The 142,505-nt window shown below is 51.0% G+C and overlaps 1 protein-coding gene across 9 annotated transcripts; it reads right to left on the reverse strand.

Moving 5' to 3' along the window:
- Positions 1-18,737: 18,737 nt before the first annotated feature.
- Positions 18,738-96,317, reverse strand: LOC111159034 (sodium voltage-gated channel alpha subunit 5). 9 transcript variants are annotated; one of them, XM_022521391.1, is made up of 27 exons: positions 96,040-96,317; positions 93,652-93,770; positions 86,362-86,451; positions 84,980-85,108; positions 78,613-78,704; positions 75,337-75,567; positions 73,727-73,790; positions 72,204-72,345; positions 71,479-71,676; positions 70,064-70,243; positions 68,873-69,244; positions 64,031-64,163; positions 62,845-63,083; positions 54,283-54,456; positions 52,647-53,003; positions 48,235-48,675; positions 46,822-46,977; positions 43,975-44,095; positions 42,922-43,076; positions 34,866-35,039; positions 31,383-31,505; positions 28,948-29,229; positions 26,719-26,772; positions 26,067-26,204; positions 25,344-25,448; positions 23,499-23,769; positions 18,738-20,331 (listed from the first exon to the last, which is right to left on the reverse strand). In XM_022521391.1, exons 1-27 carry the CDS (start codon positions 96,310-96,312, stop codon positions 19,091-19,093), a joined length of 6,054 nt encoding a protein of 2,017 aa, XP_022377099.1. In that variant the 5' UTR covers positions 96,313-96,317; the 3' UTR covers positions 18,738-19,090. The 9 variants fall into 9 exon arrangements, with proteins under 9 accessions (XP_022377099.1, XP_022377105.1, XP_022377100.1 ...); XM_022521397.1 differs by lacking the exon at positions 78,613-78,704 and adding an exon at positions 78,840-78,931 and having other exon boundaries at positions 18,765-20,331; positions 23,595-23,769; positions 46,822-46,974; positions 96,040-96,312; XM_022521392.1 differs by having other exon boundaries at positions 19,091-20,331; positions 46,822-46,974; positions 96,040-96,312.
- Positions 96,318-142,505: the final 46,188 nt, after the last annotated feature.

Raw genomic sequence — 142,505 nt, forward strand, 5'->3', positions numbered from 1 at the left:
CGGCTGCACCTGTGTGCCCTTATGTCTTCTGGGCGCACTCCATCATCTTGGTCTTTCCGTTCATTCTGCTGGAACTGGTCAGGGGGGGCCTCACATCTGGTGTGGCACTGCTGCTCATTCCTGCCTCCACTCCCCACCTCATTCCGGCCTGCCTTCCTGGATGTCATTCACGGAGGTTATCCGTCAGGGGGTCTGGTGCTGCCTTTTGCAGTCCAGCCTCTCCTCCAGGAACTGACTTGTCAGTCATTAGTGCAGGTCAGGTGCATGAACCAATCTTTGACGTGGACCCTGTGTAATTTGGGGTGTGCAGTGGGGATGGGTGGATGGACTTCTCTTAGTGTTCCTGGACATGGCATTATGGCCTACGGGCTGGTGTGCTCCTGTGTGCAGAGTACCTCTAGGGGTCACTGTGGCCTAGTGCCACATGGAGGACTCAAGAGTCAGCTGTGACACTGTCCAACACAGAACCTCTAGCTGTGTAAGCCACAGAGGGTGCAGTCAGTTTTGGACCTCAGACTCCAGGCTCTCAGGCCAGATGGAACAGCAGAGGCTGTGTTGTCCAGTGAGCCTCATGTTTGGTTCGTCAGAGGGGCCTAGCTAGCTTAATTTTTCCCAACTTTATTTTGAAAAATGTCTTTCCAGACAAGTTGAAGGGAGAGTTAAGAATGCCCTCTCCCCTCAATATTTGGCCCATTTCCTTTCTCTTCTTGAGCCATTTAAAAGTAATTCATTGATTTAAAAAAAAAAAAAAGTAGACACACTTTATTCTTTAATACTTTGATCTGTATCATCTAAGAATAAAGACATTTCCCTGTATTGTCAGAATACTGTTATCTAAGAAATTTGTCAAGAATTCAGTATCATTTAATGAACAAAGTCTTAAAAGTTTGCCTAGATTTCCCCCCAAAATCTTAAACTTTTTTTGAATATCCAGGTCTCAGCCACGGTTTGTGTCTTGTATCTTGTCATGTCTAGTCTCTGCTAATCTAGAGCAGTTTGCCTAGTAAGCTTCAAAAATACAGAGATTCTTCAATCCCACCCTTGAAGATTATGACTCAGTAGGTCAGAAGTGAAGCTGAAACCTCTATTTTTTAAACATAAGCCACACTGCTGATTCTGATGACTCTCCAGGGTTTGGAACTGGACCAAGCCCCACTTTGCTGCCACTCCACCGACACACACATTCCCTAGACAGGAGTCCCCTCAGAAGGTGGGCTTTGAGCTCCTGACTATCAAGAACTTTCTTCCATTGCTTTGGGCCCCCAGGTACCCACTTTCCTTTATTATTGAGCTTCATAACATTAAGCTGAAACTTTCCCTGCAACTTACTCATCAGTGATAGGCCCTAAATGGCCATCCCAGGTACACAGAGCTAGCTGGCTGGCATCTGCTTTCACCTGATAGTCCTTTAGAGATAGGAACCTCATAAAGACATCTGGGCATCTTGCTTAATGCCCAGGGCATTCATGGATTTCCGACCTGCCACCATCATGTTATGTGGCCTTTATGGTGTGGCAGCCACATCTGGGCGAAGCATCAGACACAGTGATGGCAGTGCTGGATTGAGTGCTCCCTTAGTAGGGACGTTCCACTATTCTCACGGTACTGTTGGTCCATGTGGAACTTGGTCCAGCTAACAGCTCCAGGTCATTTTCCCGTGGTCTGTTGTCAAGTCGCTTTCCCATCATGCACTCACACCGTCAATACTTGGAACACAAATATGGGGTAATGTGTATGCCCTACTGTTAAGATTTCATTTCATTATAGTTTCTCCCCATCTTATGTGAGTTTGCATTCTTGATGATCCTGATTTGGCCATCTGACATGTTAGCTCTGCCTCCCAGCTTTGAGATTGCAGATCAGATAAACAAGCCTTCAATGTGTCTGTTAAAAACATTGAATGAGACAGAGCCATGGAAGATCCCGTTGGTAAAAAAGTTCATTTTATATGGCAACCTGCTTCACACACTCACCCAACAAGATTCATATGACAATAATGTGCTCTGATATTTTCTAAGTTCAATTCTTTTCTAGTTCTTTTTTAAAAAGGGAAACAACACTGAATTGATTGCACAATGCAAAAATAAGTCTCTGTCACAATTTGCTTGTGAGTCACCCCGGGACAGTAAGAGTGCTTACTGTATCTCTGGGTGTGCACAGCATGGTTGGACCAGCACTTTGGATACCTCCCTGTGTACGGAGGTGTAATTGGGTCCCCATCCCAGCTTCCCACCTACCGCAGCCTCCTGCAACGGACCTCATCTGTCCTGAATCAGGTTCCTCATATGGGAACAGGTTGAGGATGACTGGCAGGATCATTTGAGAATTGAATAAGCTAAGTGCTCAAAAAATGTAGCCAGTTACTATGAATTCCTGCTACCAGCGACTACCAAAGACAATGTGTGGCCCCAAAACTCATACCTTGAAATCTAACCCCCTCCTAAAGGTATGAGGAAGTGGAGCCTTTGGCAGGGGAATAGCTCCACCCTCATGAATTAGATTAGTGCCCTTATAAAAGACCTCAGAGACCCCAGACTCCTTTGCCCCTCTGTCATGTGAGGACGCTGCACAATGATTGGCCCAGCTAGTAGATGGGCTCTCATCAGACACTGAACTTGCTGGCACCTTGATCTTGGACTCCCCAGCCTCCAGAACTGTGAGAAATAAATTTCTTTTGTTTATAAGTCACCCAGTCTGTGGTATTTTGTTATAACAGCCTGAGCTGACCAAGACAATGACAGATGAAGGTCATCGTGTCCTGAGGAGGTGAAGGACAGAGCCTGATCTTAATGTGGTGTTAGGCTCTGGGCCAGGTGGAAGCAATCCCGTCTCCCCAGTCCTGAGACCATTAGATGTGCTGCTACCAAACTTTCAACTCTCACTGCTCTGCAGTTTGCCAAGTGCTTTCACATCAGAGCTTATTCAGCCCACCATTTCACACGTGAGGAAACAAGCTCCAGGAATGCGTGACTTAGGATGGTTTTCGGGCTCTCGCTCTAACATTTGCCCCCCCCCCCACAAAGCTGTTGGAGTTATTTTAATTTGCTTTGTAATCCAGTCATTCATGCTCATCTTGGCCCTGTCGGTCCTACTAACTTCCTAGAAACAGACAAATAATGGAGTTGACTCCTTTCTGGGGCCTCCAGAGGGGTCTGGAAGTAGAACATGCTCAAGAATGTTTTGTTGGAGTTTGGGGCGCCTGGGTGGCTCAGTCGGCTGTGTCTGCCTTTGGCTCAGGTCATGATCTTGGGGTCCTGGGATTGAGCCCCACTGTCGGGCTCCCTGCTCAGAGGGGAGTCTGCTTTTCCCTCTCCCTCTTCCCCTCCCCCTACTTGTGTTCTCTCTCTCTCAAATAAATAAATAAAGCTTTAAAAAAATGTTTTGGAGTTACAAGTCTGAAAAGTTGAGACGATCCTGCTCGAGTCCCAGTGTGTGCACTGTCTTGGTGAGAGACCCGGGAAAGTTGGGCACTAGGGTATGGCTGTGAGTCAATTCTCCAGCAGGGACCCATGAGACCAGATTGAGGACAGTGAGGACAGCTGCGGGGAAGGTGTCTCAGAGGAGGCAGGAAGGCAGGTGCTCTGGTCTCCCGCCAAGGCCCAGGTTCTGTGCTTGGGGGCTGGCCAGCTGCTGTGAGTAGAGCAGAGCAGGGGCCTGTGTCTCAGGTAACAGCTGAGGTTAGGCTGGGGTTCCCAGGGCATTTCCCCAGCGGTACCCTTACTCAGGCTCTGCAGGGGCCTGGTGTCTGGTCTGAAGCAGCTCGCCCTGCTGGGAAGAGGGGAGCAAGGAGGTGACTGTCAGATAGGAGAAGAGGTTTCATGTGCTGGGTCCTGGGGAAGCAGAGCTAAAATTAGGTCTTCCAGCTGCAGGGAATCCCACACTTTCCTCTCCCCCGAACCAGGATCTTGGAATTACCTCCCATCCTCCCCTCCCCTCTCAGCTCCCGCTCCTCCTGAGGCAGGAGTTGAACTGTCCCACCTCTGGTTATGCCAGGGGCCTTTCCACCCAAATGATCTCTAAGGCTACGAGTGAGGAGACAGTGGCAGGCTGTAGCTTGGCTCCCCTGAGCTTCCCCAGCTCATCTGAGGCCTCAGCACAGCTGGGGCTCCAGGCCACCTAGAGGAACAGAGGTTTTCCTTTCCTACCACCTCCCAAGCTGGCCTCTTGCTTTTTGCACTCCGGGCCCCCCTCCCCTCTCCTCTCCACCCCTGTCTGCCCACCAACTCCGAGGGAGCCTTGAATCCACTGCCGGTCCAGCACAGGTGTTGGTGCCTGGGCCTCCAGGCCCAGTATGGCCAGTATGACGCATGCTCCCTCTCCCTATGTGAGGCTGAAGCTTGAGAAGCACAGTGCTCCTCAGGAAGAATGTCCCTCTCACTCCCCCTTCACTATGGCCCTGGGCCCTGCCTCGTGGGTCCCCAGGGTAAGGCTCAGGCCCATCTGTGCTCCGGTCTAGGGTCGGAGCCTACTTCTGGCTCCTGCGTGTACTTCGCGATCTGATTTTAGGTGAGTGGCATCTCCTTAGTCCTGGTTTCCCTATCGGCCAAGTGAGGGGTGGGCGGGACGCTCTGCCAGGTCCCTCCCTGTTTGGGGTCTCTTCACTGTCCAGGGCGGAGTCCTCGCCTGCAGGGGCAGCGTGCCTGAGGCAAGCTGAGGGAGGCTGGAGGCTGCAGCGGGTAAGTGGGCTGAGGGGCCTCTGAGGAAGTGTGAATGAGGGAGGCAGAGCAGGCCAGTGTGGACAGCCCTGTCCCAGCCCTATCTCCCGTCCCCGACACCCTCTCCACACCCCAGCCCTGATAAGCAGGTGTGAGCCACGGCCGCCTTGTGACAGGCCCTTCAGCAGGGAGGGGATGGCGGGGGTCCACTCCACTTCTGAGTTCAGACGTCAGTGTCTTCCTCCCCCACCCCCATTTCCCTGCCAGACTGCCATCCTCCTGACGCTCAGCCCGGCTCAGGCTCTGGAACTCTGCCCCTGCCTGTGAGGCCTCAGCCTCCTCGGGTGGTAGGGGACAGGCCACCCTCAGTCCTTTCTGGAGAAGTGCCTAGAAGGCTGGCCACCCCCAGCCAAACCCGGTCCGGCAGTGACTGTGGGTCTGGGGTCTGGTAACCCCCTGCTTCTTGCAGACTGCCCCTCAGGGCTGGTCCTTCTCTGTCTTCTTCTCATCCCATCTCCTCCAGTCCCTGTGGCCATCAGCTTTCAGCTGTCTTCCCTCAACCTTGGCTTTGGGTTTACTGCTCCAGCTGGGCCCGCCTTCTTCTCTCCTCCAAGGCCCCAGCCAGGGTCCAGAAGGCCGAGGCCAGAAACCCCTAATTTTTGCATTTGTGGGCATCGGGGCTGGGGGAGGAGACGCAGGGCCTGGGGCTCTAGGACGGGGAAGACGGGGTGCTGGTGTGGCTCAGCCAGTTAAGCCTCTGCCTTCGGCTCAGGTCATGATCCCAGGGTCCTGGGATTGAGCCCCGCATCGAGCCCCGCATCGGGCTCCCTGTTCGGCAGGAAGCCTGCTTCTCCCTCACACCCCCCCTGCTTGTGTTCCCTCTCTCGCTGTGTCTCTCTCTGCCAAATAAATAAATAAAAATAAAATCATTAAAAAAAAAAAAAAAGACAGGTAAAGCGTTTAAACAGTGGCCAGCACAGGGTAAGTAGCACGTAACTGTTGGCCACTGTCACGAATTATGTAAATTTTAGTGTATTTCAAATTGACAGAAAAGTTGCAAGCAATGCCTCCATGTCCTTTATGGAGATTCGCCAATTATTCATATTTGGCCCATTTGTTTTATAATTCTCTCTCTGCATTGTGTATATATAATGTATTCTGTGTTCGGTATCGCATATATACTATATATCACATATACACACATACACACACACCTTTTTTTTTTTCTGAATCACTTGAGAGTAAGTTGAAGACATCATGCTTTTTTATCCCTAAATAGTTCAGTGTGTATCGGTAAGAACAAGAGTTTTACAAAACGACAGCCCAGTTATCGAAAGCAGAAAATTTAATACTGATATAATACTGTTACTAATTCACAGTCCATATTCACATTGGATCAGGTGTCTCAATCACATCTCCTTTCTGTCTCTTTTTTCCTCTTCCAGGGTCACCCACTGCATTTAGCTGTCATGTTAATCGGGGTAAATTCCTCAGCCTCTCTTTGTGTTTCTTGAACTTGGCATTTTTGACAAGTCCTGGCCAGTTATTTTGTGGAATGATGTGGCTCAAATTCTGTTCTGCTGTTTCCTTTTCGCCAGTTTCAGGTGATCATTTTTGGCAAGATCACACGAAGGGTGACGCTGTGTCTTCCTCTGAGTATCACATGGGGAGGCTCCCAATATCCAGTCTCCCACTGTGAGGGACACTTTTCCCCACTGGTCTTCATCCATTGGTGGTTTTTGACTCCATCATTCCATTCAAGCTCCATCAATTGGCCCAGTCACACTGGCTCCCATGTCTCTTGGTGCTTGCCAGTCTTTGGGCACTCTCTTCCTTTCTGACGCTACATACTCCGTACTCTTCTCGTATTTTCTCTCCTCTAGCAATGAATCAGCCACCTCACCAAGGAGTCTGTTTCCTTTTAATCGAGAATGGTATTTAGAAACCAAGATTTGGGTGCTGCGTGTGCTCATTGACCCAGTGTATTTTTTTTTTAAAGATCTTATTTATTTGTTTGACAGACAGAGATCACAAGTAGGCAGAGAGGCAGGCAGAGAGAGAGGAAGAAGCAGGCTCCCTGCAGAGCAGAGAGCCCGATGCGGGACTCGATCCCAGGACCCCGAGATCATGACCCGAGCCGAAGGCAGCGGCTCAACCCACTGAGCCACCCAGGTGCCCCGACCCAGTGTATTATTATTGGATGTGATGGTGGGGGGAGTGCTGAGGAAGCTGCAGGTTAGAGGTGGAAGGGGGAAAGGGACTACATAACCCGGAAAGAGTCCTCTCTCCCTGTCTAGCTCTCTGGGTCTTGTCCGCCTTCTCTTTCCTTCTTTCCCTCTTCATCATGACCTCATCTGCCCTTTACTGGTCAGAATTCCTCTGGAGATTCCAGCTGTGGGAACCTCTGAAACCGTTTCCCCAGCTACGTGTGTGATATCAGAGGCAGACAACTATGTGACCTTTGTGTGTGAACAGCCAAAGGCAAAGATAATTTATGAGAAAGTTTTTGCTTAGAACAGTCTGGTGACAAGGTGATTGGGGAAGACACATTTGGAAGATTTCCACCTGGAAACTTTCCTTTTTCCTGCATGAAAAGCACTTAGACCCAAGCCTGTGCTGAGGTTGGGTTGGGGCACTGTTGGAGATCTGCTCTTTAAATAAGCCTCCTCAAGGTTTTGGGGCCTGCAGGGAAGATTAACAGCCCAGTACAGCCTACTTGCTGTGTCCGCAGGTAGCAGGTACAGTTTGAGTTTAAAGGAAAATGCCTGGAGTCCACTTGACTGGCTTTCTCAGTTATGTAAATGTAGGGTGAGTAGGTTGCCTTGGTGCCCCACTTAGAGTTAGTTAACTATTTTGAAACTAGATCCAAGTCTTCTCCTCCCTGGGATCCCTGGTATGCAAAGCTGGTCCCTGGAGGAAGTGCATCAATTTACAGAAGGGGCCCAAGCTTCAGGAAGGGAAGAAAATACCCAGCTGCTACTTCTTGAGATGGCAAGGGAAGGAAGAGATCTGTTGGGGTAGAGTGGAGGACGCACCATAAGGGCCTTGGGCCACAGCCTTCTACAGTGAAATTAGCCTGAGGGCAACAGAAGTCTGGGGTGGCGGCTGAAGTTTCCAGCAAGGGCCTGCCTCCGTGTCATGGGGTAGGGCTGACTTCAGCATGCAGGGAAGCGGCTGTGGGAAGTTCTAGAGGCTTCACCATGCTGAGAGTTTGCTGGTGCTCTTGGCTGGGGCCTGGGGTTTTTTATCCACAGGACCATCACCTAGAGAGGAGTCAAAGTAGGGGCCCCCACCAGGCTGCCCTTGACTTTGAAGAATGGTACTGTCTTTTGGTAGCTTGGGCTGGACCCCGCGAGGTGTCTGGGTGTCCTCACCAGTGATGTGGTGGTAGACCCCAAATCCTGTTTTGTTTTTTAAATAATTCAAGCTGAAGGCAAAGTCCCCTCAAGAGGGGGTATGTCATGTAAATTCTTAATTGGTTAATGGGAAAAATTCAAAGCAGCCCGAGGCCACCTTTGTGCTCTGTGCTGTGGGGCAGTTCACGCACAGGGGGCTGTTCATACAGGTGCGTTCACAGTGACCAGAGAAGCAGACATTGTCCTGTCACCGGCAATGCATGACTGCCTCAAGCAGGTACCAGGAACTTGTGGTCTTTTTGAGCTCATGCTGCTTATGGTAGACACAGGACAGGATTAGGAAAGATAAGGCCTAAGAATTAATTCCTAAATACAGTAAGCCCCCAACAAATCATCCATCAATGGGGCAGAAGGAAGAGGACTGAGGGGTAGCCCAGGAGGGGACCCAAGGAGACCCCTTGTGGCTCCTTCCCCACTGTCCTAGCCAGAGCCCAGAGGAGCCTCCTCACCTACCCTTGGGTGCTCAGTCTTCCAATTTTGCATCTGAAATAGCTCCCACGTTTCTCACTCTCCACAGTCCCCATTCTGGTTCAAGTCACTACCACCTCTCCTGACAGAGGCCCCCTGACCTATTTTCCCCATTCATTCTTGTCTCCCACAAATCTTGTCCTCAGAGCAGGAGGCAGAGTCTTACCAACATCCAACCCATTCAGCAACCCTGTCCTTGCCCAAACAGCACAAAGGACAGATAGTAAACCTCATCTACAGTCCCGCAGGGCCCTAGGCTCATGTCGGATCCTTCCCCAGGAAGGACTCCCTGGATCCAACCCCGGGCGCCAACTTTCCTTCTGGAATGGGCCCCCTCCTTCTACATCAAGACCTTCACCTTTGCTCTTCCCTCTGCTTGGAAGCATCTGTCTCAGGAAAACAAAAATGCCGTGTCTTCAGGAGATCCTTATTCCCCTGGACTCCACCACCTGGACATTCTTGCTCATGGCCTTTGATGCTCCCCACTGCTGCCCCCAATCCCCTGTCCTGTTTTGGGGGACTAGAAGCAGCCCTTGTTTGTAGATCTTAAGGAAAACATCTGCCTTGCCAGCATGACTGCGAGTTGCACGCGGGCAGGGGCCTTGTCTGCTTTTGCCCATTATTAGAACTCCAGAAGCTGGAAGATGCATGGTACGTGTTTGCTGAAGGAAGGATGGACAGATGCCACCATTTCCCCAGCTGGTCCTCTGTGTGGGCTGACATCATTCAGTGGGAGTGAGTGAGGAGGGGGACCCCCTTGGCTCGGAGGCGTCCTGCCACTTTCTCCTGGCGTGAATCACTGGCATCGGCCTTGCTGGCAGGGCCTTGGCCACTGCTCAGTTTTTGTTTATCCTTCAAACACGGTGGTCTCCACAGGAGAAAGTGGGGGCGGCTTGGCCATGTCCCAGGTGGAGCTGGCATGGGGCTTCCTGGCAAGGCTGTCCTTGGGCTGAGTGATTTTCGGCTGGGACCTGGGAGCAGAGAAATGAGATGGGGGGGTGGGTGGGGATGGGGACATGTGCTGGGGCCTGACAGCAGGCACGTGGTGAGGGAGACTCTGAGGTGGTGACTCACCCCTGGGAGAGGAGGGCACGGGCGGGCCAGGGCAGTCTTGGCGGCGGCCGGTGGCTGGGGAGGCTGGGTGGGACTGCCTACGACAGAGGCGACAATGATCGTGAAGAGCTTGCCTAGTGGAAGTGAAGGACTGGGGTCGTGTGGGAGTGGGTGTGGAGGGTTAGAGCTTCCTGTCCTCCCCTGCTCTAGCCTCCAGAACCCCCAGCTTGCAGCCTCAAAGCCCTCGCAGCTTCCCCAGTCACCGCCCTGGCAGGCAGTCCTTGGGCCTGTTGGGCTGTCCTCTCACCACCTCCTCCTCACTCCCCATGGCGCCCTGGCTCGGGCCCCAGACCTGTGCAGGCTGCCTTCCTGCTACTCCCTCCCCGTCCCCACTCCCTCCCTCAGGAGGGGGCCCAGTTCTCCTCCAGAGGTCACTTGGGGCCAGAGTGGGGCTCAGGGAGGCCCGACAGCCCACCTATGGTACTGAGCTAGGGAGAGGGCAGGGGCGGGAAGCAGGGTGGGGGGAGCATGTGAGCCACTGTGGGGTATGGGTGGTGTCCCGGCAAGGCCACACCACTTTCTCCAGACTCTCAGGTTCTCTTGGTCCTGTCTGGTGTCATCTGCCTTCCAACTGCTCTTCAGACTCCTTCCTGTTTCTCATGGTCCCTCTCACTGGTGGCCGAGGAGCTGGCCCTAGGCCATGGTGCAGTGTTGCATGTGCGATGAGGGTCCCAGGGCTGCATGGCTGTCAGGGGTGCCCCTGGGTGGAGGAAGGGACCTGGGAGAGGTGTGTCAGTAAACAGAACAACTCATGAAACCAGAGGATGTTACTGCATAAGGTGGGGCCAACCACTCAGAAAACGCAGGGCTGTGAGGAGGGGAATGGGATAGACAGGAGCAAGTCACCCAGGGGTTAGTGACAACATTCATCATCGCCTCACTGGACATTTACGAAGCGCTTACTGTGTACTGGGGATTGCTGTAAACTCTTCCCATGTCTTAATTTACCCCATCCTTCGCTTTCCTGTTACACCTGTCTCGCCAATGAGGAAAGGGAGACCACACTCCAGACCACACAGCAGGCCCATGCAGAGTAATGAGATGTGATCACCCTGCATGGGCCCTTTGCTCCTTCAGATGGCGACGTCAGCAGATAAAGCAGTGGTTGAGAGCTCCTTCCCCACAATGGCAGACATTCCACCAAAGAAGAGAACAGGGGCCAATAAGCACATGAAAAGAGGCTCAACATTATCAGTCAACAGGGACATGCAAATTAAAATTATGGGTGGATAGCGCAATGGATAGCGCATTGGACTTCTAAAATTATGGGTATGCCCACTCCACTGGCCACAGTTGAAGAAAAAAATAAAAAGAGTGAGAGTTCCAAATGCTGGCATGGAGATGGAGGCACCAGAGCTCTCCTTGCTGGTGGGGATGAACACTGAGCAGGCCCGTTGGGAAACATTTGCTAGCTTGTAGAGTTAAACGTGCACTAATCGTAGGACCCTGACATTCAATTTCTAGGTATTTACCCAAGAGATTTAAAAAAATGGGTCCACACGAACACCTGTATACAGATGTTCTTAGCAACCTTATTCATGATAACAAAATGCTGTGAGCATCCCAAATGTCCATCAGCCACTGCACGCACAATGAACTGTAATGCAATATATTCAGCGGCAAGAAACCAACACTCCAGCTAAGGCACAGATGAGGCTCAGATGTATTACGCTGAGCGACGGCCAGACGGGACGGGCTACGTACAGTATTACTCCTTTTATATGACCTTGCTGGGAAAAGCGGATCCACAGGCACAGGAAAAGGCTCAGCCGTTGCCAGACGCAAGGGTGGGGGACCTCCCTGGTGTGATGGAAAAGTCTAATATATCGATGTTGGTGGTGGCCCTACTGCTTGTGCATTTGTCAAACTCATCAAGCCATGCATGTAAAGGGGTGAATTTCGTGGTATGGAAATGATACCTCGCTGAACCCTGATTCAAGTGTAGAAGCAGTGGGCTGCAGAGGATAGACAATAAGATGATCTTGGCAGCTTCGTTGTAAAAGTGACAGAAGAAATCTGAAGAAAGGGGGAGCTGCGCTAGTCTCTGGGGGAAGAGGGTGACCAGCAGGGGACAGCCAGCACTGAGGTCCCAAGGAGAGGAGTGCTCAGCCTGAGATGAAGCAGCAAGGAGCGGGGATGGCTGAAACAGAGTAAGAGACAGGGCTGCGGGGGGCTCGGGCTGTTGTCTGAGTGCAAGGGGGCCCTGGGGGCCTCTGTGCTGAGCATTCGTGGGGTCCGACTGGCTGCCATGAAGGTCTGCAGCGGGGACCAGCTGGGACCAGCTGGGAGGCACTTGTAAGAATCCAGGCAAGAGGGGACAGTGCTCAGCCCAGGGGTGGCCATGGAAGCTGAGAAGTGGTTGGATTGGGATATATTTTCAAGGTAGAGCCAACAGGATTTCCTACTGGATTGGATGTGGGGTGTGTGTGTGAGAGAGAGAGAGAGAAGAGGCAGGGATGATACCAAGATTTTGGCCTGAACAGCTGGAAATCCAGCTGTTCCCCTGCCTCATCCCCCCGCCCCCTAGGGACTGGTTTCAACTGTGGACTTTGTCCTGTGGCTGAAGTCAAGACAGAGAGGGAGGGGAGGGGCTTAGCCCTGCTCTTGGCTCTGGGGTTCAGGGGATGGGCTGCACATACTGGTTATTCTATTACTCTCTATTTATTAGCCTTATTGGCTTCTGTCATTTCCTCATTGCCTCCTGTCTGGAGAGAAGACTATAAATGTGATGGATTGATACAGGATACAGGAGGCCCAATTATCTCGGTGAAGCCAGCCTCACATCTTGGTCAACCCTCCTGGCCCTCAGCTGTCCCACAGCCCTTCCCACAGCCTTGCACGTAGAGTCAGCCCCATGCCTGGCTTTCTGGGGAAAGGGGCTACAGCCTGAGAGGGTGAGTGGCAGACAGATGGTCCCCCAGGAGATACGGCTCTTCCAAGAACAAATGCTGGAGGCAAGCTCAGCCCCCTGGCTGGTTCCACCTAAAATCCTGCTCCCCGAGGCTCTGCCCACAGAGGCTGAGCACGGAGCAGGGATGGAGGACAGGACATACCGCCTGCGGCCAGCCCACATCCGGGGAGGGGGGCTCTGTTTCACTTGCACGTCTTTGTGGAATCTGAGCCAGTCCGTCTCTCCACAAGGGCTGGGATGATGGGGCTTTTCTCCCCGGTAGCAGGTGCCTGGCAGCTGCCCGGGGATGCCAGCCCCGTGAGCTGGCATGGGAGGAAGTGCTTGTCAGGGTGGTCATTATACGTGCTGGGCTCCAACTGGCCCAGCCCCAACCCCTGATGTTCAGGCTGACTTGGGACACCTGCAAGAGAGTGGTGCTTCCGGCAGGGCCACTGTGGTCCTCCTGGGGTCCCCAGACAGAACTTGGCCGTGTCAGCCTTTGAGCATAGTATTGAAACAAAGTCCCTTGGCCACCCTCTCTGGCCTGTCTGCCTGTCTCTGTCCTGGGAATGTCCTGAGGCTCCTGGTCCAGGGGATGTTGGGACAGGAAGCCTGAGGTTCATCCCTGGCATTTCAGGCATCTTCCTGATGTCACGCCTCTGGCCCCAGAGTGGAGACCCAGCTTGCAGTGCTGCGAGTTAGCACATGTGTGTGTGTGAATACGCCCGTGTCTCCATGTAGGTGAGGATGTCAGACGGCCCCATGCCTGACCTGCCAGGGGAACCCAGAGCGGCAGGTGGGACTGCCTGTGAGAAAGGGGCAGGGAACGCAGAGGCCATGAAGGAATCGAGCACAGGAGAGGAACTCGTGAATTCAGCAAAGGGTCCCACTAACCTGCTCCGGGGGCGCAGGCGTGGGGGTCGCCATAGGCTGGGGCACTCAGGGCCGGGTGCCCCAGTCCCCGCTGCAGGGACACGGTGCTTGCCGCAGGGACACGGTGCTGCGGCCTCCCTGAGCCAGCGGCCTCTGTGCCGGCTCTGTCCCAGTTCCGTCTCCATGCCTCCTGCCCTCCCAGCCTCCGGGCACCAGGGCTTGAGTCTCGTGGCTGCCGGGGCCGAGGGCAGGGGAGCCGTTGGCAAGGGGCAGGGTGGCTGCCAAAGCCATGGCCCCAGGGTGAGAGCTGACGTCCATCCAGGAGCATCTCTCTCCCTGCCAAGGGTTGAGCTCTCTGGGCCGCATGCCTTCCCTCTGACACAGGAGCCGGCATCCGTCCCTCAGAGCCACCCGCTGCCTGGACCCCAGCCTTACCCTACGGCGGCCTGATGACAGCTATGGCCCCACTTGGGCCTCCCTCCAGAGGAGCCTGCCCTGTGCAATGCCAGGCGAAGGTCCACTTCAAGCAGCTGGGGCAGACCCTTCACAAGGAGATCAGGAACCCCAGATGCCAAGCCTGGGCTTTGAGAATGATGGGGAAGCCACAGCCTGGGCCCAGACCAAGCCATCGTGTCCTGGAGCTTGTCAGAGAGGAGGCTGACCCTTCCCAGGTTAGGGTGGGGGGCCCGGCCTTTCTCCCTCCACCAACACGTGCGGGGCTCCTGCCATGCCTGCTCCTGAGCTAAGTCCCAGGTGCAGGGTGATGAGACCAGCCATGAACCCAATCCTCAGGCTGCTTTCTTGTGATGGGAAGCACATTTCCATCACTCCCTCTGTTCATGTGGGTGCTCACCCAAGATATATATCTCTCTGAAACAGTGGTTTCACATGACAACATTCATCCTTACTGCATAAGATATGCTGCTGTTTCAAATTCTGACATTTTTTACAACAGTTGCTGATAGCCTACAACACTGTGGTATGGCCTTCCCTCTGAAAAACCTCTGTCTGGTTGGGGAAAGATGTTTAAACAAGTGTCACAAGAGGTGAGGGTGGCCTGCTTCTGCCCCACTTTTGACCAAGGGACCAACACCAAGGCTTTCAGGGTCCCAAACCCCATGTCTCTCATATGCAGATGGTTTTCAAGGGAAGTGGTGCTGCATGTTGGGACCTCACAGTCACATCAAGAATATAAAAAGGGACCCAAGAAAGTGGAGGGCTGAGGGAAGCTGTGGGAGGGTTTCTTTGGGAAGAACTATCACTTGTTTTTTCCAGGACCCCGTGTGGCCTTCCATTGGTGTGGGCCTGTGTCGGGTATGCGAAGCTCTTCCCCAGGTCCACGGGGGACCTTCTTGGAGAGCTTTGACATGTTGGAGACAAGGAGGATGGGGCCTCACTGGGTCTCGGGAAACTCAGGTGGACAGACGAGGCCTGACCGCATGGGACTTAGAGGGGAGCTGTGGGCCCCCTGCTCTGGTGGTGGCTGTGAAACAGGCTATGGTTGGGCATGGCCGCACCCCAGCATGTGTGTGTATGTGTGTCTGCGGGCAGATACTCTGAGTGCTTCTCCTGGACCAGAGGTGGCAGGTGGCCGAGAGGGACTGTTGTGTGCCACCACAGGAGAGCCGCCTGGGGGTGGGGTGGGTCGCAGGGCGTGGAGGAAGAGGCTGTGGCTGGACTCATGGGTGCCCATGATGGGCAAAGGAAGGGGTCTCAGGGGTCCCTGGAAGAGAGCACACCTCCTGGGCTGAGGAAACTGCAGGGAGAAGGCTCAGCAAGGAGTCCCCCAAAATCCCACAGAACCCCTCCTTGCCGGAGGGTCCCCTTGACCTGCCTGCCTGGTGTGGGGAGGAGGAGCCGCACAGCCACCCTGTCTCTGTCCACGGGATGGGCAGTTTGGGGCCCAGGCTGAGATCATATTTACAGCGTGGCTGCAGGCTGCTGTTTTATCCAAGATGGAACCGAATGGCCACGGAATTGGCCTCAGGGTCAGCCCTGTTTTCATCCAGGGTCAGGGCAAGATTGTGTCTGATGAATAAAATGGAATAAAATGGGCTTTGCAGGTGTTTGCAATAAGTGATATTCAGTGCTGTGACAAGGGCAGTAACTAGAGTGGGGGGCAGGTGATGGGGAAGGGGGTTGGGTGGTCAGGGAAGGCTCCCAGAGGAGGCGACGTTAAGATGAGGCCCCTGGGTTGAGTGGAGAGGAGGCCAGTGTGTTCCTAGTGCAGGGAACAGCAGCTGGTAGGGTCTCGAGGAAGAAGAGCCTGAGTCCCTGAGGGCTGGAGAAAGAGGTGGTCACGGAGGCTGGTGGGGCTGGAGGCCCAGGTACTGCTTGCCTGGATCCCAAGGCAACAGGAAGCCAGCAAAGGGTTTTATCCAGGAGGCAGCCATCTTGGATGAAATCACTCTGGTAGCTGAGGGGAAAGGAAAGGAAGGAAGGGAAGCCCCTGAGTCCCTTACAGCAGGAGTGAAAGATGCAGACAAGGCAGGCCGGTAGGGCCTGGGCTGGCCAGGGGGTGAGGAGGATTCTGCAGTTGAAGATGGCCGCTGTGGGACTTGGGCTGAGACTGATCAGCCCAGTGTTGGGTGGCTGGGCTTGAAAGCCATGCTGGTGTCCCAGGAAGCAGCTGGACGTGCCAGGCTGGGGTGCAGTGGTAGGAACTGGGCTCTGGATCAAGGCTCCACTCTAAGCGTGGCTGCAAGAGGGGTGCGTAGTAGAGAGGGGCAGAGGGTGTTTCCTGCTCTCTCTTCCTGGAAGCGGGGCCCAGGTTCAGTCAAATCCCAGAGGATGTGTCCCCTGAAGGAGGCAATGCCAGAGCCTGGAGGAAAGCCTGGACAACACCCCCAGAGGGGGCTGATGTCTGCTGAATCAGAGACCATGGAGTAGACCCATGAGATAGGACAGAGAGCCAGCCACAAGGAGGCCTCTGCTGGCTGTGGAGCACTTTTGGTGGGGCGCTGGGGCACTGGGGCGGCAGTGAGGAGCCAGAGGAAGGTGCCACAGGTCCACCTGTGTTAACTCACAGACCACCTGGCTGTCTTCTGTGGTCTCACTCTTCCCAACCTTCTCCATTATGGAAGCCTCAAATGGCGGCCCTTGCCCTCCACAGTGCCCCAGATGAGGGTTCCTGGAAGGCAGGCCCTGGGTACCCCCACTTTTCCTGGACCAGCCACGCTCCCACCTGTTCTCCTGGGAAAATGAGGGGAAGTCCCACGTGGTTCTCGGGGTCTTATCCTGTCCCTGTCCCTGCACCACCACCGTCCTCCTGGCTGGTTTCAGGGGGAGATCTCCTCTTAGGCTCAGTGGTCCTCTGCCGCCGCCCTTGTCAAATCACAAGAACAGAGCCCAGGCCAGGTCATGTAAGCCATTTATTGGTTTGTTTTAAAAATATGTATCTTATTTATACACAGAGTTTGGTGAGAAGTGCTCAATTAGCTCAGACAACAGCGGGCACTTGATGCTCCCTCCTTTTTCTACCCTCTTCCCTCTTACTGATCATCGTGCCATTCTGGGAAAAAGAAAATGAGAGCCACGCTAAAAGCTAAGGAGTCAGGCCTAGCTTACGCAGCTTCAGCCATAGCCCTGGGCACCTGTGTCAGGGCTCCCAGGCCTTAGACACACACACACACACACACACACACACACACACTCAAAACCACAGCCCCCTTCCGGCCAGCTGGGTGGCCAGCAGGCCTGCACTCCCAAACTGCGTTCCCGCCCCTGCAGTGGGCACCGAGTGCCAGGGAGGGGCACACACCGCTCCGAGCCTTGAGAGCAAAGCACAGAGAGCTACAAAAATAAGATTTCCACTCGGAGAAGTGTGTCTGGGACGGTCAAAACCACATCCCGCACTGGACTCAGGGGAAACACGGGAGAAGAGAAATCACTGGGGTGGGTGGGGGGATGGGGGCTAGGGTGGCCACCAAGGGAATTCGGGGCAACAGAAAGAAACGTAATACTTGACTCGCCGGCAATGCCCCCTCGGCACTGCCACGAGCTCACGAACTTCCAGCCCGCGAGGTAGGTGAGGAGCAGCGTTTCCAGCTTCCAGGGCTACCCAGAGGCGGGTGGCGGCTCTGCTGGAGAGCTGGGACCGGCGGGCAGCTGAGCCCCTGCCTGCTCAGGCTCCGCCAGCCAACACTGTCACTCTCAGGGTGACAGGTCTCTGCATTTAAAGATTTGCATATGCTAAATAGGATTGTCAGCAGCTCAAGAAGCCCTGGGGGTAACTGGACTAGAAAAAGTATTTTTCCCTGAAAAGGCCTTCTCACAAGACCTGTGGAGGGCCTGGACCCTGCCCCAGGTTGTCCTGCGGCTGGTGCCTCCAGGACCCCAGGCTGTGAGCCCAGAGGGGCTGCTCTGGGGCCACACGGCTCCCTTTTCCAAGGTTGCCCACAGTCCATTCCCCTCCCAGGGCAAGGAAGCGTCTGACCCTCCCAAGGCTCCTTCCCGGTACAGGGCCCACGCTGCCCTCCCTGCTCTGTCTGGAGAGTTGCTGGGCACCACACAGGAGTCCCCCCACTCCTACCCCCCACCCGCACACATGGTGAGAGGCAGAAAGGTCTGGAAAGAGAGCTCCGGTCATGACAACAGATTCCCTTCTTCAGATGCGCTGGGGTCCCACGGTGGAGGGCTGTTCAGCTTCTTAGCCCTCGTGGCACGGGGCTCAGACTTCTCTTCCTGGCCTATGCGGCGGGGTCTGCCAGGTTCAGGAGCAAGGACAAGCTGGGGGCCAGGCCAAGCTTGGGGCTGGTTCCCTCGTGCCCTTCCCTTTAATGTTAATACTCACGCAGAAGGCCAGGTTCTCCTGGGAAGAAAAGGCAACGTCAGCGCCCAGGACCAGCCCTGGGACCCTGGCTACTCTCTTCTGGAGGCTTTGTATTTTTGTAGAAATGACCCCAGTATGGCCTGCATAAAAACACAGGGGGCAAACAGGACCCTGGGGACAAGGGAAGGCCAGAGTGAGCCCCCACTGACAAGAACCCTTCTACCTGCGGCTTGTGTGAGGGGAGCTTGGGCTGCGTGTGGCCCGTGTCAGGCCTCTGTGTGTGGACTCTGTGCAGACGCTGGGGGAGGGGTGGGGTTCAGTGCCTCCGGTGCCACAGTCCGTGCAGCAGGGGAACCCCTTCCGGCCCCGGGGCTGTGAGGAGGGCCTGCGGGAGCCACACTGGGCTGTACTTTCACTTTGAGAACAGAGTTCGGGCAGCTCCACAGACACTCGCGTTGGGAGTTAAGAAAAGGCAGTGTGAACTGCTGCTGATGTCCACGGAAAAAACATTAGTTCTTCGCTCAAGTAAAAAAATATCAAATATAATAAATTTATGAAAGCCCATTCACAACATCTACAGTCTCAGTTTTGTGTTTCTTCTCAGCAGCTGGGATGGTAGAGCTTTTCAGAGCCCCAGGATGTGGCCTGACTGGCCCCGGCCACTGGCGTGGGCAGGGCCTCCAGTGACAGGCCACCCCGGATGGTCAGCTCGGCCACCTGCTTTTGGCTGTCCGCGTGGGCGCCACCGAACTCTGCCTTGTGGAGCCGCGGGGCCGAGGCCCATTGCTCACACCCTGAGCCCGAAGCAAGGAAGGCCCAGCAGATGCTGGCTTGTGGCCGCAGTCATGTGAGCTGTGAAGCAACAGGCTGTCCCCCGGTGCATCCTGGCCCGCCGGGTTGCCACTCACACGATGGACTCGCGGTCCCTGTCTGGGGACGGGGGGAAGTCCGCGAGATCCTCACTGCGGCTGTAGTCGGACACCCGCACCTGGGGGTTATCGCTGGTGGCCCTGGTGACGCTGTCGTAGGAGGGCGGGAAGGACGTGGAGGAGATGGAGGAGCTGGAGGGTGGGCCGAGGCGCTGGGAGAAGTTCTCGTTCATCATGTAGGCGATGAGGCCCTCTTGCTCGGGGGCATCCTCATCAGAGAGGCCGCTGCTGCCTGCCTGCTGGCGGAAGAGGAAGGAGGCGTGCTTCATGGAGCGCTGCAGCAGGTGCCTCCGGAAGGCCCGCTGGATGATGGTGGCCGACACCTCTTCGTGCTTGCGCCGGAGCGTGGTGGTGATGGGCTCGTAGGAGATCTTGGATGGGTTGGCCGCCATGAACTTCTCCTCCATCTGGATCTTCAGGGCATCCATCTCCCCAGACTCACCCAGGACCCTCTTGGTGAAGGCAAAGAGGATGTCCATGCAGTGGATCCGGTCCCCGCTCACCATGGGCAGGTCCATATTGATGAGGTTTATCTGGTTGGGCTTGGCGATGCGCAGCGGCTCAGACAGGGCATCGGCAAAGTCAGACAGGGCCGAATACTCGATGAACTGGGTGGCCTCCGGGTCGAATTTCTCCCAGATCTCGTAGAACATGTCGAAGTCATCCTCGCTCAGAGGCTCGGTGCTCTCCTCCGTGGCCACGCTGAAGTTCTCCAGGATGATAGCGATGTACATGTTTACCACGATGAGGAAGGAGATGATGATGTATGTGGTAAAGAAGAGGATGCCTACGGCCGGACTCCCACAGTTGCCCCGGGAGCCGTTGCTGTTGGGCAGGTTAGGGTCACAGTAAGGGGGTCCTGTGTTGAGGATAGGGCTGAGGAGGCCATCCCAGCCGGCTGACGTGGTGATCTGGAAGAGGCACAGCATGCTGTTAGCGAAGGTCTGGAAGTTGAACATGTCGTCGATGCCAGCCTCCCATTTGACGTAAGCAAAGTTGGCCATGCCGAAGATGGAGTAGATGAACATGACGAGGAAGAGCAGCAGCCCGATGTTGAAGAGGGCAGGCAGGGACATCATGAGGGCAAAGAGCAGCGTGCGGATCCCCTTGGCCCCTCGGATCAGCCTGAGGATGCGACCGATTCGGGCCAGGCGGATGACTCGGAAGAGTGTTGGGGAGAAGAAGTACTTTTGGATGATGTCTGAGAGCACAGTACCTGTGGGAAAAAACAGAGACCATGGCCACCTGTCCTCGCTCTCGCCCTGTGTCACTGGATGGGTCTCTGTATGGCAAGGAGCTAAGGGGAGGAGGCCCCTTCAGGAGGACCAGGTCAATGGGGGCGTGCAAGGACCCTGTATCCTCCCATCTCTCTGGGGCTCCATTTCTCATTTATGATCCAGAAAACAAGATGCACAGTACCCACACCTTTTGCAAAGTGCCTTCCCAGATCTCTGGTCCCTTAGCCTTCTGAGAACACCTGCACAGTAAAGACATACTGGGCCCATCTTCTAGATCGTGGGTTCTGAGGCCTCAAGGTGGCCTAGCTTGGATCAGAACTCAGGCTTTTCAGCTCTTCATTACTCAAAGTGTGGTCTGAGGACCAGCAGCCCTGGGATCTCCTGGGCTGATTATCAGAACTGTGGATTCATGTGCTCATGGAAGGGCAAGAAGCACTGGCCCACAAGTCCGTGTTCCTCACTACGCCATGCCTGTCACAACTCAGTGTTTCTGCCATCGTTACTGTCATCCTCCCAGCCCTGCTAGCTTCCAGGGCTTCCCCTTGGTCTCTATTGACAACTCTGGGTTTGGAGTTTCAAGAAGCAGGCATATAAGTTACAGGAGAAAGAGTGAAAACAACTCTTTGTATTGGCCCAAGTGACCTTTCTAGATTCCTTATGTAAGCATGTCACCAGCTGTCATGTGTCATGTTTACTGTCAATAAGCCACTGGGCTGAGCATTTTATATCCATCCATTTAGCCCTTCCGGTCACCCGAGGAGGTAAGCAGATACCATCGTCCTCATTTTCCAGAAGAGGGAACTGAGAAGTGAGGTAACTGACCTAAGCTGTCACCTTGTCAGTGAGATGCTGGGATTCGACTCAGACCCTCTGGCTCCAAGTGGAGCTGTTAGCCAAGCCCTTCCAGTATGGCCAGGCACCAGGACCCGTAGGTGCTTCTGAGGTACATGCCGCACTTTCTCTCAAAGCTCCCCACAACCACCCCTCATTGGCTCCTTGCAGCTGCTGACATCCTGCATTCTCCAAAGCTTCTCTCTAGTCCCACCCGGCATGCTCACCCTCACCCCTGTCTGGGACCTCCCAGAGTATTTCCTGACCCTGCATCCAGCTTCTAACCATCTCTCTGTCACCACAGCTATGGCAGCCCCTGCCTCAGTCCCCGCGTTTTCCTCTGAGGTCACCAAAGGCATGGGCTGTATGTACATGGGCGGCAGAAAGAGGAAAGTCAGCCACCCCATGGCAGAGTTTCATGGGGGAGGGGTCAAGAGTTTGGGCTCTGAGCACAGGCGACAAAAAGGAAAAATAACTTTGATGAACTGGGACTTAATCAAAACAAAAATTCTGTGCTCCAAGAAACAACCACCAAGAAAGTGACATGACAACCCACAGAATGGGAAAGAATATTTGCAAATTGTGTATCAGATAAGGGACTGGTGTCCAGAATATATAAAGAACTCTTACAATTCAACAATAAAAACATAAGTAAGCTGATTAAAAAAATAAGCCAAGGATTTGAATAGACCTGTCTCTAAGACATTTCTCCTGTTATAGACCAAGACACACCATGGGAAGTCATCAATTAGCACATGAAAAGATGCTCAGCATCATTAGTCATTAAGGAAATGCACACCAAAACCTCAACGAGATGATCATGTCATACCTGCCAGTGTGGCTGTGGTAAGAAATTATAGACAGTAACAAGTGTTGGTGTGGATGTGGAGTCACTGGAACCCTTCTACATTAAGGGTGGGAATGTAGAACAGGGCACCTGCTTTCGAAAACAGTTTGGCAGTCCCTCAAAATCTTAGATGAGTGGTTTCAGGGGCTGGGGAGAGGGAAAATGGGAAGTGACTGCTAAAAGGGTGCAGAGTCTCTGTTGGCAGCAAGGGAAATATTCTAAGATGAGATGTAGCAGTGATGGTCACACAACTCTGTGAGTATACTAGCAACTACTAAATCATAAACTTAAAAGGGTAAATCTTAAGTTATATGAATTGTATCTCAATAAGGTTACTATTTAAAAAGGGGGGGCACCTGGATGGCTCAGTTGGCTAAGCATCCGACTCTTGATTTTGGCTCAGGTCACGGTCTCAAGGTGGTGAGATGGAGCCCCGTGTTGGGCTCTGCGCTGAGTGGTGAGTCTGCTTCAGATTCTCTCTCCCCTCTCTCTGCCCCTCCCACCTCCCTGCTCTCTCATACACTCAATAAATAAATACATAAATAACAAAAATAAAAGAGGATTTGAACCCTGAAGTCAAACAGACATGGACGTGTGTTATGGTTTGAATGGTTGACTCTCCTACCAATTCGTATGTTGAAATTCCAACTCCCAAAGATGATGGTATTAGGAGGTGAGACCTTTGGGAGTTGCTATGGTCATGAGGCTGGGGCCCTCATGAGTGGGATCAGTGCCTTATAGAAGAGACCCCAGAGAGCTCCCTTGCCCCTTCCACTTTGTGAGGACATAGTCAAGAGGGTGCTGGTTATGAACCAGGGGAAGGACACTCACAAGAAGATACGACCATGCTGGTGCCTTAATCTTGGACCTTCAGCACCCAGAACTGTGAAAAAGGAATTTCTGGTGTTTATGAGTTACCCAGTCTGGTGTTTGGTTATAGCAGCCCGAACAGACGGAGTGTGAATCCTATCTCTTCTGTTCCTAGTTGGATGATCTCCTTGCCTCAAGGTAGACTTTGTAAGTTCAATTGCACAAGGCGGGTGATGTCTGAAAGAGTCTGGCACACATCTTCGTGGCTAAACTCTAGAATTTTCCATCTCCAGGCATCAGTTCTACCCTAGAGGGCTACCTATTCCCATCCCTGGAGACTCATCTCACCCTAAGAAAGCCTCTTCTTCCTTTAACCTTTCCCTTGGGAAGGCCGGGAAGCCTGTCCAGCTCCCACTACCTTTCCCAGATTCATCCTTGAAGCTCTCACAGAGCATCCCATGGAGGGTGTGCTGGCTCCTCTGTCAGGATGGCTCCCCTGGCCTGAGTGGGCCTTCCCAGACAAGTTCTCTGTGGAGGTGTGTGTGCATGTGTGTGTGTGACAGGGAGAGGTGTGGAATGCAGCAAAAACAACAAAGGAGTCTAGTACACTTGGCATTAATACAGACACAGGACTGGAGGAAAGGCCTGCATACCCACCCACTATGGAGAGGATGACAACCACGAAGTCAAAGATGTTCCAGCTGTTGGTGAAGTAATAGTGACGGAGGGCAGCCATCTTGATGATACACTCGCCTGTGAAGATGGCTACAAAGAGCAGGTTGATCTTGGCCAAGATGTTGACCTTCTCGGGGCTCTGGTCATCTGTCTCCACCATCATGGTCACCATGTTCAAGCAGATGAGAAACATGATGGTGACATCGAAGGCCTGCTTAGTCACAATGTCGAACAGGAAGCCCTGGTACTTGTTCTGGAAGGAGGGGCAAAGGATGGGCTCAGCTGGGACCTCAGATAGGCCTGTTGCTGCCCCTCAGCCCAGACCATCCACTCTGCCTCTCCACCCTCTGGTGAGACCGCTGGGGTGAGAGGAGGTCAGGAGGCTGAAACAGCTTGGCTCTCCTGCTTCCAGGCCCAGCCCTCGTGCTCTCTCTTCCTGAAGTCTTTTCTGAACCTTCAGGAAAGATTTCTCCTATCCGGACCTTCCCTAACACATCATCATTCACTGTGCTTCTCTTTTGTACCCACTGTCTGATGGCTCAAGGTCAAATTTAAAGTTCAATCCTAGTAATTGGTCCTCAGGTTAACAAATTTTCTTCATCCTTTATGGAATTGATTCTGTTTATTCAATTAACTATATTTAAGTGTCTTTAATCGTTAGCCACCTCAGATTATCTGGGGAAAGAGAGAAAACTATAAATAACACACACACACACACACACACACACACACACCCCTAACATAAAACAAAGCATGGTGAAAGGGTAGGAATTAGATAAAATTGATGAACTGGATTAAAAACCTGGTACAGTCATTTCCTAGCTAGTGATTTGGGTTATGTCACCTAATTACTTTGAGTACTGATCCCCTCCCCGCCACTTTTTTGAAGAATGGCTTGGTCAGGCAAGGGAGTCAGTCTCACAGGGGACTGAGTGTCCCTCCTGGCACCACCCGCCAGGGGACTCGGGCTGAGTCCGTCCCCTGAAGGAAGAGGCTGTGAATGGGGGTGGGCAGACAGAGGCTGTCTTGCTCTCACTCTCTGGCAGGGGAAGAGGGCACACTCAGAGGAGAAGGACTCCCGTGGGAGGGGGCCCTTCTGGTTGGAACAGCTGCCCATGCTTTCCTCACTTCCTCCAGGAGTCTGAGATGCCTGACAGAGCCCCACCATCCCTGCACTGACCCACTGACCGATGGCCCTGGTTGATTAATTTTTTTTTGGGGGGAGGATTAAATTTTGGAGCAGTTTCATGTTCTTTCATTCTTTTACATTAAATACCATCAGATTAAAAATGCCCAAATGCCCATATGTTCATATGAAAATATCATATATCATATTTTAAAGAATATTGATTTTTCACAGCCCTGTTTTCAACCCTTCCCCAGTCTCTTTGAATAGATCAAATGCATGATAAGTCTTCTTTGTGGTCTTCCTGGCACTTTTTCTAGCCTTTTGGGTCCAAACCCCACTTCTGACATCGGCAAACTGTTTGTGGTACCATAGAGAAAGGATAAACAAGATGTCAAATCCTGTGTTATTTTCCTTAATACATTCTTGGAGCAGCTTTCCCAAACTTTGCAGATATCCATTTTCTATAGTGTAAAACTGCTTCCAGTGATATCATCCTATAAAAACCCTATTGATTAATGAATTTGAAAAGTACATCTTTAAGAATTTTTACTATTAAGGAAATAGACAAATCTAAGTGGACAATTTGGGCAAGCTCACTTAGGCTTTCATTGGAAAATTCAGTAGTCCTGGGGTTTGGGGTTTCCCAGCCCCCCCCCCAGCCCAACCCTCCACTCTTGCTGAATCAGAAGCTGGCTCACCAGGGGCCTCGGGATGGGCTTCTGGGGTTTCTTGGAGCCCAGCTTCTTCATGGCGTTGTAGTACTTCTTCTGCTCCTCGGTCATGAAGATGTCCTGTCCCCCTAAGTGCAGAGAGACAGCACCAGACTCATTTTGGGGTTCTCAGGGGCTCTGGCATGGGGCATATAGGGATCTTGCCTCCTTGATTCGGGTGCCTTGGCCAGCCTCCTCCTCACTTCCTTTCCCGGTGGAGAGGAGTATGTCCCTATCCTGCACCAGAGAGTCCTCCCCAAATCTGCTTTTGCAGGGTCCCTGTCTCCCTTTACTCTGAGGCCTCTCTGGCTTTGGGAGGTGCAAATCCAGTCCCCATCCCCCAACTTCTCCTCTTTCCAGCTCAGCCACCCTGGACGTTCTCACTGCCTAGCTGGTAGCGCTGGAGAGACCCCAGGCCACTGTCTCAATTGTGGACTGGGTGAGTAGTCCCAACCCTTAGCCCAGCTCCTCTCAGGAGCCTCCCGGGTCAGGTAGGCTAGGGCAGGCACGGCGTCCCTCTTTCCACTCTTACGGGTTGTGGGGGCTGTTACGTCAAGGACACGTCCCTCTCCCACCCACTCCAGCAGCACAGGAGGAAGACCGGTTGTCCCCAGCAGGAAGGCAGAATGGGGCCAGGGCCAGAATGGCTCCTCAGTCCTCTGGTACTCAGCCCTCCCCTGCTGGCCCACAGGGAGCAGGTGCTCTACGCATCTTTTTCTTCTGTTGGTTGAAGTTGTCGATGATGACACCGATGAAAAGGTTCAGGGTGAAGAAAGACCCAAAGATAATGAAGATGACGAAGTAGATGTACATGTAGAGGTTGTATTCCCACTGGGGCTGCTCTTCATACTGAGGGGGAGAAGCCAGACATGGGGGTCAGGCCGGAAGGAATGGGGCAGGGCTGCCTGGGAGAGAGGGTGTGTCCGGAACGAAGGCACCAGCACAGGGCTGCGTGTCTGTGTGTCTGCATGTGCAGAGCGGGCCAGGGTGGGCGGGGCCGGAGTTCAGAAGAGTGATGGCTGGGGGCTGACACTGTGACGGGGTGGGGTATAAGGACACAGAAGAAACTTGATCTGCATCTTTATTCCTTCCACCCGGTCTCTTCTTGGGTAAGACTAAGATTCATGTAAATTACAGTGAAGTTAATTGGAAAGATATTTGAGGATTTGGGGTTCCTTGGGAGATCATGCAACTTTGCCCAGGGCCTGGCCTGGGCCTTCCAGAGAGGCTCAGCTGCAGGCTGACACAGGCCACTGGCCCTTATGGGGTGGGCTCTTGGGTGTGGGCACTGAGGCGCTAGTGGCCAAGTGTTCTGGAGCCTCAGGTGCCTGACTTGGCGGGAGAGGCCAGCATGGTTACCTACCCCTCTGGAGTCCACAGCTGCGTACATAATGTCCATCCAGCCTTTAAATGTTGCCTGGAAGGAAAAGACAAGAGTAAGAATCAGTGAACCTGCATCTGTTGAGCTACGAGGGGCTCTTGTCCGGACAGATGAGGTCAGGCAACAGCTTCCTACGAGAAGCAAGCATCGTGCCCCTCCCTTTGGCCGGGTCCACGTAGCTGTGTGGTCAGGAAAAGGCCTTGTTCAGGGCTGGAGGCGGAGGGGAGGCTGGCTGAGCTCACACCCTAAGGAGGCCACGGAGTGGGTTAAGAAGTTTCTCGAAATTGGCTAGGCGACTGTGGAGGACTGAAGGAGGTCTGCCTATCAGATCTACCTTCATTCCAGATTCTAAAACGATGCAGTCCTACAGCAGGTGTCAGTGACAGAGAGGTGGACCCCCATCCTGACCTGGTCCCCTCTGTCGTGCACCTCAGAGCAGCCTGTGGCTTCTGCTCTGTGGCCTCTCAGGATGGCCCTTAAGCATGCCCACCTCCCCTCATACTTAAGGGGGTTCCTTTTGCCAGTGGTGTGTTGGTAAGTGGCTAACAAACAGTTTTCCAGAAGAAACAAAGCCCTGATTGTTGTGTTTGCCAGTTTCTCTGGGTAAACACTCCCGCCATGGTCAGTTTCAAGTTACCAACAGGCTGTTACTGAATACAGATGTGGGAAGAGACACATAGGAGTGGGGCTTTGTAGTCTCCACTGTACGGACACAGCACATATGAACAACCTCAGGGGCATAGATGATAATAGACGGTAATAGTGAATTTTGTTTTTAATTTTATTTTTTAAAGTAATCTCTACACCCAACGTGGGGCTTGAACCCACAATCCTGAGGTCAATAGTTGCATGCTCCTCTGACTGAGCTGGCCAGGCACCCTCTGATTTTGTTTTAATATCACTTAATGAATTGTAAGTTTATAAAATCTGATTTTTAACCACGGCTTACAAAATATCTGAAAATGCAACAATCAGCTCCCATGAGCCCACACAAGCCTGCTGCCCCAAGGCAGCAGAGGAGGCAGTCAGATGCCACAGGGTTCTGGCGTTGGCTGCACTGTCCGCCCCAGCCTGGGCTGCTATGAAGATTCTGGAAGAACCTGAGAGACATGCTTGGTGGTGAGGCTGTCCAGGGTGTCTCACTTTTGTCCTTGGCAAAAGCCAATCCTGCCCCAAGCCTCCTTTCAGGGTACAACTGCCCATACAAACTTTCATGTCTGAGAGTTCTTCGGACACAGGCAGGGCAGATGGGGAAACTGAGGCTGCCCCAGACCAGGCAAGCTACTTCAGCTCCCCATGCCAGGAAGCCCTGTCTGGTGCAGAGAGGACTGGGAGTGCTCTAGAAACCAGCTGCTGGAGAGCACCCAAGGTGACGAGATGCTTGTGACTGCTTTTCTGGCCACTATGTCGTTCTGTCGGAATGGGCTTTCCTTCCAAGTTCTGACATTTAGAGGGAAGTCTCTGGGACAGAAGGCTCTCTGGATTTGGCTCTAATCTTGCCCTCTAGGAGGTATTTCAGGGAGTCTTTGGAAAAAGCTACCCCTGGGATTGAAGGGAGAGCTGGAGGAGCGAGTAGATGTGCATTAAATTTTCATATGAGAGCCCACTGAGTGTTCCTCTGCTTTGGGGACTAGAGACAGGTCTCTGGGCTTAAGACGGGGGTAGCAAGTGGAGCAAGTTATGGTTCTCTGTGTTCAGACTCTGTCTGCTGTCAAGGCTACTTGTAGGTTAACTTCATACCCTTGTATCATGCTCACTGAAGCCCCCACCTCACAAATCAATGGAAACTTTGGAAGGACTGGGTGGGGTCATGTGTGTTTCATAACAGAAGGCTGGAGTCACTGTGTGGCTAATAGTTCAGTCTCTGTGTGTCTCTGGTCTTTGATTTTTAACCTGTGTCATCACACCACCAAATTGGTAGCGTGAGGCTGTCAACTTGGTCACTGGCTGGGGAGCTGGGTCTGCCTCAGTGCTGAACCCCCATGCCATGCGTCTTGGAGAATGTGGCACCTGTTCTAGAATAGAAAATCCAGGGATTTGCCAAGGAGCCAAGAAGTCTCTGGAGTATCCTTAGCTTCCTTTGGGCAGTGTGACCCTATTGTGAGGACCCAGAGGGGGCCCACTGTCCCCCTTCTGCCCACACTGTGGGTGAAGGTGCCTGTTGCTAGACAGCCAGTGGGAGGAAGGAAGTCCCTCCCCTCCAGGACTTACCACCTGCAGAAGGGCCAGGTACCCAGCCCCCACGTTGTCAAAGTTGACTTTCACCTTGGTCCAGTACAGTTCGCCAGTCACGTTGAAAGACTCACAGTCGCTCTTGTTGTTCACGATGGTGTAGTTCAAAGGCAGGTCTCCCTCAGTCTGGTTGATGCATCTCCCAAACTTTCCCGCGAAAAGGTTCACGCCCATGATGCTGAAGATGAGCCAGAAGATGAGGCAGACGAGGAGGACATTCATGATGGACGGGATGGCGCCCACCAGGGCATTGACCACAACCTCAAGTGGACAGAGAAGAGGGTCCGTTCCTGGGAGTGCCCAGAGCATATGCCCTTTTCAAGATGTGCCTACCCACGTCCCTACTTCCCCCACTTAACTCCACCCTGCGTGGAAGCCCTGATGGGGAATAAAAGGAGAGATGATGGGAGGTTGGTGGGTGGGGCTGGGGTAGAGAACACACACACACACTTTTTGTTGTTTTTGCACACTAATGTCCATTGCAACTCCAGAAACTCTGCCTTTCTCTTCTGGTCCTGCCCTGAATTCATGACCTTCACACTGAATTTTCAACAGGGTCTCTCTAGTTAAGTATGCCAGCAGTCTGATGGGAAAGGGCCTCCAGAGACACATATTTGAGCTAAGTTTCTGGTTTATTTTGAGGTTGCTGCTACTAGGAAGGATGGGTGTTCTCCCTAAAGGATGCCCCGGGGACCTCTGTGAGGCGTGTCTGGTGGGGGCTTCGGCAGTTCTCCAACATCGTGGTGAGAGCCCAGCTGGGAGGGCGGAGGGTGGGGGGGTGGTGGTGTGGTGTGGGCGCTCCTTGGGCCTCTGCCTTCCCGCGAGCAGCTCTCTGACCCCGTGGAGCCCTGGTGTTGGTCTTGTCATCGAAATTCAGAGCAACCCAGGGAGGCTTCCTTGGCAAAGGCATACGGTGGGCTCTGTTCCCCTGAGGGCCGAGTGTCCAGCCGTCCTGGAGTCAGGAAGGTGTTTGACTGGAAGTGACGCTGGTGTGGGGGCATGGGGCTGGGACGGGTGATGCGGACATGTGCAGGTGAGAAGGGTTCCCTTGTCCCCAGCAGGGATGATGAACAGGGTGGAAACCATGGAGGTGGCTCCATGGCCGACAGCCCCAGCAGAGGCACTCGTGGCTACTCGCATCTCCCCCACAGCCCTTGGGAATCAGATGCCCTTAATCCCAAGAGATATTGAACTTAGGGTGGGATGATTCACTCGTGAATGCTTTCGTACCAGGAATAAGTGACTTGTTTCCCTCTTAGGGGTGTGGGCAAAGTTTGAAACCATCAACAAAATGGGGGCTGTGGGATGGGGCCTGCTGAGGCAGCAAGAGACACACAGGTGTGGCTGATGAAGCTGCAGCAGAACTGTGCAGGTTTTGTAAAAAAACAAAAAACACGGGGCGCCTGGGTGGCTCAGTGGGTTAAAGCCTCTGCCTTTGGCTCGGGTCGTGATCTCAGGGTCCTGGGATCAAGCCCCACGTCGGGCTCTCTACTCAGCAGGGAACCTGCTTCCCTCTCTCTCTCTGCCGCCTCTCTGCCTACTTATGATCTGTCTGTCAAATAAATAAATAAAATCTTTGAAAAAAAGAAAAAAAACCAAAAAAACAAAAAACACATGTGCACACAAATGCACACACGTGTTTGTTTTCTTGCTACGTATTATGGGGTAATTTTTTTCTTGGTGAGGTTTTCATTTCATTTTATTTTTAAAAGATTTTATTTATTTACTTGACACAGAGAGAGCGAGAGCGAGCACAAGCAAGGGGAGTGGGAGAGGGTGAGGCAGGCTCTCTGCTGAGCAGGGAGCCTGATGTAGGGCTTGATCCCAGGACCCTGGGATCATGACCTGAGCTGAAGGCAGAGGTTTAACCAATGGAGCCACCCAGGCGCCTTGGTGGGGCTTTTAAAGTTGCCTTATATGCACATATTCTTTGGTGAAATTTGATGACTTAAAAAATGCATAGGGCTCTGCACTTAGAAATCAGTGTGAGAGAGTTTGCTAAGTAAATGCCAACCGCTGTGTGATGGTGAGGGTAGAGCTGCTCCCTCTTTGCTTCCTTCCCCTTGACTGGCACAGCTGTGCTGCCCACGGCAGACCAAGAAGACAGCCTGTGTCTGCCAGGAGGAGGGCACACAGGCGGGCCCGTGGAGGCAGAGCACACACACAGATGGCCCCCAGCCCCATAGCGGGAGCAGGAGGTGGCAGGCCTAGGCGGAGGGGTCTCACCACTCTCCACACTTTGGGTGCCTGCGAGCCCAGCAGCACTCCTCCTAGAGACTTTGTACCCTGCCCCTACAGGCTGGGGGGCCAAAGTCCCAGCTTTGGGCTGGGCTTCTCGGTCAGCCAGTGGACCCGGGTTGTCTCAGTGGAGTCACCTCCCATTGCCCTGGCAGGAAGGCAGTCGCCCCTCTTACCCTCATGCCCTCAAACCGTGACAGGGCTCGCAGGGGTCGGAGCGCACGCAACGTCCGCAGCGACTTGATGGGGCCCATTTCGGCAAAGCCCAGGGTGTTGGCTACCAGGCTGATCAGGGAGACCTGTGGGAGGTAAGGTGGGCATGAGTGCCATGGGGACAGCTCTAGAGTCGGGTGGTGGGTCTCCCAGCCCACCTAAAGGAGGGCCAGTGTGAAGAGCCAGCAGTCTTTCCCCATGTCTAGTCTGTGCTATTTCCAGTGGCATCGCTTTGTGGCCGCCACGCACTGGGCTGGCATTCCTGGGGCCAAGGAGCCTGGGGGTGAGACTAGTGTGTCCCAGCTTTCAGGTCTTTGCTGAGAGCCTGCCCTGTGCACTCACTAACCGGTGGACTTGGGATGCATTCTCCCTGTTCTACGGATAGAAACCCGAATTCCCAAGCCAGCCACTGCGTGGAGGAGCTGGCAAACAAAGCCTGGGCTTTTGGTCCCCACCGGCCCTCCTTCGAGTCAGATTCTTGGGCCTGCCCATCCCTCCCCCAAAGAAGTCTCTTCTTGAGAAGGAAGGACGGGCCTGGGCTGACTGTGAGCGGACAGACAATCCTGGGGCTCTCCCCTAAAGCTGGACTTTGCAACATCAGACATCTTGGAAGGTGGGAGACCGCGAGCAGGGACTCTGCGGCCCAGCAACCAGCTCTGGCCAGTCTGTCCCCTTGTTCCCAGCAGTTCGCCCCCATTGTCTGTGCCACTGAAGCTTGTGCACCTGCCCCACGCAGAGCCCTTCCATCTCAGCTGAGGGCCACTCCATCCTTCCAGCTGCTCAGGCCACAAGCCTTGGCGTTATCCCTGCCTCCTCTCTGTCTCTCACACCCTCCGTCCACCCAGGCAGGATTTCCTGTTGGCTCTGCCTTCAAAATACATCAGAAGTCCAAATACTTCTCACCACTGCCACTGCCACCATCCTGGCCAGGCCACTGTCCTCTCTCCCTGGACAGCCGCCACGGCCTCCTGACTCTTATGCCTGCCTCTGTGGGTGCCCCACCCCCACCCCCTGGGCTCCTCCAGTAAGAGGAGTCACTTCATGCCACTCTCATGCTCGGAGTGTCGCAATGCCTTCCCACTTCATTCTAAATAAAAGCCCACGGTTTTCCAGGGTAGCGCCCTGCTCTGCCCCTTGCCGTCCTGCCTCATCTGCTGCTCTTTCTTTCCCCACTGACTCTGCTCCAGCCACTCTGGCCTCCTTGCAGTTCCTCAAGTATGCCAGGCATGCTCCACCACAGGACCTTTGCACTGCTGTTCCAACCTCTGTGTGGAAGGTTCTGCCTGGCTAACCCCAGCTTCCTTCACATTTGCTCCAGTGTCATCTCAGTGAACCCAACCTGGTCAGCCTATTTAAAGTTGTCATCTATACCTTCCCCTCGCTGGCATCCTGGCCCTCTTAATCCCCTTTCGTTTTCCACATCTTATTTCTCCCTGGTACACGTCAGCTTCTGAGTATAAAGCTGGCTTACTGGGTACATTTATTGTTCGCGGTTGCCTTCGTCCGTGTAAGCAGAGGTTTTAGTCTATTTTGGTCCCCGAGATCCCCAGCACCTATGATAGTAGATACCCAATAGTATTTATTGAAAAAAAAAAATGCAGGGATTGATTCTGGAAATAGCCTTCACCAGACCCTGGGGCCTGAAGACAGCATTTCCCGTGAAGTGAGGGGGCAGCACGGCCCTCATCAGGAAAGCTGGATTCCTTCTCCTTCTCCTTGACCTTGGGCAAGGCCCCTCTCTGCTGAGAACTTCGGTTTCCTTCTCCACAGGCTCACTCTCCAGTTCTGGGACTGGACAGGAAGCACTGGACGGTCCCCTTTGCCCTGAGTTCCTCATGGGGGTGTCTTGGGGGGCTTCCCTGGAGTCCTTGCAAACCGTCTCCTGCCTTCCCTGAGGAGAGTCACTCAGCAGGCCCGAATTCCCAAGAAGCTGCCGGAATAGCTGGGTGAGGAGCCTCAGGGCAGAGCTGCCAGGATCCTGGGCCCTCTCACAGCCCCAGGACAGGAGGCTTCTGGGTCCTCTCCTTCCTCTCAGGGAGGCTCTGAGGACCCCAGGCTGTAAGGGCAGCTAGACCTCCCTCCTGCTCTCTCTGCCCCCTAGCACCCCTCCCCCCAACATTAGCATCCTCTCAGTCACTGGGGTGATAGAAAGAGGCTTGAACCAGAGGCCCAAGGATCTGGATCTATGTCTCCATGCACACTCTAGCCCAAGGAGCCTCTCCTGCTATGGCCACCCATGGGCTGACCTCCCACCTGGGCTGAGCCCCTCCTCCCTTTAGCCTCTGAGTGGGGTGTGGGGGCTGAACAGAGGCTTGGGCCTCTTGTGCAACCATGGGAAGGACAGCCCCTGCTGGTGGGCAGAGCCTGAGGCCAAGCCTGGAAGCCACGGGTGCCCTCTGGAAAGCCCTTCTGGGTCTGCAGACGCTGACTCACGTTCCATTCCACAGGACCCTCCACAACCAGACAGTGAGCCTCACCAGAGCCCTCCGTCTCTGCCTGTTCCCTCTGTCCTCAGGCAGAGCAGATCCCAGGCCGCTCCACACTCTGGTCTCATTTTCCCCTCTGGTTATTCTCCCACTCGCCTGTGCTCAGGAACCCTGTGGGGCCCTGCGCTCACCCTGCTTGGTACCCAGCAGTGTCCTGGGGCCTGGGTGGCTGTGGGGCAGAGGCTTCCCATTCTATCTGCCAACTGGGTGCTCAGAGGACATGCCACTTCCTGTCTTAGACCCTCCCTGGACAGGCAGGAAAGCTGTGCCAGCTACCCAGTTGTCCAGGGGAGCAACCCAGAGCCCCTTAGTCACAGGTGACTGCACCTCTCTCTCATTGTCCCCCAGTGGTACCTTCTCCCTGAGCCCAGAAGATCCTGCCCCTCCCTGCCCAGGATCCCTTCACTAGCCCTGTCCCCTCTGGCCTTCGGCTCCCTCTCTCCCCTGCACAGACAGTCTCCTACCATGTGTGGACACAGAGGTTCTTAAATGGCCACCTGTCTAGGGGGCCTGACAGACACTTCATGACACACATGGCCAGTGCTGGGATACAGGCTAGTCTGCTCCCTGACTTCTGGCCATCCTGAGGGGGCGGTGTGCGTGGGAGGGGGCACTCCTGCTTGGACTGCTCTTCACTTTCCCCTGTAGTGAGTCATGCCTCCCCAGAAGCCTAGGTCTCCCCCTGCTCCTCTGTCTCTCCAATTTGGGGTTCTGATGGCCACACTCCGGTTCCTATCCCTCCCAGCCTGGGAACCTTATGGGCAGGCCCCGGGGCTCTCCTGTGACCCCAGATGGCGGCCTCCCTCCCCTCTGCATGCTCTGTGGCCCAGCTGAGTGCCTCACGTCAGCCTGCTGACTCCCACCCGCCCTGTCCCTCTGTCCTCCCGTGCCTCTGCTTCAGCTCCTTCCTGCCCTGGCAGCCCGTCTCCCCACCCCTCCCCGTTTCTGGGCCGCACTCACATCCACGATGAGGAAGTCCAGCCAGCACCAGGCATTGGTGAAGTACTTCTTAAAGCCATAGGCCACCCACTTGAGCAGCATCTCCAGCACAAAGACGTAGGTGAACATCTTGTCGGCATACTCGAGCAGAACCTTGATGGTCTTCCGCTCCTCCAGGTAGATGTCCTCAAAGGCCTACAGATCAGGCCAGACAAGGGGGACATGACTTTCCAACCACCACCCATCTTACCCTTCAAGAAACTTCATCTCTTACAGGAGGTACTGCCCAGGAGGGCGGGAGCAGATCCCCTGGTGGAGGGGCCCCTTGGAGGTCACACTGGACTGGAACAGCATTGCTCTCCTGGCTCATGAAATGATCTCACGCAGTATGAGGACAACAAAGCACAGTGTGTGGTGAGAACGCTTCATGCTGGAGAGTGAGGCTCAGTTCTGAGCTAGTGCATCTCTCGAAAACGTGCTGATCTCCCGGGTTAACACGGAGGCTGTGTGTAGGAGCAGCTCAGGGCTTCCTGCTGCAAACCCCACCAACCCTCCTTTTGTTGCCATTTTGCTATGTGCTTGAGGCAGCTACCAACTTTTCATAGGACACAAAATTGGTGTCCAATGATAACAATCATTAAAAGTCCCCCTTTACAATGTGTTTATGGAAACACACAAAAACCAGGGAGAGCTAACCGAAAGCAAAATCTCCAGTAAATGCTAGCAAAGGCAGTTTGTCAGTAAGAACAAGACCAGGTATCCTGGGGAGCCCAAAGCTCCTGCAACCCTCAGAATCCAGGAGTCAAGAGTTTCTAAGATACTAGCAGGGGTCTTTCTCCACCTCGTTTCTGCCTCAACCTGAATTCCTGAGCCAACAGAGGAACCTTGCCGGCTCCCAAGTGCCCTCTGGTACCTCCTGTCCTGATCTCTACCTGGGCCTCTCAAGCCACCTCTCCCCACCCACAGTGTGCTTGGAGACTCCCCGGCTAGGCAACTGAACACGTCACCAGGGGCCCAGGGGAGTCACCTCTGCTTGTCACTATGGGCCTCCCTGCCAGCCTGCAAGGCCCGCATGAGCCAGCGGCCCGGGTGGTCCATGCTGTCAGCCCTGATGTGCACTACCCAGGCATAGATGTGGCTAATCAGTCAGTGTAGACAGCACAGCAGGATAATTCAGATTCCTAAAATGGACTCTGGGAGTTGTTCAAGACAAAAAGTAGGTGGGTCTTTTTTTCTCATTATAAAAATGTATGCACAAAAAATTAAATATAGACATTATAAAAAAGAACAGAACGCAGCTCTGATTTCATGACATTATAGTAACCACTGCTAATATTTAGGGCAAAACTCTTTCTGACACTATTTGTGTGTGTATACGAGGACACAGTTTCCTAAGATGAACTATTTTGCTTTTAAATTTCTTTTCCACTAAACAATCTTTTGAGGGTTTATCTGCTCTATAATGGGAACACATGTGATATGTAGTATTCTTTTAAAAGGCTGCATAATATTTTATTATTTGCATATACCCTTGTGTTTTTAGCCCAAACTCCTACTAATGAACATTTCGGTTGTTTCCGATTTCTCACTAGTAGAAACAACACTGCTGTGAGCAGTGTGTCTGATTATCTGTCCAGGATAAATTTCTAGAACTGGGATGCCAGGTCAAGGGTGTAGTTTGGGTACAGATTGGGAATAGGATTTCCGGCTGGGGATACCGACAGACACTCCCTCCGGAGTGCACCAAGTTGGCTCTTTCCTCACCACTCCCCTGACTGTGGTGGGGTTTCTCCTTTGTCACTCTTCTCAGGCTAAAGAATGAGAGTGGTATTTTGTTACATTTTAATTATTTTATTACTAGTAATGCTGACATAATTTCCTTGGATATCTGCAGTATTCCTTTTGCAAACTGCCTGTGCCTCTTCGTCTAATTTTTTTTTTTTACTTGAGTATCTGGTTTAATCAGAGATGTTAACTGTTTTATACACTCCATCCCAGTTGTGTGCCTTTAAATCTAGTTTACTTTTTCCACCGATTGATGAATGGACAAAGAAGATGTGGTATGTATGTGCAATGGAGTATTACTCAGTCATCAAAAAGAACAAAATCTTGCCATTTGCCACGATGTGGACAGAGCTAGAGAGTATTATACTAAGTGAAATAAGTCGGTCAGAGAAAGACAGATACCATACAATTTCACTCATTTGTGGAATTTAAGAAACAAAACAGATAAACATAGGCAGGGAAAAGGAGAGGTAAACCAGGAAATGGGCTCTTAATGATAGAGAACTGAGGGTTGATGGAGGGAGGTGGGCAGGGGATGGGCTTAATAGGTGGATGGGTATGAAGGTGGGGGCGTGCCAAGCACTGGGTGTTGTATGTAAGCGATGAATCACTAAAGTCTACTCCGGAAACTAATATTACAGTGTGTATTAACTAACTGGAATTTAAATAAAAACTTGAGGGGCGCCTGGGTGGCTCAGCCTCCTCTCCTCTGCACCCTGCCTTTTGGCTCTATGGCTTAAATCCTGGAAACTCTCTGACTATAAGGCCAGTAAATGTGTAAAGTTTCTCTGGATGTCAGAACCTGGTGGTCCTGGCCTTTCAAACCAGGCCCTTGACAACAGTCCCACTTCTGGAGTTAATGCGTACACCGCGAAGGGCTAACTGCAGGCCTGGGATGGGCAGACTGCATGTTCCCAAGAGAGCATGGGCCCTTGACTGGCTCCTGGGAGGCAACCCCTAAGCCCCTGGGGTATCCTGGCTGATAAGAGTGTTTTTGTTTAACCTGTGGCCTTGGGCCAGAAAGTATCAGCTTGACCTCTGGAGGGGCTGGAGACTAAGGCCTGCCCCTGTGACTGACCCCCGGGAAAAGCCTTGGTGCCCAAGGCTGGGGGGAGCTTCCCTGGTTGGGAGTCCCCTTGTACACTGTCACACATTGTCACTAGGAGAATTCACATTGTCCTTGTGACTCCACTGGGAAGGAGAGTAGGTGTCTCTTGGCCTGTGTCCCATGTGCCTTTTTCTCCCGCTGATTTTAATCTGTGTCTTTTTACTGTAATAAACTGTAGCCAAAACTAAAAAAAAAAAAAAAAAGCTGCCTTCAGCTCAGGTCACGATCTCAGGGTCCTGGAATAAAGCCCCTCATCAGGCTCTCTGCTCAGCAGGGAGCCTGTTCCCCCCTCTCTCTGCCTGCCTCTCTGCCTACTTGTGATCTCTCTCTGTCAAATAAATAAATAAAATCTTAAAATAAAATAAAATAAAAACTTGGAAAAGTAAAAAAATTAAATAAATTCAACCTACTAAAAAAAAAATCTTGTTTACTTTTGTTTACCATACTGGATTTTCACACTTTATTTTCATTTGTTATTATATTATTTAATAGAATTACATAATTTATTATCATTTTCGCCTAGTAAAACTTTCAGTGTCCTGTTAAGAAAGCCCTTACCTAGTCTAAGGCTAGAGGGAAAAAAATGATGCTTCTTTTCTTCTTTTTAGCCTTTTGAACTTTCATTATTTTATATTACAGTTTTAAAAATCCAATATATTTTGGTGAATAGCAAATATCCATTTTATTTTTTTTTCAGAGTAGTTTGTCACCGTTACAACACTTTATTAATGGATTAGAAGTCAACTTTACCATATGAAATACATTTCTATACTTACTTAAGTCCTCTGGACCTCTCTGTGTGCTTTTATTGCTCTCTGTTCCTGAATTAGTATGAATTCTCCTGGCCATTTTTAGTAATTTTCAAGATAAAATTAGCAATGTTTTGTCAAATTCTCTTTAAAAATGTTGCAATTTTATTGTTATTGCACTGAATTTATTAACTGCATTAGGACCTAATATGGAGTTCCCCTACCCAAGACCAGAGTATATTTATAGTATACTTATTGGTCTGTCTTCTTTTACAGTGCTTAGCAAAGTTTTAGAGTTTTCTGCATGTACCTCTTACAACATCTCATGTCATATTTATTCCCTGTTATTTTGTGCTTACAACGTCTGGCAAATAAGGACTATTCCAGTTACTTATGACTAAATTGTTTCTGATAGTATAAAAACAACCACAGGAACAATTCTTTTGGTATTTATTTTATAACTGGCCACATAATATTTTTAATAGGTTTTAAAATATTTCTAGCAATCATTATCTACAAGTAATGCTACAGTTCTATGTATTTCTATTATTTTAACTGATTTTATACTTTATTTACATCAATACTTCTATTTTCCAATTTTTACTTTGTATGTTTACTTTTCTTGATTAATTGCACTGGCTAGTACTTCAAGATTATTATTCAATAATGAACTACAGCTAAAACATAGTTAAAGCAACATTTTCTTACTCCTGACTCTCATAAAAATGTTTCAAGTGCTTTACTACTAATGATATAATAGAAGTTAATTTGAACAAATTTTTCACTACGGAAATGTATTTCATTTCTACCTTTACTAGAGTTTTAAAAATCATGTATGCATTGAGATAATTATATTTTTTTCATCTCTGTCCTATTCATATACATAGATATCCTAGTATGGCACCATTCTGCCATTTTAGAATATACCTGGTATGACTTATTTAATTTTTAAAATATATTGCTGGTTCTTATTTGCATGTATTTCAGATATTTGCAACACTACTCATAAGTATGGTGTATGAAAATGAATCCATGGTTTTCCTGTTGGTATACCTGAGGTTTTAAAAATCAGCATTATTTAGCTTGCATAAAAAGGATGTGCAGATTTTCCAACTTTCTTCACACTCTACAACATTATAAAAAGGATTGGAATTATTTTCTTCCTTGGGAATGCAAAAGAACCCATCCTTGGAGATGTGAGAGATCAGAATTCGCTACTGGTTTATCTATTTTATTAACTTTTCAAGGCATCAGCTTTGGAATTTCATATCAGTTTTATTATTTATTTTTAATTGATTAATTTGTTTTTTAAATTTTATTAGTTATTTTCTTGTTGTCCTTAAGAATATTTTGTTGCTATATCTGTAATTTCTTGAGTTAAATAATTAATTTGCATTCTTTCTATTTATTAATAAAAGTGTTTAAGTCTATGAATTCTTTTTTTTTTTTTTTTCCAGGTAGACTCCATATCCAGTGTGGAACCCAACATAGGACTTGAACTCATGACCCTGAGATCAAGACTTGAGTTGAGATCAAGAATGGGATGCTTAACTGACTGAGCCACCCAGGCGCCCCTATGTAGTTTCCTCTTATTACAGCTTTGGTTGCATTCTACAAGCGGTACTCTCAATATTATTATTTTCTAGTTTTTTATTCCCCAGCCAGTTTTTTTTCTCTACCTCTAATTTTCCTTTCTTATTTTTCTAGATCTTAAGTGGACAGAATTGGTTGAATCATAATCTTTGACTTACAACACACTGTCATCTTTGGCCCATAAGTAGCCTTTGTATTTTATTTATTTGCTTACTTTTTAATATAACGAGCACCCATGAATGTACCATCCAACCATTTTCTGTTTGATCCACAGTTTAAGAATGACTTTTACAATTCTAAGGATTGTTTTTTTGTTTTTTAGTCTTTCTATTTTTGCCAAATCTAGCAGTTTCCTTATCTGTAAGATAGACTTGATAACAGACTCATTTCTTAGGGTTATTGTGAGAATCAAATGGATTAATCTTTGTAAAATGCTTACAACAGGGTCTGGCACATAGTGGGTGCTATTTAAATGTTATTGTTTTTATTATTAGGCTAGATCAAACTTGTTAATTACATATATATATATTTTAGATCTCTCATAGTCTTGTTCTTTTTATGTGATTTGTCAGGAACTAGTAAAAATGTGGTAAAATCTCCCTGTACTACTGCATCATTGTCACTTTTTTTCTTTTTCTTTTTTCCCCTAATAGTTCTTGTTTGATATAAGTGCTATGCAATCCCAAGCAAAAATATATTCATAATAGTTTATTTACTTTTAAAAATTTATTTATTTGAGGGAGAGAGTGAGCAAGAGCACAGAGGGAGAGTGAGAGGGAGAAGCAGACTCCTCTGCTGAGCGACCTAGGTGCCCCAATAGTTTTATTTTTGTTATAGCTGTGACCTGCTTTGTTTTATCTCACATTTCTTACATTGAATTCAACCTTGCTTAGTATTAACATACACAAACACTCCGATTTTTGTCATGATTGCATTTGCCTGATATATCTTATTATTTTATTTTTACTATTTCTGAGTGACAGTGTTTTGGTTTGTCATTCAAGAGCACATGGGTGAAGTCTTTGTTTTTTGTTTTTTAAATCCATTCAGATTCCTTTCCTTTTTTAAAAGATGAATTTTATCCAGTTAACATTATTATTAAAACATATTTGCTTTTGCCTCTGCCACCTTATTTTCTGTTTCCTTGTTTAATGTCTCCTTGTTCCTTCTTTTTTCTCCTAACTTCTGCTGTAAGAGCTCTGTTTTCTTTAAAAGAAAATTCCCTTCAACAATTTGGAAGGGATATATAGTTTGCTTTCTGTTAACCGAGTTTATAACTTTAAATAACACACTCAGACTTCTTTTTCTCAATATATCATCGACGCATTTTTTTTTTAAACCGTGCTTGGCTGTCTACCCTGATTAGATTCACCATTTGCTTGCCAAAACTCCTCCTCACTTATGCCAGGCTGAGTTTTTCCTCCACAGCCCAGACTACATGCTCTGGCTGCCCTTGTTTGTGGCTGTTTAAAAACAAAACTCGTTAACATATTGTCAAATCATCCTTCTCTGAAGCCTACAGAGATTTGGCTCTAGCTGCCAATGGTAAAACATGCGGCCTGTAAGTCAGGGCTCTAGGCCCACTCTGGAACAGGGGAGGGGAGTATAGGATGGGACGAGAGGCCCAGAGTTACAGGGGTGACAGCCACGGCGCCTCCCCATGGCCTGAGCCCAGGAGGTGACATGGAGTGGAGGCACATAGCCTTGGGTCAAAGTGCCCTTCTCTCTTGCTCTGGGGTTCAAAGCATTTCCCGTCACTTGCTCAAACATGGGGTTCTCACCTCCCCAACGATATCAAGTGCTTGCTCCCCTGGGTCAGGAAAGTGATTATCTCCTCTGTCTTCTTGACCACCAATCTCCCCGTTCACCAGCATCTTCTAGAACCCTCTCCAGTGCCATCCCACCTCCTCCTAAAAGGACTCTGAGAGATCAGAATTGGGTGCTTGGGAACCACATAGGGCATTCCAGGAGGGCCTTCCTGCTACTCCTGGTCTCAGCAAACCTCCTTGTCCTGCATAGCCCAGCTTCCCCTGCTATCTCCAGAAAGTCTTCCTGATTGCTCTAGTTCCCCTGACCTCCCAGTCATTTATTCTTATTCAATGTTTTCTCATGAGCTGATCTCTGACTACCTCAAACCTACTGAATCTGGTTTCCCCAGCTAGACTCTCAGCCAATGAGGCCGGGGCTGGTGTCTCCTCCTCCTGTTGTTGCTTCTCATGGCTCACAGGACTAGATACAAGGAGAACTTAGAGGAAACCTATTGAACAAGTGGAAGGTCAAGACAAAGGACTCCAGAATCTGACTGCCACATCTGCTGCTTGCAAGTGGTGGGACCTTAGGCAGGTTATGTAATGTTTCTACAAAGGGTTGTTGTTGGGATCAAATGTGACAATGCGTGAACTACACAGCCCGGCCTCTAACCCTGGAACAGCTGGAATGAAGGGAGCTACCGGTGGAATCTCAGGCAGCATCGTTAACTGCACTGAAATGGCTTAACGGCACGAGGTGCAGATGGGTGTGTCCCCAGCACTTGGCGGTGGGAGGCTGGTGACCTGTGACCTATGCCAGCTGTACACTGTGAAATGGGGCCAATCATTCCCCTCTGGCGGGACCCAGGGTTCTGGCCAGATGACCTCCGTGAGCCCTTCTGGCTCTGACTTCCGTTCCTGCTGTGGTGATGGGAGTTTGTGAGCTGACTCCCGTGCCAGGGGCCGGGGGAAGCCCAGCTGCAGCAGAGGCTCTGCCCCAGTTTCTGGCCTAGCTCCCGGTGGCAGACTTCCCTTCCCTGCCCTCCCCACTCCACCATCCCTCTCTGCACAACCCTGCAGCCCCAGGAGGGTACCAGGGCTCCACTGCTGAGCAGGATCATGAAGATGATGAACGTCTCGAACCAGCTGTGCTCCACGATGCGGTAGCAGGTCTTGCGCAGTCGCCACCAGACCTTCCCGGGGCCCTGCATGGTGTCCACGGTGCAGCAAGGACAGCGCCGGACGCAGCCTGTCGGGGGGAGGGAAGGAAGGGTCAGGCCCAATCCAGGGCCTGCAGATGCCCACCCCTCGGAAGGGGTGACCGAGAGAACGAGGTTATGACGTGGAGTAGTGAACAGGGTGACATGGTGGGCAGGTGTGTTGGGACAGCAGGGAGCACTGCGGTGCTGTCCTCAGGGGCCCACGCTCAGCAAGAACTCTGTAGAAAGGCCGGATGGACTAGGCATCCAGTGAGTGGGTAAAGGGCCTGGCAGATCTGAGCAGAGGGAAGCCTGGGCTGGGCTGGGCACCAGTTTCTCCTCTGCTCACCTGGGAAATTCTCCCCCTGGGGGGATATTCCAGAACTCCTGGAGTACTTGGTCCCTGGGTCTTCTCCATGTTTGCAGTTTTTGAGCCATGGCAAGGGCAAAGCCCTCATTGATAGCCCCAAAGGACATGCCATGTGGAGGGGAAACTCTCATTTTATCCCCAGTTGACTTCTGAATATTCACCACCAATTCATAAAAGCCACAGATGCTAATGACGGGTACATGTCACCACCCTTGAGTATTTACAGAAGGCCTGCAATGGGCCAGGCACCATGTGCTAGAGGCATGGGGGAAGAGGATGAAGCCCCTGCTGCTGGGGGTCACACACTCGTGTTGTCATCCTACCAATGCAGAGTCATGGGTCTTCCGTGAGGCTGACCCACAGCTGCCCAGCCCAGCAGTCCACGGGCAGGGGTGTCAGGTCCTGGGTAGAAGGAGGAGGCCCCCCGGGTCATGAGGAATGGGGAGGGAGAGCAAGCATTGGGGTCAGGGCGGGGTGCAACATGGCCCTGGGCCCCAAGGAGCTGCTGGTTGTCCTGTTCCCCACCCCCCACCCCAGATGGGGCTGAGGCTCTGGCAAAGGGCCACTCAGGGCAGTACCTTCAGTGAAACAGTCTTCCGGATCCTTGACATCCTCACCCAGGTCGGGGATCTGCTCTAGGAGGTCAGCAGTGTTGGTCATGTCTGCTGTGCTTCCCTCTGAGTAGCTGTCCTCGTGAGTCTGTGGGCAGGGGTGTGGGATGGGGTGGGTGAGGGCCACGTAGAAGCTCCAGCCTTGAGCCCCGAGTCTGGGGCAGCCAGGGGCTCCCTGAGGGGAGGAGCCCAGACTACTTCCCACTGCATAACCTGGAAATCTGAGCCCAGGGTGGGGGGCTGGTAACCTGCCCCAGGTTGAACTGAGGTTGGACTTCAGAGACTCCTGAGTGTGTGGCTCTGGTCTGCTGGGGGTACTGGAAAGCACTGGGGTTGGGGAATGCGTCCAGCTGGGAAGAGACAGACACGGGTGGCAACACGGACACATGCTCGGACAAGGACACACAGTGGCAGCCTGGCACACGCAGTGGAAACAGGCATGTCCCCCACACCCAGAACAGAGTCTGAACCAGGCCACAGGCACACACAGGTATGGGGTCAGACACGCAGAGCATGGGCCAGCCACCCAACCGACGCTTCTTGCCCAGTTCATGAGTGCTGGGGTGATGAGCAGAGCCCGGAGTCGAAGCAAGAAGGGTCTGGAGGCTGCCCGGCCTGGCCACACAGGGCTCTGCCAGCCTGCCCTTGCATAATCTGATTACAGAGAACCGTGTGCATGCGGCGTTGCGAGTGTCTGTCGGTCACATGTGGGTGCGGTCATTGGGGGGAGCAGTAGTGGTCACTGCCAGTGCTCGGCCCAGTTCCCTCTGGTAGGTCCACCACACCATGAACGCTGACTGTGGGGCTGGCCCCTTCTTCATGGTCTGTAGCCAGGGAGCGGCCAAGCCCCGTAATAGCTTGTGGGTTTCAACCCAAGCCACGGTGTGCACTGATGTGGGAAGACATGAGGCCAGCCCCTTGCCTGGGGAGGGGGTAGTGGGACAATGCCATGTGCAGTGTTGGCCCCAGGGCTCCCCACTGGACCAGGCTGAGGCCTGAATCCAGGACCAGGCCTTTGGAAGCTTCTTCGTTGGTTTCATCCTGCTTCTCGCTCTTCCCTATCAGCTTCTCTGGGGGCACAGGACACCTGTCTCGGGCTCTGCTCCTAGGAGCCCACCCTACAGAAGGCGTGGCAGGGGCAAGAGGCTTCTGAGAGGGAAGGGATGGCCTTGGATCCTGTCTATGGTGCCAGCTAAGTGGGCATGCCTGGGTAGCTCAGCCTTATGTTCCACTTAGAGATGAGCTGGCTGGAGTCCTTGGCCTGCCTCTGCTCCTAAAGCCGTCTTCTTTTCCCTTCTTTCCGTGACTCACTCTGCTGCTTTCTCAAAGTCCTCTTCAGTTTTGGTGTTTGTGATGGGGAAGGGTTGGACGCTGATGGGAAAGTCAAGAGGGCTCCTGGGTGCAGGGTGGAGCCTTGGCCCTTCTGGGGTCCCCGTGGCTTTGAGGGCTCATCCTTCTGCCCCCAGCTTCATTGGGCAGCTGAGCCGGGAAAGGCACAAGCCAGAGGAGATCTCCGCATGACTTTGCTTTTCAGATGCTGGAGCTGCACAAAGTACCGGGGCATTGGCTGGAGACAGGTTCTCAGGAACCCGCTGCAGGTGGGATGAGGGGTCCTTGTCCAGGAACACCCAGCCCACCTCTCTCTCCGTTTGATGGGTTCCACCGTGAACTGATTTGAGGAGAGGAAGAGTCATCATTCCAGTATGAAAACCCTCCCTCTCCATGACTTTGGGCACCTCCTGCATCTTCCTGCTCCCACATGCCTCTGTGTCAGACCCTCTAGGGGAGAAGAGTGACCTGTACTGTCAGGATGAAGATTCCAGCAGGTGCTCGTGCTCCAGAGATGATCATAATCACAAGCCTCCCATAAACCCATTGCACAAAAGGGATAGGGCAAAAGGTACAACGTTCCGTCGAAGCAAGTCACAGTTGCTGGACCAAGGGTTGGGGTCCGGCTGCTCTGTCTCTGAACACCAGCCCTCTACCTTGCACGATGCTTGGTGTGAGCGGGGGTGGCTGTGTGGGGTCGGAGAGCATGAGCAATGCTGCAGTCCTTTAGCTCAGGGGCTGCAGACTCAAATGCTTACAGGTGTGGAATGCTTGCAAGTCATGGAATGAAGTTAGGCAGGTGGGTTTGTGGCAAACCAGGGAATTCTAGTCAGTGTCATGGAGGTGGTCATCACTTGTCTCCGGTGGGGTGGTTCTTCTTCCAATTTTTTTTCCCCCATTTTTCCTACTTTTTTCTACATTTCAATGCATATTTTTGTTTGTTTTTTTGTTTTTTGTTTTTTGTTTTTTACATAAAAGCTACCAGGTTTTTAATGTTAGTAGCATATTCAAATTAAAATCCTTCTGTAGCCAGAACAAAACTCTAGAGTAGGCCTCCCGTTTGAGACCTCAGCCTTAGTCCAGGAGAGAAGCTGCTGGTGGCCAATGCATCAGGAACTTGTTCTCAGGGCCCCCCAAAGTCCCCTGGGATGGGGTAATTCACAGGACAAACATTTGCCAAAGAGGACCAAAGCACAGGAACTGAGTAAGGAGGAGGGATGAGCACACGGAGGGGTAGGGTTAGTCCTGCCTCAGGGGCCTGGGCTGGCAGCTTCCAGAAACTTCCAGAAGCTCTGGGCCCTATGCCACCCCACCCCTGTAAGGGCAGGGCTGCCCGTGCTCCCCTGTGCAGACGGGTCTCCCACACTGCCTGTGACCGTGGCTATGGCTCCCACCAGCAAATGCAGGCGTGTGCGAGGACCCCTCAGACTGGCTCCGATCCAAGTGCAGCACCCCGCTGGCTTCAGGGACAAAGGCGTGTGTTACCTCACTGCACCCTGGGGCTGGGGACTCCACTTTCCGCCGCTGCCGCCAGTCTGCCTGAGCCACACTGGCCTCGGAGGAGGGGGTCTCTGACACCTGGCTCCAGGCCCTGGGCTCTGGGAGGGCCTCTGGGCTGCCGGAAACAGGCTGGGATTCCTGCTGAAGAGACCCCCAGCCCATGAGCTCCCCTGCCGGAGTGTTCCCAGGGTCCCACCTAAGCAACTGGAGTACTGCCTCCTGCCCTCTTCATGGGACCTCAGGTCACTAAAGATCTCTCCCTCTGGGAAGATCCTGGTCAGCCTGGCCTAAGTCTCCCCTCCTCCCACTCCCTGGAAGGGTGAGGCTGGGCTGCACCGCCCAGTTCCCAAATGCTGGCAACTCCACTTAGGAGGGACATACAGACCTCCCCCATGAGTTCCCATGGCACCCTGCATGGCACCCTCCACACGTGTGCACGCACACACACACATGCACACACACTGGCCCCAGGGAGCCAGAGCCAACAGGCTCAAGAGAAGGAGAGGAGCAGGAAAGGGAGCATCCTGGAGATAACTGGTAGCCATGGTCTGGCAACTGCTAGCACTGCCCTCCCCCAGCTTACACTGTCCCTGTCCACAGCCTGACCGAAGGGGTGGAAGCCGGCCTCTGGGACCACTGGGAGGCAGAACAATGTGGAAGCAACTCCCCACATGGGGAGCAGTGTCCCTTCACAGCAGACCCAGCCGAGGCAGGCCCACAGCAAGCAGTGAGGATGGGCCCAGTCTGACAGAGAACCACTCACTGTTTGACCTAAAGACCTAAGGAGAAGCCATCTGTGCCTGGCTCAGGCCACGGGAGAACTGAGGGGGTTGGGGGCACTGTCTCTTTTGTCCAGACTCTGGTCCTAAGTGTTAAAAATAACAGGTTGGGAGATAAGATAGTGCTGTCTCTGACACCTGCCATCTTAGGGATGCTTATTTTTAAATCTTGGAGTTAGCCCTGGGCCTGGGAGGAGGGGTAAGGGCAGTCGGGAGGTCAGGAGACTGCACTCCTCCCTCCCTAAGACATTCCGCCATATTAGTACTGGAGGGGGACAATGGTTGGGGGAAAGGGGTTGGGCGGGAGTGCTGGCTCTGTCGTAGGTGTGCGAGGCACTCCTAGCAAGTCTCTCTCTTGCCATGCCTCAGTTCCCCTTTCTGTACAGTTCGCTGCTCCTGGCTAGTATCAGGCAAATGATGGACAATAGCCCCTTCCAAGGTCCCCTCTGGGCTGGGTTGGGAAGGGAGGGCTGACAGCTGGTCTCAGCACCCCACTGTGAGGCTGCCTCTTGAGGGTGGCAGGGTCAGCTGCTTGGAACGAGGCTGGGAGCCCTGGCAAGCACAGGCTCGGGCCCTGTACAGGTAGGTGCTGCATATATGCAGGGGGTGGGGCAGTCACCTGCTTACTGGACTCCTCCTCCGTGCCCAGGCTGTTCTCCTCATCGTCCTCTTGGTCATCCGTGTCTGACTCAGCCACAGCAATGGGTACACACACAGGCTCTGCATCCCCGGGGGGGCCCTGGCCCGGCCGCTCGTCTTCCTCAAACCGCGTCTCCTTGCGGGCCGGAGGTGCCTTCTCTGACTCCGGGGGTGGTGGGGGGGTGGAGGTGGCCATACAGCTGGGCAGCTGGCCATGGCTGGTGAGGGCTGCGGGCTTCTGGGGCCGCCGCTGGAGGAGCCCGCAGCAGAAGTCCCAGGTGGTCCGCTTGAGGAAGCGCAGGCCGCGCTGGATACGTGCCAGGGCTAGCTGGAGGTTGTTCATCTCCCCGTCATCGTCAGGGGCTGTGAGGTTGTCTGCGCTGAAGGAGCTGAGCAGCAGAGCCAGGAAGAGGTTCAGGACCTGTGGAGGCCAGAGATCAGGCTCATCAAGGCAGGCACCAGAGGGGCAGCTAGCCTCGGGGCCATTATGGGGAAACTGAGGCCCGGGGACCTTAAGGATTGCTGATGGCCAACAGCTCTGGGGTCGAACCCTGGGCCCTCATCCTCACCCCGTAGTTCTCTTGAATATAGTGAATTTCGCTATAAAATGAAAGACCAATTCTCATCCCTTTTCCCAAGGGCTCAAATGCAGTCTGGGTTGAGGGCATTCAGCCCCAGATCTCTCGAGTCTTGGCCCGGGGTCTAAGGGAGAAGCATGGGTTCATCCAGGGATGAAGCCTGCAGATGGGATCTTGCTGCCTGGGAGTAATGGCGGACAGCGGGGTTAGAATGAGCACGGGGTTGCTCCCTGGGAAGTGGGCTCCAACCTGAGATCACCAGGGATAAGGCAGAATCCCACCCAGAAGCAATGCAGAACTCTTGAGGACTTTCCTACGTTTATTGGTGAAAGAGGGGATTGTGATGGGCCTCTGAGCTGTCTCAACATTTGAAAATCTAGCACCTTCTACATGTGTCCCCAGGTCTGACTCTGCTTTCCAGGTGAGGGATGTGGGGGATGGAACAGAGAAGGGGCAAGGGCAGTCCTCGGGCCTCTGGGACTAATTGCGGGGTCAGAACATGGAGAGGTGGCTATCTAGGCAGTGAGGGATGCTGGGATGGGTGCTGGGTACGGGACCAGACAACTGGGGAGGAGGTGGAGGGACCTGGGTCGAAGCTGCCAGGAGTCAGGGGAGGGGCTGAGGTTGCCAAGTGCCAGAAGGGCAGTACTTAAGCTATTTATCAGGAGCTAGGGATCTGAGACTCTTTAAGCGTGGTGTGCAAAATTCATCTCTCTCTGCAGAATTCTGGACTACTGCTTATTGTTAAACCATCCTGGAAGGGCAAAGCTTTAGCTTTTGTTAAGAAAGAGCCCTTTCATGGAGTGACAAGAGGGTGGCCGTGGGTCCACTTCCCAGCCTCGTGGAGGGTAAATGAAAACGACCGTAGGCTTGTTCCTTCACATGGGTCAGACGGGCTCTGGAGCTGACAGGCCAGAGACACCCCCTCCCCACCTTGGGCTTGGTGCCTCCTTCACCCAGCCAGCCCCCGCAGAGAGTTCCCTTGAAGGGGGACCCCTACGGCAGGGAGGTATGTGAGGGTAGGTGTGCGGTTCTCACTGGAAACCCACTCTGGGCCCCTCTCCGGCTTCTCACGAGCCCCGAAGACACACCTCCTGCCTGTCAAAGAGCTAGGGATGAGAATTCTGAGGAAAGCAGTGGTAAGGTTGGAGCTCCAGGAGTCAGAAACACGCCTTTGATTTAAGAAGCAATATACATTCAGGAGGACAGAATGGCAAGGGGAAGAGGCAGGATCTGGCATTCCGTATGGGGAGAGGATCACTTTTGACACCTGTCAAAAGTCAAAATGTCATCTCTGGTTGGCAGGGCACATGACATGATTCAGGGTTGCTATCTACACTGACCTCTGGCCCACCCCCAGCCTCGGCCACGCTGGCCTGGGCCTGACCTGCCTCTGCTCCCAGTTGTCCACCTTGGTTCCTCCGCCCTCACCTATGCCTCACGTCCAGGTATCTGGGCCCTGGCTAGGGGGTAAGGTGGAGGGGAGTGGTGCGTGGGCAGCCCTGTCCGCCCCCACAAGAACACCAGCTCCTCCCTTGTGGCCTGGTGCCCAGGTTTGGCTTCTTCCAGTGCTTTCCCCGTCAATCAGGCTGCTGCTCCCCAGCCTCTGCCTGATCATGACTTCCCATTTCAATGGCAATCTTGCTTCCACCCACGCCCAACAGCGGCCCAATTCCTGAGGCGACCAGGGAGGGGGCAGCGTGGGCTGTGTTAGCTTCACTCCTCCAGCAGCCTCTAATCTTCTCATCCCCAGGCAGATCCGCTAGGAAATGGCAGGGCTGTGTGCATGAGGGCAGCGGGCCTGGCCCTGGTCTGAGAGCCTGGCGGACTCACAAGCCTCCTTAGAATACATAGTCTGGTGGCCCCTGGAGCAGGGCCAGGGCTGAATGAGGCTCCAGCCCAAAGGGTAGCCAGTTGAAGACGTGGCAGAGGGTGCAGCCCAAGAGCTGGGTTCTGTTGGCACTGTGCACCGATGCCCTGCCACTTCTCTGGGCCCCACAAGTGGGGTTAGAGACAGACTGACCCCCAACTTGGCCTGGGCCCGCCCTTGCATGGTTAGGGCACGTCTGGAGGAGAACCAAGGAGGTTTCGGGAAGGGATCTGTCTGGAAACTGCAGCCAACGGTACTTGAGGCCTCTGTGAGGTGATGGGAGTCTATGCTGTCCACACTGGCAAGAGTCAGATCAAGCAGGTGTGAGGTCTGAGCATGTGTGGACCACCTGTGTGCCCAGACGGGTAGCTCCACGTCCATAGTGGACACGACTTCTTCCTGAACCACTCACTTGCCTCCACCTGAAGCTTTCCAAAGAAGGAGCTTTTCCTTCTTTAGAAAGGAAGGACATTGGGGTTTTTGATCTCTCTCAACTGCAGAATTCCCCACATTGTAAGAAACAAGGCAAGAGGCACCTGTTCTAGGATGCACAGATGGCCATGGGAGCAAGGCCGCGTCCCTTGTGACAGGGTAGCTGGGACTCCCCAATGGCTACGCAGGGGGACATACAAGTTCCCATGGATCCTGCCTTATCTGGACCAACACCTACGGCATCTGTGCTTTGTTCCCTTTGTTCCTTCCCACTCTAGTATCACCAATCAGGTCTGCCCCAAACCTTCCTCTAGGAAGCCTTCCTTGATTTCCCCTGATGGTGGGGATCAGCACCCAAGGGACACTCCTTAATGCCTCTGGTCGTTCTGACCAGCTTGAGAGTTATTTCAGGCTTGTTAGAACTCTCCACCTCCCCACTCTCCAGTTGGTAAGCCACGGCAGGGCCACATTCACCTCTGTATTCCCAGCAGCTCCTGCCATAATATTTTGCATGCAACAGGGGCACAGGAAGTGTTTGTTAAGCTGAACTGAAAACCCGTGTAATAAATCATTGACAGTAAGTGACTAATGAAGTAGTTGGTAGATGAGTAAATAAATAAGTTAATGGATATGAAATGAGTATATAATGAAGAAACATGTACCTAGGTGGGTGAATGAATGAAGGAGCAAATGAGGAGTGATGGGAATGGATGGATGGGTCAATGAGTGAGTGAGTAGAGAGCTGGATGGATGAATGGGTAGATGAAGAGGACTGGTGAATGAGTGAATGGATTGTGGGTTGACGGATGGATGTGGGGCTGGATTAGTGAGTGGAGGGAAAGATAAGAGAATAAAAATATGGGTGATGAATGAATGGATAGATGGTTTGGTGGATGAGTGAATGGATGGATGAATAGGAAGGGTGTGTGTGTGTGTGTGTGTGTGTGCGCGTTTATGAATGAAGAGGGGTTGACGGATGGGTGGTTGATGGGCAGATAAATGGATGGGTGAATGAATGCGTGGATGGATATGAGAATGAGTAAGTGGGGAGTTGATGGCTGGATGGCTGGGTGAGTGAGTGAATAGAGAGGAGGACTGGTAACTGAGTAGACAGATTGATGGAGAGGTGGACAGAAGGATGGGTGAATTGGCGGATGGGTGACTGATAAGTAGATCGATGGCTGGATAGGAAGATGCATGGATGAGTAGAGAGATGGAAGAATCAGTGGGTAAGTGGATGGATGGAATGGTGATAAGTGCACAGATGGATGAGTAAATGGGTGCATAAGTGGGTGGACGAATGAATGGATGAGTAGATAGACGGAAGGATGGGTGATGAATAGGTGGGTAGATGGGTGGATGGATGATGAGATTGATGGATAAATGGACAGTTAGATAGCTCACCGAGTGAATGAGTGGGTGGATGGAAGGAAGTTAAGTGAATGGACAGAGGGATGACCGGTGGGCTGGTGAATGTGTGTGTGGTGTATATGGGGCCACTGGCCAACTTACCACGAGGTTGCCAATGACCATAACAAGCAAGAAGACAAGCAGGCACAGTGACTGCCCAGACACCTCCATGCAGTCCCACATGGTCTCGATCCACTCCCCACAGAGGATGCGGAAGATGATGAGAAAGGCGTGGAAGAAGTCCATCATGTGCCAGCGGGGCAGCAGGCCTGAGTCACTGATGCGGTACCTCTGCTCAGAGTAGTTCTTGCCGAAGAGCTGCATGCCCACCACAGCGAAGATGAACACGATGATGGCCAGCACCAGCGTCAGGTTCCCCAGTGCCCCCACCGAGTTTCCGATGATCTTGATGAGGGTGTTCAGGGTGGGCCATGATTTGGCTAGCTTGAAGACCCGCAGCTGGGGAGGGAGGTGTCCTTGTGAGGGGCTCTAGTTCCCGCCGCCCTGGACACCCTCACCCCTGCTAGCTCCTATCTGAAAACCCAGGGGGCCCTTGGACACGTGTTTGTCCAGGAGCACACACTGCTCTTTCTCTCTACAGCCTGAGGGCAGCTCCACTGGGCTCAGCTCTGAGTCAGGTCAACATCTCCAGCTTCACCTCCCCAACTCAGCCTTGCTCTTCATCCTCATACCAGCTTCCTACCTGCCCCAGGCTCACTGCCAGAAACTTCCCATAGACTTCTCCAGCATGGAGTGTCCTTCTTCTTCCAGACTCATCTTCACCAGGTCAAACCATCTCTGACTTGCCCCATTGCCTCCAACCTTCTCTCTGCTCAGTTATCATGGAAAAGGGGGGCAGATGCTTAGCATTTATTGAATACCTGCTGTGCCAGGCCTGTGCTTAGGATGCTCACATCATTCAGAGCTTCCGACAACCACATGGGGTCGGCACTGTTACTACCTCCTTTGGCAGGTGAAGAAGCCAGCCCTTAAAGGTGGAGTAACTTATCTGAGTCCATTAGTTCATGGCAGTGGAGTCAGGGTTAGAACCTATAGCTTGGACTTTCTCTACTGCCTCTACCATCCTGCCTTTCAAGCCCCCAGTGAACCCAACAGCACTGCCCAGACTTCCTCCAGGAAGCATTCCCTGACCTACCTCCAGCCCCATGTGTGGACCTCTCAGGCATTCTGCACTCCAAGAGTAGTCCACAGACCAGCAGCTTTGGCCTCACTCGAGACCTACTACATTAGGCACTGCAGTTTAACAAGATCCCCAGATGATTTGTGGGCACATTAGAGCTTCCAAAGTGCTGACTCTGAAACCAGCAGGCAGAACCCCAGGAGAGCTGTTGGCAGGCCTGGCTCCACCTGTTATTTGCCATGTGACTTTTGGGAAATTCATTTCACCTGGGGCTTAGTCTCCTCATCTGTGGAATGGGTATGTAGTAATACTAGTTCCTCTCCTGGGATACTATGAGGGCTAAAGGGGGCATGGTGAGCCATAAAGGGCTTTGCAAGTCATCAGGAAGGCCATCCCCATAGCTTCCCAGAGGGATATCTCCTTTCTTGCCCCCCCTCTCTACCACCCACATCACCAGCACTGGGGTACCCAGCAAATAGCTGTTGGGAGAAGGCATGATGGATCACAGTAGGGGTGACTGAGTGGTGACCTCAGAGGGCATTGCCTCAGTGCCCTAGGCCCCCGCCCCACCCCCATGCAGAGGGCCCAGCTAGGTACCAGGCGGAAGGAACGCAGCACTGACAGGTTGCCCATGCGGGACAGGCCCAGCTCCATGAGGCTCAGGATGACAATGATGCTGTCGAAGATGTTCCAGCCCTGCTGGAAGTAGTAGTAGGGGTCCAGAGCGATGATCTTGAAGGTCATCTCTGCGGTGAAGATCCCCGTGAAGACCTGGGGAGGAACAGAGAGATCGGGGTTCCCAGTGTTTGGGCTGGAAAGACCATCGGGCCAGGAGGGGTGCCCTGCTTTTTGACTCTTGCTCCCGCAGGATCCCCCTCCTGGGCTGCCAGCTCTGACTGCACCCTGGTTCCCAGTGGGTGCTTGCTCAGCCATGGACCAGGCCCCCGGGGACATATGCAGCCTGAAGTCCCCAGTCCCTCTTCAGCTCGCCACCCATGACCTGCCAGCATGGCCCTCAGAAACAGCCAGGCCCATCTCAGGCCCTGCAGAGACTGATAGCTCTAAGAAGCACCTGGGGGCAGGGGAGGCTGAGGTGGGGGTATCACAACCCAGCCTGACACCCTCCAGCCCCTGTCTCCACAGGAAGCACTCTTACTCCTTATGCGCCAAATACACGCATTCCCACGAACACTCAGGGCTTTCGTGTCTTGGGGCCTCTGCCCATGCTCTTCCTGCTCCATCTTGTCCACACACTGAACTCCTATCTCTGTAATAACAATCACCCAACTCTTCTTGAGGGCATGACCACGTGCCAGTCCTGGGCTAGAATGCTGTGCATATGCCCAACAACCACACGAGGAAAGTATCATCGTCCCCATTCTACAGGGAAGGAAACTGAGACACTGAGAGGTTAATAATTTGCCCGAAGTCACGTAGCTGGTACATCTGAGAACCAGGAAATGAACTTAGGGTTTTCCTTCAAGATTTAGAGCAACCCCCTCTGCCTTCTGGAAACATTCCTAAGACAAAGGCTGGGTTTCCCTCCATTTGTTAGACACAGTTTGGAGCCCCCCAGCCTGGGCCAGCAGAGTCCTGTGGCCAAGAAGCCCATCATGTGGTGGGTCATGCAGCTGTGACCATTTCCAACCGCTCCTCAGTGGGCCAATAGCCTGGAGGGGCCCACGGTTCCTGGAGGAGGGGACGCCCTAGGAGGGTGTGGCTGGCAGGAAGTTGGGCCTGCATACGAGGCCTTCTTGGATCTCAGTGGGTTGTTGTGAGGGTGGGGAGGAGTCACTGAGGTCTTCTGTGGGTGAGGGCTGAGGTCAGAGGGCCAGACCATCCCTAGAGACATCACCAGGCCTGTGAGGGAGGAGAGGTCAGAGACAGCAAGGCTGAGTAGCTTGCTGGGGTCGGCAAACAGGGGTGATCACCCAGGCCTCAGCAACCCCTGTCAGGGGCTCTGTGCTGAAGGGAGGGCAGCAGGGATGCCTACATTAGCCCTTTCCTCCTCTGCTCATATAAGGCCATGTGGTGGTGGGCTGGGGGGCAGGGATTGCTATGGGCCTGGGGGCAGTGCACCAGGATGGCTGGTGGGGGGGTACCACGGCACTGCCACACTAGGCATCACCGGCCAGCCAGCCCTCGTGACTTCAGGGATCCACTCAGGGCTGGTGCCCAGAGAGAACTGTTCTCCCATCAGCTGGGGTCTTACGGAAAGGAGGGCCTGTGACATCTCTCGGCCTCAGCTCCAATGCCTGGGCTCCCTCCTGTGTGGGGAGGCTGGGGTTCTTCTCCCATTTCCTCAGCACCCTAGCCTGTCTCGGGGTTCTGTACCCATAACTTTTCCATCCCTCTGACTCCATCCCCTGCTGCTCTTCCAGCCTGTCTCCTCACTGTTCCTTCCTCAGGGCCTTTGTACCTGCTGCTCCCTTTCCCAGCACCATCTCTGCTCCCCCCATCCACAGGGCTCACTCCCTTCAGGTTTGGGCTTAAAAGCCACCTAATGGATGAGGCTTCCTAATGCTTAAAATCATGGCTCCCTCCCACCAAACTCCTCCTCCCTCTTCTCTGCTTTATTTTTCTTTCCCTCACTTACCACCACGTAACGAACTGTATATGTAGCTACAGATTTGGCTAGACTGTAAGCTCCACAGGAGGGACCTTTTCTGTCATACTGTTACAAGAATGGTGCCCAGCCAGTAGGCAACCACCCAATATTTGTTGAATATAAACATGCAAATAGCTGGGCCTCCAACCTTCAGCTCCTGTGTGTCCTGTGTCCTGTCAGCCACACTCCCTGCCCTGGGTCTCCCTGAGAATCCCTAAGGGTGGGGCCTATGAAGCCCCTTCCTCTCACCCCTGCCGGCCCTCTGGTCTCCCTCATCACCTGTCTGAGCATCCCAGAGTGGGTGTGTTCTCAAGGCCAGTTCAGCAGACCCATGAGTGCTCACATTCATTTCTGGGACAGGAATGAGTGTGCGTGCTCAGGAGAGATCCCGCCTCCCTTTGCCCAAGTGCAAATCTGTCTTGGCAGTAAGAGAGCACATATTAGTTGGCATTGGAAGTCAGAAGAGCAAGAGAACAGAAGCTCTTGGGGAATGCCTCTTGGGGGAAGTGATAAGGAACCACCAACATCACCTGGATGCTTGAATCTTGAAGACCCCTGACCCTGCTCGAGCAGAGCCTGTATTCTGATTAGATGCCCAGATTTGAAGTTTGAGAAAGGCCATCGGTTCTCAAATGTGGCGCACTTTGGAATCACCTAGGGAGCTTTAAAAATACAGATGCTTGGGTCCCACTCCCAGAGATTCTAGTTAAATTGGACTGGAGGACAGCCCAGGAATTGAGTGTTTTTTGTTCTTAATTTCCTAGGTGATGCTAGTATGCAGCTAAGCTTGCGAACCACTGATTTACAAGGGCATAAATTTAGGTGCCAGACTCCTCCTTCCAAAGGACCAGCCCAGGCTTTCTAAGGCCATGTGATCAAAGCCTGTTGGGTTAAAGACACGTAGAGAATGGCGGCCAGACTCAGTTTCCAAAGCTGGGTCTGCTGCTGTGTGATCTCAGACCAGTTTCCTCATCTCCCAGAGCCTTGAGTGTCCTCATATGTAAAATGGGGATAAGGACAGCTCCACAGGAAGTTACTAAGAGTTAGAGCTGATGGATGCAGAGCAGATGCTCCCCACCACAGGCCCATTATTGTTACCATGGCAGCATTTATTATAACTGATGTGAGAAGCCAAGAGTGCCAGGCCCAGGCAGGGGCTGCCTTCAAACAACTCTGCATGTTTTATAGGCTCACTGGGATCTGGCAGGCAGAGACTGGAGGGTGGGGACCCACTTCCCCTGACTCCGGGCAAGAGGGCCACTGAGCAGCGCTGATGGTAGCTTCCCAGGAAGTGGGGGTACTTTTGGGAAACTTCGAATTCTCCTTGACCATATTTCTTTAATATCTTTAATGTAAACTTGCTTTTACAACTTAATTCCTGGGAACATCCTTCAATGCCAATTAAAAATGATCTACGGCATCTCTTTTCTCCCTCCTTCTCTTCCTTCCTTCTACCCTCCCTTCCTTCCTCTCTTCCTTCCTCTCTTCCATCCACCCTTCCTTCCTTCCTTCCTTCCTTCCTTCCTTCCTTCCTTCCTTCCTTCTTTCCTTCCTTCCTTCTTCCCTTCCTCCCTCATTCCCTCCCTCCCCTTCCTTCCCGAACAGTTGTGGAATATTCCACTGCACAGATGTGCCATAGTATTTCCCTGTGATGGGCCTTCTTTTGTCTCTATTAGAAACATTACCATAATAAATATCCTTCCACATACTTGTTTTAAAACATCTTGTCCAATTCTTTTCTTAGGATAAATTTCTGGAAATGGAATTGCACAGTCAATGAGCATTTTTAGAGATTCTGACACATACATTTTAATTGCGCAATGGCTGGAGATTGAAGGTTGCACAATAGCCTATCTTTGCTGCGACTTGCTTTGAGGCATTAAATGTGGTCATTTTGTAAATGTTCCATGTGTGATTTCTTTAACTACTGGGTGTTGTGCTCTGTACATTCATTAAGTCAAGCTTTTCATTTCTGTTATCCAAGTCCTCTAGATCCTTGGTGATCTTTTGTAAGCTTGACCCATGAGTTATGGAGGGTGGTCTCCCACCAAGATTGTGGTCTTGTTAAATAGATCTTTCTGTCTGCTTTATATATTTGGAAGATATGTAATTTAGCGCATTCAGGTAGAATGATATGTTCCTGATGAGTTGTTCCTTTTATCTTTATGTTTTGGATCTCTTCATCCTTTAATAATACTTTTTCTTTAAAGTTTATTTTGTTTTATATTAATATAACTCCATCAATTTTCTTTAAAGTATTTGCCTGTTCTATCTTTTTCCCATCTCTTTTTCTTCAATCCCTTTTAGGAATCTGGATCCCAAAATATACTCAGGTATCTTCTGTAAAAAACATGTAGCTTCATTTGATTTCTTTACCAAACCAACAATATGTCATTTAACTGGTGTCTGTGGTCCCTACCTCTATTTATTATGATTCCTGGTATATTTGGACTTCTATTTTTATTTTATTTTGTATCTTGTATTTTTCCCCTTTGTTTTCTTCTATTAGATTGAGTTGTAAAATTTCTCCATTTTCCTTTCTTCTGGCTTGGCAATTAAGACTTCCCATTCCTATCCTCTTAGAATACCCAAAAATTTTAACAATCAGGCTTGAGTTAAGAGTGTCTAAGGTAATATTTCAGAGTGTACATGAACTTCAGCCCGTCTTACCTCCAATCCCTGCTCCATGCCTATTTTATATGCTACTCCTGGAGGGAGGGCCACTGAGCAGGGCTGATGGTGGCTTCCCAGGAAATGGGGGGACATTTTGGTTCCAATGTTTTAGTTCCTACTTTTTATACCCTCCAATCAGCACTCTTCTTATTCTTTTTTTTTAAATTTTTTTTTAAGGATTTTATTTATTCATTTATTTGACAGAGAGAGAGAGCACAAGTAGGCAGAGAGGCAGGCAATCAGAGAGGGAGAAGCAGGCTCCCTGCTGAGCAGAGAGCCCCGATTCGGGGCTTGATCCCAGGACCTGAGATCTTGACCTGAGCCGAAGGCAGAGGCTTAATCGACTGAGCCACCCAGGCACCCCAGCACTCTTCTTATTCTTGTATTTACAGTCAATGCTTGCTTAGCTTTACCCACATTCTTACTAATCCTTTCAAGTTCTTCTCAAATCCTGTTTCTGCAATCATTTTACTTCTTTCTGACGTACAGATTTTTGTGTACCTTGTGTGTGTGTGTAGACTCTCAGTAATCAGTGTCTTATAAATGGCAGGACAATGGATACAGAATTCTAGGGTGTCCACTGTTTTCTCCCAGAACTTTGGAATGATTATTCCACTGTCTTCTGAATTTTGTTGAAGCTACTGTAGAGTTTGCCATCTATCTAACTGTTGTTCCTTCGTAGGCGATCTTTCTTGTTTTGGTTGCTGTATGATGTCTTTGTTTTTGACATTCATGGTGTCTAGATATTTTATTTATCCTGTGAGGATGTAATGTAATTCCTGAATCTAAGGGTTCATTTCTTTGATCAGTTCTCACCTATTCTTCTCTTGAACACTCTTTTGCCCTCATTGTCCTACCTTTTCCTTTGGAACCCCAATCAGCTGTTTGCTTGACCTTCTCATTCTGACTCTACGTCTCTGAACCTTGATTTCATATTTTCAATCTCTTCATCTCTCTACATTCTGGGAAATGTCCTTAGATCTAAAATTATATTAATTTGATTCTCTCCCTAGCTATATGAATGTGCTATTTGATTTATACATTGAGATTTTAATCTCAGTGGCTATACTTTCCATTTCTAGAAATTTGATTTGGTTCTTTTCCAAAGCTGTATTATTCTTTAATGTTTAATTCCTTCTTCTATGTCTTTAGTTATTATGAACATTCTTATTTTATAATCTGTATTAGACAGTTATATTATGTGACGTTCTTAAGAAGATAAACCTCTGTGTGTGTGTGTGTGTCTATGTCCATCTGTCTGCTGACTCTTCCTCATAGTGGTTTATTTCCTTGTGTGTTTTGTAATTTGGAGAATATGCTTGGCCTGGGTACAAGTATGTCTTTCCAGAGAAGTTTTGTGATTACTTCTTGCAGGGACCCCAAGATATCATAGGATCCATTTATCTGTTAAATTTTTAGGCACTGGTCCCAGAAACACTGAGCTATAAATTTGAACTCCATATCTATATAAGGCCAAATTCACAGTCACAAGCTTCCAGAGGTTACTTTTCCCCTCCTCTTCAGCCCTGGCTGAGAATGACAAGCTTCCTTTATCATTTCCCAATTTCAGTGTCAGGAGTTTTTTCTGGTTAACCATTCTACTGAAAATAGGGTTATATTCTTATGGGGCTACTCAGTTCCAACCCTTACTCACATTGTCTAAAGACCTGCCTTGTCTCTGTAGTTTCACTAAAATCCAAGTCCCCAGATTACCCAAATCAGCAATATTACCTGCTCCTGGCTCCCACCGGGGCAACTACAGAACCGTTTCACATGTTTACTGCTATGGTTTTTAAGTTCCTCTTTGTTCCTGGCACTACGGAATTTTTGTTACTTTCTCATGAGCTTCGATATGCATTTCAAAGAACATTTGCTGTATTTTTAATTGCTTCCTAGTAGGGGACTTTTCAGGTTTTTTGGCCCACAATGTTAGGAATAGAAGTTGCATTTGTTCTTCAGATGATGGGCTAAAGTTCAAATCTACTGATCTTCTCTTTTATGGAAGTGGTCTTTAATGACATGCTTAGAAAGGTTTTTTTCCCCTACCAAGATTATTTTCCATGCTTATTGTTGTGGTTTTGTTTCTTTACATGTAACATTTAAACCATGGAGAATATATTAACTTCAAGACAATCAAAACCTTACACAGTAGCAATAAAGCTCTCCAAATGAAACAAAACAAAGCTATATTCCAAGGACATGACCTCTTACTAACAACAGAAACCAAGTTTAACACAACTTCAATTCAGTTACAGCTCAGTGATCCAAGGAAGCCACCGGAGATCTTTATCACCTTGACTTGCTGCTCAATGCCACCCAATGGTCACATTCGTATAAAACCGCATTCAACTGCAACCCTACATAGCTGCCACCTGAGGACCAGTCCACACAAGGCCGGCACAATTGTGCCATGAGACACCTGTAGACTGCAATAGAGCTTTCCATTCTATTTGCATATAGAAGGAAAGAAAGTAGATTTATAGCAAAATGGACTCTGGTTTGTGAAAAAGAATTGAATAGACCCCGAGATAACGATCTAGAGTTCTAGATATGGAAAGTAATAAAGGAAAAAAATCCTCACACTCTGCAGCATAGGAGACCTGCCTGCCTGGCGGGGGTCACCTGCACCATAGGGACCAAGATAGCACTGGCTCTGCAGTAAGAGGAAGCTTGGACTTCCTCTTCTCTTAGCAATAGTCTTCTCTTCCACCCAACCTCAGTGATGGTGCCGGAAGCTCCTTTCAGAAGCCACTGGGCTCTCTGCCAGGCTTGACCTGGGATCCCCTGGAGAATGGCTGTCTGTGTTTAGCTGGGCAGAGCCAGTGGGGCCCTGTCTCTTAGGCTCAGAAGACAGTAGTCACATGCCCAGCTTTGTCACCACTATGTCACTTCTTGAGCCTCAGTTTCCCATCTTTAGAATAAAGAGGTAGGACATGATTTGATCTCAAGGAAAAAAAAAATCAGAATCAGAACCCAGACGTTCTGACTTCCAGGGGAAGCCTCTTTAATAACAGCAACGGTGACGATAACCACAGACCACAGCTATCATTTATTTTGAGTGCTTACTGTTTATCAAACTCTGAGCCAAGCCCATTATACACATTATCTTATTCAATTCTCATTAGCTTCCTATGAGCTTGCAATTGTCATACTAATTTTACATTTATTAAATTAAACAAATACTCATTGTGCCAATGACTGAGAGTAACTAATTTGCTTGAGGTTACATAGTTAGTAAGAGCTGAGTCAGAATTCAAATCTGGCTTTGCCTGATTGACTCAACTACACCCAACTATCCATCCATCCATCCATCCACCCTCTTTCGTCCATCCATCCTTCCCCTGAGAGAACTGCCTCTTATTGCACACTAATTGCCATATCGCACATCCCTGCACATTTCAAGTTCACCCTCAACTCATTTTTGTTTTCCAGCCCTTGGGCATCTTTATCCCCAACTCGCTCCCAGCTATAGCTCTCATCTCCTTAAAACCTGATCCTGGGGGCACCTGGGTGGCTCAGTGGGTTAAAGCCTCTGCCTTCAACTCAGGTCATGATCCCAGGGTCCTGGGATCGAGCCCCACATCGGGCTCTCTGGGCAGCAGGGAGCCTGCTTCCCCTTCTCTCTCTCTCTGCCTGCCTCTCTGCCTACTTGTGATCTCTGTCTGTCAAATAAATAAATAAAATCTTTAAAAAAAAAACAAAAAAAAACCTGATCCTGACCCTTCCTGTTCCAAGATTCTTCCACGGTGACTCCCACCTTCAGAAGATCCTTCTGTGCTCTGCATCCCCCCCTCACTACCCATGAAGGCTGTGCCAGCTAGCCGAGAGCCCTTCACACCAGGATGCCCATCTGAGAGTCAACTGCTGGCAGCCCTTACCAGGTTTCCAACCTGCAGCATCTCCTCGAATTCAGTTGTCATGTTGTAGTGCTCCAGAGCCATGAAGAGTGTGTTAAGCACGATGCACATGGTGATGGTGAGGTCAGCAAATGGGTCCATGACCATGAACTTCACTTTCTGCTTGATGGACAGCCACAGCGGGCAGCACTCCCAGATCAGGTAGCGCTGGGCAAAGCGATGCCAGCATGGTGGACACTTGCGGTGAGACTCTTCCAGCTCTAGGGGCAGGGGCAGCCAATGAACTGGTTTGTTTTTTGTGGACTGACTCACAAATAATTTGGTATTCCAGAAAAGATATATGACTTAGCTGGGGAGATGGCAGGGCTCCTTTGTGACAGGGGGACAGTGAAAGGGACAGGGAAAGCTAAGGGAAGGTGTGGCTTATGACCTGGCCCCTTACTCTGGAAATAGGATAGGAGAGGGCCACAGGGGCAAGAGGTCAGGATGGATGTGGGGACAACTGGGGCAAGACAGATTATGACAGATAGGGGCTCTCTTGAGACAACAGTCTCACACAGACATGGGGACACCCGGGGAAGACAAGCTGAAAAGGACAAGACAACATCTGAGACAGGCAAGTTTGGATCTAAGGACACCCAAAACAAGAAGAACAGACGTGGGCATCTGGGACATGTTAGGACAGATGGCAGGTGCCTGGAACAGGCCAGAAAAGATGTGAACACATATGGGACAAGAGGAAACAAGATGGGGGTGGTGGTGCCAAGTTCAGACTGGAACGCCTGGGGGCTTCCTAGGGGGGTACTCGCTGGGACAGATGTGGGGTGCCTGCTGGAATAGGGCATAGGCTATTCCAGCTGGGATAGCCTTCTATCCCAGCTGGAATAGCCTGTGGTGGGCATGGAATGGGTGGGAATAGGCTAGAGTTGGCATGCCTGGGCCAGGATTGTTCCGGGAAGGCATGAGGATGCTTGGGAAAGGACAGGGTGAGACTGGGAAGCACCCAGAACAGGCCAGGACAGCTGTGGGGATGTTTGGAAGAAACGCAGACATGGCTCGGGAGGATGAACAGGCAACAGAGACCGGAAAGTCTGGGCCCACTGTGGGTATGTCTGAGGCAAACCTAGAGGCTGGGGGATGCTTGGCTCAGGTCAGGTTAAGTGGGAGGGGGCAGGAGTTCATTTGGATGACATCAGGGGAAGCTGACCTTCCAGGGCGCTGGTGAGGACACTGACTGCACTGAGGGCCCGCTGCCGCTCTCCCGGCTCCTCGAAGCCATCCATGCACGAAGCCTGGCGGTTCAGCATCTGGGGCCGGCCCGGCTCCTCTGACGGTGTGGTCTGGGAGCAACCAGAAGATATGCATCAGCCTGGGAAGGGGGGGGTCCTCCTGAACCTGGGGCAGCTGCTGGGCCTGGAACAGCGGTCCCAGACTCGGGATTGGGGGGGTGTCATGGGGAGACAGGATGGGGGTCTCAATGGGACACGGATGCTGGGTTTCTCAGCTCCCAACTCCTTCCCTGTTCATAACTTCCCCCATCTCTCTTGCCAATCATCATCTCCGTCCTCCTTTCTTCACTGCCTCTCATCACTGGTAATTCTTGAGTGTGGACAGGAAACTACATGTACCAACTTCTACTAACCAGACGCTGTCATTGTACATTAGTACATGCAAAAACAGTCTGGGAGTCTTAATTGACCACAAGCTCTCTAGAGTCAAGAGCATAAAGAAACATAAAGGAAAAAACAAACTACCCTGCTCTGAGGTGACATTAATAGAAGCATAAAGCACAATGCTTAGACATAGCTGGTGGGAGCAGCTGTGGAGACAGTTTGGCTCTATCTACAAAGAAAATTTTTAAATTGGCTCAGCAATTCCTCATCTAGCCATCTAACTTCATAAATAATTATACACGGGCACCCAAAATATATATGCAATGATGACCAGTGCAGCATTGTTCCTACTCCCGTAAAAACAAAACCAATCAATAGAAAGAATATTAAAATCAATTATGGACACAGTCCGACTCTGGACCCTGTTACAGACATAAAGAGAGGAGGCAGTCCCATGTGCGTTCCCGTGGGAGCACCTCCGAGACAAACAGTTTGATGAAAACACAAGCAGAAGCCCTGAAAGATCCACACGGAACCGTCAAGGTGAGGATATCTGGGGAATGGGATTGTGGCGGGGCGGGGGTGCAAAGGAGAGGAAGAAGTCTTCTTGTGCTTGTACGCTTCTGCACTGTGGGATTCGTTGTCAATGTGCTGGCATCATTTTTGAAAGCAAAAGAGCCAGATCTGCAGACAGAGATGTGGTGTGTCTGACAGAAGGAGGTGGTGGCAGGAACTGTCTAGGCTTACTCAGAGCCCCACCTCCCAGTACAGGGGGGAAGGGCGGGGCATGAAGCCTTCCCATCAGCGTGGCCCTCTGTGACCACAGTGCAAGAGCCTGAGCTGGGGCTGCGGAAGGCATGGGGCTGTTCAGTGTGCAAGTGTGAGGCCCTATGATCTCTGTAGGTCAGAAGGCAGAGGGGCCTGGGTTACCCAGGGAGGCAGAGTCAGGACTTGGGGTGGTCACCAAATTGATCTTCACTCCAGTTAAAGTCAATCTTTGCCATTGGTGGGACTGCCCTGAAATGTTGCCTAGTGAGGAAGTGAGCTCCTGGTCATGGAGGTATTCAAGCAGTCTACCTCCTCCTCGACGGTGATAGTCTGAGTTATTATTTAGTAAATATTTCCTCATTGCTTTCCCACTGTGGGGAAGTAATCATTTATGAAAACAGTTTCCCCAGGTAGCCGCCACATGTTCGACCTGAAACTCAGCACTGAGGCATTCAGAGCAGCCCTCTGCCTGACGCATGGTGAGGAGCCAAGCCAACGTGCACCAGAAGCAGAGCTGCCCAGCCAAGCCCGACCTAGACCAGCCAAAACATGGGCATTGGGCAGGTAAGTCAGCATGAGAATAAAGGCTTATTTTTAGCCACTGACTTTGGGAGTGTTCGTTACACAGCATTATGGAGCAGGAGCTGGCTGTTACACTGCCCTAGTGCATGCTATCATCTCTTCCATTTTCCCGACACAGCAGAAAGGGATTCCCTTAAAAAGGAAATCAGGCCACGATAATTTGCGCCTCTCCCCTCCCCATGCTTTCCATCTAACTCAGAGTAAATTCAAACTCTTTTATAACCTACGAGGCACTGTATAATCCAAATCCTAACTCACCAAAAGTGTTTCTGTATCCCTCCTAGCTGTTTCCATCACACCTGACCCTGCCTGGCTCTCTCATGCCTCGAACACGCCAAGCCTCCTCTCCTTCAGGGCCTTCGTACTTGCTGTTCCCTCTACCTGCAACACTGTTCTTCCACATCTTTGTAGCTGGCTCTCTCAAATAATTTGCCTGCCAATTTTAATATCACCTCCTCAGGAAGGACTTCAGAGTCCAGAGTGCTAACCATTACACCATGGAACCCCACACCTCAGGAAGGACTTCCCGAGGATTCTAAGAGCCATCCCCAACCCTCCTCCTAGCAACTGTCTGTCCCATGACCCTTACTGCTAACCTGGAAACGTTGACCAGTTTGCCATCTGTCTTCCTGACTACAAAGTAAACGCCACGATGTTGGCACTCATCTGTTCTGTTCACGATATCCCTGCAGCCTCCAATTCAATGTGGCAGGCTGGCATTGGACAAATGTTGGTTGCATGGATAATTACTTGAGAATCAAAAGGCTTGGATTAAGCTCTAGCCCTGTGTCTAACTAGCTAGATGGGGGTTGGCGGGGAGGGAGAAGGCTGTTGCTCCCCACCCCCATCTGGCCTTCTGGGCCACATGCTCTCCTGTAGACAAAGGAAAGCTTCACCCTCTACCCCCTTGACTTGGATAAATTAAACATGAGCTGTCTGGTGGGCTGGCCCTTCTTCCCCCCTCTTGGTTGAGTGCCACTATATGTCCCACACTATGCCCTGCCTTCAGTTTTAGAAGTGGGCAGACAGGCCTCACTGGGGACCCGGTGGAGGCAGAGAAGGCACTCCCCGGGACCTACAACCCGCTAATCTCTTTAACTTTACAATGTCTCCATCTTGGTCTGATAATTCCTTTAACTTTGCAAATAAGCCCCTTGGCCCGCTAATCCCTTTGAGGTTACAAATGGGCCCCACAGAAGTGAGAAAGGGTGAAGTCAGAGTGTCCGGTAATGAAGTGTTTGATCTTGGATTCCTTCTGACATGTGCAGCACAATGAGATGATTTTCTCCCTAATGAGATTAGGAAATTCTATTAGTGTTCTGGGCTGCTGACCTGATTCCACACGGCTGAGATCTGCAGGAGGGCCTAGGCCACCGGGATTCAGTGTTCCTGAAAGGCCAGACGTCCCACCCTCCAGGTGACAGCCAGGGCCCTCCAGGCGCACCTGGAAGGGGTGGTCTGCCTCCAGCGCTCTCTCAGGACCCTCTCTCTCACTCCCTGCTCTAGAGGACTGTGACTGCCCCAGGAGTCTTTACTCCTTCCTCGTCAGTAATAAAGGGTAACAGATAATAACAGTAATAACTCGAACATGAGGCAAGTACCAGTCTAATCACCAGACAGGTCTTAACCCTTTTAGTCCTCACCGCAAACTGTTGACGTGGATATTAATTTCATTTCCACTTAACCAATGAGGAAATTGAGGCACAGAGCGATTCATTAACCTGTGCCAAGTCCCGCAGCCAGAGTCCATCTGAGCTGGAGCAAAACAGCCCATTTGGCTGTGAGCCCTCTCTCTTCAGCCCCACCTTCCCAACCAAGGCTCCCTGTCTTATTCTAGCTTCCTCAGGAAATCTCTTCTCCTCTGTCTCCTGCAGGCCTTGGGTATAAACCATGCATGTGCCCTTTCCCTGGGTGGGCTGCTCTGGGCACTGTGTTGGGGGTAGGGGTCAGCAAGGACACTCCAGGGCTGACTGAGTGATCTGAGCTCTGGCTGGCCTTTCACGCTCTGCCCGGCCTTTCGCGCTCTGCCCTGTCGCTCTGCTGCCTTTTTGATGATAACTCCAACAGCTTTCACCTTTGTTCCATGGGTTCCAGCCATTCTGACCTCATGGAATTTCCTTCAATAGTCTGGGCACTCTCAGGGCCTCAGTGCCTTTGCACTGGGTGCTCTTGAGGCCTGGAACATGCTTCCCTCAGATGATACAATGATAGTGTATAATTATAACATTATCACAGCATCAACATACTCATGATGTCCTGATTGCTGTACCCATAGGAGATAGCAATCTGAGATGGGTGTTTTTAATTCATTTTACAGATGACAGACACACAGAGAAAGAAAGCAACTTGCCCACGGCCATCCAGCTGGTAAACTATGAGCTGGAATTCAAATCCAGCTTGTGTCTAGAATCTGGGTGCTGTATCACCCCCCACGCCCAGTTTCAGAAAGCAGCCTGGGCTCCCACCCTTGCCTCCTTTAGGTCTTTGTTTAAATGCTTCCTAATGGGTAATGGGTAAAGGTTCCCGCTCCCCCACCCTTACTTGTGCCCTCCCACAGCACTCATTACTTGTGCTAATGTTTACTGTTTTGCAAGGTACTGAAATATTTAGGCTTGACGAATAACTGTTGTCCAGAATGCCGTAAGTATCCCCTGGCCATTCTGGCCTCTTTCCTAGAAGCCCCCGCATTGCCCAAGATCCAGCAACTCCACGGGCTAACCCCTGGCACACACGGGGCCTTCAGGATACCAGTCCTGTGCCACGGTGGCATCTCAGTGCCCGGGCCTTACCAGTTGCTAAATATTTAACTCTCTTCCCTGTTTATCAACATTATACACCGTATAGATATATATACCTATTTTTCCTTCTTCTTTGATGTTTGCCCATCTGCCTCTATTATCAAAGTTCTACGAGGGCAGAGAATTTTTTTGGCTTTTTTTTTTTTTTTTTTTTTTTTGCTGTTCACTGCCAGAGTCCAGCATACAATAGGTGCTCAGTAAATACTAGGTGAGAATTTTGGACCTTTCACTGGTGACCAGTTTGGGAGACCAGATCTGGCCTGGGGCTGCATTGTGGGGCTGGCTCACCGTGTCTGGGGGGCGATCCAGGATCACAGGGCGGAGGAGGTGGCTCCCTGGGGAGGTAGCCTCAGGGTCGCCTGCCCCCAGCAAGGAGACCACCCCGTTGCAGTCCACGGTGCTGTTCCTTTTACCATTGAGGGCGTGACTGAGAGCTGAAGTCCCCGGACTGAGCTGTCCCTGGGCACTAGGCCGGCGCAGAGGCCAGGGCACCAGCAGTGACGTGTGGTGGCTCTCGCTGTCCCCCGCTGTACTGTTTTCATCATCTGCAAAATCTGTCTCTGAGCCCAGGTCTCGCCTGCGAAAGGTGAAAATGCTCCCATGGCTGGAGCGCGGCTTCACGGACGTCCTGCTGAGGCCATGTGCGCTGCTCAGACGATTCTGGGGGCACAGGGAGAAGGCACACGACCAAGCCAGCTCTTCATGTGCTTGCAGCCTGTCCCCTGTGGTGTTCTTTCAGACTGAGACTGAGAAGTTCTCTCACAGCAATGAGAGTTGTTTTTGTTTTGTTTTGTTTTGTTTTTTTGAAGCAGGCTCCATGCCCAGTAGGGCTTGAACTCATGAGCCTGAGATCTAGACCTGAGCTGCGATCAAGAGTCAGATGTTTAACTGACTAAGCCACCCAGGTGCCCCAAGCATTGAGGGCTTTTGTTGGCCACTCAGGAACTGGGGTTGAAGGGGGGACTGCTGAGCTAGGCTGTGTTCAGAGGAGGGGGTAGAGACAATCCTGCCTCATCTAGGACTTCTGCTCCCTTAAAGCTTGTGCGTCTGGGGCTTTGAGACTCAAGCTTGCCTGGGCCTGAAGATGTGCCTATGGCTGGGCAGGGTGGAGAAGGAGACAGGAAAGCTCCTGGTGGTACAAAAAGGCCTGGCCTAAGCAGGACTGGGGGCCATCAGCCATGCATCTGACTCATATGGGCATGTCCTTGGGCACCCAATCCACACCACAGGGTGTCCCCCAGTCCCAACCCCAGTCCCAGTGCTGGAGACTTCACAACACCCAAACCTAGCTCGTCTCTCTGCCCAGACCTCCTCCACTCCAAGAACAGTCATGGGAAACGGGAAGGGCCTGGAGTGGACTTAAGGAGACTTTCCCTGAGGAGCAACCATGGGGGGCTGTGATGGCACCAGGGGTCCAACATAATGGGCTTTTGATGCCAAACCCACCCTGAAAGGGCCAGAGCCACTGCGGGGGATTACCATTGCTTTGGGACCATCCTCTGAGTCGGACTTGGGGAACCTGTCATCCCCACACTCCTCTGTCCCCGAAGACAGTCGTTTTCTCCTCTTGCTTCTTCTCTCATGGGTGCTTACTGGGGCTAAAGGGGACATCTCCAAGGAGCTGCGTGACACGGTGTCCACACCTCTGATGGTGAGGGCCTGGAAAAGGTGGAAGAGGGATGATTTTGGTCATTGAGACTCTGTGCAGCCTCAGGCTACGGCAGGCGAGGCAACTCTCAGTATCTCACTTTCCCCATCAGGAAGTAGACTTGCACACTTAACCGCCGACAAGGGTATCAGGGAGACATGAGCTCAAACAGACCCAGGATGTTTTGACAAAAATCAAAGTCCAGGGAAGAGGAAATAAGTGGCTGAGGTGGGTAGCTCTTGGAAGAGGGGAGTGTGAAGGACAGTTGAGGGGGAGTGTTGACAAGCAGAGGAAGTGATAGAACTGGAGGGCAGGAGATTTTCTAGAAGCTTCTGCTGGCCCAGACTGGTGCTGAGGGTGGTGGCCTGGGGCAGTGAGAAGAGAGTGGATGTCTAACAGCTGGCTCAGTAGTTAGCCTGCAGCACCTGTGTGTGGGGCTATGGGCAACCAGTGCTGCCATGCTTACGTTCTGAGCTGGCTCAGGCCTCCAAACTTGGACCTTCCTCATCAAGCTACCAGAAGGCATCCCTTGACTAGGATAAACTCAGTCCATGGACAGGTGGTTCTCTTTTATTCAGCATGCACTAGGCTCCTTTAGCAGGAGCTACCACCTCTACCCAGCAGACACCGTTTTCTCTCAGAAGACACCATGGTCAGAGGGAACACTTCCCTCAGCAGGCCCCACACTCACAGTGCCCACCTGTACCCAGTGTGGACCATTTTCACCTAGCAGGCACCTCATGAACAGGCACTGTCTTTACCCAGGTACCAAATTTTTACCTGGCAGACACCACAGTCACGTGAAATATCTTCACCCAGCAGATGCCAGCTTCCAGCAGGAACTGCCTTTCATCTAGCAGATGCCATACTTAAAGGTACCAGCTTTATGCAGCATGCATCACACTCACAGACACCAGTTTAACCCAGCATACCTCACACCCACAGACACCAGCTTTACCCAGCATGCATCACATTCGCAGACACCAACTTTACCCAGCACACACTATGCTTACAGGTACCAGCTCTGCCCAGTAGGCAGCAGGGTTATAGGCACCGGCTTTACCCAGCAGGACCTGCCTTTTATCTAGCAGATGCCACGCTTACAGGTATCAGCTTTACCCAGCAGGCACCAGCTTTACCCAGCATGCACCAGGTTTATAAGCACCAGCTTTGCCCAGCAGGTTTATAGGCACCCACAGTTAGGAAAGGGCTTGCTTTAGAGGCTCCTTGGCTGGTGCTCACCCACCTCATGCTCTTTCTTGAGCATCTCCATGGCCTCCTGGAAGCGCTTTTCTTTCTCCTCGGTCTCAGCGATGGTGGCTTGGTTTTGCTCCTCATAGGCCATGGCAACCACAGCCAGGATCAGATTCACCAGGTAGAAGGAGCCCAGGAAGATGACAAGCATGAAGAAGATCATGTAGATCTTCCCTGCAGACCTCAGGGTCTGGGGGAGTAAGGCGATAGAGGTTATCTTCACTGGGACCCCTTCTAGGTCACGGTCATGGAATTTCAAGTTGTTCAGTCTGCGTGTGCCAAGGGTTCAAATGGCCACAGCCTGGGGAGGGAGTAGAGCATATCCTATCTCTAGAGGTAAGTGTCCTAACCTATAGAGCAGAACGACCTACACACAGGGGATAGTGTCACACCCACAGAGGGAGACAGAGTGTTCCAGTCAACAGAGGAAATGTTGCATGCATAGAGGGGACTATGCCATCATATAGGGTGAAATGTTGCATTCCCAGAGCACAGTGTCCCACATAGAGGGATGAGTACTGGTTTACCAGCAAAGTTTCTCTGCTGTGTCCCATCCTCAGACACAAGGTCCCTGTGTCTTTCTCCTTGAGTCTCCCCCAGCTCTTGCCAGTGGAGAAGCTGCTGGGGCCACTTCTGGCTAATCACTTGTGCATCCTGGTCCCTGATGTGGGTCCCCAGCCTGTTCCTGGTGTTTCTGCTGCCTGGGCACCCATGTACCTGTTGGTAGAGGCGCTCCCAGCAGTCCTGAGTCATTAGGCGGAAGAGTGCAAGAAACGCCCAGGCGAAGGAGTCAAAGCTGGTGTAACCATGGTCAGGGTTGTCCCCTGCCTTTAGGCACCGGTAACCCTCAGGACATGTCCTGCAGTCAGACACACAGACTCTGTTCCATGCTGTCAGAGCCCCACCCCCCGCCAAGATGCCCCCTGGGCCTGACTCTTATCCCTGGGCAGCCCAGCACATGCCCCAAGGCTTCGTGAGGCTGAATTCCACGAACTTAGTCCCACACTGCTTGTCCTGCTGCCATGACTTTTCCTGCCGTGCCTCCCCCTTGGGACACCATTTCTGTCTTTTCTCTACCCATCTGTATTCATCTAGGCCTTAATCCATCTCCCTTCTGCCCACACGATACCCATCCCTGCTGCTTATGTGAATGACCTCTTCCCTCACAGAGGAAGTGCCAAGGGCCTGGCTCACGGTCTTTTCCTCTGGTTGTTTACCCCACGGGGAGATGGGCACAGAGCTGGCATGCGGTGCAGAGAGGACAGTGAGGCTTGGGGGAACAGTACAGAGCTGAAGAGCATGGAGACCAGGGCAAATGCCAGGCCACGGGCTTGAAGGATGATGCGGGGGTGGATGGGCCGGGGGTGGATGGGCCGGGGCCTGGCCATATCTGGAGAATGTGCCCATTTGCACGACGGTGCACACAGGCAGAGTGAGGCGGACTGATGTTTCACAGAGCCAGATGGGACAGCCTCTCTTCCAAAGATGGACCACTGGGCTGGATTCATGAGTGTGAGAGACAGAAGGTTTGGGGAAGGGGACTTGGCAAGCGGGAGGACACAGCCTTTGTGCCTTGCTCATGTCCTAAGACCCTCCAGACAATCTCTTCAGCCACAAGAAGGGCTGAAACTTCCTACCGAGATATGTGGGACTGCAGCCCCACAGAGCCCCTCCCTCCCCAGGTGAGTCTGTGGGTCCCGCCCTTCCGTAAACTGTGTCACGGTCACACTGATCCAGACCCCATCTGTACAGGGCCCTGGGAGCTGCCCGTGATCACGGGGCATCTCTGGGCACCCCCACTCAGGCTGCAGGTACGAGCTCTGCTGGCCCTGAGGAGAATTTAGGCTGCTGGGGAAAGCCACACTTACTCCTGACCCAGTGGACAGATGCATAGGGAAGGAGAGAAGACTGGAGTGGGAGGAAGCAGCCCTGGGGGACTTCCAAGAGGGAAAAAAGCCAGGACTGGGCTGGCAGGAGGCACTGGGCTCTGTCCCCCTCCCTGCAGATCTGAGCCCTCATCTGTTACTGCCTCAGAGCTGCCTCCCCTGTGGTGGGGGTGGGGTGACAAGATGCCAGGGCCCCAGCAGGGAACAGAGGCAGGGGAAGGTCTGGGGTCAAGGGCATAAATTGAAAGCACAGTCAGCTGAGAAAGCACTGAGGAGCGGAGGCCCTCGCCTGCCGCCCTCACCTCACCTCACCCTTGCTGGGTGAGGTGGCCCTGGGGGGCGGGTGCCACATACCCGGCATCAGAGCTGTTCCCACACAGTAACACGTCAGAGGTGCCATTCTTCAGCAAGTAATTTCCTGAAAGAGGAACAACCGATGGTGAAGGGCATGTGTGGCCCAGACTCCCGGGGTTCCCGAGCTGTGCCCAGGCCTCTGAGGAGGCAGAGATGCTACTGGTGGTCTCTTCTCTGCCCCTGCCCTGACCCCCACCCTCTGCCTGGCCAGGCCTGATGCAATTCCAGCTGCTTCTCCGGCCTGCCTTCTGCTCCCCCTCAGACATTCAGCTGCCAGCTTCCCCCCAACTCTCGGAAGACTCAGGAAGTCCCCACAGGGAGCTTCTGCACCCTGCCCTGAGCCACTCAGTAGGACACCCAGGGCCAAGAGAGGCCCTGAACCGGGAGGCAGGGGTCTAGGCAGAGACCCAGCTTGGCTACTGAGTCCTAGCATGGTCTTGGCAGGCTACTGCCCAGCTCTGTCTGGGTCCACTTCTTCGTGCAAGAGATACAAACTATGGTCACCGCGGTGATACTGTGGTCTGCTCAGACAGGGCTGGGGCTGGACTCGGTGACAGATGGAACACCCAGTCCTGTCCCTTCCCCTCTGGTCATCACCCACCACTACCTGCCTTAGTTTAAGGCAGCAGTTCTCAAACTGTGGTCCCCAGCCCAGCGGCAGCAGGAAATCAATGGGGACCTGCTGAGAAAAGTAACTTCCCGAATGCTGCCCCAGAGCTACTGACTCAGGAACCCCGGTGGTGCCGCCCAGCAGTATGTGCTTTCTGGAGCCCTCAGGTGACATGTGCTACATTCCAGGTACACGCGGAAGTTCTGGAACCACCGCTCTTGGGCCACAGCTGAGCCATAAGCAAATGGAATCCCTGAGTTGTGGTCCATTTCTTTTTCCAGCGTGGACTGCTGTTGTAGGGAAGAAGCCCTAATTTCAGAATGTCCCTGGCCTGGAATCTGGCCTTACACCACTGGCTACCTTTGAATCAGACTGATGGCATTACTTAAGAGAGGTGCTGGCCATCAGCCTGGAAAGCAGAAAACCACATATCAGTAAAATGACAGGAGCAGCTCATGTGATTTTGTACAATCGCTGAGCTTGCTCTGACTCTCTCGGGGCTCTGGGGGGCACGTGCATGGGATTAACATTCTGGCAAGGAACACGGAAGCCGACTGAACCATCCCGTGCCCCACTGGTGGGGCCTGACCTCTGAAGCCTCACAGATTACCCCAGCACCATGTCCCACCCTTTCTCCCACCAGCACTCCTTCCCAGGCAGGCAAGCTGGTCTTCTCCCCATGTCTGATTCTCTGGCATCCGTCCCCGTCTCTAGCCACGGCAGCTGCCATCCCTTGTCTGCCTCTCCAGCTAACTCCAACCCTCCTTTTCCTCAAGTGTCTAGCCATTTAGCCTGAGAACTCTTGAGGGCAGGCCCAAAGTCTGCTCCACTTCTGTCCTCTCTTGGAATTCCAAAGGGTAGGGGCTGAGATCCGCAAGCAAACCTCTGGGTCTCCAGGGGCTCAGATAGGGCTTGAACGGCCACTGGGAGGAGGTCTGACCTCTAGTGAGGCTCGTGTGGCCTTATAAAGCCCAGCCCAGGCCACAGAGTGAGCCTGCACCTGGGTCGTTGAGGTAGAGGTCCAGTGACTTCCAGACCAGGCCTTCGGCCTCCACAGAGCCGTTGGTGTCGTTGAGTGTCGTGAAGTTGCGGACACACTTGTGTCTCAGGTTGCCCATGAAGAGCTGCAGGCCGATGAGGGCAAAGACGCTGAGGCAGAAGACCGTGAGGACCATCACATCGGCCAGCTTCTTCACAGACTGGATCAGGGCCCCCACGATGGTCTTCAGACCTGGGGAAGGCAAGAATGAGCAGGGGGTTCACCAAGGCCCCGTGCTCCCTGCTCCATCCGGGCCTGAGGGGGTGCTGGGAGAGGTGGGCAATCGTGAGGTGGGAGCAGGTGAAGGAGGCCTCTCTCAGGTTTTCCAGACCAAAGCCCCCATTTCCTCCATCACTGAGATTGCATCCTGATTCTCCCAGGGGCAGTCAGAAGGGCCCAGGCCTCTTTGCTCTCCACTAACCACATATGAAATGGGAAATGCTGGTTTCCTGAGGAAGAAAACGCTCAAAGCCTGTCCCCATCTGGCTGGTCCCAACGTAGGCCTTTAAATGTAATCTGTGGGAAGGACACCGAGGTCCAGGCCCATTCTCAGGCAATGGAATCTCCCTTGATCCTTGAAATGGGGAGAGACAAGCCATTCCTGGTAGAGGAATGTGGTGTGTTCTTGGAGGACGGTGGGGGTGGCAATCAGGAGGTCTGGCAAGGGCACGGTTCCAACCCATTCCCAAAAGCCAAGGCCATGACGTGTTAGTTGCACAGCCCAGTTCCCTGCAAAAGCCAGCACCACACAGCGAAGTGACAGAAAAGCATGTGTAGGCGCCTTTGGTCTGACACTGAGCTATTGTCCTATGACAAGTCTGAGCAGAGCATTGGGAGGAAGAGGGCTTCTCTGCCAGCAGCAGAACCCTGCCTCCTGCCCCCACTGCCCACCCCCCAACCAAGCGGCCAGATCTCAGATTAAGCTCCATCCATCCATCGTCCAGCTGGTTAATGTGTTAGGAGCACCTGTGGTGGCCGTGCCCACAACTGCTGTGCCCATGACCTCGAGACAGGGAGGCAGCAATGGGCAACCATGGGACTGGGGAGGAAGTCCTCCCACTGTGCCCCAGCACTGCTGCCTGCCCACAGCTCAGAGGCACTCAGTGTACTCGGTAGAAATTGTCCTGGCAGATGTTGGTAACTGCCCTGGACAGGTGTGAACCTGCAGGGTTCTGGGCCTGGAGAGGTGGTGGTGGTGGGATCCCCGTTCTGTAGCCCGGCATGCCCCATCTCTAGCAGAGGTTCGAGGACCCCCTCAGTGAGCACACTCTGGTTCTGCTCACCGGGCCTGGAGACCTGGCCCATACTGTATGCGGCAGGGAGCACAGGGCAAGAGGTGGTGGGCGGCCAACTCTGCCTCAACTAGCAACCAGTTCTAGGCCCCCGTGAAGCCCTTCCTGGCCTGTGGACATAGTGTCCACAGGGACAATCAGTTGGTGAGCACAGATCCAGTCCTTTAAACATTTCTCATCCTGATGAGAGAGTTCACTTCTGGCAAGAATGAGTCCAATGAAGTAACAGGATTTTTTCGGGAAAGACCCAAGAAGGGAAGGGTCCTGGGCATCAACTGGGAAACTCTCCTGCCACTGAAATTCTAACAGGCTGGGCGAAGAGCCCTTGGAAAGCAACCATTCTGATTTCCTTCTCATTTTGTGGGAGAGGAGACCGAGGTCTGGAGAAGGCCAAGACTCTTTAAGCCTCAGGTCAAGGGACACCTCCTCTGGGGAGACTTCCATAATGCTGACCACAGCATTGTTCTAACGACCACTTTCAGGGTCTACTGTCTGCTTTCTCACTGGGTTGCTGGCAGCTTTGAAGAGGCCTGGGTTGAGGCTGGCAGGCTTCCTCCTTTACTCCGAGAAATATTTTCCTTTGCTAGCCTTTTTTTATAAAACAGACTGAAACTTGCCTTTTCTCAACTGCTGTGTCAGTGTGCTTCTCTAATCTTGTGAGAAGATGATGTGAGGTTGTCCCTGGGACCCTAGAGGACAGACCTTGAGGCTTCTAAGCATGTCTGTGTGCACCCGGGCCAATGACAACACCTGTCTCAAAGGAGGTGACTGTGTGCACTGGGGGCAGACTGTCTCACTTGCTACTGACTCTTAGGAGGGGTCTGGGCACTGGCAGGGAGCACATACTACGGGGTTCAGAGGCCAGGAGGAACATTCTGAGGCTCGGTCTGAACACAGCATAAGAGGATGGGGGTCCTCTTCCAAGATAATTAACCCCATCAGGGGAGAGACTGAACTCCTCCAGAGCAGGGCCCCTGCCTTTTTGGGGGCAGCAACAGCTATATGGAGGTGAAGGGCCCAGGACCCACGGCTTTCCACATCAGGAGTGGATGCAACCATCAGCTTCACTTAAATCTTCCCTCGGCTCTGACACCTCCTCAGATCGGTGGCATACACAACCTGTCTCCAGCTGCCTTCTTCAAAGAAGGGCCTTCTCCTGTTCTGAGTGTGGCTGCATTCAGAAAAGGCTCTGGAAGGAACCTCTGAGCACTGCTCTGTGGGCTGTGAAATCATCATAAGGCTTTTGAGAGCTTTCCTGGATGGCTGGGGTAGGCCGGCTTTCTAGAGAGGCCGCCGAAGCTTGGATTTCCCGGGTGCAGTTGCCAACATCTGTCAAGGAGAATTGCTTCCCGAGGCTACCATGCATGGTCCACTACGCCTCTACCGCGCCATGCAGCGAGGGCTGGTAGACGCCAAGGCCCGATGACGCCTGTCCGCAGAGTACACTGTTTCACAAAATGGGGCTGCGGCGGCAGCTGTGCCCTTGTCACCACAGGGGGCCCAATGCAGGGACTGGGCCCTCAGCCCCGTGGGCCTGTGGTTTCCCTCAAACTCAGTTCTTTGGTTTCCTTATCAGAGCGTGATGCTTCTGGCCAAAGCAATTCACATATAAGCTTTCAGCTCTTCAAAGCGCTGAGTTCAGTTTGGGAAGGACCTCACCATCTCGGGAAGAATTGGGGTTCAGTCCAGGACCTGCCATGGGAGCTGTGTGCCCCCCGGCATCTGTGAGGGTGGGCTTCGATGGGGAGGGCAGCCCGAAGCCCCTCGTGAGGCTTTGAGGGGACAGCCATGTCCGCCGCCAACAGTCCCCACAGCCAAGCTCTGGGAAACGTATTCTGGTGACAGGCACCTTTGGAGGGGCCTTCCCAAGGGCCGCCTTGGGCCCAGCTGGCTGGGAAGGCCTGAGCGTGTCCCTCCGGCCTTGGCGTTTAACCTGATTTTTCACCTGAAATGACTGATATAGTTTTCAGGGCCCGGAGGACTCGGAAGGTACGTAAAGCTGAGACATTGCCCAGGTCCACAAATTCAGTTGTGTATCTGTAACAAGGGAAAGTCACACACGAGACAGTGACAACACGCCAGTAGGAGACACACGATGGGGGAAGGGGGGAGGGGAGACAGAGAGAGAGTCACTTGTAGCTGAGATCTGAGAGGCAAATCTGGGCATCTTACCTGGGATAACTGAAATAGTTTTTAGAGCTCTCAGGACTCTGAAAGTTCGAAGAGCCGACAAATTGCCTAGTTTTATATTTTCTGATACATACCTGCAGAATCAAACCACAGTTATTGGGAATTACAAAGCAGCACCTCAGCCTGCCCTCCCCGACCCGCCCAGTCCCTTCTCCCCCTCCCACACGGAGGGCTGCCGACAGCCCAGGGCTCCCTCCGGCTCTCTTCCTCCTCTCCACCTTCCTGACATCGGACCCTCGGTGAGATGACTTAAGGATGTCCACACAGGAAGCCCCCACACGGGAGGCGGCTCTCTCTGCGAGGTGCTCCTGATGGCCGGGTGACAGAGGAGCCAAGGGGCATTCTGGTCCCAGCTTTGCTCTGCACCTTCTGTCGTCTGTGTTCAACTCGTGCCTGGCTGCCCCGGTCTCTGGTTGAGAGCCTCACACAGGTGTAGTAGGGTCTCTGAAGGCTGAGTCCCCCAACTCAGTCTCATTCCAAGACCTCCGGAGACCTCCAAGGATGGTCCTAGTTCTTCACAGGAGGAGGGACCTCAGGAGTGAGCAGCCCTCTAGGTCGGCTTGGGCCCAAGTGACGCTCGGCAGAGCTGAGTGGTCGAGACGTTCCAACCTACAACTGGGACAGTCACCCATCTGTGGTCTTCACAGGCACAGGAGGAAGGAGTCGGTCCCTGGGGAGCAGAGGACTGCCCAAGCAAGTGTGAGGGTATGCGTGGATGGGCCACGTGACCAGGATGTCTAAGAGCTGGGTGGACAGTGTGTGACCAGGACCATCGGGACAGTGGCAAGTGACTTGTGATATTTAACCAAAGATTTCACATCCAGGGTACCTGACATTTAGGCAAAGGCATCTGATGTTTAACAAAGGACAGTGGACTCAGGATGTCTGGTTTTTAACCAAGTGTGTCGGACCTGGTGTCTGAGTGACATCAGACCCAGGACTGCAGACCGATGAAGCTGGACAAGTGCCAGGGGTGGGCTGATCGTGCAGCTGGACTCACTGCTAGTCAGTCTGGACCTCCAGGCCCTTCCATTCCGCTCAGAGTTTCTGAATCTGCTTTCGAGCTGTGGTTATTTGCGGGGAAGGACTTGGTAGGCTATGTCAAGGGACTCAGTATCCTGGAGTCAGCCGGGTCCTGCCTTGTCCAGCTCTCTGACTGGGCTGACACCAGATTCCTCTATGTCTCCTCATGGGGCCCTGTGGACCATGCCTGCTCCCTCCTTACTCACCACAGACCTGCAGAGATGAGAAGTCAGCAGACACATTCTCAGAGCTTTTCTTCTGGCTACACCAGATCCTTTTTGTGGTGTGGCTTCTGTTCCTTCCCCTGGACTCACTTCAGCTTGTAAACTTGCGATGGGGAGTAGATGTCACCTCCCTTATTCTGGCCCATATACAACTATTAATTTGGTTCAGGCTCCCTCTCTGCTTTTGTTGGCTATTCCATCCTCTGTGATGACTCAGATTCTCAAACCTCTGTCCCACATTCTTCTTTCAGGCTTTACTTTCCATCTGGATATGGTGTTGCCACAAGACTTTCAGGTTTATATCAGAACGTTGCTCATGTTGCCATGAGACACAAAGCCATGGGTCCAGCCTGCAGTGTTCCTGGGCCCCATTTCCTGCTGATGGACCAGTAAGTGTGGCCTGGGACAATAGTCTTTCTACTCAGAACACTGGTTCCAAGAGTGTCTCTTCTGGTCCCAGGGAGTGAGTAGAGCACTGTGCAGATCAGAGGGAACCGATGCTCCTTGCTTCTCCCTTCTTGTCCCTCACAGACCCTGTCTGTCCCCTCGCAACTCCAGGGAAGCCCTGCCTGTCTGAAGCTTGGACTCTGCCTGTCTCTGCCTGTCCCACGGCAGAACTCGCCTTCCACACCCTCAGGCTTGCCCTCCATTCATGGTCCACCTCCTCAGCAGCTGGTACTGAGCACAGAGGAGCCAAGATCCCAAGGTGTGTGCTCCTAGCAGGCTTGCAAGGCCAGCTGAGTGGCTGAGAACAGGAGCAGGGCTGGTGGTCACCCATGAAGCCAAGGCACATGGGGGAGAGCAATGCTGAGGAGAAGGAAGTCTCAAAGGTCAGACACAGGGCTGGGTGAAGGGTTGGTGTGCCCGTGACCATGCCTGTGACATGGAGGCTCCTCCCCTTTCAGCTGATTCAGAGCCTTTGGTCTGGCTGCTTCCCACATGGGGGCCCTAGATCCCCCAGTGAGGCCTCTCCTGGGGCTCCAGGATGTGTGGCCAGAGAGACCCTGTATTTGGCAAAGGGCCAGGTTCGGGAGTGGCCGGGTTGAGGGTAGAGAGAGCTCTGCCCCTGTGAGGCTGGCAAAATGTTCCTCCAGGCCATTCTACTTCTGCACACCAGCCCCAGGGCAGGTGAAGCCCTTCTGGAAGCCAGAGGAACCTGGAGGAAGGGCAGACCCCCCTCCTGCTCCACCCCCATCTTCCTGTGCAGCCCTTCTATTCAATGCAGCAGGAGCCTCCTGGGCTGCTGGGCAGAGAGGTACAGCCCACCCTCTCCTCTCTGCCCTGCCTCCTTTCCCCTCCAGATTCGGTTTCCATAACAACCCCAAGAGGTGGGAGGCTGTGCTAACGGGCAGGTAATGCCCAGCCGGGGAGGGGCCCTGGGAAGAACTCTGGCTGGAGGGTTGCCTGGCAGGCCTCCTGGCAACCCAGACCCTCCTACAGTCTCTATATTGAGTGGGAGGGGGGATCAGGTGGGAATGTTAGACCTGGCTTGCCTCTTGAGCAAGGGGATCTGTTTTAGTTTCAGCATGGCTGCTGATTCATTGCACAAATTTGGGCAAGAGGTAGGCTCTCTCGGAGCCTCAGTTCCCCATCTGTAAAATGGGGGAGGGGGAGTTTCATTGAATCAACCACTTCTGCCACCCAAGGCTCCTTCAATTATTCTAGAAGCCCCTGCCCCAACACCTTACAGAGTCATTTGACCAGAGGAGGATGCATTTCACTGCATTACCAGGGCACCACTGTTCTCCGAAGGCGGGGCCACCACCAATCAGAGTTGCCAAGCCAATCCAGCCCACAGCAGATCCCTGACATTCCAGTGGGTCCCTGCGCCCCAGGGGAAGCAAGTGCCGTTTCCCTGAGATGCTCAGGAACTTGGAAATGGTCTGCTGGCCTCTAAGGCTCTGTTCTGCTTTGTCACCCCAAGTTCTGGTCCAGAGCAAAGGCAGGCAGACAGGCCTTGGTGAGGAAAGCACACCTGCTCTGTGATTCCAAGCGGAAGAAGCAGTTCCCTATGGACTCCCATGGGGACTGAGACAGAGACTCTCTCATGGGATAAGACAGCAGGACTCACTAAGGGCCTGAGGTCATTCAGAACATCTTCCAAAGACCTACGGTTAGGTAAGGGACCCAGGGTCTGGGAGCATCCCTGCGGTGGACACAGTCCTGCTCGGGCTCCAGGATGGGAAGTAGGAAAGACACAGGCAGATGCTGTGTCCTGTTCTGCCACAGCCCCCTTCCTGTGACACCAGGCCCCCAGTGGCTCAAAGAGTACTTCTCCCCTCCTGAAGACACTCTGGAGCCTAGGCCTGGCGTAACACTCCTGCCCGCTTCCAAAGTCAGTGCAATGTCCTTCCTCTGCGTGGAGAGGTTTCCTTCTCTCCTCAAGAGCAGGAGCCTCCCTACTCCGTGTTCTCAGCTGATGATCCCACTTTTTACCGTGGAGAAAATATGAGCAATCAGAAGAGAAATTCTCTTCTTTTATCACCGACTCTCCCAACCCACCTGAAATTCTTCCTTCCCTGCTCTGATGGCCAGAGTTCCACGTGGGCCCTAGATTCCTGGCCCTCAGGCCAGCTCAAGGGCTTTGCTCCTGCAAATCACCCTCCTCTGCCATCAGGCCTCTCTCTCCCCTGCACCGCATCTCCTTTACAAAGACCCCTCTGGTGGTGTTCTGCCCGTCTTCCCCACCCCCGGCATCCTAGTTTCAGTCCTGTTTACAGCTAACCCCGCAAAGTGCATGTCTATACTTGCCCCAGTCTCTTCAGCCCTGTCTAATCAGGTGTCTGTACCCCCATGTCGGGTCAAGGCAATCAGCGGGGTCACGGTCATCTCAGTGGCATCAAGGTCACAGGTGGTGTCACGTCTCGGACTGCCATGGTCTATGTCTTGGATTTCTTCAGCCTCCTTAGGGCATCTTTCAAGGGTAGCCACACTCAGCCAGTCCCCTGTCCAGGTTTTCCTCCACCTTCCATAGCGGTGCCCTCCAGACTCCTTGGCTCACCCCTTCTTCTCCGACCTCGAGATGTTGGAGCATCCTGAGGTACAGTCCCCAGGCGCCGTCCCTTCTCTGGCCACGCTCACTCTAGATGATTCATTCATCTGGCCTCCTGGCTGCCAGTCTCATCTGCGCCTTGATGGGTTCTAAATATATATCCCTACCTCGGACTTCTTTCCTGAAGTCCAGACTGGAATATCCAGTTACCTATTCCGCATCTCACCCTGGATGCTTTCAGACTTAATGCATTCCAATCTAGGTGCTTGAGTTCCTTCCTCCCTCGGCCAGCTCCTCCCGTCAGCCTCCATGTTAACAAACAGGAACTCTGTTCACCCAGCTGCTCAAGCCAAACCCACCTTGGGGTCTCCCGTCGGCCCTACCCTCAAAGTACATTCAGAATCTGACCATGTCCCTCAGATTCTCTACTTAAACCCCAGACCCTGCCACCATCTCTCTCCTGGCTAGGAAAATAGCCCCCCAGCTACTGGGCAAACTTATGATACATAGCTCAGGTCTCGTCACTCCCTGCCTTTCAACCCCTGATGGCTCTCTTCACGGCCCTCAATGCCATAGGGCTGTCCCCCACCACCCTGCCTTCTCTCTGGCTACACTCTCCCTTGCTCACTCGGCTCTGCCCAGGCCTAAGTCTACAACGGCTTTGGGCAAGTGGCGGTGTCTCTCGGAGCCTCAGTTTCCCCACCTGTAAGGCGGTGGGCTGGTGTCAGCTCACAAGCAGAGTACCGAGAAGCAGACGTCCTGATGCATTTTCTAACCAGCAGACTCTCCCTCTCACCGGAAAGCACCCCATCAGCAGGGTCTGGCTGCCCGCTCTCCCCTCTCTTCCCCACAGCATGGCTGAGCTCACAGCCAGGGCTGCTCACGTCCCTGGTGAGGCGGACCTTGTCCGGCATGAACAGGTGCGTTCAGTGAATCCAAGAATCCTACAAAGCAGGCACTGAACTGAACCTCCAACACCACCAAGGCCAGCACTATCCTTCCACGAGTCAGGGAACAGGGGCCCTGCAAGGGCAAAGTACTGGGCCCACCAGCTCCGCTCCCTGCCAGGGTGTGGTGCCCAGGCCCGCACACACATCAGGCTTCCAGAAAGGGTTTCATGGCTGAGCCCAGGCCACAGCTCCCACCCGGGAGGCCCACCCTAATCAGTCATTGCTTCCAGAACGCAGCTTCTGTTGTGGACACATCCCGAGGGGAATGCCTCAACCCAGCCTCAGCGAGGATCTCTTTCTAGACAAGGACGCTGCGTGGCAGCAGGCCGGGGATATTCCCATTCACTCTCTGGCAGGCTCCTTGTGGGTCCTTGGCATCTGTTTTGTCATCTGTAAAATGGGGACAAGGAATCTCCATCCAGGATACCTCACTGGATCATGCCAGTGACCTGGTGCCTTAGAATGTGCCAAATATGGAGTCCATGAGTGGAGAGAGCGGAGGTGCTGGTGTGCCCGGCGTGGGCTCCTGGGGATGCCCGGTCACTTCTCCAGGCTCCTTGTCTTTCCTGCTGACTCATTCTTAATCACCTTGGAATCTAGGTCATTGATCACAGTGCTCCAGAGATCTGGGGCTGTAACACTGGTTTCCCACCGTGGAGGGGGCAGAGGACGCTAAGCCAGAATCTTAATGGATTCTGAGCCCAGGGCTGCATGGGGCCACTGCTGAGTCAGCAGGCTTGACTGCCATGGCCCACCAGGAGGGGCTCCATCCTGTCTTCCTCTTGCCATAGCAGTGAGGCGGTTGCTCCCCAGCCATATGCAGCCTGCAGTGAGGGGGTGAGAGGGCCTGGCGGTGCAGGGCCAGGGATGACGCCCACGTCCCTGACTACGGCCTGGCGAGACACAGTACGGAGCAGAGAGCAAGGTACTCACGCCATGACGATCACACTGAAGTCTAGCCAGTTCCATGGGTCCCGGAGGAAGGTGAAAGCATGCAGGCAAAAGCCTCGAGCCAGAATCTTGACAAGAGACTCAAAGGTGTAAATGGCAGTGAAGGTGTACCTGGGAGGAGAGACACGCAAGGTTTTTCAGGGAGGCTGCAGCCCGCAGGCCAGGTTGGCCAGGTTCCTCATGTGCATGCCTGAGCCCTGGATAGCTCTGCTCTTAAGTAGCCTTCAGCCCAGACCCTTGGCCATGCTCCCTGGCCTAGCTGGAGGCTTGGTCTAAACGTGGGACTAATTACGGCATCTTTGCACGTGATGACTCAGCATTGCTGAGCACCCACCTCGTGCTCCTTTGAACTTTCCATGTTCCCTCTTGTCTTGGTGTAAGAAGACCCTCGACTTCTCTCCTCACTCCAGCCCTGGGAGCCATGTACACGGGCATATGGTGGTCACTGCGTCTAACCTGTAAGGATGCTCAGATCATGTCACTCCCTCATCCTTGCTGGTCGGTCCTCAGCAACTAGTGACAGGAGCATGGTCTATTCTCAACTACCTACAGGTGGGTGGGTACAGCTATCTCCAGTGCACTCGGGAAGGAGGCTGAGGTTCTAATGCCTGAGGCTAGGTGGGGTGAAGAATCGTGATGCCTAGATGCCGGGACCATGAGCTGCTTCCTTCATCCCCACAGTCCTGGGCGAACGCAGACAGCCACAAGGCAAGCCGCTCTGGTAAGAGAGGCTGTCCCTGACATTCCGTCGGTTCCCCGAAAACAGGCACGAAGCGCCCCAAGGGGCTATCGGCTCTGTTTGAAACTTATGGGTACCGTACTCTCATTTGAGAAGGATGGACTGGAAGCTGTTTTCTGAAATTGAGCAAATGGTCCCAGGAGGTAGCAGAGGTAGTAGTGAAGTGGGGACACCCCTGGACCATGCCCTGCTGGACAAGGTGCGCCTCCAATTTCCACCTTCCTGTCCGTCAAAGGGGGACAGTGGCTGTCCTCATCCTATGGCGCCGCCCGGAGGGTCAGAGGAGATGTGGTTTACTGCTCCACGGCAGCGCCCGGCACACACCTAGTGCTCGGTAAGTCAGGATTTTATTTCAGAGCCTTCCTCAGCCAGCTCAGTGCTCTTTAGGGTGGGTCAGGAAGGAATCTCCCACTTGGCCAACCTGGAGAGCTTCCTCCCTTGCGGACACCGCTCAAGGCAAGGAGCCGGTGGGACCAAGAGTGGCCAGAGAGGGAAGGGGCCGAGCCAAGGACCCTCCAGGTGGGTGAGTCCTGCCGGGGACTTCTGGGGTGACTTTCGGGGTCACAGTATGGGACGGAAAGGGAGGGAGGGAGAGGCCAGCCACAGAGGCCCTGAAGATACTCACTCGACATACTTGGTCCAGGGTGGAGGGTCGTGCTGGGCCATGAACACACAGTTGGTCAGGATGGTACACATGATAAGCATACTGAACAGCGTGGCGCGGAGGTCAAGGAAAGCTGCGTGCAGTGGGCCAGCGGGCCACTGGCACCCAAGGGTCCTGCCCTTGCGATTGTCACTGCCATACCACTGCTGCCAGATCAACAAGGCGGGGGCTCCAGGGCCCAGGCCCTGCCCACCTCTCCCCTCAGCACTTGCAGCAGGAGCCCTGCCCTGCTCTGCAGTCCCTTCAGGGACCAGACAGCTGACACGGCACCATTTGCAGAGTTCCATGTAGGTTCCATCCTGGAGGGCAGGGAGGAAGACCCCCAGAGTACAGAAGTTTTGACCCACAGCCTCGTGGGAGGAGATGGGATTTGGAAACTGCTCCTCAGGGGTCACTTGCTTGCAGGGAGAGGAAAGCCCAGGCAGTGGGGCTCCCAGTTCTTTCCCCTACTTCCCCGGGGGGCTCTTTACCTTTGGTCTAGGACCTCTCTGAAAGGTTCTGCTGTCCCAACAACCCTGAGGATGCAGGCGATGGCTCCTCCTCGTACTGCTTCCTGCCCTTTGCACGTGCCCCACCCAGTGCTCTCCTCCCCATCCTTCAAGAAACTCCTCAGCAGGTGCACCGCCTCTGAGCAGGGGCACCTGTCCTCCCCGCCTTGAGTAAGAATGAGCACCCCTCGGAGCAGGAGCACGCCTTCTGAACAGGAGCACCCCCTCTGAGCAGCCTACTTTCACTCCTAGGGGACTGCACCCCCAGGGCATGGGGCACCTCTCCTTAAATGTGCCATTGCCCCCTAAGCAGTAATGCCCATCTGTTCCCCATCAGAAGGGGAGCTCTTCAGATGTTGGGTCTTGGGCATCCTTCTGGGCCCCTGGCCTTGAACTGAACTGCCCCAGGCCTTGGTTCATCCCTAACTTTCTGGCTACCTTCTATGCTGCTTTATGCCAAATGAAGCCCTGACTGACCTCCTGGCCTCTCTCACCTCCACAAGACCTACAAGGGAGCAAGGGGCAGACCCTGGGGCCATGGAGGGACTAGGGCAGGGGACCCCCAAGGGGCCTGAGTCAGAATGGGGAACACTCGGCTACTCTCACAAATTCCCTCCCCAGCCCAAGAAGAGAGGCTGGGCTTCCTGCCCCTTGTGGCTGCCCCCAGGCTCATGGCGACGTGGCCCCCGGCCCCAGACCTGTGCACAGCAGCTGCCCACCTGAGATTCCCTCTGGCTGCCAGGGAGCTGAAGTAATTGAGCCCTAGGGGCCTGCCTCTTTCCTCCCTAGCAGAGCTCCTCTGATTTCCAAGGCCTGGCCCCGCCTCAGGACTGAGGGGGAGACCAGTGCAGTCAGCCAAGCCAGGGTGCTGACTTCTGGGAGAGTGCAGGGCTGCCCCAGCTGGGGAGGGAGGAGAGGTGAGTGAGGCCTCTCAAAGAATGCAGGTGTGAGACCTCCACACTTCTAGTCCCCCTTCTAGGGAACTGAGGGGATTAGGAAATAGCCTGCCAAACCCCACCCCCGGTTTATAATGAATTCTCCAATTTCTCACCTGAGATGAAAGAGGATCAGGCTTTGGGAACCTCCCTCAGTTAAAGCAGATGGCTCCAGGAAGTCCTGATTCTTTGATGGTGGGAGGACACCTCTCCAGGCAAGGGGTGTGGCTGGGGGTGGGGGTGGAGGGAGCAGTAGGAGGAGTGGTGTCTCTCCGCTGGAGAGCTGCCCATCCCTCTGCCTGTGGGCAGGTCTCCCTGGCTGACCCTCACACATGCACATGTTCCCCACACCCAGACTCTGGGCCAAGGCTGTCCTTATTGGGCGGACAGTTAACTTGCCCCTCAACCAGCTTTATTCACCAACCTCCCACCTGATCCACCACTGGGGATCCCAGGTGATTCCTGAAATATGAAAGTAATGACCCTAAGAGTAAATATTTATTGAGCCTTTCCTAGGTGCCAGGCTCTGCTCTCTGTAACCATTAACTAATTCAATTCTCCCAACAACCCTATGCGGGGTCAGTGGAGGGGAGGGACTTAGTCTCCATTTTGTGCCCGAGGAGACTGAGGCACAAGGTCAGGCCGGAGATTCCTACAGCTGGTAGAATAAGAGCCCTCCCTCCCCACCCCGCGGACAACCACATTCGAATCCCGGACAAGCACAAGTGTTAATTTATATGGCAAAAGGGATTTGTGGATGTGATTAAATGACGGGTCTTGAGATGGGAGATCACCTTGAATTGTCCGGGCGGGCCCAGTGTCAGCACAGGCTCCTTCTAAGCAAAGGAGGTAGGCAGGAGGGTTGGCAGCGGAGCCTTGTCTGTGGGAAGAATCCCACCAGCGGTTGCTGACTTCACACACGGGGCTATCATAAGCCAAGGAGTCCACACAGCCTCTAGAAACTGGAAAAGACTAGGCCCAGAGTTTCTCCTGGTGCCTCCAGGGAGGAATGCAGCCGCGCCTACACGCCCTCAGTGAGACCCTTCTGGACTCCTGACCTCCACAAGTGTATGATGCTACATTTTGTGGTTTCAAACCACTATATTTGTGGTGATTTGTTGAAGGGGCCACAGACTGTCAGTACAAAGCCGGTCAATGGCCTGGCCCTGCTCAGAGCCCCCACCCGCCCAGCGCAGGCCCCCCTACTCTGAGCCTTGTCTCTGCATGAGAACACGAAGGGGTCATCCTGCTGCCTCCAGACAGGCCTGGGGCAAGTCACACTGCCTCATGGGTATTGCTCCTCATACTTGGTCTCTGTCACCCACAGGGCAGTAAAACCAATGAGTGAAAGGCTTTGTAAAGTGTGTGCAGACTGCCACCCTGCCGGGGTGGGGGTTAGGGGATGAAATTGTCATTTTTAAGAAGACACCTAAAGAGCATGTGTGCTTGGCCCTGGGTGGGAGACAGGGAGGGAACAGCTCCAAGCTGGGACATTATGAGAAACGGGGCCTGCCTAGGGCTGGGCAGGAGGCTTCCTGGAGGAGGCGTTTAGACAGGCACCCAAGCTGGACAGGGTTCCTTTAGCAATCCATCAGCCTGCTGGTCATGGTGAAGCAAGCTCGGCTGCCTGGGGAGACCCCCTCAACAGCTCTCACTAGAGCCAAGAAAAGGCCCCTGGGCGGAGAACAGCAGTGGAAAGGCTGCCTTGGACCAAAAGACTCGGCTAGAGCTCAGGTGAGTTGAACTCTGTCATCAAGACTTAGGGAAGAGCCAGAGAGGACGGCTCGCTCTTTGGAGTGCTGCCAGCCACGGTCTGCATCCCATGGTGGGGGGTGACAGGAGCTGCCTGCCTGGGTTGTGGCTGCTTGACCACTGGAAACCCTGCCTGGCTCTCCCAAACCTGAGGACCTTTCCATTATTCTCCATCACTCCTGTATGTGTGTGTTCTCTTCCTGCCTACAGGTGCCTCCAGTCCACGTGACTGCTCAGAGCATCCCCGGGTCCCCCATGGAGCCCGGCAGGCAGCCAATACCGGAGAGATGAGTCAAGGGCACTCCAGCCCCGGGCACACCTGTTTGCACTGCCTGGCAGTTTCAGGCCAATGACTGAGCTGGCCCCATGTGTGGGCAGAGGCAAAGGCCAGCTCTCTAGGTCTGAGCTCTGCTGAACATCTTCAATCCTGTCATGTCATTGTCCCCAAACACCCACTCCCAGCCTCGTGATTAAAATGCCAGCAAGGACTACCTGCATGGGTGGTGGGGAATGCCTTAAACTTGGCCTGCCTGTCTTTGGATCCCGAGGAGTCAAAAACAACAACAACAACAACAACGAAACCTCGAGAATAGAAGGGATGCTGTGGGGGGCATTTTCATATATCTGTGCCATTCAGGGAACACACACACGCACGCACGCATACAAACACACACAAACATGTGGTTTGATTGCCCATTTGAATCTGCAAGAGAAACGTGGGAGGATTTTGTGAACAGACCCTGTGCACCCAGGAAGGCAGAAAGCTTCTCGGTGTGAACGTGATGCCTCTCTGAATGTGACTGCAGTAGAATTGGGAATTCAGTTGGTTTCTTTTATTTAATCCTGGCAGGAACACATTCTGCAGGATTATAACAAAAATACATTGGAAAAAAAAATAATTCTACATACCCATATTTACTTTTTAGGCCACTTCCCAGGGATGCTGAACAAGCGTGGCGCTCAGAGCAAAGCTGAGTGGAATTACGGGGCACTTGCTAGCAGATCGCTGGGAATGCCTGCCTCATTCCTAGTGAGTGGGTTTTCTTCCTTGAGAGCAGGGGCCACCCTCCTGCCCCTTGCTTTGTTCATTTCTGTCCCCTGGCCCTTTCCAAAGGTCCGAGCCCCAAAGGGCACCCATGGGTGGCTCAGAGGTATCTGAGTGGATATGAAAACATAAGCCAAGCATGGGACAGAGTTTCAGTTTGGCAGAAATGCTCGATCTCTGCTGCAGGACAATACACACATAAACCTACTCCACATAAACACCACTGCACCCTACACTTAAACGTGGTCACGACAGTGAATTTTATGTTCTGTGTTTTTTTTTTTTTCTCACTACAATAGAAAAGAATGTAAGCAGAGTGAAAGTTCACTACTCAGAACACGAAATCTGTAAGCAGATTCACAGTGACTGCTAAGGGGCACGAGGCTCCTTTTTGGGGTGATGACATGCTCTGGAATTGGATAGTGGGGACGGTTGTACCACCGTAGGACTATACTAAAATCCACTCAGTTGGACGTCTCGAAACAATATGTTGTATGGTATGTGGATTACATTTCAACTAAGAAAAAAAGAAATACACGGAGAGTTTGTGGATTCCTAGGCTTCACAATGGAGCTTCTGGTCTGGAAAGGGCCAGGAATCCTCATTTTGAATAAACTACCAGGTGAGCCTGAGATGACCCTCAGAGACCCACACCTGGAAACACCTGTCCAGGGCGCTGTGTGCGCGGATCGCCAGGCCCTCGAGAAAATGCAGGTTCTGGGGTGCGGCCTGAGACTCGGCAATTCTTATGAGATCCTCATGGTGCTGCTGCTACTTGTCTGTGTGCCACACTCTGAATGGCAAGGCTCAAGGGCACAGAGGGGCGGCGGCTCCCAAACCTCGCAGATCTAGACCCTTCCTCTCCCCACTGCCCCCGAGCCCACTAAGGGGCGCTATTGAGGGCCATCGGAGTGCTTCCAATCCCTGGCAGCTGGAGGATCCAGGCAGCCCCTGGGAGCCCACTTCAGGGCCTCAACCATGGCAAGCCACCTCCCTGGGGCAGCTGCCCTGGGGGACACAGGCCAGCTCTGAGGCCTCAGGGTCGGTCGTGCCCGGAGTGGGGGTGGGGGTGGTGGTGGGGATGGGGAAGCAGGGGGGACACCAGCAGCATCGCACAGCCTCAGTCACTGCTCAAGGGACCCTCTGGCCCGGCTGTGGGCGCCAGTGCTCCCCAACCACCTCCCTGGCCTCATCTGGCCACCCCCACCCCGGGCCCAGCCCAGGGCCCTGCAGGAATCCTGGGGCTGCCGCTGTATCCCTGGAGGCGTCCCAGCTGCCAAACAGTGTTGGGTTGGTTAGATACCTGGAGGAGAAGCCCCAGGTGGGAGCTGGAGCATGCTTTCAGGGAGGCCACGCCCTCGGAATGAGGCAGAGACCAGCTCTGAGCTGGAACGGAGGCCGGCCTTGCCTCCTTCCTTTGTGCTGTCCTCACCAGCCCGTGCCTACCAGCTGGCAGGAATGACAACTATTCCCGTAGCTGTCTTATCAGTCTTAGGGGACGGTACAATTCCCAAGGGGGCAAGGACAGGGTCTTGTTCAGCTCCACGCACCCCGGGTGCCCTGCAGAGTGCTGGGTGTCTCCAGGGAGTTTAGAAACAGTTGCAGAATGGCCCAAAATTCAATCCAGAACTACCCTTGCCTCACAAAGGAAGATATAGCTAGGAAGGGCAGGCTGCTCCCTGAACGGAACCGCTCCCCTCGGTGTCTGTCCACCCCAGAGACCTCTCCGAGGCTGCCACCGCTGTGGCTGTACGTGGGACTTTGCCTGGACACACACATCTAGCGAACCCTGGGGGAAAGGCAGGAGCGAGCCAGAGGCGGGGAGAAAGGGTCTGCATGCGGAGAACAGATTTGGCACTGAGCTCTTCCAATTAACCCCTGGGGTGAGGATCGGGCACTGGGGCACAGGTGAGTGAAGCCTGGAACGGGCATCCCTCACCCCGGCCTGGCCAGGAAAAGCCCCTGAGCTGTCAGCATCAGTCTCAGTGACTTAGGTCCTCACGGGGCAGCTGTTTTCCTGAAGCCTCCGGCCCTGCTCAGAGGTTAATGGGTCTTTGCCTCAGCCTCGGAAAAGGTCCACCCAGAGTGGGGAATGGAGGGGGGGACCTTGGGGAGCTCTATCAGGCCAGCCTGCCGCGCCCACGGCTAATCACTCTGCAGAGCCCAGCAGCACTGATTCGATTAATGGCCCAGCCAGCTGCCAGCCAAAGGAAGGCTGCCCAGGCCGGCACCACGAGACACAGATGCCTCTGACTGCATCCAGACACTGGCCTCCCCACCCTCCCCACTGCTGCCTCCCCATCTGTGGGGTCCCCTTTCTGAAGTCCACGGAACAGCCGTGATTGGGTGCTGGCGTCCTGTCCCACATCCCACGCGGCCTGAATGAGGCCCCCTTCAGGCCCAAAGGCCAGTCAGTCTGTCCCTTGTCACTGCAGCACTCCCAGAGCGTTCCTCCTCAGCCGGCAGCTTTTTTAGGCTGTGGTTTATATAATTTAATGCTAACCAGAGTTCTTTGAGAGAACTCTGAAACTGCAAACATTTCGTCAACACCTAATCAAAAAGCCAGTGTTGCCTCCCTAGAAGGGTGCCCACATGTGAATCAACCAGAGGCCTCTTTACTGGGAAGTGGTTTCTCCTTGGCTCAGCCCTGGTGCCCTGCTTGAGGTCCCTGCGCAGGGATGGGGAGGCAGTGGCAGGGGACTTGGGAGCCAAAGCAGAGCCAGGGGACATTGGCAGAACTCTTGTCTTCTGGGACCCTCAGTAGCCTGGCTGCCAGGATGCTTCTCTGCTGAAGCTGGGTTTCCCAAACTTTCACGTGCCCAAGAATCCCCCGGGATGTTGCTGAAATGCAGACGCTTATTTGGCAGGTCTGGGATGGGGTCCAAGGGCCCTACATTTCCGACCAGCCACTAGGCTATGACCGTGATGCTTGGGTCTTCAGGGACCCACACCACTCTCAGCCCCAAACACCCTGCCCACCCCGTGTAGGGCCCAGAGGAGACACCCAGCAGGGACTCACTGCAAAGGATATGAATGAACCAGAATCTTCACAGCAGCTCTCCGGACAGGGTGGAAGGGACTGAGGACATACAAGGCATTGGTGGCACTGAACCGGAAGATGGTCTTGCCTTTATTCAGCACGATGAAGGTCTGAAGGACAGAGAGCGGCTTTAAGTTGGGGTGGTGGCCCCTAAGCCCCTGTGCAAGGAGGATTCTGGGGGGCAGTGGTTGACTCAGAGTCCTAGAACCCTGCCTAAGGGGTGGAGTGGGAGGAATAGAGGGACAGAGAAAGGCAGAGGGCATGGAGAGGGCAGGTCAGTGGCCCCTTACAGTGTTGCCTGTGGCTGTAGTGGGATGTCAACTTTAAGGGAATGTCAGGTTGGGTGGGACTTAGTTCAGTTTCAAAATGACAGTCCTAAGAAGGGGCCTCTCATGATTCTAGCCGAGCTGTTTCCACAGCAGAGGCCAGGACCTGGCTGATGCCCCCTCCTTCCCCTGCTCCCTTCTGACCCCCTCCCCCTGCCCGCTGGTGGTGATGCACTAATGAGGGAGCTGGGTCAGTGGAGAAGACTAACGGGTGAGAAGTAGGGATGGGAAAACAGAGACCTCAGCCCAGAAGAGAGAAGCTTTCCCTGAGGCCCTGTCTCGGGGCCCAGGACAAGTGTCAGCCCTACCTCACCCCAGAGGAGATGACCTAGTATCTCCCCCGGGAGGATCTTGAGCAGCCCAAACTGGACCCTCTCCCCAAGCTTCCAGAAGATGCTGTCCACACAGTACAGCGGGGCATGGGGGTGGACGGTATGTGCGGGAGGCTGAGCCCCATGCAACCGCAGCTTCCCAGGCTAAGGCTGGAACAGTGGAGGGAGCACAGCTCTGGGGTTGTACTTCTCCAAAGGCTGAGCTGGTGAGACAAAGTTCTATTTAATCTGAGCTGGGGAGATAAGCTGACTGGGCATATCAGGACCAAAAGTTCTGCTGCACTGCCTGTGCCACCCCTTGGGACTTGGGGCAGTGTCGCCAGGGGTGAGCAAGGAGACAGAAGGTTAGAGGCCAGAGTCATACCTGGGCCATGGTTCAAGTATTCCTGATCACAGGGATAGAAAACAGTGTCCCTGACCCAGCCCAGCCTTGACTCCATCCTCAACTGGGTCCTCCCGCCATGCCTTCTGCCTGTCCTAGCCAACTCAAACGTAGCTGCCACTTGGATTTGCCACTGAAAGCAGGACCGGCCACTGGCTTTGGCCTTCACCTCGATCCTAATTGTTATTTCCAGCTGTGACCAACCATGACCTAGACCCCCCTGCCCTGACGGATCCCAGCTTCCAGACTAACTCTGACCCCACCCCCACTTGCATCACCTGAACCAGGGTTCAAGCTCTCTTCTACCTATGCATATAGACTGGGTGGGTTTTCCCTTTACCCACACACCTACACCCACTCCCATCACACAGGAGACAACCACACCTGTCCCCAGGCTCTTGGTCTCTGAAATGCACAGTCACACACACACTCAGGCACCTAGTGATACAGACCCACAGGACTCACACTTGCCTTGGGAGCACTGACCCTGTCTGCCCTCCAGCATTTCCCCAATAATGAGAGCAGCCACCTTCTTCCTCTGTACCTGGCCTTCTGGGGAAAGGCTGCCACCAAATGCAAACCCGCCTTCCTCCAGCAGCGAGGCCTGGAAGCGTGGGCAACCAGCTGGGGACCAGGCCTCTGTGGGAGCCTCATGTGCCTGTGGTCTGAGTGGTGAGGCAGGGGCAGAGCACCCAGATGGGGGAATCCACCTCCTGGGTGGAAATCCCTGCTGGGAGGGAGCCCGAGTCACCCTGCCTAGTGGACAAAAGCAACTTCATCTCCCTACACTCAGAAGGACAACAGCAGAACAAGCTCTCTCCCACCCTTCTGAGATTTCCCGTTGGCCTTCACCGCCCCACTGCCAGCCTGCAAGGCCCAGGAGCTGCTGCTGTGACCCCCGGCCTGAGCTACCCAGGCACCGCCAGGCCCAGTGAATCCTCCGGGCTACATGTGTCCCTAGTAGGAGCTGGGACCACATGTTGTGCTCTGGGGTCCAGCTCCAAATCATACACCCTGCAGGATGGCTGGAGTCTGCCCAAGGGGAAAGTCTAACTACAGATGACCCCCACAGCTGGCACTCCCCAAGGAGGCAAGATTTCAACTGTGGCTGCCCGCTCCTTCTCGTCTAACACCAAACATTACCAGGCTGCGTGATTCTGGCTTTTATTCGGGAATAAAATGAAAGTGATTGGAATATAGATCCCCAGTGACTCACCCCCCCAAAGCCCAGGGAGCCCGCCCCAAACGCAGCCCCATATGGAGGCGAGGCCCCTCCCTGTCTGCTGCGCTGAGAGGGGAGCTGCAGGAAGGCGTGGGCAGGGAGGTGGGCGGCAGTCACCTTTTGGGTGCTGTAGAAGGGGTCCAGGTCCTCCAGGGGCTCCCCGATGAGCTCTTGGGGTGGGTTGCCATAGAGATCTGGCAGCTTTTTGGAGGCCTGCAGGTCCAGCTGGGGCCGGGGAGGCTCCTCCTCGGGCAGCCCTTCTCGGCTCTCCTGTGAGGCGGCCGAGCCTCGGGCTTGCTTCTCCGCCATGCGTTTCTCGATGGCCGCCAGGGACTCCCTGGTGAACCTGCGGAAGCTGCTAGTGCCCCGAGGTAACAGGAAGTCTGCCATCTTCTCATCCTGCTTCTGGGGCCCAGGCAGTCCTTGCGTGGCCTGTGGGGAAGCCAAAGAACACGGGCTGTGCAGGTGGAGGGAAGGACGAGGTTCGCAGAGAGGGTCCCAGCCACTGTCCCCAACATCTCCAGAGGCACACCTTGCTGGTGCTGGCAAACCCAGTGTCCTCCAGGCTGTGGGCTCTGTGTGGGGACCCACAGGAGGGTCCCTTTCCCGTCCCAGTGAGCACATTTGATGGCAATTAGGCAAGAGTGGCTGTGTCATTGAAGTCCTTTGTTCTGCCCCACTCACCATAAAAGGGAACATTTGCACTTGTGGGTTCCTGAACCGAGCCGACTGATACACTTCCTACAAAGGTGCTGACTCTCTCTGGACTAGGAGGGACACTTGCTGGGGCAGGGCTGGGACCTGTCATCTTTTTGTCCCAGGGCCTTGGCAAGGCTGGTCCTGAACAAATGAATGATGGAAGGAATGATGAAGAATGTGTAGGTGAGGGAAAGGTATGGGAAGGTACCCAGTGCCGTCCCTCCTCTCAAGCTTGTCCCTTCTATAGGAAACCCTGGAGCCCTGTGGAAGGTGATCAGAGGCGTCCTGGGCCAATGCCCAGGCTTCTTTTCTGGGCAGAGGCAGCCCAGGCAGTGGGGCCAAAGTGTGGGAGGGGGGTACTCTATCTCCCCACAGCACCATGTGCCTGCAGGTGGAGGGCCATCTGTGTCTGCGGAATGAGACCCAGGCAAATGCCAGGGGGTTTGGAAACAGCAGGGGCACAGCTTCAGAGCTGTCATCCAGATGTCAGCACCGCGGTGTACACAACTGCAGTAATGTCCTGCTGGAGGGTTTCCCCTGCCCCAAATCCCCAGGGCGAGCATTCTTCCGAAGATGGGAAGCTCAAACAGAGCATCTCGGGCTCTTCACACCTCTCCACATGCTCCCTCCTCCCAAATCTGAACAAATGAGGGCTGCCCCAGGTGCTGGCAGAACCAGAAAACTGACCACCCTCCACAGGGGTGTCCGAGCAGCACACGTACGGGACTCACGCCAGACTGCGAGAATGTGGGCCCCCATGGCCTCAACCGATCTGGGACCTGGTGCGAACATGCTCTGCCTATGACATGGAGACCAAAGAATGTACTCCTGACTGTCCCAGCAAAACAGGATGTGGTAGGCACAGAAGCTTTGACCGGGATGCCACCGGGAAGGGGGAGGCAGTGTCGCTAATTACCACATCAAACCCAGGAATGGCCGGGCACCAGCTCAAGGGGGCAGGACAGACACCTGTTAGAGATCTCTGCCAGGACAGAATCCCTTTCCGTCAACCAAAGGCAGGCTTTGCCTTGATCTCACTCCCATGAAATACGTCACCAATGACCCCAGCGATCCGCCGCACCAACCCTTGCACATTGCCAGCAAAGGTCCCAGGCCCGGGCCCAGGATGGCTGGGAGGCAGGCACCTGGCCAGCTGACAGGTAAATGGTGAGCAAGCATAACACAGCCAGGCCTCCAAAGGGCACCTTTGGTCCCCAGGGAAGGGCAACGAGGCCGGTGTGAAGGGAGGTCAGAGGATAGGTCCTAGGACCTAGCACTTTAAGTACCACTCCATCCTTTGGGGTCTTGTTCCTCGGTTTCACTCAAGACAAGTTAAAGGAACACCTTTGATAATAATAGCAGGTGAGGGAGTAGTTTCCCCTGTTATAAAAGCTTGTCCCTGTTCAGCTTCCATCTTTGAGTGAACAAGAAAGGTGTCTGTGACACTCATCACCAAAGGTGAATGGCGATTTTTTTTTTTCCTAAGGATTTTTATTTATTCATTTAAGAGAGAGAGAAAGAGAGACAGAGAGAGCACAAGCAAGGGGAGTGGCAGAGGGAGAAGAAGACTCCCCACCGATCAGGAAGCCCTATGCCATGCGGGGCTCCATCCCAGGACCCTGAGATCATGACCTGAGCCAAAGGCAGATGCCTGACCCACGGAGCCACCTAAGCGCCCCGTGAATGGTGATTTTTTTCCCTTCGCTGGTAAAAATGTGGGTCATGTTACACTTTCCTTTTTGTACTTTTCTTTAGTGCTTGAATTACTTAGGATGATCTTGTATTATTTTTACAAAAACAATAGTCATTAGTCCTTATTGAAAAAAGAAAAAAAGAAAAAAAGCCAGCCAGGATGACAATGGCCCTTTCCAGGGCAATCCTCTCCACCAACAGCAATCACTATTTAAGTAAATCAGGAAGCCTCCTCTTTGGCTTGGAATTTTTTCCTAAAAATAGTGTTCTCTGTCTCACTGTATCCATCTGTGTCCACATGCCTGCCAGGGTTCTGGGGACACGTGTATGCCCATGGACTTGCAGAGGCTCACCGGTATATACTGGGGAGTGTGTGTGTGTGTGTATGCATGTGTGTGTGTGAGAGAGAGAGAGACAGAGGATGTGCATGCACATACAAGCTCACACCTGCGTAGCCGTCTGTTCTAGTAAAGGTGTTAAAAAATGTGTGTTGAAATCAATTGATTCACGTAGATTGGCGCACATATTCTAAGCGTGCAGGTGGATGAATTTCCTCAAACTAAACACAGCTGGAAAGAGCACCCAGGTCAAGGAAAAAATTGTCCCCTGTCCCTCACACTTGGATTCCCCTCCAGTCACCAGCTATCTCCCTGGCCAAGGGAGACCACTCTCCCGACTGCTAATGGCAGAGACAACTTTCCTTGTTTGTGGAGTTCAGGGGTTCCTAAAGCCCTCTTGGATGGGTGGGAAAGATTTCGGCGTAGGAGGAAATGCTCCTTGTTCTTACTAACTTTTAAATGCAACTGAGCACTTCCCTCAATCACGAATACAGGCAGCAAAGCGATTGTGTTAGCGGTGCTGGGACCCATAGAACCTGCTGACATTCTCCCGTTCTGTGACCGGTGCCCCCAGGATCTCATATATCATGAACGCTCATTGATAGTCCACAATTAAAAGGCTTATCAGACCCGCTGCCAGATCTTATTATTTCGCATGTTAATAAAGAAGCACTGACAATGGGGGCCTAGGTCTGAGGAAGGGTCTTGTTCCCCGTGGCCTCCAGTAGAGCACCTGAATCCTTGAGACTCTGTGGTTCCTGAAACCAGGTGAGGTTCCCTGCTGCCCAGCAGCCAGGCAGCCTCAGGTTCCAAAGTAAACCAGTCAAGAGTGTCCTTTGTCTCTGGGCCCGCAGGCGGTGCAGGGTGGGCGGGCAGGACGGATCCGTTTTCTCCCTTGTTCTCCCATGCCTGCACCTGGCTTTGGTCTTGCTCTTCCTTCAGCAGCTCAGGGCCCACGCCCTGCCTGCGGCCGAGACTGACTGAGCCCTGGCTGCAAGGTTTCTGGTGATGCCAGGGTTGGGGGGCTGGGGTGGGAAGGCCTGAGGACGCTCCAGGCTCACACCCAGCCATCTCCTGCAGGCCTAGGAGGTCAGGCCCCCAGCAATCCGGGGAAAGAACACATCTCATTCTTATACAGATCCAATGTGTGGAGAAGCCTGGCCTGATTTGATTCTGAGACCGTTCCTCTAGAAGCAGCACCCTCATGACTCTCTTCCCTCGTCCAGGCTAGCTTCTTTGTCCCCATTAGTCCTGTAGATGCTCCCTGGGCTGGAATGGCTTCTTCCAGCTGACCACCCTGCCCAACCTGGTTGCCCCTGTTCTGTCGGCCGGACTCAAGCTCCAGGGGACCCCAACCCAATCCTGTCCCAAGTTTATCAGTTTCTGGTTACCGGGGGCTTCTCTGTCAAAGTTCTGCTGGCTCCTGAGCCCAGGGAAACAATCTGTGAGGCTTCCTTTTCAATATGATCCTTTCTTGCGACACTGGCTACACACCCCCACCCCCATCAAACATTCCAGCCTCCAATCCGATGCTACTGCCCAGGGGCAGACCTTGTCCCCCCAGCTGGGACAATGCTGACCTCATAGCCACTGGCCTCCTCCCTCTTTCCCTCCACTCTGCAGTTCCACCACTCCCTGGCCCAGCCCTTCCCAAACACAGCCCCTGCCCTGTGCGATGGCAGGGCCATCTCAGGCTTTCCTCATGAACTCCTTCTCTAGGACACCTTCTATGGTTGCCCACCCACGCTGATCTCCCTCCTCTGGGCATCCAGCCCTTGCCTGCTTCCTGGCCACAAAGGCTCCCTGACAGTCAGTCCCTGGGTTTGTTTGGGACCAAAGGGTATCGCCTCTCAGGCAGTCTGATTTCACCAAATAGCCCCAAAACCTCTGAGTCGCTGGCCTGTACACATGGGTATTACAACAAGGTGGAGATGCCATGAGGGAGAGCAGTGACTGTCCGCACCAGACACCGGAGCCCTCTGGAGTTGTCTCCGTGTTGTCTCTTCAGCTGGCCTTCCTGAAGGAAGACTTTCCTGAATGTACGGGGCACACAGCTGGGGCTCAATCCGTGGCGGTCACCATGCCAGGTTGTGGAACACGAAAAGAGTGTAGCTGTGGGTATGGTCCAGGGCCAGGGAGTGACGCTCCGGACTTCTCTGGCTTCAGCACTAAGATTCCTGCATCCTGAGAGGCGATACCCTTTGGTCGGGAACAAACCAGAAAGGTTGGTCACCTGAGGGGTGAAGAGGGGCCTGACTCCAGCCTAGTCCCTCCTTGCAGAGCCTTCCTTCCCATTCCCCTCCTGGATCCCAAGGCAGGCATGCTCCGGAATCCTGAGTCACCTCTAGCATTTTGGTCGCCTTGGAATCACAGCCTCTGGAACACAGCATGCAAAGAATATTCTTTGCTATGTAAATTTATGCAAGGCACTCTGTGGAAGTGGTTCCCAGGCTTCCTAGAAAATCTCTGCTGGCTTCCTCGGCTCCTCCCTCCTTCCTCCTCCCTCCCGCTCTGGAGACTCAGCTCACCTGTGCCCTTGCCCCATGGCCCCGCCTTCCACGGCTCCTCAGTCCTTCAGCAAGAGGCTCAGGGAGAGCGCGTGGGTGCCCATGAGGCCAGGGCTCGCTCCCCACAGGTGGCAGTGAGGGCAGGAGGAGTGAATTCATTTCTTCCTTGAGGAGAATGAGTTAAAACTAATTAACACCTCAACTCATAGACTCATTTTATTAATCGAATGATTCAGTAATCAGCACCCGCTGTGTACACGGTCTTAAAAATGACTTCACAGAACACTTTTCTTCCCAAGGTAGTGGATCCTAAATCAACAGGTGATGATGGGGAGATGAAGACGAGCCATCAGCAAAGAGACTCTGTGGTGGCTTGTGAGGACATTTCCACTCAGCCTTGCCAAGATGGGCCATGAGGAAACGCTCTGGGCCAGAGAACCCAGACCTGCGCCCGGTTCTGCTTCCGCCTTTGGCCTCCCCATGTCCTTCTCTGCAGGATATTCTGTTTCTAAACGGGATAGGGACATGATTCAAATGCCTGTGTGGATCTGGTCCTGTCCACTTATTTTCACGTGTCCTTGGGCAAGTTAACTGATGTGTCTCTGCCTCAGTTTTCCCATCTGTAAAATGGGGGTCATAATCGTACCTGCTGCACAGGGCCATTCTGAGGCTTAGATTATTAATACTCGCACATGCTCGGCACACAGGAAGTATCTTATGAATGCCAGTTGCTCTTATCATTGTGGTTGCTGTGGTCACTACTTTTTTCCTACTAGATCCAACTCAGAGGATCCCTCTTTGAAAGACCTGTCTTGCTGCCTCCTCTGCCCCCCACTCCCAGTCCTCCCTGCCTGGCTGGCTTTCCCTTCTCTGTATTCTCAGCACACTTGCATTCTCATACCCACTTCATCACAGGATGCAGTTAATTGACTTCCTTCCACATCTACCTCTCCCTTCGGCTGTGTCCTGAGCTTCCGAACCACAGGCTGGCCCAGTAGAGGTGCCTCTAAAGGCCTGGTGAATGAATGAGTGAATGAATGAACGAATGAGTGCCAGATTAACCTTCCTATTGCCCAGCCTGTGAACTTGGAGAAGAACGACACAAAGCTCCCTTTTTCTGGGCCTTGTTTTTCTCAGCCACAAGCTGGGTGGGCCAATCCAGCAGGATTGTAGGCTCATGATGTGTCTGGGACTGCCGGAAGTGCTGCTGTGATCACCTTATTTCATTCTTGCAACAATTCTAGGGAGAGGGGAGGTTAGTATCTTTTTTATACCAAGGGAAATCTGATGCTTCGAGGTTAAGTAAGCAGGCCCCAGTCTGTCTGGTGAAAGCCAGGTCTCACCAAGGCACTCACATTCCCTCCTACTTCTGCTGGCACAGAGGGCTGGGAGGAAGGGGTAAGGTCAATCTGCGACAAGGGCGGGGTATGTCTGTGACCCCCCTACAAAATGAGAAGTCCAGCCAAGGCTGGTCCTTCCTCCCTCTCAGCAGCCTGGCTGGCCGGCCTGCCTGTGCCCACGCATGGGCAGCTGCTCCCAGGGAGACCTGGCCGATTTCTGCCAATGGCCAGGGACTCAGCAGTTTACCTGTTGGAAACGATTCCCCAGCAGTTTTTATCTCCAGCTCTGGCCCTGTTGAACGGCCCTGTCCAACAGGGTAGCCACCCAGCCCACGTGGCTACTGACCACTTGGAATGTGGCTATCCCAGTGGCCATCCAGAGTGGTACAGTCCCCACAAATTTCATTATTAACTTTTAAACACTGATTACAATTTATGCTGGTTAACACTTTGGATGTACGGGGTTAAATGAAATGTTACAATTAATCTCACTTGTTTTTTTGACTTCTTAAAATGTGGCTACCAGAAAATTTCAAGTTACATATGTGACTCTCATGGGTAGTTCACGTTCCCTCTCTACCGGATGGCATTCCCTCCCTGCTGTTGGGCCCTAAACCCTTACAGAATTCCACTGCCTTTGGGCTGGGCCTCAGGCTAGCCCCGGGGTGGGGGAGGGGAGAGAAGCAGAGGGGGAGGACGGGGCGGGGATGGGTTGAAAGAGAGTTGTCTTCAGCAGCCCAGAAAGTGGCCACCCCGGTTTGGGGCAGTGGCTTGTGGGTGGTTGTGCTGACTGGAGCCACAGGTGGGGATGGGGGTAGGGGAGAGGGGGAAGTGGGAGGGGTCAACTGCATCCCTCCAGCCCAGGCAATTATCTGCACAGTCCTGGCTCTCCCAGGGTAACGGCTTGGACAAAGGCTCAGTGGGGGTGCCAGCTGGTGCTCGTGGCCTGTGCATTCAGGTCCTTGCTCCCAGATCAAAGGCACATTGGCACGTCCTTGTGCAGGGCCTCAGCGAACCGGCTCCCTGCAGGCTCCGCTCCTCTGAGGCTGCATAGACTTTAACTCTGTCTAGCCCAGAGCCCGCGCTTTGGGGGAGGATGATCCCCAGGGGGCTTTCCTTCTCCAGTCCCGATCCCAGCCCCCAGCAATCTGGGGAAGTCCTGCAGAATCCCCACCCCCATCCCTTCTGGAGGCGAACACGCCCACCCCAGAAGCCGGGGATGCCCTCATTTACATACATTTGCATCTCATTTATTCCAACACTCGGGCTGAAGCCGAGGCTAATTCAGCTGACAAGAAAACCCCACCCGTTTGCTCTGCTAAGTGATTCCCCAGGCAGAATAAAAAGGAGTCCCTGGGAACAGACCCCTCCTTCTGGAGTGGGAGCTGAGGGGAGAGCTGGAATGGGGTGGGGGCACCTTTGGCTTGAGCCCTGGATTCAGCCAAAGTCCCTGTTTTTTCAAACTCCACCTTCCCCAAAGTAGGGATAGGGCCCTTTGGGAGCCTGGAAAGGGCTTACTCGGCTCAAGTTCCCTGGTATTGCTGGTGCCAGGTCAGGGGAACCACATACACGGCCCAGGTCATTCAGGGTCCCCTGCACAGGGCGCCTGGCATCCGCTTCCTTCCAGGCCTGAGTCTGTCTTGTAAGCCCAATTATTTCTCCATGCACAGGGGTCTGGAACATTATGTCAGGCACTGAGATGTTACTCACGGCCCAGGGCTGCCTAGGGGTCCTGGGGCTCCAGGGTGGGGGCTTAGAGGATCCACTATGTGACCACAAAACTCAGAAGTCAGACAGCTGGCTCGGTCAACCAGGGCACTGCTGGCCCAGACCGTGTACCGTCTATACCCACACACCACACACAGTTGGGCCAGAAAGGTGGCCCAGGAAGCACCCGACCAGCACATAGGTGCCCGCGAGATGGCTGGCAATCAGCATCTTAAGTCTCTAGCCCCGTTTCTTCCAACTCATTTTTCTCAACACCTGGGCTTAAAAAAAAAAAAAAAAAATGGTTTCACAGGGGAACTGTACACTGAGGTCATGGCAACCAAAGCATTTATGGAGTACCTACTGTGTGCACTAGGGAGACAGGAGTGCCCTAGGGAAGCCTGGGGATGCTTAGGGTCCCTTAACCCCCAGAGAAAGATAAGCCAATCCATCCACACACAAAATCTGTGCCACAAAATTGTCTATGAGACAGAATGGACACATCTCTATATATGAAAATGCACTGATTTTCAGTGTATAGGTGAATGAGTTTTAACAAATGTATACACTTGTGTAACTACCACCTTAGTTAAGCTAGCGAACATTCCCACCGCCCCAGAAAGTTCCCGAGTGTCCCCTTCCGGTCAGCTTTTCTGATTTCCATCATCATAGATGAGTCTGACCTGTTCTAGAACTTCGCATATATAGAAGCACACTGTATGGGCTGTTTGTGTCAAATGTTCCTGCTTGACATAATGCTTCTGAGACTTTTACATTGCATTTGCTGGGGACGGCCATCTGACTTCCCTTTGCAATGCACTGTGACCACACGGGACCCAGCCGGGGACAAGTCCTTCACTCGATCATAAAAGGCAAGGACGGGGAAGGACCCGAAGTCCAGCTATCTCTGGGGACAGCCGCCCCCGGGGGATCCTTAGGGAATATTTTTCTCTCCTTCCCTCAGACATTTCCTGAAACGGAAACTCAGCAATTATACATCTAACCGACATCCAGCTCAGCAAGGGAGTGGGGGCTTTCCCTGGGTTTCCACTTTTGTTAGCAACTAGCTGTCGCTTTATTTAACTGGCAGTCTGTGCCGCATCCAACCACCACGGTGGCGGCGGCGGCGGGGTTGGCGCTGCAAATGGCCGGCCCCCGTCCTGTGCCTTCTTCCCCTCAAGTCCGGCTGTGGCGGCCCCTCTGCCTGCCTGCGCCCGCACACAGAGCTGGGTGTCCTCTGGCTGAGGGTGGGGTAACAGACTCGGGGGCTGGGATTCTTCCCAGGGGTGGGCCCCAAGGCAGGCAGCAGTGCTGGGCAGCAGGGGCAGGCACTTTGGCTCAGAGGGGCTCTTTGTACCCCTTCCCTGCTCCTGGCCCAGGTCGATGAGGCTGGGGCTTTGATGGCCATGCAGGAAGTATTGATGGGGCTGGGCTGGTCCCTCCCATGGTCTGATGTTCCCCGGCATCTTAGATGGCCCAGCCAGGCCAGATTGCATGGCTAATGAAGCCTGAGGACTGAAATCAGCAGCTCCAGCCAAACCTCTCCCTGCCCTCCATCCCTTTGAACACTGCCTCTGGAGCCAGGCCCTTCCTTTGCCCAGGACTTCGAGGAATCAATACCAACCAGAAAGGCATTTACCACCCTCTTGATGCCAGGAAGAGCCTTTCTACTGCTCAAAATCCATTCCCAGAAAGCACGGGGACTGCCTGGGCACAGCCTCGTCGGGAGGTGGGGCCGGGGCACCCCGGGGCCCCGGGCTTAGCACCACCCGAGTGCCCGAGTGACCTTGAGCCTAGAGGCTGACCAGCGCTGGCCCCCGGCCTCCAGGGCTGTAAGGAGGGGAGCACACACCCTGGGGATGACAACGGAGGGATCACCAAGTGGGTGAGGGACCTTCCCGCGCCCACACAGCTGCCACAAGAGCGGCTCCGTCCTTTCGCTTGCTTAACACCCTTGTGGGGGCGCAACTTCCCACTGCCTCCCTGGAGATTTAGTCAGAAGAAGAAACTGAAGAGGAGAAAGAAAGAACTGAACTCCAGCTGCTGAGCATAAATGCTCTCTTCCCACAACAGGCCCGCGAACACAGTCTGATCCCTTTCGCCTCTCCCAATTCTGGGCATCTGCCACGGCTGGGCTCTAATCCCACCTCCTCCAGGTACCCTCCCCTGGCATCTCTGGGCTATAGGAACCTCCACTGGTGTGTGTGCGTGTGTGTGTGCGATTGCATGCACGCAAGCATGCTGAGCCCCCAACTCCTGCCATCCATCTCCTCTGTCCTGAGCAGCCTTCGCTCTGGCCCCAGGGGTAAATCTACTAGGCCCCAAGGGTCTTTGGTTCCTTTTTTGCCTAACCAGAGTAGTAAACAGAGTGAAGAATGGACAAAGAGAGTCACAGATCTGTCCCACTGGACCCCGGCTTCAATAACCACTAAATTTTCTGCGGGGCTTGGGGCACGCCAGAACCTTGTCCAGGAAATGAAGTTGGAGGTAGGAAAGCGGTGGGTACCCGGCTCCCCAGCCCATGGCTGTGACTCTTCCGGAACGGGGTGAGGGTGACCTGGCAGGGGTGGTGACACAGGTTTCAAAGAGCCCACGAGTCACATGGTGCCAAAGCTGTGCCAGCTATGGCACTTGACCCGGAAAAGTCTGCTCCTGGACTCCCTCTCCCATTTGAGGGTCCCTGGACCCAATAATTGATGTGGTGTCTCCATAAATAGCACCCATTCCATATTGATCATCTTAAAAAGACACGGAATATTCTAGGCCCACGGAGAGAAGAGTTGTGTCTAAAAATAGTCTCATCCCCAGGAACCACTGCCAGCCCCAGGCTGTCATATAAGCCGTGCATAACAAAAGGGGCAGTCTGAAGGGGGCAGATGACAGAAAGGGTGGCAGTTGGAAACTGAGGCATGGAACCTCTCCATCTCCACCTCATTTTCTCTGCTCTGGTCACCTCAGGAGCTTGTCTCTGCCTCAGGGCCTTTGCACTTGCAGTTCCCTCTTTCTAAGACATTCTTTCTCCAGATTTCCTCTGGATAGGTTCTCCCTTGTTTTGTTTTTTTGTTTGTTTGTTTTGTTGTTGTTTGTTTGTTTTAGATTTATCTTAGAGAGAGAGAGACCCCACGAATGGGCAGTAGCACAGAAGGAGAGAATCTCAAGCAGATTCACCACTGAGTGTAGAGCCAGGCTTGATCTCATGACCCATGAGATTAGGACGGGAAATCATGAGTCACCCGCTTAACCAACTTAGCCACCCAGCGTCCCTGCTTCTTTCTTGTTATTCAGGTCTCAGTTCAATCTCCTCCTTCAAGAGGTCTTCCCTGATCAGCCAGTCTAGGGTCACTCCTGTCTGTCCACCACATCATCCTGTTTTACTTCCTTCACAGCCCTGGTCATGATCTAAAATTACCTTCAGTATCTATTTGTTTAGTGGTATCCGGTCTGTCTTTCCCCGATAGTATGTGAACTTCATGAGAGCAGTTACTGAATCTGAATTGTACACCTTCTAGAATCTTCTGTGCCACCGAGTAGATGCTGAATGTCTTATCCAGGCCCTCCCCCACCACCCCAAGCTGAATTCTGCCTCAGACCAACACTTCAGGTCAGTCTGGGGAGGCAGAAGGCAGTGGGAATCCAGTCCTGGCTTACTCTGTAGCCCCCCCATGCCTGCTCTACTCTCTGCAGCGTCCAGTCTCTGTCCACAGTCTGCCCCCTGGCTTCATCCCTTCTCTCTCTGCCGTCTTCATAGAGTTTGCCACAAGATTTCTACCCTAGTCCCTCTACTCCTGGTTATCTGCTCTTGAGGACCTCAATGTGTCTCCAAACACTGCTTTCTGGAACACTTCTCATCTCAGAGCAAGGTCTCCCTCCCCTTCCTGTCCCCCACCCCCATGGTTCCTGCCATCAAAATCCCCCTCGGAGGCACAACTTCAACTCAGACCTCTGGCCCCTCACTGTCAGGAAAAGTATTTGCCCTATAAGTACTGCCCGTGGGTGCACTGCATGGACACACACGCCTAGAGTCCACTCTGGGCTCTCTCTACATCCCCCCCTTGACTCCACCCCTGGCCAGCTCCCTTCTATCTCCTTCCTCCCTCTTAAACCATCAAACTCTTGCAAAGAGCTGTCTACACGTGCTGTCTCCACGTCCTCACCTCCTGCTCACTTCTGAACCTACTCCAAACTGGCTCCTATTCTCACCAATTCATTCATTCATTCATTCATTCATTCATTCAATATCTAACCATCTGTGTTGGGCACCACGTTCTGTAGGTGTTAAGGAAGTTTCTGGTGCTCACTGTCACCAGCATCCTCAATCTAATGGACACTCCTTTTAAAATTAGCCATTCTTCTTGATCTATGCCTGAACTCCTCAGAACGCATCTTCTTTACTCTCAGCAGAAAGAAAAGAAACAGAAGACTCCCCTTCCTCTGGGACATGCTCTCTCCTTGCTTTCTGTGACACCTCCCACTCCTGGCTCGACTCCCACCTCTCCAACTGCTCCTTCTCAGCCTCCTTTGCAGACTTCTCCGGCCTCAATTGTTGGAGTGCCTCAGGGCTCTGGACCAAAGCTGTTCTCTTGCACTCTCTCCTCCACATCAGGCTCACCTGGGTGCTTTTAAAATTTCTGATGCCCAGGCCTCACCCTGGAGTCAAATGAATTAGAACCTTGAGGGGAGGGAGTGGAGCCTGGGCATAGGTTTTTTTGTTTTGTTTTGTTTTTCAATTTTTATTTTGTTTTATTTTTTTAAAGATTTTATTTATTTATTTGACAGAGAGACAGATCACAAGTAGGCAGAGAGGCAGGCAGAGAGAGAGGGAAGCAGGCTCCCCACTGAGCAAAGAGCACGATGCGGGGCTCGATCCCAGGACCCTGAGATCATGACCTGAGCCGAAGGCAGAGGCTTTAACCCACTGAGCCACCCAGGCGCCCCATGTTTTTCAATTTTTAAAAGCTGTCCAAGTGATGCTTATGTGGCCAGGCTTGAGGACCACTGGTCTGTACTCTTGCTGGACAATCTAGTTCACCGCCATGACTCCCATGGCCAGCATCTGCAGATGATTCCTAGTTTCTACCTCCAGCCCCGGTCTCCTGCCAAACACTGGACCCTCCCCTCCAACTGACCACTGCATGGTTGGATCTGTCTTTGGAAGTACTAACGGTTCCGCTCAGTACCCCGAAATATCTGTCACTTCTCCTTTGTTCTTTATCAAACTTACCAACCTAAACTTCACTCTCGCAGTGTGGTGGGGTGGTGGGGAATCTCATTCAATGAGCAATCAAAGTCAGGGATGGAAGAAGCGGCGCGTCTCTGAACAGAGAAGAAAGCTGGGATGCCACAGGTTCCACCACCTGTGGTGACCTGACTGTTCCTTTCCTTCAACCGAAAGACTTCTGATAGCACTCGTGGTCTGTATGGGCAGACCTGACACTTGGGCTCAAACCCAAGGCCTGCTACTTAGTAGATGTGTGACAGTGAGCGAGTTAGTTCACCTTGTTGGGCCTTCAGTTTCGCCACCTGCAATATTGTCATCAGTAGGGTCCCACCTCCCGGGCTGATGTAAGGATTCCTGAGATGAGCCTTATAAAGTGATTAGTGCCGTGCCTGGCTGACAGAAAGCACTCAGTGAATGTTAGCTATTTTTAGTACCATTACTGAGGATAAATTCCCAATTCCTGAGTATAGAGCTCACAAGGGCCCCCGTGACTGTGACCTTGGCTTTAGCTTCTGCTCTTCCCTCCCTCACACCATGAGACCCAATGGGTTGCTGAACTAACAAGGGTGTTTTTCACAAATCTGCACTGCTCATGCCGGTCCTGATGGCTAGACTGCAACTTCTCCATCTAGAAAACTCCTATTCATCCTTCAAAACCCATGAGGAAGGTTATTTTTGTTAGAGAGATACTCTTGACTCCTCTGGCCAAAGGTAATTATTCCTCTTTCAGGGGGGCAATGGGGTCACACTTCTGACAGTGCATACCCTTCCAATAACTTTCTCAAGGGTCAGTGGGAACTAGCCTCCTGTGAACAGAATAGAGACTGCCATTGACCACTGCCCCAGGATGTTTGTGGGACTCCCTTTTGGAATGGCTTGGGCACTAGCCTCTTCTCCACAACTCCCAGCTGTCTCTGGTGCTTCCCACCACTCCTGCGAGCTTGGTCTTCATACTGAGTGAGTCAATCCTGGAACTTTTCCAGAAGAGCTTTGATCACCAACCAGGGATGGGCCAAGCACCGCAGAGGCGCAGCAGCTGCCCAGGCCACACAGGGCTGAATGCTCATTGTCGGCACCCCAGAGCCTGTTTCCTTTCTGCTCAGATCCTCTTCGGTCAGTCCTAGCTCATTTTGGTCCCCAGGAAGTAGTTCTCAAGGAATCTTCATCCTGAGTGGTGCACCAAATCTACTGACTCTCTCTAGATGACCTTGGATAAGTCCTTGACCCACTCTTGGCCTCGGTTTTCTCCTGTCCAATGTGACAGTGATGGCAGAATTCGATTAAAAGTTCAGTGGGTCTCATTTCAGCACAGGGTGGGACATTCTAGCATCAAATCTGTGTTCCACGGTCTGGCTGTCCCCTGACCCTCCCCTCCTGATGCTCCTGTGACAGCAGCATGGTATGAGCTATCATCCTGTGCCATCCTCCTTCCGCCTTCCAGCTCCATTACCACCCACTCACGAGCACCTGCCCGATTCCAGCTGGGAGGAGTTGAGGGTGAGGAGATGGAGTTGAGGACAGCCGAAAGGGCCTGGGCTCCCAGTGGCCCGGGCCTCTGCTACTCGGGGTCCCTCTAGATCATGAGGGGCTTGGTGGGAATCTGTGAGAAGGCTGAGGTGCTGCCGCATGGTGGGGGTCATATGGTGTGTCTGTCTCCACCGCGCTGTCAGGCTCACTGAGGAAGGTGACTAGGGTCTCAGTGGGAGGTGGGGAGACAGCTGGGGGTATGAAATGCCAGCCAAGGACCCTAAGAGGCGGCTCACCCTGCCCTCCTAGGACTGGTCTCAATGCTTTAAGGAGAGAAGATTGACTCCTGCCCCAACCTCAGCCATGGCTTCCTGATTCATCTGTGCCCTGGCCTCCAACAGGTGTTTGTTTGCAAGGCAGGCCTATGGCCAGGGCCTTGTCCCCAGCATTTCCCCCACTACAGCTCTCTGCACCTCCAGCCTCCACAAGGCTAGGTACAACCGTTCCTCCCTCCCGTTCCTCCCCGTGCCACCAAAGACGATCGAATAACACAGAGGATGAAAGCCACCTCCCTCCCGTCAAGGCGAGTGGATCTGCCCGGGTAAGAGCGAGAGCGAGCTGGGCAGAGAACTCTCTCCAATCCCAACGCACAGAGATCTCCCTTGTTGAGAGCACAAGAAGATCTCTCCTCCTTCAAGGCGCTCAGAGACCAGATGCGGCCCCGTTAGGGCGTCAAAGGGCACAGAGATCTCTTCGGGCTCGAAGCTCGCAGAGATAGGACACGTATTTAGATCTCTGCTCCCTCAGGGCACAGAGATCTTTCCCAGGTCAGGACAGGCAGCGATCCGGTCCCAAAGAAGACACCCCTAGAGGACCGCTCAGTGGGGCCCAGAGAAAGGGGGTGATTGGCTCCCTCCCCCATTCCCAGCCCTGCTCGGTCGGCTCCCCGGCTTTCTGGAACTACACTCACTGCGCGCCTAGTCGCCGCTCTGACCTTGGGGTCTCCGGCCTCGGGAATCCGGGTCCCAATCCCAGACCCTCCCCGAGCCTGCGCCAGGGTCGGCTGGGAAGCCGGGGCCGCAGCTCCTCCTCCCCGGGCCCTCGACAGCGCACCGGGAAACCCGGAAGAAAAGGGATGGGGAGGGGGCGCACGGCGATTACAGACGCCCCCCCATCCCCCCGGGGGAATCCCTTCCAGCCCCGAGGATCTGCACCCTTTCTTCTCTCCCTCCCGCCTCGGGGGCAGCGATGGGGGAGGGAACTGCCGGGCGCACCCGGGGCAGGGGAGGGGGTGCGCAGGGGCCGGAGGCTCCTACCCTCGGGGAGGAAAGTTGGGCGGCGGCAGGCGGAGGGGGCTCCGGCCCGGCCGGTGCTCCCAGGCGCGGGGGCGCTCGCTCACCTGCTGGTCCCCCGGCCCTGGCCCCGGGATGGGCGGCTGAGGCTCGGCGCGGACTCGGCTCGGCGCGGGGCTCGGGGCACTGGGTGCAGGCTCAGCGGCCCCGGGGGCGCGATCCGCGCATCCTACGGGCGCCGCCGCCGTCTCGGCTCCGCCGCTCAGCTCGGGCTCCGGGGCTCGGCGGGCGGCGCGGGCTCGGGCTGGGGGCGGGGTCGGGGGCGGGCCCCGCCTGGGCTCGGCCTGGGGCTTGGGGCCTCCGGCTGGCTCCGCCCCAGAGCGACGCGCCCCGGACTCCGCACGTGGCCCTCCGCCCTCTCAGAGGGTGAACCCCTGGGCACCCGCCGGGGCGCACACCCCCACACTGACCCGGGGGCGCCCCGCCACAGAGAGCCGCCCACGCGGGCACAGACAGACACACGCAGACGCGGGCACACGCTGGGGTACACACTCACCGACCCAGGGACGCTTCGCCACAGATAGCCACCCACGCGGACACGGACAGGCACGCATCCCGGCACACACGGGAGAATACACACAGGCATCCTCCCTGACCTGGAGACCTTACATTGGGGAACCAGCCCCCTGGACACGGACAGACCCTGATGCGGGCTCACTGACACACACAGACACCCATGCTGACATTCCCTTAGGCTGACAGACACACTCGACACACGCACACCTGCGCTGACACACAGACACCCACACGGACATAGGCAGACACATCATTGACACACACACTGAGGCAGACACACTCTGACAAACTCAGTGATACATGACTCAGAGACTCGTATCCCCTGACACAGAGGCACACGCTTAACATGGGACCACATTCTGCTGGAGAAACACGGATAGTACACAATTCTGCACAATAGTAGACACTCGCACTCACACAGACCAGAAATAAGGGCACAACCAACAAATACAGAGACACGCACCCTGAAATGGACTCACACACATGATCACATACATACACCTTGTTGGGACACATACAACCAACATCTTTACACACAGAGAGACGCTCAAACATGTGGATACTGAGACAGACACTGCTTCTCACATAGGGACACATAGACCGGTGACAAATTATTGCTCACATACCCAGGCTGACCCATAGGGAAACATGTCCAGGAACACAGGTTTTTAAAACAAAATGGGCTACCAGATTTTCCCTACAGGCCAGTAACATAGTTGGAAGGGACGGTATGTTTTGCCCTGCCACAGTGGCCACTGCCCACAGCCATCTTCTTTACTTTTCTGACACTTTCAAAGCCCCAAGATACAAAAATTGCTCTTGGAAGGCAAAATGGGGGCTGGTATCTCAGAAAGCTCCAGGGTGCTGGGTTTGAGATCTCAGAGACTGTGACCTGCCCTTCCACTGGGACTCTGGAGAGGTGATGAAGAGTCCATTGTTCCTTTGGGACCTGGGTGTGGGGTTCCAGGTGTCACTGGGGGCCTTACACATACACTGAGGAGCTACCCGTGTTTTCAGGACAGCCAGTCCAGGGGAGGGGAATCGGTGAGAAAGTCCGTCTACAGGAGAGTCTTAAGACACAAGACGCTTTCGGGCCCTGGATTGGATGGGATGGCTCCAGGCCAGACAGATGAATCACAAAACAGCACGCCGGCCTCTAGCCCCTTTACGGGCCTCAGGTTGGCCAGCATCTCCCACTAGCGGCCAGAGCGGGAAGTGCAGGCAGTGTCAACTTGGCAGCCCCCGGGCGCGCGGGACCGCCTTCCCTGAGCTCACAACCTCCTTGGTGCGAGGAGAGGGCTGTAGAAGGGGGTCCTCCCGAGGTTTTCCACGACCAGATTCTGGACCCCAGAATGAAGATTCAAACTTACAAATGGACATCGTGCCAAGCAGGAAACCAAGCTAGGACAGAGGCAGCTGGGGCCAGGGCCTGCGGGGAGGGATCTTAGCGAGCACCCTCGCTTCAGCAGAGTTGGAGTTCTCATTGTCTTCCTTAGCGTTGGACACTTGGATGTTGCCAGAGGGGTAGGTAGGCTAAGGCGTGACTCTACAGGCACCCCAGATGTAAACGAGGGGAGGGAAGCCCACGAGAAGGAGGAATCAGAGTTCTGAGCACGTGGAGATTCAGCTAACCCATCTGCTGGTCTGAGAGAGGCTGCAGGGGGCAGGGAAAGGCTGGAAAGGGCCCCAGACCCCATTTAATTGAAGCAAGAACATGCAGTCAGCAGTCCAGAACAATCAAAGTTTAAGTGAGGTGTTTTCCTTTATCTGACCCCCCCACTTCCAGTTCAAAGTTGGGTTGAGAACATTGTGTTTGCACATCCATTCACAATTCCTCTCTTGCATGACTTCCTTTTCTTTCTTCCCTTGGTCACCATCATCACTTCACTGTCATACTCTGGCCCACACAGGCTCCCTCTGTAGGAGAAAAAGCAGGTCTTTAAATACGTACACATCTTTGTAAATTGTGTAATATTGTTGTTTGCGCTTATGTGTTTTCTGTTTTTATTGCCCTGAGCTTTTCTTTCATAACTTTCATATGGAAAAGAGCACAGACCCTGGGTGTTCAGCTCAAGGGTTATCACTAGTTGAAAACCTCTATGTAGCCAGCACACAGATCAAGACACCAGGCACCACCAGCATCCCAGAAGCCCCCTCCACGACTTCTAACTCTCACAGCCGCTTCTCCTCCAGGGTTAACTACTATACTGGCGTACATTGAATTCCCCATGCTAGTGTTGCCTAGTTAATTTAAGAGAGAGGGAGCATGAACCAGGGGAGGGGCAGAGGGAGAGGGAGAAGCAGACTCCCCGGCCAGCAGGGAACCCAAGGTGGGACTCAATCTCAGGACCCTGGATTCGTGACCTGAGCCGAAGGCAGACGCATAACTGAGCCACCCTGGCTCCCCAGTTTTGCCTAGATTTGATATTTTCAAAAATGGAATCATCGAGTAAAAACTCTTGTATCTGGCTTCTTTCAAACAACTTTAAGTTTGTGAGATCCATCCATATTGCTATTTGTTCTCATTGCTTTTTGGAATTTCATCTGTGAATATACCACAATTTATTTCCCCATTCTAGTGCAGATGGGTGTCCGGTAGTTTCTAATGTGGGGTTCCCACATATAGCACTGCTATGAGCATTGTAGTGTATGAATTTTGGGGAGCGTATGTGTGCATTTCTGAGAGAGAGTTGCTGGGGGAGAGTGTTTTTGCTTTTAGTAGACACTGCCAAAGAGTTTTCCAAAGTGGTTCTACCAATATATACTCCATCAGCTGTGACTGTATGAGAGTTCTGGTTTATCCTCCAGCATCCTCCAGTATTTGGTATTTTTATCTTTTTCATTTTAGCCACTGGAGTGGGTGTGCAGAGGTTTTACATTGTGGTTTTAATTGGCATTTCCCTGATGACTAATGAAATTGGGCACTTTTTCATGGTTTATTGGCCATTTGTGTATATGTGCTTTTCATTTATATAAATGGCTATTGTTCTAACTTCCATTCTTTTTCTTGTGTTTCTCCCCTAACACTCTGCTTTGGAGCTCTAGCCATATTTCGGTGTGGGCAGTCAGTTCTTTGCTTCTGACAGCTGCCGCGTGTTCTCTGTTAGGCACCCACCACGCTTTATTTACCCGTTCCCCTAGAGAGGGACGACAGGTAGGGTAGGAGATGGTAATCGGTGGGAAGAGCAGTAACTAGCTCGTGTTTCTCTTGTTTTCACTCTGCTCGTGCCTGGGGTCCCAGGAGGTAAAGATGCAAGCTGATCTGGGGTTCAGAACCCACAAACGCTCAGCACTAGGCATCTTGGAAGGCGGAAGTACAGGTTGGGGCTGAAAGCAGGAGGCCTGGTGGAACGCTTACACAGAAGCCAGGAAGCCCCCGAGAGGTGTCTCCCTGTCCTCCCAGCCGGGGGCTGGCCCCCTCCCCCATCAGTGGCTAACTATCTCTGACTCTGGGAAGGGGCATCCGGTAGGAGTGAGGGGCTTTATCGAGAGTAGTGGGGTCTAGTGGGACCCTGGTTCCCTATCCCTGCTCGGTGCTGGACCTCTGGCAAAGGATGGGGGAATTCCAAACTGAGAAAATGACCAGCCTGAGAGAAAAGACCTTGGATCCTGGGCACCCAACCACCCTCCCTCTAAAGCCTCCCTCTGAAGGAGTGCCACTTGCTCCACATTCATCCCCACACTTTCTCCTTGCCTGGCTCTCCCAGGAAGGCTGTACAAGGTAAGTACCTGCCTTCTCATGTCCTCTGTGCCTAGTGCCGGCCACATGACTGGACACTGGCCACGAGTCCTGAGCACAGTTTGCCTGGGGTGGGATGGTTTCTGGGAGAGCATGTGCTTTCTTGATAAAAGGACAGGAGCAGCTAGAAGAGCTTTCTTCCCCTTATTCCTGCCTTGAACGAGACCATCATGCTGGGAGCTGACAAAATCATTGCACAAACATGGAGGTAAGGCCAGGAGATTTGCAGATGTTGGCCGCCAGGGACAGTCAACTGTAAGCCAGCACCTTCATGCTTCTCTTTCACTCTGTGTGTGAATGAGTGAGACTGACTCTTTGAAGTTGGAACCGGATTGTGTCTGCTGGGGAGGGATCTGGAAGCCCAGATGCTCTCAGTACAGGCTGTTGCCCAGCCCTCTTGTTTTTAACTGCACCCCTCCTCCCCATTTCCAAAGGTATCCCCAGTGCCCTTGCCTGAGCCAGAGTCCCAGAAACTTGCTAGAACTTCAAGGGGGAACGAGGGTGTCCTTTGTTTTCCTTTGGCACCTCTCCCTCTGCGAGCACTTTGAGCTCAGCCTTCCAGCTCTGCCAAGTCATTTGCTGCTCCAATTTCCAAAAAGTTCTGGTTGACACCACTGTTTCTTCCTCTTCCACGTTTTTTGTTTTTGTGATGTTTATGCATTTTTAAACTATTGCATTGCCATTTTCATGACAGTGCAAGAGCTATTTCACTCTGCTGTATTTTGAAGGCAGTCTTCCATTTCAGTTCCCACCCTAGATGATTGTAAGGGGTGATCAGAGGTTACCCCTGTGTGTTGCTGGGGCTCTCCTCAGAAGAGATTTTGCTTTTTTCTGGAGCTTGAGCAGTTGAGACCTTCTATCTTAGGAGGGGCAGAGAAAAAGAGAAATGTATTCACTGTCAAGGACATGTTTCCATGGGGATGGTGACCTGATCCCTCCTATTCCTAAATGATGAACAGGCTACCTTTTTCACCTGAAGGACAGTTGCCAGGTGGGATATACTGTCTCCCACATGTACACTCTGCCCTAGTCTCTCTCTCTCTCTCTTTCTCTCTCACACACACACAAGCATGTGCGCACCCCTTGCTGCTGTAGACTCCATTAGCCCAAATGATGCTGGCTCTAGAAATGAGGAAGAGCTGCCCCTTCCTCAAGTCGCGTGACTGCCATCTGCTGGAGAGTTGAGAGAAGATAGATAAAAATCTGATGTCTAGAAATGTGCATCGCGCCCCAGGATTGTATGAAGCCCAAGTGTATGGGGCAGCCTGCTCCTACCACTGCCTGTCCCATCTTCTCCCTGCAAAATGATGCCCCTCTCCCATCAGCAGCTCTGGCCATTATAGGGAACTAGAGATCCGGGCTTGGAGGGCCCGAAGTTTATTTTAAACAGATTATTACTGTCCATGTGACCTTGGATGAGACACAAGTCCTTTCTGGACCTTACTTTACTCATATATAAGTGGAGTAACTGTATACCTAACCACCTCATTGAGTTGTTGACAGGATCAAGTGAAATAACATCTGGAAAACTGTTTGAGAAATGGAATGCTTCGTGGGTAAAATTGATACTTGTATTAACGAAAGCCCCTTTGCCCTTTGCCTTAGGTTGGGTTCCCTAGAAACAGATTCTGAGGTGGAGACTTGCGTACAAGGGGCTTCTAGAGATGCTCTCGGGAACCACATCTGTAGGGTGTGAGGGAAGCAGGGTTGGGCAGAGGGAGGAGTTACCGGCAATGGTCTCAGCTAAGCCCACAGGAGACCCTGGAGCTGGATAACCCCCTTGGAGTCTTCCCAAAAATTGAGACCAGAGGAGAGGGTGCAAGCTTCACTACCTATACTTTACCCAGTCCTGGTGTTGGGCTGCTCCCGCTGAGCCTTTATAACCTTGGGTGAAGCAGCTCCCTTGAGGCAAGGGAGACATCAGGAAAGGGCACAGCTGTGAGCTTTCAGCAGCCACTTTGCTGGCAGCTGGAGGGACAACAGGAGCTCTACCCAAGAGGGGTTCTGGGGAGCTCGCCACATTCCCCTACCCTGGGTTGTATATGTCCGGGAGTGTGTTGATCTTGGTGGCTATGACATGGCAGGAGTAAGGAAAGAGCCAGCAATGGATTTTGCACACCAGGTACACATCCAGGCTGCTGTGGCTGGGGCAGGGGCAGGGTCTCCTTGGCACTATCCCTTCCACTCAGCCGGTCTTTCTGACAGCCTTACCTGCATGAAGCATATCCCAGAGAAGTATTCCAAGTCCACATAAGGCAACCTGATCCCCCATGTCCCATCACATTCTATGGGGAACATGGTGGTCCCTCTGAGTTCTGCCTCCTTCAGAAAGGCGACATGTTTGTCCTGTGTGCTGTCATGGTTCCTGTCAGTGCAGTGGTGAGTGGAGGAACATATGAGAGATTCAGAGGTGGCTGATGGGATCCTGGCCCCTGAATGCAGCCCATAGATGTAGTTTCTTTTCAAGGGGCAGGTACAGTGTGTCAAACAGTTTATACTGCTGTGAATGTCTTTCGCTGGGACGTACACTCTCCAGTTCTTTTTGGTTCCCACCATTCCTTGTTGTATTAGGTTTATTAACATTACCTGCATGGCTCTGCGGGCATTTGAGGCTTTCTTTCCTGGAGGAGGGCCAAGCAGCCTGACAAGGACTCTGGAGCACCCAGTATGGTCACATGAACTAGGATCAGCAGTAGGTAGATGGTGACGGGAAGGCTGGGAATTCTGGGCTTGGGCAGGCTGTGGGCTGTGATGAGTAAGCAGGTCAGGGGCAGGGATGGGATTGTGGTTGTTTGGGGGTATGATGCTGGTTAGAGAGGACCTGGTAAACTATGCTCAGAGCTGGGCATATGCTCAGTCACCAGATGGGCACTGTCCTTGGCCACTGACTCTCTATCACACCTTATTTTTATATTGCTGAAGAAGCATTTTTATTGATATACATAATATGGATGAATCTCAGATGTGTGATATTAGGTGAAGGAAGCCAGCATCAAAAGGTTACATATACTCTATGATTCCATTTATATGATATTCTGGAGAAAAAATTAAAGGAACAGTGACTGCTAGGTGGCTGGGTGTGGAGGGAGGTGTGGGCTTGAATACAAAGGGATAGCATGAGGGAGAGAAAGTTTCAGGATGATGGACTTCTGTCTTTTGACCATGGTGTGACTCTGCATTTGTCAACACTCAGAGCAGTACACCAAAAAGCATGAATTTGCCTGCGTGTAAATGAAAATATAAATAAACTAAAAATTTAAAAATAAAAATGAACAGAAGTGGTACTTCCTTCAGGAATGTGTGAGTGGGTGTGTGTGAGTGGAGGAGAAACAGGTATGTGTGATTTTTGAAGAGACGGTGGTCAGAGCCGCTGTTCTGAGCCCCAGATTGCGGGAGCAGGCACTGGACTTCAGGAATTCTACCTTTACTGCTCTGTATATGAGCTTGAACTAGAGGCTCTGGTTGCCCAGAAACAGGGGTCGTGGACTTTGAAGCAAAAGACCGTGTTTTTTTTTTTTTTTTTTTGGTTGTTGTTGTTTTGTTTGTTTATTTTTGGTCATGCTTTGTTTTATGGTGGTGGTGTTTTTCCAGTCAGATATTTCCTCTCTGTAGTGGTAGAGAAGAGGTGGGGGAGGCTGCAGGTGAGTCCCCATCGCACTTAGGGAGCCTCTGAACCTTCCCAGCACCTACCCTACCCCAGCATCCACAGCATCCTAAAAATACAAAATGTTATGTTAACAGGAAGAGGACGGGATGCGGAGTGGGGGTCAGACGCTCCAATGATTTCAATCCCTAGTGCTGTGCAGAACAACAGCCAGACTCCTCTGGGCCTCAGTTTCCCTATCTCTAAGAGAAAAGCCTGAGGATGATGAAAACCTCTTCTAACACTCGGCGAGCAGTAAGGAAGGAAGGAAGACCCTAGGTCCGCAGGCACCGAGGAGGGACTCTGCTGGGGACTTCTGTCCTCATTTCTGCCCTGGGTGGTGTGGGTCCAGGGTGGCCCTTGCCAGCATAAGGCCTACCTCACGTCGTCCTCACGCTCTCAAGAGAAGTGGATGTACGACGGTGCCAGACCCGACGAGAGAATTCAGAAGACTTTGTAGGGGAATTGGTTTTTTCGCTGGAAGTCAGTGCTTCAAGCCAGAAAATGCTCAGAACTGGCAGCAACTTACAAAAGCTGCCTCTTGTCTGTAAGCGTATCAAGAGGCAGGGGCTGGAGTGCTAGCTTCTCGAGTGAGCGCTGACAGGAGAGCAGAAGAGCTGTCTCCCACTCTCACAGGCTCAGAGCATCCTGGCTGCCAGGGCTGAGACGGCAAGCACTCCAGCCCCTCGCCTTTCGTGGTGGGAGCCAGGCCCAGGACGAGCAGTGATCTGCCAAGGGCCTGTAAAGGGCTGTGGCCACTGCTGGGGTTCCTGGGAGAGGGGGCTTGGGGATGTAGTACCCCAGATGTGCACTGCAGGAGCGTGACCTTCCTCTGGACTCATCTGTTGATGGAGGAGCCTTGTAATTTTTGAGGGTTGTGAAGACAGGATCCCTATGGCCACCCCATTCTAGGAGAGCAATGCTGGGGACCAGATCAGTCACACTTCCCAGAGGGCTTGGCTTCAGGCTGGGCTGACACGGGGGCCACACTCTCATCTATCAGCAGACCTTCAGAGGGGAAGATAAGAGTGAACACTGGCTTGGCTTTTGTCTTTTCAGAATTTCATATTGAATGGCTCTCACATGTCCCCAGGGTTCAGACCTCAGCAGGAATCTCTTCAATTTATAAACCCAGGCCCCAGCTGCCAGCTGGGAAGCCCTTCCCCAGTAGATAAGCATCTAGTAGGCATGCCTTCTATGGTTGTATCCAGGCCTCTGGGGGTAGAGAGCAGGGAGCTGCTTTCCATCTGCCTCCTGGCTCACGTGCCCAGTCCATACCTGTTGGTCCACAATGAGGAGCAAAAAAGATCCTTTTGATGGTTCCTGATGCCATCTAATCCCTGCTGTGATGGATGTAGTGGGTCAGGCACTTGGCTTCCTTGTTAGACTCCTTCTGGTGTACCTTTCTCTACCCAAGCCAGAAACTAGATTTCCTAGATTCTTTTGCAGATTGAACTCTGGATTTGAATTTAGACGTGCTCTAGGAAATTTGAATAGCAGAAACCATCTTCCTAATGCTTTGGTTGTTACTACTGGCAAGCATGGTCAAGAAGATGTTGGGCTTTTCTCTGTCATTATTCTAGTGACATGTGACTTGATTTGTGGGTAGGAAGAGGCAACATGTAGCAGTCACTGTGGCTCCCTGGTCATAGTGGATTAAAATGACTGCAGATTCTTTGCAAAACCCCATCAAGGGATAAGTATGCTTTCCTGCCTCTAAAGTCTGGGTTGTCCTGTGACTTGCTTTGACCAATAGAATGTAGCAGAAGTGATGCTGTGTAACTTCAAGGGGCTGCACCTGAAGAGGTCTGAGCTTCTGTTTTCTTCCTTTTGGAACCCTCTCTTGGACGTCAACGCTATGGAAAAAGTCTGACTATCATGCTGTGAGGAAGCCCAAGATTGCCAGGTGGAAAGATATAGTCTGCATGAAGGAGGACCAAGATGCCACGATGTGGGTAAAGCCTTCTTGGGTCTTCCAGCTCCTCTAACCACCAGCTGAATGTAGCTGGGTGAATGACCCCAGCCCTTGGCACATGGAGCAAACCACCTAGCTGAGCCCTGCCCAGATTCCCGATCCTCAAACTTATGAGCAAATTAAATGGTCATTGTTTTAAGCCCATGATGTTTTGGGCAAGGGAGTTACGTATCAGTAGACAACTCAAACATTGATCCTTGGATCACATTTTGTGATGAGTTCTCTTTTCTAAACTGAAATGCAATTTACATAGAATAAAATTTGAAGTGCACAATTTAATAAATTTTTACATGTGTATACATGAAAGTACTGCCACAGTTAAATAGTGAACATATCCATTACCTTCAAAAGTTTCTTTGTGGCCCTTTGCCATCCTTTCTTCCTGATCCTTTCTACACCCAACCTCTATCACCAGGTAACTACTGATCTGTTGTCACTATAGATTAATTTGCATTTTTCTAGAGGTTTATTTAAAAAAAGAGGTCCATGCCATACTCTTTTGGGGGGGGTCTGGCTCCTGTAAGCATAATTATTTTGAAATTCACCCATGTTGTTGTATATATCAATATCTCCTTCTTTTCCTTCTCATTCCTTTTTATTGCTGAGTAGTATTCCACTGTATGGTTGTATTATAGTCTGTTTATCCTGTTGATGGACAATTTGGTTTGTCTCTGGTTTTTAGCTTTCATAAAGTTGCTATGAACACTTGGTACAAGTCTTTGTATAAATATATGCTTTTTTCTTAAGTAAAAAATCTAGGAGTGAAATGGCTGGATCATATGGTAGATGTATACTTAAGTTTTTAAGAAATTATCAAACTGTTTTCCAAAGTGGTTGTACCATTTTACATTCCCACCAGCACTGTATGATAGTTCCACTTCCTCCACATACTTCCCAACACGTGGTCTGGTTAGATTTTTAAAATTTCAACTCTGTATGTATGGTATATCATTGTAGTTTTAATTTGTATTTCCCTAATGACTAATGATGTGGAGTATCCTTTTGTGTGCTTACTTGCTAACCTTAAACCTTTTTTTTTTTTTTTTTGGTAAAGTGTCTGTTTAGTTCTTTTGCCAATTCTTTGTACTAGTTTGTTATTTGTTTATTATTTAATGTCAAGATTTAAAAAAAATATATTCTGGATCCAAGTCCTTAATTAGATTTCTATTTTGCAGACATTTTCTTTCAGTGTGTGGATTGTCCTTTCATTTTCTTAAATGTCTTTTTCAGAATAGAAACTTTACATTTTAATGATGTATAATTTATTTATTTTCTTTTTATATATATTGCTTTTTGTGCTGTATCTAAGAAATCTTTGCCTAGTCTGAGGTCGAAAAATGCTTCCTCTAGATTTTCTTCTAGGAATTTTATAGTTTTTTTATAGGGCTTATAGTCCACTTAGACTTAATTTTCATATATGATGCAAAGTATGGATTGAGGTTCTTTTTCTTTGCATATGAATGTCCAATTGTTCCAGCACTGTTTGTTTAAAAAAAACATTCTTTCTCCATTGAATTGCTATGGATCTATTTTTGGGCTCTCTATTCTGTTCCATTAATCTACACGTGTCTCCTGTTATCAGTACTATACTTTTTGATTACTAATGATTTATAGTAAATGAATCAGTAATGAGAACTTTCCAACTTTTTCTTTTTTTTCTTGAAAAGTATTTTGGCTATTCTAGTTTCTTTGCCTCTTCATATAAATTTTGGAACAAGCTTATCCATTCTCACAAAAAATTATGCTGAGGTTGATTGAGAATGTGTTGAATCTACAGATCAGTCCAGGGGAGAATTGACATCTTAGCAATACTGAGTCTTTTAATTCATGAACAATTCAATTCATGAATATTTATTTATTTCTTCTTTGATTTCTTACATTGTGTTTTGTAGTTTTTAATTTACATCTCCTGTACACATTATTTTGTGATATTTATACCAAGTATTTGATGTTGGTACTATTGTAAATTATTTTAAAATTTCAATTTATATTTCACCTTAGAGGAAATATCTCAACAGCTTCAGATCCTTTGGAAATTTTTACTGAGGTTATATGTCCTTTCTTTTTAATGGAGTTTATCTTGCATCCTCTGGTTCACATCTGTCTTGCTAAGGCAACTAAAGAACTTACTATTTCCAGCTGATCAGATCTAATCAGCATAATATCAAGAATGAAGTTTGCTGGGGTGTCTGGGTGGCTCAGTCTGTTAAACATCTGCCCTCAGCTCAGGTCATGATCCGAGGGTCCTGGGGTCAAGCCCCACATTGGGCTCCCTGCTGTGGAGAGCCTGCTTCTCTCTCTCTCTCTGCCTGTCACTCTGCCTGCTTGTGCTCTCTGTCTCTGTCAAATAAATGAATAAAATATTAAAAAAAAGAATGAAGTATGCTATTGTGTAGAATGTCAATATGATGAAGATTTCTGCAAACTGTATCATTGCATAGAACATGCAAATTTATTAGCCTTGTGGAAAACTGTGCAATAGTATTGTTAGCCATACCAGGTGAAAGCAAATTGCTTTTTGGTAATCTTTACAAATTGATATGGAGGACAAAGCATTTGCAAGGTCAGTAGCTACATATGGGGGCCAAGGGCTGTGTTGATTTATTGCTGTAAAGCTACTATATGTGAAACAGCAACTGCCATTAAAACCACCTCCTCATTAGGTTTACAATAATCCACAGTAATTCTCCAAGACCCATTTGCCTCCTGCACAGGACAAACTAGTGAGTTAAATGGAATGTGATAGGTATCATTACTTCTGCATCTTTAAAGTCTCTGTTGGTGGCACCAGTCTTTTAAATTCCCTCAGGGGTGTGATACTGCTTTTGGTTCACTCTCTGGACAAAGACAACAAGTTCAAGGAGCTTTCTATTATGATAGCCTTTACACCATATGTCGAAGATCCAATGTGGGGATTTTGCCTGTTGTCAACTATGCCATTCCAACTGTCAGGGGTCAACAAACTTTTTTTGTAAAGTACCAGATACTAAATGTTTGTGGGACAGATATTTGTCTCCTCCTCCTTCTCAATACTTTAAAAATGTAACCAACAAATTGGACAACCTCGAAGAAATGGATAAATTCCTAGAAACATATAACCTTCCAAAACTGAATCAGGAAGAAATAGAAAATTTGAACAGACCAATTACTAGCAATGAGATTGCATCAGTAATTGAAAAAACTCCCAAAAAACAGAAGTCCAGGATCAGATGCTTTCATGGGCGAATTCTACAAAACATTTAAAGATCACTTGATACCTATTCTTCTGAAACTATTCCAAAAACATAGAAGAGGAAGAAAACCTTCCAAATTCAGTCTGTGAGGCTAATATTATCTTGATACCAAAATTGGATAAAGACAGTACAAAAAGAAAAGAAAAGAAAACTATAGGCCAATATCTTTAATGAACATAGTTGCAAAAATCCTTAACAAAATATTAGCAAACTGAATCCAATGGTACATTAAGAAAATCATTCACTACAATTAGTGGGATTTATTTTAGGGATTTAAAAGAAAAAAGAAAAAGTAAGAACCTTTCTTAGCTTGCAGGCTATGTCAAAAGATCCCCCCAAACCAAGGAACAAATAAAACAAACAAAATGAAATTACAACAACAACAACAACAGAACAAAAAGAAGGAAAAGGCAAAAGGCCAGATTTGGCCCACAGGCCATAATTTGCTAATCTCTGGTCTAGACCAGTGCTGTCCAGTAAACTTCCAGTGATAGTGGAAATTTAAATTTAAACAGCTGCATGTGGCTAGTAGTGACTACAATGAACTACACAGATCTAGGTTCAGTAACTAGAGCATGGGTCAGTGAATCTACAGAATCAACTATGATTTGACCTTGACACTATTCATCACCTGACTCTCATAAACCCCCACTTTGACTGGTAGACCATAGAGGCATTTTGTGTCCCCTCAAATTAGTGTCGATTCAGAGTCAGTGTTTTGTAACCTTTGAAAGGTCTGCGTATTTCCCTTTTCCCAATGCACAGTTACTATAGTAATTGGTTGCAGATCACTTTGAGAAAAGCCTGGTAGAAGATTTACAGTATATACTTAACAAGCTCTGCAATACCACTCTTCAAGGAGAATTTGTCTTCCTTTCAAGTGAAGGGATCTTAGCCTGTGAAGTTGTTAAGGAGGAGAGGTTTGACTCTTAAATCTAATGACTCAAGTTATGTTTCTGGCCACTGGATCTGGAGTTTCTCCTGTTAAGTAGATCAAGCGAATTTTAGTAGGCTTCCCATTTATTTCATTCCCATCAACTAGCCATCCTCAATGATTGCTATGTTGCAAATTATTTTGATTACCTCTTTTCCTTTGCTACCTATTATAGTAAAAGCACACTTCCTTGTCTTTTAATTAAGGCAGTTACACATTGCCTTTTGGCCTCTGCTACTCTGGAATTCCATCATCCCACTGAAATCAAGGCTCCCAGGTCACCAAGATACCTGATTGCAGAGGACAGACAGTGCAGAGCTTCTCAAAGATGCTGGTTCCTGCCCCAGCCCCTCCACCCGCCATTAGTGTGTTTTTCAGTGCCTTGGAGAAGGAAAGGGTCTTTGACTATTTTGAGAGTTAGGTTGGAAAGGGCTGATATGCAGTCATGCATGATAAATCTACTCTACATTTCATGCTAGGGAACTTCCTAATATTGTGTTAGGGAAGTCCTGTCATCTCAACTTTATTAAATGTAGGCCACCATCGACTCCAAGTGGCACGGGTTGAGCATTCTTCTCCTTTTGCCAGGCTGTCAGGTAGAAGGTGGTGGTTGTGGTGGTGGGGGTGGCAGTCTAATCAGCGGTTGGGCTGAGTTTGAAGCTTTCTCCTATTGGTTTTAGGTCTTCCTTTTGTGTTGTCCTTCTCAGGGAGTCAATTTCCTGCCACTCTCAGTTGTATTCCAGTTATTCTTATAGGACACTTGCTAGCATAATGGTGGGCAACAGGGAGGTAAACATCCTTTGATGTATTGATTTCCCCTCAGTTTTGGGAGGGTATGTGAACCTGGATCTTGGGAATGTATCCTTCAAAATTATTCATGCCTCTCAATACAATCCTGGGTCTCCCACATATTCCTGTCCCCCCTTGCCCCTGTAGAGTTTTTTTTGTGTGTGTATTTGTTTTGTCTCCCAGATGTATTGGGTTTCCACCATGCTCTCAGGCTCATGTTTTGTCCTTCCCATTGTAGAATAATGCTTTGTTTTTAAGAAGAGATTAGGAAGCACTGGTCTGGATAGAGTTTTGGCTGTGAATGCTATTCCTCTTCCCCGCCAGCACTAGGGATGGAGCTTTATCAAGATTCTTCCTAATCTTCCTTTTGAAAGTCAGGTGGAGTTTGGGAGAAAAGGGATGCAAGAGGGTGTGAACTCCACTATTTCTGGACCCTTGCAAGAACTTTACACTCTCAAGCTTCTCACTGGCTTATATGGCATTTCAAGGATCTGTCTCTATTAAACAAATGCTCAGGTCTTGTTCTTCCCTACAGAGCCTGTCTCAATTCAGATATTAGTTGTTGTCCTGTGAACTCCATTCTCTCAGTTGCCTGCTAACATCAGAAACAGAATTATGATGCCCACTCTCACTGCTACTGATCAACATCCCTCAGGAGGCCCTCAGTGCAATAAGAGAAGAAAGGAAATGGAGGCTGAAGGGTTGAAAGGAAGACACAAAACATTTACTATAAAAAGTCATGACTGTCTACAAGGAAAATCTAAGAGAATGTGCAAACATAGCACCAAAAAGAGTTCAAAAAGTTTCCAGATACAAGATCAACATTTGAAAATCAATAGCATTCCTCTCCAATAGCAAAAATCATGGGAGTCACTCATAAAAGGTAAAATGTACCTTTCTGCTATCATCTGAATATTTGTGTCCTCCTAAAATTCTTATGTTGAAATCCTAATCCTTAAGGTGATGGAAATAGGAGGTGGGGTCTTTGGGAGGTGGCTAGCCTCATGAGCAGGATCAGAGCACTTACAAAAGAGACCCCAAAGAGTTCCCTAGCCCCTTCCTCCATGTGAGAATACAAAGAAAAATCTGAAATCCAGAAGACCCTCACCCAACCAGGCTGGCACCCTGATCTTGCACTTCCAGCTTCCAGAAACTAAATTTCTGTGGCTCATAAGTCCTACTTCAATGGTATTTTGTTATAGCAGCCTGAATGAACTAAGATATTTTCATAATAGCAACACAATATTTCCTAGGAATAAATACAATAAAAACTGGCAAGTATTTTATGAAAATTACTCTCAGATGTTATTGAAGGACATAAAGATCTGAATAAACAGCTGTATTTTGATAGTGGATTAGAAGACTGAATATTTTCAAGATGTCATTTTCTTTCCTAATAATCTTTGAATTCACTGTATTTTCAATAAATATTCCAGCAGGTGATTTTATGGAACAAATAATGATTCAAAAATTCATTTGGAAAATGAAAAGGCCAGGACAGTAATAAAATTCTGAGTAAGACCAGGGAAGGGAGACTGCTTGCCAGAGTTATTGGAGTAATTTATATAGTGTAAATAGTAATTTACATAGTGTGTTGCAAGGACAAGGATAGAGAAGTAGGTTAGTGGGATTGCACAGAGTGCCCATAAACAGATCCAAGCATATGTAGGAGCTTGATACTATATATGTCAGAGGTGGTATTTCAGATCACTTAGGGAGTGAATGGCTCCCAAAAAATGATATTGGAACAAATAATAAGTAATATAGAAAAATACTGAATTCTGTGCAGAGATAATCTATTTTCAAAGTAATAAAATTTTCAGTTGTGTACACTGCCACTGTATCAGTCAAGGTCCTGTTAGGAGACAGAAACCACACTCATTATTCACATAAGGAAAATACTATTATGAATTAGTAAAAAGTGCTTAGCTACTAAAAGAAGTAAAGAAGACTTTAATGGATCTAAAAGTAGCAGATGTGACAAATCGCCACCATAGGACAGAGGACAAATTTTCCATCATAATAGTGGAAAAAAATTATTAGGAGAATGCCACCCCCATGGCTATTTGAGAATGATAATGGCTCCCACAGGAACACACAGCCTATGGATGGTAGAGAAGTTTACCACAGAGTGTGGGTTTGGAGCTGGTCTTCAGAACTGGTCACCATTGGCTGAGACTGTGGGTAGGCCAGACCTGACTTGTAGAAGTGATTTAATGGATGGTGTGCCATTGCCCAGGGTGCAGCCAGAGCTGGTCTTCTTTTTCTTCTTCTTTTCCCCCTCCCCCTCCTCCTCCTCCTTCTTCTTCCTCGGCATTTTAAAAAAAGATTTTATTTATCTATTTGACAGAGAGAGAGAGAGAGAGAGCACATGAGAGCGCACTAGCACAAGCAGGGGGAGGAGCAACAGAGGGAGAGACAGAAGCAGACTCCCCGCTGAGCAAGGAGCCCAATTCGGAGCTTAATTCCAGGACCCTGGGACCATGACCTGAGTGAGCCTAAGGCAGACACTTAACCAGCTAAGCCCCAGAGCTAACCTTCTGGGATGAGTAGTTATAATGGAGGCCCAGAACCTGGGAGGGAATGTGTTCTTGTTAGAACCTAGTCATGTGGTAACATCTAGTTGTATGGGGGGCTGTGAGAGAAGAAATCTGGGCAACTTTCAGTTATGCGTGTAGAGGAGAGAATGTGCCCTTCTCTTTCCTGCTTCCCACTGGCTGGAATGTGGTTGTAACAACAGAGGCCAGAGCAACCCTTCATGAGATGGAGTCTTCATGGTGAAGATGTCAGAACAGCATGATAAAGGGAGCCTTGGCTTCTGATCATTCTAGAGCTGCCCCTTCAGTCCTACGCTTCTTGTCTGGACTTTTATGTGATGGAGAAATGAACCTCTAACTGTTTAAGCCTTTGTTAATACAGTTCTTTCTGTTATAGCAGCCAAGGCTATATCCTAACCAACATAGACCTATACCTTATATAACAAAGAATGAAATTCCAGGTAAATTAAAGACTAAGATATAAAAACAAAATACACAAAAATTTAAACCTTTAGAAGAATCATAGAGGGGTGTCTGGGTGGCTCAGTGGGTTAATTCCTCTACCTTCGGCTCAGGTCACGATCCCAGGGTCCTGGGATCGAGCCCCGCATCGGGCTCTCTGCTCAGCAAGAAGCCTGCCCGCCCCCCGCCTGCCTCTCTGCCTAATTGTGATCTATGTCTGTCAAATAAATAAATAAAATCTTAAAAAAAAAGAAGAATCATAGAAAAATACCTTTATATTTTCCATTATATAAGGAGTAATTTCTTAGATAAATCATAAAAAGGGAAAAGATTGGCATATATGACTACATTTAGATTAAAATCTTTTTTTAAAAAGATTTTATTTATTTATTTGACAGGCAGAGATCACAAGTAGGCAGAGAGGCAGACAGAGAGAGAGGAGGAAGCAGGTTCCCTGCTGAGCAGAGAGCCTGACGTGGGGCTCGATCCCAGGACCCTGGGATCATGACCTGAGCCGAAGGCAGAGTCTTTAACCCACTGAGCCACCCAGGTGCCCCTAAAATCTTTTTTATTTTTATAAAAATCATTAAAAATAAAGAAACAGTAACTAACATGTATGGTGAAGGCTTATTCTTTGCAAGTGATTGTTTTGAATTTCTTTTTAGTTATTACATATTTATGGTCGAAACAATGCTCTGAAGTCTGTGCCATTGCTATCTGCATATTGTCAAGGAGGAAATGAAGGCACAGACAGGGTATGCCATTTGCTTATAGTCACAGACCTAGTAAGTAGTAGAAGTGGGTGTTGAACCTTGGCTATCATGAGCCAGAGGCCACATACATGACCACCGTATTATGCTGCTCTTAATTAATTTCTAAATAGATTAGAAAGAGAAAAGATAGTCTGGGAGAAAATGTTTTCAGTGTAGATAATGACTTTATATCTGGAATATATAAAGAACTCTCACAAATTTAGAAGACAATGTAAGAGACAAGTGGACAAAAAATACAAAGAGGCAGTGCATAGAAAAGGAGGTCCAAATGGTAAATTTTTTTTTAAAAGGGATTATGTTGTGCTCACTTTGACAGCACATACACTAAAAAAGGGATTATGTTTATATCTTCCAGAAAATGAAAGAGGAGAGAACATTTCCCAATTCATTTTATGAAGCTAGTACTACTCTGATATCAAAGCCAAAGACAGTACCAAGAAAGAGAAAAGGGACCAATATCTTTTATGAGCTTAGATGTAAAAATCATCAAAAAATTAATAAATTTAACCCAGCAATGTATGAAAATTATTATGCACCATTGCCAAATGGTATTCCAGGTATTCAAAGCTGGTTGGAAAATAATTTGAATCTTTGAAAATAAATTAATGTGATCACTATACCAACAGGCATTAAAAAAGAAAAATGTTATGATCATATCAACTGATGCAGAAGAAAGCATTTGACAAAATCTAACACCTATTCATGATAAAAACTCTCAGCAATTTAGGAATAGAGGGGAACTTCCTCAACTTGATAAAGAACGTCTACTGAAAAACCTACAGCTAACCTATTTAATAGCAAAAGACCAAATGCTTTTTCCTCTAAGATTAAGAATGAGGCACGAATATCCATTCTTACCACACTTTTCAACATAATACTTAGGAAGTTCTAGCCAGTACAATAAGGCAATAAAACAAAACCCAAAAAAACAAAAAAGCATGCAGAGTAGAAAGAAATTAAACTGTCCCTATTTGTAAGTGACATGATTTCTAGTAGGAAATCTCAAGGAATCTACAAAAACAAACTCCCAGAACTAATCAATGAGCTAAATAAGATGTCAGGATGCAAGATCAATCAATACACAAATTTCAGTTAGATTTCTATATACTAACAATGAGCACATGGAGACTGAAATTAAAACCCTAATATCAGTATAATTACTCCAAAGAAAATGAAATACTCAGGTATAGATAAAACAAAACGCATAGGATCTAGATCTTGAAAATTACAAAATGGTAGATAAAAAAAATTCAAGAAGATCTAAATGAAGAGACATACCTTATTCATTTTTAAGACTCAATAGGGTAAAGATATCAATTTTGCCCAAATTAATCTATAAATTTAATGCAATTCCTATAAAAAAAACCTCAGCAATGGTTTTTATAGACATTGACAAGCTTATTGTAAATTTTATATGGAAAGGCCCAGGACCTGGAATAGCTAAAATAACTTTGAAAAAAAGAGTGAGGACGTCACTCTACTTGATACTAAGTCTTACAACACTGTTACAGTGATCCAGACAGTGTAGCAATGGTGGAGGGATCAACACATCAATCAACAAAATGGAACAGAGAATTCAGAAATAGACCCACACAAATATGTCCAAATGATTTTTGACAAAGTTACAACAACAACTTAATGGAGAAAGGATAGACTTTTAAACAAATGGTTTTGGGGCAGTTAGACATCTGTGAGCAAAAATGTGAACCTAAACCACACACACACAAAACCTCAAAATAGATCACACACATGAAAATGTAGATCTAAAAATCTTAGAAAAATATGTCAGATTTCAGGTCTGAGACTTTGACACCAAAAATATGATCCATAAAAGGAAAACTTGACCAATTGTATCTCCTCAAAATTTAAAACTACTGCAGCCCCAAAGACCCTTTTAAGAGGATGAAAAGACAAGTTATAGTCAGGGAGAAAATATTTGCAAACCACATATCTGGCAAAGGATGACTACCTAGAATATGTATAGTATTCCCAAATCTCAACACAGAAACATTGAATAATACCAAAAAAACACCAGAAAAAAATGAAAAATGAACATAGGACACGAATAAACATTTCACTGAAGAAGATTTACAGATGGCAAATAAAGACATAAAAAGATGTTCAATGTCATTAATCATTAAGGAAATTCAAATTAAAATCATGGGAAGATACCATTATATATCCATTCCAATGGCTAAGATACAAAATAGTGGTAACACCAAATGCTGATGAGAATGTGGAGGATTTGGGTCACTCAGACATTGCTGGTAGGAATGTAAAATGGTAGTCACTCTGGAAAATAGTAATTTCTTACAAAAGTAAACTTGCATTTGTATCATCCAGCAATGGGACTAACATTTTGTCCACTTGGGTTTCTAAAACAAAATATCACAGACTGGGTGACTTATGAACGCAGACATTTATTTCTCACAGTTCTGGAGGCTGGGAAGTCCAAGATCAAAGGCATGGCAGATGTGCCATCTGGTGAGGCCCTCTTCCTGGTATACAGATGGCGGTCTTCACAATGTGTCCTCATGTGGTGGAAGGGGCAAGAGAAATCTCTGGGGTGTCTTATGTAAGGGCACTAATCCTATTCACAGGGGTTCTACCCTCATGACCTAACACCTCCTGAAGGCTCCACTTACAAACACCATCATAATGGGGATTAAATTTCAACACACGAATTTAGGGGGGGACACAAACATTCAGTCTATAGAAGCGCTCTAGGACATTTATCCTAAAGAAATGGAAGTGTATATTTATACAAAAACTTGCACATGAAGGTTCATAGCAAGTTTCTGTCTTTCTTTCTTTCCTTTTTTTTTTTTTTTTTTTTTAAAGAGAGAGAGTGCATGTGTACTAGCCTGGGGTGAGGGGAAGGGAAGGGAAAAGAGGGAGAGAGAGAGAGAATACCAAGCAGGCTCCACACCCAGTGCAGAGCCTGATTTAAGGCTCAATCTCATCACCCTGAGATCATAACCTGAGGTGAAATCAGAAGTCAGACGCTTAACCAACTGAGCCACCCAGGCACCCGCATAGCAGCTTTATTCTTAATAGCTGAATACTGGAAACAACCCAGATGTCTTTCAATGAGTAAATGGTTCAACAAATTGTGATACATCCGTACCATGGCATCTGACTCATCAATCAAAAAGAATAAACTATTGATACACCCAATGATTTGGAAGGATCTCAATGGAATTATGCTGAGTAAAGAAAACCAATTACATATTAATTAGACTACATATTGCATACTTCTATTTAGTAACATTATCGAGATGGCATAATTGTAGAGAGAGAATTGTAGGAGAATGGATTAGCGGTTGCCAGAGTTTGGCATGGGATAGAGAGGGTGACTGTGCTGTTAAGGGGAACACAGGAAATCTTTGTAATGAATTTGTCCTGTGCTTTCTCTGTGGCTGTCATATGAATCACTGTAAGTGACAAAATTGCATAGAACAAAATACACACACCCAAATGAAGGCTTGAAAAATTGGTGAAATCTGGATAAAGTTTGTGGAGCCTATCAGTGTAAATTTCCTGGTCATGATATTGTACTATAGTTATGAAAGGCTTTTCCATTGGGGGAAATGGGATGAAGAGCATATGGGATTTCTCTGAATTATTTCTTACAACTGCATGTGAATATAGAGTTATCTCAAAATAAGAAGTTTTTTTTTTTTTTAATGATTTGGCGGAGAAAGACAACTATCATACGATCTTCCTGATATGAGGAAGTGGAGATGCAACGTGGGGGGTTTGAGGGGTAAGAAAAGAATAAATGAAACAAGATGGGATCGGGAGGGAGACAAAACATAAGATACTCTTAATGTGGCAAAACAAACTGAGGGGGGCTGGAAGGAGGGCGGTAGGGAGAGGGTGGTTGGGTTATGGACATTGGGGAGGGTATGTGCTATGGTGAGTGCTGTGAAGTGTGTAAACCTGGGGATTCACAGACCTGTACCCCTGGGGCTAATAATACATTATATGTTTATAAAAAATAAAAACAAAAAATAAAATAAATAAAATTAAAAAAATTAAAAAATGATTTGAAAAAGTTGGACTCTGAAGATGTTTTAGGAATAATTTATTAGTTTTGCATATATACTCATTTCTTCAAAATTCCAGTATAATTAACATATAGTGTTATATTAGTTTCGGGTGTACCAAAGTTTTACTTACATACTCTTTTTCATGTATTCATAGAAGTGATATATAATGCACATCTAAAGAAATCTAGGGGTACATGTGTGACTCAGTTGGCTAAGCAACTGACTCTTGATCTCAGCTCAGGTCTTGATCTCAGGATTGTGAGATCAAGCTCTGCATTGGGTTCCATGAAGTGTGGGGAGACTACTTGAAAAAAAAAAAATCTAAAAGAGCTATTTCAACAGGTACAAAATGCAAATTCTAAATGATAAGAAAAAATAGGAACCAGTAAAGTATGATTAAAATATCAATGATGGGGCACCTGGGTAGCTCAGTCGGTTAAGCGGCTGCCTTTGGTTCAGGTCATGATATCTCAGGGTCCTAGGATTGAGCCCCATGTGGGGCTCCCTGCTCAGTGGGGAGCCTGCTTCTCCCTCCCCTTCCCGTTCCTGCCCTCTCTCTTACTATCTCTGTCTCTGTCAAATAAAGAAAATCTTTAAAAAAGGTACAATTTAAAAAAAAATCAATGATTTATTATTTCACCATGTCAATACAAATTAAAATTTCTGACATCTAAGAGTGGATGATGACGTGAATAAGTAAGAAATTTCTACACTACTGGTAGAATTTGCTTTGAGCACTTTGAGTATATACAAACCTTGAGGGGTATGTACCCTAAAGAAATTTTTGCATCTATGCACAAACAATTGTATATAAGATTGTTCTGAGCAGCATTCTTTGTAACACTAAAAATCTGAAACAATGTGAATGTTCACCAATTGGAAATGGTTTATTTAGACTCTGGTATATTCATAAGATGAAAAAATAACTAACAGTTAAAATGAATGATGAGTTCAAAAAATAATGTTGAATGAAAAGTGAGATGTAGAAAATCACATGAAATGTCACACATATTTTACAAAAATACCTGATATTGTATCTTATTCATTAAACAATTTTATGTAATATAAATATAAAAACCCAGCAAAAATATAGGTGCTCTACATCTCTGAAAATAGTTGCTTCTGAGAAGGAGGAAGACGAGATTGGGAAGAGGTACAAGGGGCACCTCCACTCATCTTTAATGTCTGAATTGTTTTAAGAATAAAGGAAGAGATCTGAAGTAATGGGATTGCTGAACAGTTACAGTGCTCCAAGCACAGAACTGACTCTTTGGTTCCATCCTTGATTATTCACAATACTATGAGCTGGGTGCAACTACTAGCCATTTTTGCAGAGAGGAAGATGAGACAGGAGAGGTTAGATAACTCACTGGAAGTCCCAAGTGGGCAGATCTGGATTTGATTTCAGGAGGGTTTGCCCCAGAGTCCTGCCCTTCACTACTGAAGCGCTGGCATTTGTTATTCAGAGAGGTGGGTTAAATGGGCAGTTGTCTGTGGAATTGTTCATTGTGCTTTTCTCTAGATCTTAAAATTAGAATAAGAATTAGAAATAAAGAAATCAATTATCATATGGTTTCACTTATTTGTGGAGCATAATAAATAACATGGAGGACATAGGGAGATGGAGAGGAGAAGGGAGTTGAGGGAAATTGGAGGGGGAGGTGAACCATGAGAGACTATGGACTCGGAAAAACAATCTGAGGGTTTTGAAGGGGTGGGGGGTGGGAGGTTGGGGGAGCCAGGTGGTGGGTATTAGAGAGGGCACGGATTGCATGGAGCACTGGGTGTGGTGCAAAAACAATGAATTCTGTTATGCTGAAAAGAAATAAAAAAAAATTAAAAAAAAGAAATAAAGAAATCAAACAAAGCAACCAAACAAACAAGAGTGAAGTGAGCAGAGAGCGAATCTAGACCATTCTTTAGCCAATTTGCTGTGAAGGCGTGCAGGGAGATGGATCAGGAGGAAGATGTGTGGACAAGGGAGAGGGAGCGTGTGTTTTAAGATGGGATATAGAACACACTGGAAGGCAGATCGGAAACACAACATTGATGATAAAGGAGAAAGGTAACCATAATGGGGATGAGGGTATAATGTGATCAGGGCACAGAATGACCCTGGAGATGAAACTCTCTTTTTCCATTTTAAGAGCAGGGAATTCAGAGAATATGCTCATAGAGCCAAGTAGATTCATCTACTTGCTAGTGGGAAGATATCTGATAACTTTATTCTTTCAATGAAGTGTAACAGGATGTTCAATTGGAAGTGTTGATTGAGACTCCAGAACTGACATGCCGAAATAAGGTGTTAGACCACGATGCCACTTTTTGAAGAAATAGTTATATGACTCTTAAACTCCACCCACATTGAGGGCTGAAGAGGTAAGGCTGTCAAGATGAGAGTAGAAGGGGTGGCTCAGTGGGTTAAACCTCTGCCTTCGGCTCAGGTCATGATCCCAGGGTCCTGGGATCGAGCCCCACATCGGGCTCTCTGCTCAGTGGGGACACTGCTTCCTCCTCTCTCTCTGCCTGCCTCTCTGCCTACTTGTGATCTCTGTCTGTCAAATGAGTAAATAAAATCTTAAAAAAAAAAAAAGAGTTTCCTTCTCTAAAAAAAAAAAAAAAAAAAAAAAAAAAGAAAGTAGAAGGATTTCTGAGGATGATTCTTTGTTGGGGATTACAGCATGTACCGAGACAGTGTATAGAGACCAATGCCCTGGAGAGGTGTTTTGTGGGGTACCTGTCTTTTATCTGAATCTTGCGAGAAGGTCCATTTTGAGAGTTACGTGTGTGGGAGATGTAGTGGCTAGTGTGTGATTCCTGCTTGGGACATTAAAAAGCTAAAGATGTTAAACAGCTGAAGGGGTTGTGATAGACATACCCTGCCAGAATTTGTTCAGGTAGAGGACCTTGTGTGTTCCCATGCATCAAATGTGAGTTACCAGAGGGAGAGAGAGAGAAGAGAGATCATCTAGTAGCAGACAGAATCTGGAGGTGGACCCTCAGGGTTTCTCAGGGCTGTGGAAAGAAGTGAGTGGGCAGATCAGCTGGAGAAGAGCATATTACTCCAGACAAAAGAACTATAGCTGAGAGATCTCCAGGAATGAGAGCTTTTAGATGAACTTATAAAAGCTCCCCCACCGCTCCCCCAAAATGGTCTTTAAACATTGCCCAGGCTCAGAAAGAAGAGAATTTTCTACTTCCCTTGTCTCTCCAATCCCAAGCCCTGTAAGAGTCAAAAGGAGCATCTATGAGAGAGGGGAAGGCAAGTGAGTGGACCTCTTTCCCAGGCAGGGGACAACTTACAGCTGCAGACCTCAACCTGAGGGTGGGGAGTAGTCAGAACTCTGAATGAAGTTGGGAGCTCTGGCTATTACATGTGACCAAGGTTCTAAATATCAAGTCAACTGTGTTTTTGGACTTAAAGTAATCAATGGACTTTTTGTTACATGAAAGTAATCAGAAAAGTTATGGGACAATCCAAGATTTTGTTCAGAAGTGTGGCAATTTCCATTCCGAATAAAATTTAAGGGAAGGTTAATGACACAAATGAAGTTGCATCACTGAATAAAGACGTAAGAGTTAGGGGCATAGACTGAGAATTAAGGCGGGGAAGAAGGCAGGGATTAGGAGGGTTGGAGATTTGAGAAAAGAGAGAGAGGCACAAAAATATCATTTTGGTGGGAAGGAAAATGAACTTTCTAAGGAAATGCATTGGGATAATTGTACAATATTTAGAACCCATCTAAAGTTTGTGGTCATGAAATTGAAGTGGGACCAGCAACTGTTTGGAGCAGGAGCAGAGAGTGTAGCAACTTGGGTTTAACTGGAGCAGTTCAAAGTTTTACCAGATGTGTAAGATGAAGGGAGAAGATGACAAAAATGTGAAAGTGTTTGCAAACATGTGAATACAAAGCTAGACCATGACATCAAAGTAGGTAAGAGGTGGCATCTGGGTGGCTCAGTCAGTTAAGTGTCCAACTTTTGGTTTTGGTTCAGGTCATGATCTCAGGGTTGTGAGATGGAGTCCCCATCAGGATCTGCCTGCTTGAGACTTTTCCCCCTCTCTTTCCCACCTCCTCTGCTACTCCCTCTGCTCTCTCTCTAAAAATAAATAAAATCTTAAAAAAACAACAGCAAAATGGGATAGGAGAGGATAAGAGTGATGGAAAGTCAAAGACCTACAGAAGACTTACAGTACTGAAAGAATTGTTTCAATGAGAATAATAAGTTAAGTGTACTGGAGAGGGAAAAGTTGACAAAATTAGGAGATTGGTGTTGTAATGAGTGATGGCAAAGTACAGCATATGATCACCTGAGTGAATGATGAACGTGGGGCGGAGGATATCATCACTGGGCCTGAGAAACCTGTGTACTGGATGAATCACTCTGGAAGTGCGTATAAGAACAGAGTTGGGAACAGCAAGCCAGAGGCCATGGCATTGATGTATGGTGAAGAATAACCTCAAACTGACTGTCAGTGATACCCCAGAGTTCCGTGGATAGATCAAAAGCACTGGTCATTAGGGCCAGGATTAGGATGAGGCAAAAAAAGGTGCCAGGGTGCAAAATATAAAGAGGCACTCACTCTTGGGTTAATGCAAGTGCAAGATCGGCACTTGAGAATGAACTCTTCCCTAAATTTAGTGCTCAGAGCACCTTGCTTGCCTCATTCTAACCCCAGACCGGTAGATGTTACTAGAGGAGAAAGGACATCCCTGAAAGAGGGAAGGAGGTTAGCCTTCTCTTTGAGTACTTGGCACACTGGGAAAGGTCAAAATTACCATGGGGAGGCTTTTTGAATGGACCTCTACTTCAGAAACCCTGCTTCATGGTACTGAGGGCAATCCGTGAGAACCATAGGTACTTGGCAGGAGGTGTTGCTAAATCTAACTAGAAAACAACTTTTCTGGTCCAATATGGCTAAGGATTCTCAGACAATACATTGTTGGATATCTGCTCTGGTGGGCTCCAGCTATGGCATCTTCAGGATCTACTGCAATGCAAAAGTTCTGCTTTTTCTGTGCTGCTCCCACCAATGACTAAAGATGGTGGGGGAACAAGAGTTGGGCCATTCTTGCTCAACAAATAGTCCTCCACTGGGCAATCTTTGTTCTGGGACTCCCCACCAACTCTCACAGCTGCACTGCAGTCCGAGGGTCTTCCTGCCCAATCTTACTTCTTCCCATTCTTCTTCCAGAGCATCAGACTTGCATCTCATTCTGAGGCTCTGCCTGCAGATTCCTGCACCCTCCCTTTTATTCTTCATAAAGGTCTACCCAATAAATCTCTTGCACATATAGTTATGACTTGACATCAGCTCTTGGACGACTCAGGGTGACACAGGAGTCCTCTCCCCATCATGCAGTAAGAGAAGTTTGTTTTGGTTATAGATTCTTTATGGGAGAGATCCAAGGAGGGATTTTGAGAACTGGTTGCTATAGAAAATGTTTCAACTGGCAAGATAAAGACATCCGAAGTGCTCTCTATTTTCCTCAAGGAGATTCATATTCAGAGATTTAAAACTTTGTAAAACACAGTGCAGGCTCTGTCCAAAGATGGGAGAGTGGGTGGGTTAGTTGGACATCGCAGTCCACACATATGATCCCAATTGGAATGAAGGCATCAGTTTGATTCCTTGTTCCTTGGTGCTCAGGAGAGAGCTTCACATGATCATTGACTTCTTTTATGGGGTAGATAACAAAGGGGAAACCAGGAAGTTTCTCTCAGTCCTCTGCTGCTTTGAGCGACACAAATTAAGCTACTTGTTAACTGATGGCCACTTAGCATGTGCCACGTGACATAATGCCACATGCCAGGAATAGGCACATGACAACTTCTCAGTAAAGTCCCAACCTGAGGGTCTTGGTGCAAACTGTGGACTTCCAAGATGCCCAGTACAATAAATACAGTAATGGAAAAGGGGGCCATAGGTGGTCATGGACTTGTCAAGAATCTTGTCAGCTTACAAGATGTGCTGAAAAGCCCAAACTTGAGCTTGTAATGAACCTTTTGTTTATCACAGAACAGTTTTGAAGGGGAGGCAAGGATCCGCTTGGTCCTAAGGCTGTTCCCCCCCAAATCAAATCTTCGGTAGTACTTTGAGAAGATGGGGAGAGGAGCCTCACCAACATCATCAATCAGGAGCGGGGGATGATGGGTAGGATGCTAGAACAGGGAGATTATGTTATCACTTCTGGGTAGGACCCTGTATATACCTCATATAACTTAGGGGAAGTGATTCCCTTCCTGCAGCTTTTTTCCGGGAATAATATACAGCAAGCCTGCGGATGGGATGATGGGTATGTGGACAGCCTGAGAAAGCAGCTTCCTAGTTCTGAGCAATGGGATATCTGGGAGTTTGTCTTAATTTGGGTTCCCTCAAATCAGGAGCTGAGACAAAGAATTGGGGACAAGTAGTATTTGGAAGGTGACAAAAGTGAAGAAGCAGAGAGAGTTAGCTAAGGAAAGGAGAAAATCCCCCAAAAGCTGGATAGTGCTTTGGGCAAATGGGCAGTGCAGGGGGGTAGGGTGAGCCAAGACAGTCACCTAAGGCACAAAAGTTAAGGGGGGGTCTAACTCTCAGGTTTGCAAAAAGCTGCCTCTATAATCAGGGCTCAGACTTCTCTGATCAAGCTGACTCTGAACTGCCCTCTGAGGCCTAGAAAGTTGGGTATTTACTGCATTGGTTGAGAGTTATGCTGAAGGCTGTCAACATCTCCCCTTCTCTGTGTACACCTGGGATGTGTACACTGGGATGTGCCTATTGTGTGCTTGTGCAGAAAATCTCAGTGACTTTGGAGAAAGCCCTGAGAGTGGAAAGCTGTATGGTTATTCAAAGTTGGATGAGGCAAGGAATGTGGTGTAGGGTGTGGTATCTGCTCAAGGGTCAAAAATTGTAGGATGCGAGCATGGCCTCCCAAAATGGGTTTTGGAGAAGATATCCGCCAGCTTGTGTACTATTCAAAGTGCTGGATGTATCCAGAGAGGAACCTGCATGTGGTTAGATGCTCCTTTGCAAGTGAAGTACGGTGTTACCCACCCAATACATCTACACTCCACGGGGGTGGGGTTGCAGCATTGCCCTTTCTGTGAACTACCCTAGGGCACATCATGGCAGGATGGGTTTTCTGATTTTCTCCTCTGTTATTTTTCTGCTTCTTTCAGTGGGCAGAGAGAGCATTTTTATCTCCTTCAAACTTTCTTGGTGGGTTCACCGGGCAGGAATCTTTACTCCCATTGTATAGGCAAGGGAAGTTGTTTTTGATCACAATCAAAGATTGTGACATGTGAGCAAGGGAAGGCCTGGAATCAAATTAGAACCTTCTGCCCTCTCTTCCAGAGCTCAGTCTAGAGCACCATATTGCTTACCTGATGAATTGAGTGATCATTTGCAGACATCTTCAGCCTCCAAATGGTTCTGGGGCTCCCTGTACTAACTATAGGAAGCATCATCATTCAACAGGCATACAACACATGCCTTTATATTGCTTTATAATATGATTAAATCTGTAAGCAGGAGCAGCCACATTTCTAGTAATAAATTCACTTGGTTCTGATGAGGGAAAAAAATGAGTCCTCTTCATGCATACCCCTTTAGAATTTGTTTTCTT

Source organism: Enhydra lutris, unplaced genomic scaffold (assembly GCF_002288905.1).
Source record: "Enhydra lutris kenyoni isolate GAN:26980312 unplaced genomic scaffold, ASM228890v2 scaffoldscaffold66, whole genome shotgun sequence".
Taxonomy (NCBI): Eukaryota; Metazoa; Chordata; class Mammalia; order Carnivora; family Mustelidae; genus Enhydra; species Enhydra lutris.

Excerpts from the sequence above, each read along its gene's own strand:
- LOC111159034 (XM_022521391.1), bottom strand. The coding sequence starts at position 96,312 with ATGGCAGACTTCCTGTTACCTCGGGGCACTAGCAGCTTCCGCAGGTTC. Across the intron at positions 48,676-52,646 it reads TGGTCATTGGCAACCTCGTG|GTCCTGAACCTCTTCCTGGC; the intron begins GTAAGTTGGCCA and ends TGGCCTCCACAG. Across the intron at positions 26,205-26,718 it reads CAGCTGTGGACTCCAGAGGG|TATGAAGAGCAGCCCCAGTG; the intron begins GTAGGTAACCAT and ends TCTCCCCCTCAG.